Source organism: Somniosus microcephalus, chromosome 24 (genome assembly GCF_052327205.1).
Source record: "Somniosus microcephalus isolate GS21.2 chromosome 24, FLI_Smic_1.0, whole genome shotgun sequence".
Classification (NCBI taxonomy): domain Eukaryota; kingdom Metazoa; phylum Chordata; class Chondrichthyes; order Squaliformes; family Somniosidae; genus Somniosus; species Somniosus microcephalus.
In genome coordinates, this window is record NC_141010.1 from 28,094,528 (window position 1) to 28,238,706 (window position 144,179).

General features: G+C 43.8%; 1 protein-coding gene across 1 annotated transcript; it reads right to left on the minus strand.

Moving 5' to 3' along the window:
* Nucleotides 1-9,386: 9,386 nt before the first annotated feature.
* LOC147101155 (protein HEG-like) lies at nucleotides 9,387-89,213 on the minus strand. The gene is made up of 12 exons (XM_085966370.1): nucleotides 88,901-89,213; nucleotides 44,659-45,492; nucleotides 42,065-42,178; nucleotides 40,196-40,305; nucleotides 38,716-38,774; nucleotides 35,229-35,371; nucleotides 30,163-30,291; nucleotides 28,002-28,044; nucleotides 26,601-26,638; nucleotides 21,600-21,687; nucleotides 19,332-19,509; nucleotides 9,387-10,528 (listed from the first exon to the last, which is right to left on the minus strand). Exons 1-12 carry the CDS (start codon nucleotides 88,971-88,973, stop codon nucleotides 10,406-10,408), a joined length of 1,932 nt encoding a protein of 643 aa, XP_085822496.1. The 5' UTR covers nucleotides 88,974-89,213; the 3' UTR covers nucleotides 9,387-10,405.
* Nucleotides 89,214-144,179: the final 54,966 nt, after the last annotated feature.

The window sequence follows — 144,179 nt, forward strand, 5'->3', positions numbered from 1 at the left end:
AGAGGGAAGCGGGACGCTACTGGAAGCGCCCCGCCTCCCTCTTGGGGCACTGCGAGTGAATATCATGGCGCTACGCGCCGCAGTATTGCAGGCCTTCCTCCCCTTCTTAAAGGGGAGGGGCCTTGTGCAGCGCAACCTGGGGCCCAGCTGGGCCCCCAGGGATCGGGAGTGCAGGCAAAAGAGCCCGGCATCCAAGAGAAGTGCCGGGCTCTTGGAGCGCAGCCGGCACTCTGGGGGGAGGGGGGGGGGGGTGTTTCAGGAGGCCGGGGACGGGAGCGCAGGCAGGTGCTGGCAGGCGGCCAGCAACAAAAATGGCCGCCCCGCATCTCGCCTTTAAATTGCGCCTCCCCGGCCGCAGGTACGCCCCCCGACCCTGTCGGACATGGCATCCGGCGGTAAATCAGGGGGCGCTCCCGAAGATCGTGGGCGGGGCGCTGTGCACACCAATGACGTCATCGCCAGCGGCGCAGCGCGCTACTGGTTAGCGCCACCACTAACCTCCCGCTGAATTTTGTGGGCGGCGTGGGCAGTGCTACACCTGGGCGCTAGTTGATTTGCGCCCTCTTAAGGCGCTAACGGGTGGCGCTACCAACTGAATTTTTTCCCCCCAAGATTGAGATTTTTTAATTCTAAATCTACACAGAATAGACTTGGACCCGATGCAGTTAAAAGAACTGGCCTACAGGGCCACTTAAAAGTAATCAGGCTCACATGGGTTGGCAGTTGTACAAATGTCTTCCATATGTCCACAGTTGATCTCTGTGACATTGCTTCTTGGTTTGTGGTGAGTTGAAGAAAGTAAAGCCCTTTAGGAAAATAACACAAAAGACCTGGTAAATCTGGCAAATGGAGTACCAGATTCTTCCTGAAAAATATGGTTTTCATTTTCACTCATAATAATCTCGTTGTTCATGAATTACTTAGTCGGTTTCACTCGGAGAGACGGGGAATCCTCAACCTAGGATCACATCAACATAAAGTAGATGCAGCCTGATCAGCAGCCAAAACTCATCAAGACAGTGTAACCTTTCGATCCCTTAGGCCTTATGTGTTGAACCAAATTCAGTCATGAATAGATCTTCATATATTATATACAAATTGAGAGATTCCCCTGTAACACGTAGTAAATGAAACGGTGGTATCGCTGCTGTTCAAATCATAGGGTACAATTGCACTTCTGTTCAATCATGTCAGTTGATGTTGGCCAGGAGACTGGTCAGAAAAGAAAAACAAAAGATCTAGTAATTACATTATACAGAATAGCACACTCTGGGGAGCACGCCAAGGCTGTAACACATCTCCAGGCAGAGATGATATATATTGCTTGAGTTTCACTCAAGGCTTGTGACATTCTTGCAACCCATTCGATATGTTACTGCCCTGTAATACCCTTGCAGATGATGCGTTATTCCTTCTATAATAGTTTTAGAGACATTGTTAAAAAGTAAAGTGTAACTGTGACTGAAATTTTGCAGAAGCGGTTTGCTTCTCATTCCAATAATACTGACCACTTTCCGATGCGCATGCATTCATATCAAAGATCAGAATTCAGTACTGAAAGATCTGTGGCATAAATTTGACCGGGAGTTATTTGATACCAGCTCGGGAATGACTGTTGCTCTGATTTTTCTGTGTTTCCTGTGGGAAGGGAGTTTTCAATTTCCCACCAGAATCACCATCTCGACATGTGCGGGGGCTCAGAAACACCTCGCCACTCTCGATAGATTCTCTTTCCATACCCAAGGCTCCAAACCATACCTCCTATATTCAAGTCAAGATCGTTGATATATACCACAAAAAGCAAGGGACCTAGTACTGAGCCCTGCCGAACCCCACTGGAAACAGCCTTCCAGTCACAAAAACACCCATCAATCATTACCCTCTGCTTCCCGTCTCCGAGCCAGTTTTGAATCCAACTTGACACTATGCCCTGGATCCCATGGGCTTTTAACTTCGTGACCAGTCTGCCATGTGGAACTTTATCAAAAGCCTTGCTAAAGTCCATAAACACAACATCAAATCCACTATCCTCATCTACCCTCCTTGTTGCCTCCTCAAAAAATTCAATCAAGTTTGTCAGACACGACCTTCCCTTAACAAATCCGTGCTGACTATCCTTGATTAATCCACGTCTTTCTAAATGAAGATTTATCCTGTCCTTCAGAATTCTTTCCAATAATTTTCCCACCACCGAGGTTAGGCTGACTGGTCTGTAATTACTTGGTCTATCCTTTTCTGCCTTTTTAAACAAGGGTACCACATTAGCAGTCCTCCAGTATCACACCTGAAGCCAGAGAGGATTGAAAAATGATGGTCAGGGCCTCTGCTATTTCCTCTTTTGTTTCACTTAGCCTGGGATACATTTCATCCAGGCCTGGGGATTTATCCACTTTTAAAGCTGCTAAACCTCTTAATACTTCCTCTCTCACTATGGGGTCGATTTTCCTGGAGCCGTCAGGCGGGGTTTCAGGCGTTTGGGGGGGGGGGGGGTGGTGGGTGGGGGCAGGGATCCCGATTTCAGGGGTCCAGACACCATCCCGCCTCCACGCAAGTTTCAGAGGAGGCGGGAACCCGCCCTGCACTGGGACCCGCAGTGGGAAGGGATTAGTGCCAATTAACTGCCTGTTAACAGGCAGTTTTTAGCCTAATCCCTATTTTGAGGGGTGTTGTGTGGGATTCCCGACAGCTCCAAACCACGCCAGGTTAGAGTCGTCGGGCCGTCGGGTTGAAGGACTTGGAGGGGTCGCGATGTCGGTGTTCAGGTGAGTGATGGGTGCATGAGTGCAAAGGTAAGTGTGTTTGGTGGGTCTAAAGAAGTTTAAATTACCTGTACTTACCTTAACAGCCTTTCTTCCTCTAGGTTTCGGGAGTCCATCACTCAGCCGGCACTGAAAGCAAAGCTGCGAGCTGTCAAGTGACAGCCTTCAGCTTTCATTGCCGGCGAGACTTCTAACTGAGTCTGTGTAGAAGGACTCAGGTTATAAGTCAGACTGTCAGTGTTTGACAGCTTCAAACAGCTGTGAAACACCGATATTTCATCTGCCAAGACCTCTAGACAGATGAAATTTCAGTCTGTGACGTCACCTGTTGCCGGGTGGCCCTTAATTGGCCTGCTGAGCGGGCTTAACAAGGTCAATCAAGGGAAAATCACGTGGATTGGCCGAACGTCTATGTAGGCGGGACTAAAACCCGAAAGTTTAGTCCCGCCTCCTTCCCGACAGCTTTATGAAAATCGACCCCTATGTTCCAGTTTGTCAGCCTCCCCAGCTTCCTTCTACACAACTTTCAACTCATCCAGAAGTCCGCTGTCTATATCATATCCCATTATTAAGTATTGCAGACTTATTCATTGATCTTCGAATCATACAGCACAGGAGGCCATTTGGCCCATCATGTCTGTGCTGGCTCTTTGAAAGAGCTATCCAATATCAAGGGCTACGGAACCAAGGCAGGTAGATGGAGTCAAGATACAGATCAGCCCTAATCTAATTGAATGGTGGAACAGGCTCAAGGGCTGAATGGCCTACTCCTGTTCCTATATTCCTACATCAAAAGGTGTTGGACTTGCACGTCCATAAAGCAGTTTGAAATACAGTCTTGCCTTTGAAAAGTCAGGTTACAAGACAGCATTTCAAAAAGGTTTTGCACAAGAGACAGCAAGCCCCACAAGACTTATTAAAACCAGTCGATAACTGCCCGTTGACAAGTGCCCTCTCTATGCCAGAGTCTGTCAGCAGGATCTGGATTAAGCAATTGGCGCGGTGGACACTTGATACAGGACATTGGAGTTGAATATTTAGAACATCAAGGTGGCGGCTATGTCACAAGCTGCCCGGCATAGGTTCTTCCATTATGTTATAGAATCATAGAAATTCACAGCACAGGAGGAGGCCCATTCATCCCATTGTGTCTGTGCCGGCCAAAAAAATTATCTAGCCTAATCCCACTTTCCAGCTCTTGGTCCGTAACCTTGCATGTTACGGCACTTCACGTGCATATCCAAGTAAACACTACCGCACTCCCTCAGTACAGCACTGGAGGCATCCTGCAATGGGGCTTTAACCCATAATCTTCGGACTCGGAGGCAAGAGTGCTATGAACTGAACCAAGCTGACAAAGTTGAAAGTACGTTGTCATATAGCTGAAGAAATAATTCAGGTTTGGGAAACCAACTACTGGAAGTTATTATGCTCATATATTCAGGATGCGATACCCAGTGACTAGGCAAGCATTTGTCATCGACGGTCTGCATGCGAGGTCAGGTTGGTGGGAATGCAGATTTTAAAGGTGAATTGTGCTCATCACCATGTCGCTGATAAAGACCTGAAATCTGCTGTCCAACCAGAGGGTTGAAGCCGCTTTTCTTGATTGTAGAATGATTAACTGGTGTCAATACTCTTTTTGGGGTGGTGGGAGATGGTAGGGAGGGGTGGGGGAAAGAAAGGAATAGGAGAAAGACAAGAGAGACGAAGGTAAATAAGGTCTCTTTGCGTTCCAGATGACAGGCCTGGCAATGGAAGATTGGAAGAGTTAACAGTCCACAGTAAACTCTAACCTGAATGGTGAGCCAGCTAGGTCTGGAGTAATCCTGGTCATTGCTGATGACAACATAACCAACCTGGAGGGGTAGCCCCATCACTGGGCCCTGGGCTTCTTCCCACTCAATTGTAGATAATGATGAAAAACAATACTGGTGCCTTGTGTTGGTATGCTGCATGTTTTCAGCTGATTAAATTCAAGTGGTACCCCAGTGCACAACTGGGGAGCCCCATGGTTGGCCAACTTGCACCCAAGTTCTCTGGACTAAAATGAGGTGTATTCCTAGAAGGAGAGTGCACACACCACATCAGAGATTATTGGTTGGATTTCTCAGTAGCTTGGTTTGGAGACTAGCACGGTGATAGGTCTTCAGAGGTCAGTCATCCAAAAAGTACCTTTCCATAACTAGAACCACTTTGCATTAGGCATTTCTATGTCCAGTTTTTGTGCCTTTAGTGCCAGCAATGAGGAATCAAATAGGCTAAACTTAAAATGTAGATGCAAATAGTTACAGCATCAGCACAGATGTCCAAATCTCTGACAATTACTTTAGAAAAATACAGTAACCACCTCAACTTTGTCAATACATTAACATTTTTTATATAAAGATTGTAAATTGATGTAGTACCACCAGGTCCCTGCTGGTGGCACTGATGAACTGTTAGAAGTCACTTCTCAGTTTCATCTGAAAGCAGCTATTTTTCTCCTTCAGATGTTAAGCCCACTGTGGATTGCACTAGAGGGTACCAAGGAGATTTACAAGGCTGTTGCCAGGACTGGAGAATTTTAGCTATGAGGAAAGATTGGCTAGGCTGGGCTTGTTTTCTTTGGAACAGAGGGGGACTGAAGGGAGATTTAATTGAGGTGTATAAAATTATGAAGGGCCTAGATAGAGTGGATAGGAATGACCTATTTCCCTTGGCAGATAGGTCAATAACCAGGGGGCATAGATTTAAAGTTATTGGTAGGATTAGAAGGGAGCCGAGGAGAAATGTTTTCACCCAGAGGGTCGTGGGGGTCTGGAGCTCATTACCTGAAAGGGTGGTAGAGGCAGAAACCCTCATCACATTTAAAAAGGTACTTGGACATGCACTTGAAGTGCTGTAGCCTACAGGGCTATGGACCAAGAGCCGGCACAAACATGATGGGCCGAATGGCCTCCTTCTGTGCCATAACTCTAGGATTCTATGGATTTCCAGTTTTTCCTGATTGCAGAAAAAAGTGTTCATATACAAGTTATGTTAGAAAGTTCACAAGAAGAATAAAAAACCTTTTAGATTTTGTCCATCTGCTGACCAGTAATTGAATGAATTCACACGAGTGCAAATTACACAGCGAGGGGACCAGTTCTTGCACCGCAGTTAGTTCATGGCATGATAATTACAGCTGGAGAATCAAAGCCCAAGGACTACCGCCCAAAGAGCAGGGTTATATACAAGCACCAAAACAGCAATCGCATTCACTAAACACAATTAGGGAGTTTTCCAAAAATAACAATGTCCTTAAAATACCATTAGAGGTAAACAACCAGCAACTAGGGAGTAGCAAAAAAGTCTCCAGTTATTTAATCATCACAATCTTCTAAATCACTATCTTTTGATGTACTCCATTATAATAAAAAAGATGCAGATTTAGACATTAATCTTGAAGAATCAGATCATTTCTAAATGCACAAACATTGCAGATGGCAAGTTTTGACTCATTTAGCACAAGCACATCGGAGGCGGAATCACTCAACCTTTAGGCTTAGAACTCTCAATATTGAAAGTTACGTACCAGAGACTTGGAATAACGCGAAGTCAGTCAGTCCTTTAGAAGTATTTAACGTCAAGAGCATCTCTAGCAGGAAGCTCAATTGCCATCTAACCTTGCCCTGGCTTTCTAACCAGATAACGGAAGGTCAGTTGTGGGCTGCTGGATAGTTAGGTTGGTGGGTGAGCTCCCACCCGCACCCTAGTAGGATATTCCACTGGCACAGCATTGAAGAGAAAGAAATGAACACGTTCTATTGTAGTCCATAAGTAGCAGGTCCATCACTCAATGATGGCAACATTGTATACGGATACACAATAAAAGCCCATTTTCATTCTCCTTGTTGAAATTATCGAGTCAAAAGCTCCAATGAAGTTGAAAGTAACTTTACAAAATAGAAACTGGAAAGAAATTCTTTATTTCAATTTAAACATTTTTAAATTATACAATAGCAATCAATAGAAAAAACATTCAATATTACAATACCAGTGATTTTAACAAAGTTACTTGAAATTCATGATTTTACTCCTATTTGGCATTAAATTGCTTTACAAGTATCACAAATTACAATGTACAAAAAAGGTACAAGCAAAAAACAGTCAATCAAGATTGAGAATGCAACTTTGGTCATTTTTATTACATGCAAGAGCAGCAAATTAAATCCTTTTGAGCAATGGAAGATTTTTAAGCTCCTGGAAGTACACTTTCCATTATATTTTTGCTGAAACGGAACAGGAAGCAGACACAAATGACATCTGCGAAGCAGGCACAAAGGAAAATGGAAGTGTCTCCTTTAAGTACGTTTTTGGAATTAGTGGAGAAGCTATGCCATCTCTAAAGGGTTCTTGGTTTGAGTTTTGGTTCCATTTTGTGCAGAATTGATCTCCAAATTAGAAACCACATTGCAAAACTAAATCCAATCTCCTATTTACAAAATTCTATGTTAATCACAAGTCAAATAGGTCTCCTCCTTTCCCTTTATACACTTCTCCCCCAAAAAATCTATTCCAAAATAAAATTGTCACTTAACTCAAGTTAGAAGTCTTTCAGCAGGGTGACAAAGGTCAATGTTCTATACAACATTCAGAACTCAGACTATGCACAATAGATTAATCAATATCCACAAAAACCTGTGTTGTGCTTAAATGCACATTTGATGAGCCGATGGTAGCCGGTTTATGACTCATATATTGGTTCTGTCCAATTTCTCCCACTTGTCTCTCTCCCTCAAACAAACACACCCACCCCAGGAGCAGTAAGCTCATATCCTGTTGGCAAACATTGAAAATTAAAAAGTTTTATCTTATTGGCAGAACAACAAGGTGAAGTTGGCAACATAACAGAGAGATGGTAGAGAACCACAAGGAAGAAAAAGACATACTGCTTAACTTCCTCCATGTTGAAGGAAAAGCACAACCATAGTAACACAAAATATACAAACTCACGAGAGATGCAATCTACTTGTATATTGAAAGCTTGAGTCCACATTTAAGCAAATTCGATTAATAGTCATTCTTTGTATTGCAAAAATATATCCTTTGTAAAAGGGGAAAAATAGTCACATCTTTATTTATAGACTGTTCCATTTTGATCTAGAAACAAAAGTTTTTACATGCACAAGCTGTAAATGTTTCCATAAACATGCTTTGAAGTTTAAGCTATACAATTAAATAAGACACTCAAATTGAACATTGTACAGAGAGAATAACCATTTTGAGAAAGGCTCTGAAGAAACTTAGTCTACATCTGTTCAGCAAAAATAGGAGATGCCAGCATTTGGATTTGGAATATAAAGTCCCAAGGACTCCAACATTCGTGTGCATTACTTGTACTCTAATCTTTGGAGCTATTTCCTATATGCTGCAAACTGGAGAGGTTATTGAGCTTCTCTTCATTAATGCTTTTGTCACAACACCTCATACCATTGAACAGTCAAGTGCTACTAGTGCTGGTCATGTTTTAGCTATCCTTTAAGAAAAAGGGAAGAGAAAGAAACAGTGCACAAAACCTGGAATTCCACCAAACAACTATCTAGAGAGATGCCTTCATATTGGTCTTCAGATACCAGCTGCTGTAGCTCAATTCTTGTGCAGCTGGCTGCTATATTAAGCTACATCTACTGATTTAAGGCTGGAAGACCTTTTTTTTATTAAAAAGGTCTGCATGGCTGCAGCCAGTCTCTCTGGGCCAGTAAAGATACCGTCTCCGCAGTAATTGTACACCATGGTATCAGCATCATGCACGTGCATCACTATTCTCGGTCATGAGGTCACATAACCCATGCATGCGCACTGGCCAAAACGTCATGGCCAGTCTGCAAATATTTCCACAGTGCAGCCAGTTTACAGGAACAGCAGCCAGGCATTACAAATGTAAAATAAGGGCGAGCAGCACATTTAGTTTGATTATCTAAGACCCAGAGTGCAATATTAAAGCAGCTCCAGGAATGGCACAAACTAAAATGTTACTGAGAAGAATTAAGGGTTGGCATTTCTTACAACGCAAGAATGTGTTTACATTAAAATTTCAACATGTTAAAATAAACCACCAAACTGTTAACAGAATTTTTTTTTTTTTTTTTTAAATCAAAGCCTATTTTTAATATATTTGCAAAACTTAATACCGACACTTTTTGCAGGCTAAAATTAATTAGGTTGCCTAATGTAGAGTGTCTTCACTGAAGAAAAAAATTAAGAATCTAAAATCAAGAAACTGAGGACTTTAAACAGAGATTGCAGATTCAAACCAAGTCTGTCCACAGCGGTCAAAACACTAAATATACATCTTGGAGCCTAGGTATCTCCCAGAGTATTTACAATGTACATCTACATACTCGATCAGTAAAATGTGCAATTTAAATAAAAATTAAAGTGTCATTTTTTTTGGTGGCAACATGTCCTCTTCAGCTGGCTGGTGATTGGACAGCACTAATATGGGCATGTCACAATAGAGGGTGGACTGTCTCCTTCTGCCATTTTAAGTTGCAAATTGCCATTTCCTATTATTTACTAACCAACCTTTTATCATAAATGCAAAGATTTGCTTCAACTTTTCTCATTGTTTACTTAGCTAGGTTAAAGATATGATTTTTAAAAAATTTTTTTTTTTAAAGTCCCACCACATTGCTTTGCGTATTCCAGCCCATCCAAAGACAGCAGCACAATATAAAAGAGCTGGTGATTGAACATCCATTAAAACACGACAAATGAAAATTACACGCCTACACCATACTAAAGAAGGAACACCTGGTGTGGCTGGTCAAACCGATCACACCACCAGTTTAAATACATTCAAACAAGCGTGAAAATGCTATCATTTTGCTGGCACTACAAGGGATGTTGACATTTTAAGGATAAGTTATTAAATACAACTTAAAATAAATTGCTAATTTAATAATTTCTTTTATTTAAAAAGGAACTCCTGTATGGGATGGTCAGGTGCAGATTCCTGCACCATCAATGGACACCTCCTTTCTACTGCAACTATGTGCAGTATTGTGTTCAACATCGAATGCATTCGTTGCCTGATATAGGAGCAACCTGTGCGTTTGGCATTATTGTTTGGAAATAATGCATTGAATCAGTAGGTTATGACAAAAAAAAAACCACAATTCTAAATGATATTCAACAACCCCAATACAAGATACGCTTCATACCGAACGTAATAAATCCTCCCCCACCCCCTCCCAAACTATCAGTAAAATCCTGTGGCCAATCACAGTTATTCTAAGTCTCTGTGCTCGCCCCTGCTTCATGTGGTTATATTTGGAATAATGATCTGACTGCTTTGTTACGGTGGTGGGAGGTGAGGCAAATAAAATGTCCCAGTAGGCGGACGCTGGAAATCAGAGTATTCCATCTGATATGTTAGTGGCCAGGAGATAAGAATGCCATTCTTGGCTTAGGAGATACTAAACTGAACATTTTGTTTCATAGTTGCCTCACTTATAGAAATATTTTCCAAGAATTTGGTTTAAAAATGTACAAAATTAAAAAAAAATCCCTCCCTCCCTTACGCTTGCTATGCAACGTGCACAGAAGCACAAAGAATGCCAGACGGTTTACAATAGTTCTAGGTGCAACTGCACCACCCTCCAAAATCAATTCTTCGCATTTTACAAGAATTCAGGCTTCTTTTCATCGCTGACATAATACGGGTTCTCTTGACCCTGGCAGAGATAGGTGTAACGGGACTGTTGCTTCCCTTTAAAGGTCTTCAGGTCATCATTCTTCTCTGGCTAGAATAAAAACAAACACACACGATGCTAAGAAAGAACAACATTTTAATTAGGAACGCACTGACAGAGAGAGAGAGATAGATATAGATATATATATCTTTCAAATATATCTCAAAAATGGTTGTGTAGGTAATTATTGATATTTACTTATTTTTTAAAGATACAATCTTCAAAAGGAGCATGTTTTAGGAACATAGGAACAGGAGTAGGTCATTGAGCCCCTCAAGCCTGTTCCACCATTCAATTAGATCATGGCTGATCCGTGTATTAACTCCATTTACCCGCCTTGGTTCCATATCCCTGAATATCTTTGCCTAACAAAAGATCAAATTCAGGTTTAACATTTTCAATTGACCTCGCCTCAACAGCTTTTCGGGGAGTGTTTCAGATTTCCACTACCCTGTGTGAAGTGGTGCTTCTGGACATCACCCCTGAATGGCCGAACTCTAATTTTAAGGTTCTGCCTCTTTGTTCTAGACTCCACCACATGTTTTCTCATTGTGTTGGAGATCTAAATTTCTGGTAAAATAAACTATTTCTACAAATGTTCCAGAATACAGTCTGATGTCATGGGAGCTCCGATTGCCCAAGAAGTCCATCATCTAATCAGATTTTACTGCAGCTTTTGGAGAGTCCTTTAGCCTAAAAAAAAAACATGCGGGTTTGGAGTGAGGGAGTAGTTAAATTGTTAAAGATGGTATTCCCGACCTGATCCCGCCTCCAACCCGCCCACTTCCGGTTTTAATGGAGGTGTGACGGGGGTGGGTGACCAACTCGCTCCCAGGGGGCGGAATGTCAATTTAAATATGATAATGAGGCTGGAAGCCTCTTTTTTAACCTCCATTTTGTTTTTAACTGCTTGTGGACGGTTTCACACAATTCGTGAAACCAGGTAGTTAAAGAAAGATGGGGACTGCTGGATCCAGGAGGTAAGTACCTTTACAACTAGCTCCTGGATCCAGGGACCCTACCTAACCCACCCCCAGCGCTTGGAGATGCCCCCACGAGGCCTCCGATCACATCCCCAGGCCTCACCACCAAACCCCCACCCACCCCATGGATCCTCTGCATGGCCCCAGATAGTCTTCCACCCCTCCCCCCGATCCTCTTTCTCCCCGCCCACCCCTGATCCATTTAACAGCCCAGTCCTCACGCAAACCCTCCCTCCCTCCTCTGTCCAGTCAAAGGCCGACCCGACCTCCCGGGTTTCCCGACCACCTCGGAGCCTCCCTGCCCCCAACCCGCCTTCCTCCACAAAATTCCGGCCACTGTGCTTCAATTTTGTGGAGAAGTTGGCTAGTTACCACAGACAATGAGTGTGCCCCCTAGTGATGGGTGGAGGAACTGCAGTGGTAGAGACCTTGGAGTAGGCTCTGTGCTCACCCCCAAAATAGTGTATGGTAGACCAAGATTATTAATGATTTAGATAATTAATGTACCCTCTTAACCCTTTCTTTCACCCCAAAACAGTCTAGCATACACTATTTTGGGGTGCAAGAGAGGGTTAAGAGGGTACATTAAATTACCTAAATCATGAATAATCTTACTCAAACTAGTATTAAAGTGCAACCAAAAAACAGTTTGTACAGCGTTGAACACAGCTGCTGAGCACAAGCCAGCCACAGGGAGGTCATTCTGGCCATTGAATGCATGAAAGGGAAGCACTGACATCATCTGATGCTGAATAAACACTCATTTCCTCATTATAGAACAATTTCTGACACATGGTACCACATCCTTATGCACAGGTTCATCAAAAAGTGAATGCTTAAAATATTCTGACAGAAACAGTTTCAGGCTGAAGTTAGAATTTTTAAAAAGAATGTTCAACGTTGGCTATGCAAGTCATTACAACCCAAGACTAAGTCATTGTGTGACACAGACATTCCACTGCCGTAACGGACTATATAAATGCAAGTAGATTGTAACCGTAGCTGTGGAAGAGTTAAAGATATTGGCCCAAAATTCAGGTCTCCACGGGTGAGTACGCGCTGGGTACTCACCTGTAGGCCAAATGGAAGTGCCGGTTTTCTGCATGCACTGCACATGCGCAGGAAACCGGCACTTCCGATCCTCTGTGTCCTCAGTGTTTATCCCGTGTGCGCGCTTTGAACTTAGTTTTTTTTTTAAAAACAGGTTTTCACGCGAGGTTAAGCCTGCAGGATTTACACATTTAAAAAGCAGGCGTAAGGCTTGCTTTTTGCAAGGTAAGTGGTCAATTAATTAAAATTAAAACATTTTTTCCACAGGTTTATTATTTTTAAATACTTTAAAGCAAGGTAAGTTTATTTTTTAGCCCTGTTAGAATATGAAATTATTTTTTTCAAAAATTTTAATTGTTTAAAATAGTTATTTAATGTAATTTATAGTTTATTTAAAAAGTGTGATTTAAAAAAAAAAAAAATTATTTGAAGGTTTACTGCTATTTTGGGGCCCGTAGTATTTATAAGTTTTGACAGGTCTTCCTGTCAATCTTATGAATGGGCTTTTCCCTGCTCCGATTGGCTGCCCATGGCTCACGTGATCCCAGGGGACGCATCGAACTAACTACGCCCCTGGGACACGCAAGCACAGCGCGCCGGCAGCTGGGCCAGGCCCCAGAGCGGAATTCCACGGGGCCTTACAGCTCAACTGCCAGCGCCCAAGGTAAGTGCAGGTCGGGGGCTTGCACCCGTGGGAAGCCCCTGACCTGAATTTCTGGGCCATTGGAGCCTTGCAAATAAAAATTCTGACTAAATATATCCAATGAGAAATAAATACTTGAAAATTAAGCAGCAAGCACTGATATGAGAAGAACTGATGGGAGAAATGATTGGTCCCATCATGAAAGTGCTAAAGAAAGAAAAGACACAGCCATTAACCCAAGATGGTCCAGCAGTAATAAAAAGTTAATTCTGTTCCAATTCACCACATTCAGTAACTTCCACCTCTAGTCCCATCCACCTAAGAGAACATTCTCATTGTGTTGAGATTTTTCTGTTCTTAGCTTTTAATCTCCGGATGTCACGCCTTCCCTTTAATTTGAGGTTCACAACAGCAGCACAGGTCAAAACAAGCTTTGATCACTATCTCCCCCTCACCATGAGAGTATCTCACCTGCAGAAAGCCCCTCAACACCGAAATGGCTACATCTGGAACCACGCATGACGAATCGTAGAAATGATTCCAAGTCCTACTACCCTGTGGATCAGTACATTAGGGCACTAATTCTGAGCCTATCCTGATGTACTTAATAACCTTTTACTCCAGAGCTGTACTTTCGGAAGTTCAAAAAGTAATTGAGCAGCAAAAAATCCAGTAAAAGCAGAAAAAATTAAAACTAAATTATCTTTAAAATTCAAAGTCTACGTACTAATATTCCCAAAAAAGGAGGATGGACAGATGCATGGCATAGAAAGAATACTTCCATTTAAAGCATAATAGTGTAGCGGTTCGTGTAGATCACCACTAAATAAGAGAGTTTGACTTCGACGAACTATTACCAAGTTGTTTATTTACAGGAACAGACTAATTACATCAGGTAAGATGGCTGACTGTAGGAGCACCGTGGTTTAGGTCTTATCCCAGCGGGGACTCCACGAGGACTGAGTTCGCAGTCCTGTGGAGAGCGTGATGACGTCATCACGTTGTTTGCGTTTCCCGCGCTTAGGGCATCACGTGATGCGCGTTGTTGCGTCGCAGGCCGTTGAGGCCGAGGTCGCGAGGCCGGGCTGTGCCGGTGCTTGCCGCGGAAGATCGCGTCGCTCCCATCAGCTGGCCGTTGAGGCCGAAGACGCTAGGCCGGGCTGCGCCGGCGGCCGTCCTAGAAGGCCGAGTCGGGCCGGCAGCCGCCGCACGCATGTCATGTCGTACGTGACGTCAGCGCGCTAGGGCGCGTCTTAAAGGGGCAATGGCCCCAACAGGCAAGTTAAAAGGGCAACGGCCCCAAAAGGTAAATTATACATACAGTAAAGGTAAGTTAAAGGGAATTATGTGTCTTTATGTAAGGTACAACTGGTGGTATCGCCACAATAGCTCTATAAAACTAGTCACACTGTTATAGCCCTTTCGTATCTTGCGCGCGCCCGCTAGCTTTCAGCTGGGAGTCTAGACCGTGGTGTTGTAGATCACTAACTGTGGGAGCTACCACAAATATTGCCAACCCAATCCTCAGTCAGCTGGGTAGCAATCAGGAGCCAACATCTTGAATGATAATTTCCCTCCCTAGACATTGGTTAGCTGAAGCCAACAGTAGCATTGCTGTTCCAACTATGATCCGTTAGTATAATATAGACCAGGAATGTATGGGACAGGCTAGATGGACCAGCAGTCTGTTTAATGTTTTCGTATGTTCAAATTGAACTTTGGCCTTTTTCTTAACATGCTAAATGTAGTCTTTTTTTCTAACTTCTAGGGGTTGGAAGAGAGGTGCAAGGCATGTCATTTTAGTGATCTCCAGGAACGTACCTTCAGAAGTTGTGTGGGGCCAGGGAGTAGTGGAAGCAGAGAGATATTTTCAGTCAGATAAGATACCCACTTCAAAATATTATAAACATTAAATACCATTTGCTGATGTGTGTTGTTCAAATTGCAGCTTTGCTGATTGTCGAAATTTATGTTTGATGCTTGCCAAGGATATGGCCATGGACCAAACCAAATGACCTTTCACCTTTTGCAATAGCCATCTTTCAGCCAAAATGGTACCAGCATAAACTACATTCCACAAGACAATTTGAAACATAGAAGATAGGAGCAGGAGTAGGCCATTCGGCCCTTCGAGCCTGCTCCGCCATTCAATGAGATCATGGCTGATCATCCAAATTCAGTACCCGGTCCCTGCCTTCTCCCCATATCCCTTGATCCCTTTAGCCTCAAGAAATATATCCAATTCTTTCTTGAATATATTTAATGAACTGGCCTCCACCACCCTCTGTGGCAGAGAATTCCACAGGTTCACCACTCTCGGTGAAGAAATTCCTCCTCATTTCTGTCCTAAATGGCTTACCCCTTATCCTTAGACTATGACCCCTGGTTCTGGACTCCCCGGCCATCAGAAACATCCTTCCTGCATCTATCTAGTCTGTCCAGGCCTGACAGAATTTTATAGGTTTCGATGAGATCCCCGCTCAATCTTCTAAACTCCAGTGAATATAAGCCCAATCGACACAATCTCTCCTCATACGTCATTCCTGCCATCCCAGGTATCAGCCTGGTGAATCTTCGCTGCACTCCTTCCATGGCAAGAACGTCCTTCCTCAGGTAAGGCGACCAAAACTGCACACAATACTCAAGGTGCGGTCTCACCAAGGCCCTGTACAACTGCAGCAAGACATCCTTGTTCCTGTACTCGAACCCTCTTGCTACAAAGGCCAACATACCATTTGACTTCTTAACCGTCTGCTGCACCTGCATGCTTACCTTCAGCAGCTGGTGCACAATAACACCCAGGTCTCTTTGCACTTCCCCTTCTCCCAATCTATTGCCATCCAAATAATAATCTGCCTTCCTGTTTTTGACACCAAAGTGGATAACCTCACATTTATCCACGTTACATTGCATCTGCCATGCTACTGCCCAATCACCCAACCTGCCCAAATCGTACTGGAGTTTCACGACATCTCCTCACAGCATAAACCGCCCCCCCCCCCCCCCCCCAGCTTTGTGTCATCTGCAAATTTGGAGATATTACATCCAATTCCCTCGTCCAGATCATTAATATATATTGTGAACAGCTGGGGTCCTAGGACCGATCCTTGCGGTACCCCACTAGTCACTGCCTGCCACTCGGAAAATGACCCGTTTATTCCAACTCTTTGCTTTCTGTCCGCCAACCAGTTCTCTATCCAAGTCCATACCTTGCCCCCAATCCCATGTGCCTTAATTTTGCACGCTAATCTCTTATGTGGGACCTTATCGAAAGCCTTCTGAAAGTCCAAATACACCACATCCACTGGTTCTCCTTTATCTATTTTACCAGTTACATCCTCAAAAAATTCCAGTAGATTAGTCAAGCATGATTTACCTTTTGTAAATCCATGTTGACTTTGTCTGATCCCGTCACTGCTTTCCAAGTGCTCTGCTATTACATCTTTTATAATAGACTCTAGCATTTTCACCACTACCGATGTCAGGCTTACCGGTCTATAATTCTCCGCTTTTTCTCTACCACCTTTTTTGAATAGTGGGGTAATATTAGCTACCCTCCAATCCATGGGTACCGTTCCAGATTCTATCGAGTTCTGGAAGATGACCAGCAATGCATCTACTATCTCTAGGGCCACCTCCTTAATTACCCTGGGATGTAGACCATCAGGCCCTGGGGATTTATCAGCCTTCAAGCCCATCAATTTCCCTAACACCATTTCCCTACAAATACTGATTTCTCAGTTCCTCCCTTTCATCAGACCCTATGTTCCCCGGCATCTCTGGGAGGTTATTTGTGTCCTCCTTTGTGAAGACAGAACCAAAGTATGTATTTAGTTGGTCTGCCATTTCCTTGTTTTCCATTATAAATTCCCCTGATTCTGCCTGTAAGGGACCTACGCTTGACTTCACCAATCTTTCTCTCTTCACATATCTATAAAAGCTTTTACAGTCAGTTTTTATGTTCCCTGCTAGCTTTTACCGTCAGTTTTTATGTTCCCTGCAAGCTTACTCTCATATTCTATTTTCCCTTTCTTAATTAATCCCTTTGTCCTCCTTTGTTAACTCCTAAACTGCTCCCAATCCTCAGGATTATTGCTTTTTCTAGCCAATTTATATGTCCTCTCCTTGGATCTTATGCTATCCCTAATTTCCCTTGTTAGCCACGGTTGAGTCACCTTTTTTGTTTTATTTTTATGCCAAACTGGGATGAACAAATTCTGTACTCATCCATTCGGTCTTTGAATGTTTGCCATTGCCTATCCACCGTCAACCCTTTGAGTGCCATTCCCCAATCAATCCTACCCAACTCGCTCCTCAGACCATCATAGTTTCCTTTATTTGAATTGAGGACCCTAGTCTTTGAGTCAACTACTTCATTCTCCATCTTAATGAAGAATTCGATATTATGATCGCTCCGACCCAAGGGGCCTCGTACAAGATTGCTAATTAATCCTCTCTCGTTACATAATACCCAGTCTAAGATGGCCTGATCTCTGGTTGGTTCCTCGACATATTGGTCCAGGAAATCATCCCGTAAACACTCCAGGAATTCCTCCTCCATAGTATTGTTACTAATTTGGTTGGCCCAATCTATATGTAGATTAAAGTCACCCATGATGACTGCTGTGCCCTTATTGCACGCTTCTTTAATTTCCCTTTTAATGCCATCCCCAACCTCCGCCTTACTGTTTGGAGGTCTATATACCACTCCCACTAATGTTTTGTTCCCCTTAGTATTTCTCAATTCTACCCATAGATTCCACATCATCAGAGCCAATATCCTTCATTGCAATTGTATTAATCCCTTCTTTAACCAGTAATGCTACCCCACCTCCCTTTCCTTTTTGCCCATCTTTCCTGAATATCGAATACCCCTGGATGTTGAGTTCCCAGTCTTGGCCATCCTTGAGCCACGTTTCCATAATCCCAACCAAGTCATATTCGTTTACCTCCATTTGCACAGCCAATTCATCCACCTTATTACAAATGCTCCTCGCATTAAGACACAAAGCCTTCAGGCTTGTTTTTTTAACGCTCTTAGACCTATTAGAATTATTATTTACTGTGGCCACGTTTGATTTAAACCGTTGATTTCTCCGACTGCCACTTTTGTTTTTCTCCTTCCTATCTTTTGCTTTTATCCCTGTTTCCCTTTCCTCTGTCTCCCTGCTCAGGTTCCCAACCCCCTGCCATTTTAGTTTAAACCCCCCCGAACAGTGCTAGCAAACCTCCCCGCAAGGATATTTGTCCCGCTCTGGTTCAGGTGCAACCCGTCCGACTTGTACAAGTCCCACCTTCCCCAGAAGCAGGCCCAGTGATCCAGGAAACTAAAGCCCTCCCTCCTGCACCAACTCTTTTAGTTCTTTTAGAAAATGGAACACCCAAGTTCTGGTTATATATGGGATACTAGTTCTACAAGTTTATGAATCAGCTTTGCTCCATCAAAGGGACACAGGTTCAAACTAGTAAAAGGTAAATTTAGGAACGAGATCAGGAAATTCTTCTTAAAAAGTGTGATTTACACACGAATGGACTTCCAGATATAGCGTAGTGGGGACAAAAAGTGTAAAAGCATTTAAGAAGCATTTGGATGCTGCAATAGGGTGGAGGAAACATTAGGATCCTTCAGGATGGATGGACATACATGGGCCAAATGGCCTTTCTTACCTATAATTATCAATGGAACATCAACATTCACATACTGAAATCACTATTCCAGTTCCAAAGTACAAGATATTTTAGAAAAATTGGGCAACAATTTCCTGAGAAATGCAAAATTCAAAAAAGACTATTAACTTGAAAAGTCCAGAGACAGTTTTATTTTTATGCCAGATGAGTGAAGCCGGTTTGGCCAGTGAGCTTCACAAGATTTCTAGCTGAGCCAAGGGAACCAAAGAGTTGTATTCCATTTTGAAGACCATAACTACGGAAGTACGTGTAGTTTTGAGAAGAATTCAGGCAGTCATGAGAGGCACCTTATACACAGGGCATAGGAAGGAGGAAGGAAACACCTAATCTCAAAATCGATTCTCTTCTGGTGGGACCTGGGCTAATTCTAGTGACATGTGTGGAATGCCATTTGGAAAACCAACAAGGATAATAATTGGATAAAATATAATGGCCCAATTAGCATCCATTTTATCATCATCGCCCCCACTTTAGTTTTGAATGCACTCACCGTTCTCCCACCATCCCGATGGATATCAGTTAAACTGCTAGTACTTCCATTCTCCTGCATTTCAAGTTGATTGCCATCCCAGTGCATGGTGGCACGAGGGATCTTCGGCATCTCAGATTTGGGCCACATTACGTAGTCGTGAGAGCCGGACGAGGAGCTGCATTTACCACTTTTGGACCTAGAAATGGAAGTCAATGTTGCTTAGTTGCACCTCCAATCTCAACATTTATTGTACAATATAATTTGTGTAACTCCATAATGTGAATACATTTTACAATTAAACGTGTGCAGATCCCACAGTACTCAAATACTATTTAAAATTCATTAGGACATAGCATCCATCCACTGATGTGAACTGTCTGTGCATTTACACTACAGGAAACTTTCTGGTATCCGGCACAGACGGGACCGAGCTGGTGCCGTACCATCAAAACTGCCGTAGAAACCAGCGCTAATGTTAAAACATACGGAGCTTTTGAGCTCCGTGTGAATCAACAAACCCTGTTGCTTAGCAACAGCTTCAAAACAGTCGGCCGCAGCTTAAAAGCGTCTCTGTAGCTAAGCAACAGCTTCAGCTAGACCTTGCAGAGCCTGACTGGAAAAAAAAAAGCAATGAGAAGTAAAAAAAAAACTTATAGGAAACGGCTCCTGAATTTTGCCGGTAGATAGGGCAGCACGGTGGCATAGTGGTTAGCACTGTTGCCTCACAGCGCCAGGGACCCGGGTTCAAATCCGGTCTCGGGTGACTGTGCAAACTCCACACAGACATTCTCTCCATGTTTGCGTGGGTTTCCTCCGGGTGCTCCGGTTTCCTCCCACAGTCCAAAGATGTGCGGGTTAGGTTGATTGGCCATGATTAAAAAAAAATTGGCCCTTAGTGTTAGGGGGGATTAAATACGTGGGGTTACGGGGATAGGGCTTGGGTGGGATGGCTGTCGGTGTAGGGACTGGGTGCTAGGGTTTGGATGATCAGCCATGATCTCGTTGAATGGCGGAGCAGGCTCGAAGGGCCTACTCCTGCTCCTATCTTCTACGTTTCTATGTTTCTATGGAGCTTTCTGGACAACGAAAGTTTCTTGTATTTCCCCCCCTGCTCCAATATGCTTCGATTCTGCTTGTGCAACATAGACAATATTAATGCCCACACTGTGTTTCTGTTCCTTCACAGCAGAGTTAGCTCATATCAGATTGAACACATCGCTTCAAAATGAGGGAACCCTAAATACTTTGAGCAGCCATTAGCTGGCAAGTTGTTTGTACGGAGGTAGGATTCACCAAAATATTACGCTTGCATTAGTGCAGTGAGGATACCACCAGCATAGCAACACTTAAATCATTTTCTAAAGCCACTTTTCTGTTACTTGATGATAGGTAAAAAGACGAGCACCAACCAGATTCATGTCCTCGCTGCCATGACAATGGTACAGAACACAAAGCATTTTGGCAGGGGGGTGTCAAAAGACATGTAAATTGCTAAACATTCTGAGGGTTAGTACACATACCACACAGTAGGAATTTGACATTGCGCACACTGTGCAACCCAATTTTGTTTCTCGTACATCAGATGAAAATGGACAAATGCAAGTTTTACTTTACTAACCTGGCAGCCAGGGGGAAATAAATTATTGGCCAACAATGCCTGCTTACATTTGCCACCAGCAAGATTATTGCCTCTGAAGGAGCCTTGGAAAGCCACCTGTTGAAGCATGTGACTGCTTCTCCAGTGGTAGTGCCATGGATTCACTTGTATTAAGTCACTTTGGCTAAAGCCGAGGCTGTTGCAAGCAGCAGTACTCGAATATAAAAGCAGGCATTAATGTAGGATACTCATCCCTGTGAGGTACCACTGCACCCTACTGTGGAAGGAGTGCAGGTGCCTGGAGGGCTTTGCAGTACATTGGGTTGAAGTTGGCAGATGAGACAGAGGAGGTTTAACAGTGTTGCTTGTTGTCATTGCGTACTTGATTGTAGTACTGTACATCCCAAGAGTAAAAGAAACTAACTGACGGCTTATTCCTTTTCCTCTAGCAGGGCTGCACTTTAGAATGTAATAGCTAGGCTGAAAAACCACTAAAGCAACAGTAGTGAAACTTGAAAATTTACATCTATTGCCAGGATTCCATGTCAGTAAGCTACCAATTTGGATGACTACTCCATTTTGCTTTTGACTAGTGGAAAACCTTCTTTTCCCCTGAACCCTTTCAAGCAGTTGATTAAGCAGCACTGGGCAGAAATGACCCAATCAGCTTGTGTGAGTCACATCCTTACCGGAGACATATTGCGATTAGGGCCAACAATAGGAGGAGTAGGATACCACCCAGTACACAGGAGATCACCACAACTGCCAGTAAATATGCTGTGAATGGAAAAACAGAAACCACATTAATATTCATTGCAAAGTATTACAGTTGGATATAATGAAAATGGGACATATGCCCATCCATTAGAATACTGAGAATGGTAAGAATCATCGGATTGTATTGGGAATGTGTTAAACATCTAAAAAAAAAGTAAAATTATTCTAAATTCACAGGATAAAAGCGAATTACTACTTCTCTTTGACCTATTTAAATATACAGGATTAGAATTAATTTAAAGATGGCTATTTGTAATGAAGGGTTTGAGTTGAGCTGTTGCTTGCTCCCGCTCATCCCCAATCCTGTTCAGGATCCAACAGAATGCTTCAAGCTCCGATCGCTCAGCCATACCAATATACTGCGATTAACCGACACTAAACATGCTATGTGGGGCAAGTATTTTTCCCATTTTCTCTATCCAAGTCTCCACTTTATCACTACTTTAAAACTGATGGACGGTTTAGACAGTACCCATTCTACCTATACAAAAGCAAAATACTGCGGATGCTGGAAATCTGAAATAAAAACAGAAAATGCTGGAAATACTCAGCAGGTCAGGCAGCATCCATGGCGAGAGAAAGAGAGTTAATGTTTCAGGTCGATGGATCATCGACCTGAAACATTAACTCTGTTTCTCTCTCCACGGATGCTGCCTGACCTGCTGAGTATTTCCAGCATTTTCTGTTTTTAACCCACTATACCTAGTCTACATTAGGAGGTTCATGAGGAAATCGCAGCAAGTCCCAGAAGCAATCTGTATTTGGCGACTTTTCAGCACCCGATTTCTGTCGATAGGGCAGTTGTACTGCAACAATAGCACCAGTTTTCATTTGGGTGGCTGGGAAGGTCCTTCGAAGTTAAGGCAGGGAGTCCCTGGGAGTGCGTCAATATCGGCAGGGGATTCCCCCACACAAGTGTTGAAAAGTAGTGCTCGTGTCAAAACTAGACAATCTATTTCAGATTTTATCTTTTCTCCCTTTCCAATTATCCTACCAAAAATCAAAATCAAATCAAATCAACTTTTGTCATTGTTAGTGCACAAGTGCAGTACAATGAAATGTAGGCTTGCGGCTCCAGGGTGTACATTTAGATTAAGACATTTAAACATTCAACATACATTTGGCTTGTAATACATTAACATAACCATAATAAAGTGCATTGGCAGATGTGCAGGCTTTAGAGTTTATTTGTGGATTTCAGTAGGATGACAGCCCTGGGAAAGAAGCTGTTCCTAAATCTGGTCGTACGGGTGCGAATGCATCTCTAGCATCTCCCAGATGGCAGGAGGGCGAACAGACTGTGGCTGGGGTGGGTAGGGTCTTTGATGATGGACCGTGACCTCCGTAAACAGCGTTTCTGGTATATGTGCTCTATGGTCGGTAGCCGGGTGCCGGTAATGCGTTGGGCAGTTTTGACTACCCGCTGCAGGGCTTTCCGGTCATAGTAGCTACAGCTGCCATACCATACTGTGATACAGTTCGTCAGGATGCTCTCTATTGTGCAGCGGTAAAAGTTAGAGAGGATCAGTGGTGACAGGTTACATCCCTTCAGCCTCCTTAGGAAATATAGGCGCTGCTGGGCCTTCTTCACCAGAGAGGAGGTATTGAGGGACCAGGAGAGGTCCTCCGTGATGTGGACTCCGAGGAACTTAAGTCTCTCAAGTGGTGAAAGAGTCAGGACTGTGGGCTGTCTTTCTTTCCACTACCCCCTTCTCCAGATGTAGCCAATGTTACGCTGTCAGAACAAGTGGTACAGAACTTCAATTTTTAACCGCTTGTTGGCTGTGCATTACAATGAGACGTACTAGTACAGTACAAAAGTTACTCAGCACTATTGGGAATCAGGGGATATGGGGATAGAGCAGGAAAGTGGAGATGAGGTAGATGATCAGCCATGATCTTACTGAATGGCAGAGCAGGCTCAAAGGGCCAAATGGCCAACTCCTGCTCCTATTCCTTATGTTCTTATTATGGATGCAGTAAAAACCCATTTGAATACAAGGCCACCAACATGAATTTCAGACAATTAAACTTTTCTCCAATTCTGAGATTTGAATTCCAATACACATTGGCCGAGATTTTGCGGTAGGAATAACGGTGTGGCTATCAGCGCTCACTGCTATTAAGGAGTAAATCGGACAGCAACTTCTGGCATTAGTACATACGCAGTTAAATGCGGAAATCAGGAAGTTGTTGTCAGAGTTGCCCTGCTCCTCCAGAAGCTTCGCTACACTGGTACCTCGCCGAGAGACTTGGCATACGCACACATGCAACGGCATGAAGTTGCGGTACTTACCCACTAGATACCCTGTAAACATGCCAGAAAAAGTTAGGGCTTGTCCATTCAAGTGTAAGTGAATTTTTAAACGCAAAATAAGTTTTAATTCCTGCCAAACAACCTCTCTGGCACTGAAAATTAACTTTTAGAAGTATGAAGTCTCATTCCTTCAGATTTTAACTATTGGAGATTTTGAAAAATTAATTAATTTTTTTTTTTTTTTTTTAAACTTTTTTGTCTCTCATCTCTCTCTTAATCCACATCTTTCTTTCCCTCTCTATTATTCTTTCTGTACATGATTTTACATAATTCAAACTTACACTTCCGGGTTTTAACTCCACATGTCCCAGTAAGGATTCTTCAATCCGATTGGTGGAGGAGACATGCCTTTACTTGCCCTTTTCACAGGTCCCAGATCCCCTGTAGAGGGCGCTGCACTGTTTCAGCTCACTAATTACCACAAATCGCAGTGTAAAAGCCCACAGAAAGTCTATGGGCAAATGTAAGTGCAATGAACGGCGAGCACTGTTCGTTCACCACTGACCGCAAAGTCCGGCAATTAACATGGTCTCCAAATCTCCTACAGTTTAGAAAAAGATTTGCTACTTGGATTTTTATAACAAAAGGCAGGATCATCAGAAGTTCTATTCTAAACCATGATGCTACTCAAACCACAATAAGCTAAACTCTAATAAGAACATACATTTTCCCCACAAGTCTGATAAGGACTTATCAATAGTCCATGATTGAATGATTCTGCTTTTGTTTTTGCTATGCTAGACTAGTCTCATGGTCAATTTTTCCCTTTATTTGGGGTGTGCGGCCCCTTTAAGGGGCTGCGAGGCCCATTCAAAATGTCATGTGGTTTTTCGCATTGAAAGCCGGCAAGACGACTGCGTGGAGGTTCAGAGAGCTATGTGGCTTAAAAGGAACATTGCTCATGGCTGAAGTAACTACGGGGCTGGCCAACCAGCATTGTAAGATTCCCTGCACTCCCCCTGCCACCGTCTCCCCCGCCCCCCCTTTTTCTCTGTAGTTCCGAAAAGCTGTTTATCTCCAACATCTTCCAGTTCTGATGAAAGTTCATTGACCTGAAACGTTAACTTGGTTTCTCTATCCACAGGTGCTGCCTTACCTATGGAGTGTTTCCAACATTTTCTGTTTTATTTCAGCATGGCACAAGCCATATATAGCATTTGTGTTGCTGGGGTGCAACTCTATGCCTGCCATGGACTTGGTCATGAATCAAGAGATACATCGGGACCCTGGACAACTGGTTTCAGATTCGTCACAATTTACGCTGTTTGGGTTTTGGCTCCCATGTTGGGCAATGGCGTTTGGTGCTTGAATAGTGGACAAGTCTAGATATGACAAAAAACAATGCTGTTGTCCTACTGATTAACAGTGAAAATATATTGGAGGTGTCTAAACTCTCAGATAATCCCCATTAGAAACAGGAGCAGGTCTTCAGAGCACTGCTGTCCTCTGCGTCAAAGAGGAGACGCTGATGCCTCCAACCTCTTGGGTTGTGGAGCAGAAAATGCCACTGGTGGCTGGGGAAAGGAAAAAAGGAATGAAAAATGAAAATGGAACAGAAGGGGAGGGAGGTGGACTCTGGCAAGGATGGGGAGGACAAGGGAATGGGAGAAGGGGAGTGGGAAAATGCTGTCCAGATTTCAGGGAGGCTATTGGCCATGAAGCACATCTGGCATCACATTGGTGGGTTGGGTTTCATGATTTCAGGCATGGTTTGCCTGTGCTGGTTGTGGCTGCAATGAGATTGTCGGTGGGTGTGCCAGATTTAACACTTACAACTGGTTGTCGGTATGCTGTTTTTTGGTGCTCAGTTTGACTGGTTGACCATCTCCCCCTTTATAAAAAGGGGGCATGTACTGGGGAGGGACAGATTGGCGGTTCAAAACAAAACTTCACATCTGGAGCTCAATTTCATCCACAATCCTCTCTACTAGGCAAAGGGCTAAAATCACATAACTTTAGGATTCAAACAGATTTGAGATTTAGCCACATTATCTTCCAGTTGCAATAGAGCACCGGCACATAGAAACAGAAACACAGAAAAAGAGTAGGCCATTCGGCCCTTCGAGCCTGTTCCGCCATTCAATATCATGGCTGATCCTCTATCTCAATACCATATTCCTGCTCTCTCCCCATACCCCTTGATGCCTTTTGCATCTAGAAATCTATCTATCTCCTTCTTAAATATATTCAGTGATTTGGCCTCCACAGCCTTCTGTGGTAGAGAATTCCACAGGTTCACCACCCTTTGAGTGAAGAAATTTCTCATCAGTCCTCACCTGTTAGCTGTACTTAAACAAATAGCCATAGCACTGCTACATGAAACCAGAGAGAGTGATGACTACAGAAACCAGTGTGCGGTCACCACTCCAGTCATGTTTCAGGTAGTTTTTCCATTGAAGGCTAGTCAGATTTTTAGTACAAGTTGGCTATATGTGGCCTGCTCATAGATTGCAAATCTCACTTCATCAGTATGATCTTGGATCATTTTACCAAACAGCCATCTTCAGCCTATCACTTTCATAAATTGTAGAGAGTTTGAGCTCAGTAATTTGTAAATGTGACAGTTTGCAAAGAATACAAAATGACAGGTACTTACATTTATCGCAGTTAAAACCTCCATAACCAAATGGACACCTATAAATAACAAAGGTAAATGTTTCTGCTCTCAAATATATTGCAGACCAAGATTGAAAATCAATCCCACCCCAAAAAACTTGCATTACCAGCTTAAAAGGCTCATGACACCCAAACAAAAAAGACCTTTGGTGTTTGTATTCCAAGTATTTCTACTGGAAAGCCACTAGAAGTTAGGAACTACACTGAATCTCACTTCCTCCTGATCCAATAGTTAGTAACAATTCAGCCTTAAATGTAAAACCACTTAAGGAGTGGGTTTTACATTAGATAGCACATAAAATTCTGGACAAACTATACAAGGGTTCTTAAGCTGCAATGTAAATGTCAGAAATTATTGAAGGCAACGTGTAATGCAATGGATTTGAACTGTGGTCTTCCTAGAATCTAGATTCAATTCCAGTCAAAACTGATGGAATGAAAGTCTCCCACTACGGATTTGTAAAGGCCATCAGAAATGAATAGTATTTGGTAATAAGTCTCCATATTAATCTAACTTCATAGCTGAAGTAGCTACTCATTTGAAAAACATCCAAGGAAGGGGCAGAGTGTAGATTCACAAGCACACTTTCCCACACTTGGGAGTAGGATTTCAGCCAAATTCATCTCTTCAAAAGGATCAAAGTAGACAGCTCTCAGACTTTACCTGTTTAAAAGACACACACCCTTCTGGAACAATGCATGCGATTTCTTTAATTACGGAACCATCAGTCCTTTACTGGAGACTACAGCTTCTTGGTAGTACACGGAAGCAATTTTACACAGCAGGTTCACAGCCAAGAGCTACATGTCCCTCCATTGGCTGCACTCCAAAGCGTAAACAAGTCACGGTGCCAGGAAAGGCAGGATCAAAAAACCTGGGTTCCACCAGTCAGGAAAGATGGTTAGATTTAGTTGTGTGAATGTGGGGACTTGACCCCACGCACTGGCTCTTTGGGTCTCCGCATTAAAAGTAGAGCCCAGTACACATGCGGAGACTGGCTCCTGACTCAACGATGGGAAAGCAGCAAGTGGCACACAGAGGTTGCTTACCAAAACCGATAGAGTTAAAAATGTAATGTAAAAGTGTCGTTATATCACAAATATTTCAAGTCCACAAAACTGCCCAGAATTAGCATCAATTGGATCACCTCATCCTGATGACGGGTGTGGGATCTAAGAGCATCAATGGTGTAGTAGAGGGCTATCGGAGACTGAAGCAAAAGTATTTTCCGGTGCATAATTTTCTTTTTTTTTTTAAATCATGTTATTCATAATGGTAAGTTCTGGAATCAAATGCCAGGTGCAGAACTAATGGGAAATAAAGATGGCAACAGACACAAATAAAAGATTCACTGGAGCATTTTGTAATTAACCAACTTACTTTGCACACGTTCCATTTTCTAGTTTTAATCCACTTGGACAAGCTGTTGTAAAAAGAAAAGTACATAAGTCGGTTGTGTCCCACAAATTTCAACTGGTGCCCTGCTTATACCAGCACAATGGCAGTATTAAGTCCATAAAGTAAACTGTGTGTACTTTTTAAAACCACCATTATAAAAGTATTATCAACAATCCAGAAGGACTGGCTCAAAGGGTACATTCATAGTAATATTGTAGAAAATTAAAGTACACAAAGGAAAATGGCATCCCATCAAAGTAAGACCCAGCAAGCTTACATTTACTGAACATGTGTTCGCTTGGATCACAACTTGGGCGGATTCCCTGCTCCGCATTAGTAAATAAGAGAGATATTACCCCAAAGCAAAACAAACTCTAGGAGACAGAGGCCAGCTGCAGTTGTACCAATGGGGTCCAAGGACTTCTGGAGACCAGGCATACGGTTCGCAGACGTTTGTTTAAAGCATTCAAACCTTTTTATAGTCATGCAGGTTTAAATTGCACCATACTGGCAACCTGGCTGAAACACAAATCACTTTAACCATCTCAAAATTCCACATGGCTGACTACTAATACAGACCCAAATGCGAAGTCGTCAAAAAATTGGGGCTTTTTTTTGTTAGAATGATGCATATTATGGGGTGATATGGTAGAAGTGTTTAAAATTATGAACGGATGAGACAGGGTAGATAGAAGCAGACTGTTTCCAGTAGTTGAAGGGTCTGGAATGAGGCACCGCAGACACTAGATTAAATGCAAGAGAGAGAGAAACAAGCTTCCTTAGAGAAAATTGAAATTGTGGAAATCATTTTCAGGCTTTGTAGTTGCGGCAGAAACAAGTTCAACATTCAAGATTAGATTGGATAAGTGGATGAAGGAAAGGGTTTTTAAAGGGAGATGGAAAAACAGCAGGTAAATGGGATTAGGATTACTGCTGGCGTGGAGGACAAGAGTGGCCATTGGGCCGCACTCCCCATTTCTTTGTTGTAACTTCTATGCATGCGTTTCTAAAAATATTCTGAAGTGAATATTCTAACTATATATACACCTATAGGGGACAGCATGGTGGAGGAGTATGCCGAGTTGAGCACAGATTAGGGGCTGGTTTCAGAATGGCACTGGCAGAAGAAAGTCATCACTGTAGTGCAACATTTACCAACAGATCACCATAGACGTGCATTGCATTATAAAGTGCAGAGCACCACTGATTGGTTTCTACCAACAATTTGCAGGGCTACGGGGAAAAGGGGGAGCGAGACTAGCTGCAGTGCTCTTGGAGAGCCGGCACGGGCTCGACGGGCTGAATGGCCTCCTTCTGTGCTGTAACCATTCTGTGATTCTAACAGATCGTACAGCTGAATGCGTGATCCCACACCATGAAGTTCATGGACAACGACAATCAAATCATTAGCTCACACAAAGCGGAAATGAGAGAATTTTTCCACAGGGACATGGGCGAGTTACTTGGCTTTTCAGCTCTTGGGGGTGGATTTGTTCATTTGGTCTCAACGACTGATGTTTAAAGCCTAAAATGGTTCCTCCCTGCTGGCTGTGAGAATGCGCAGTTTATGATTGCATTTTCACCAGTAACTTGAAAAACAAGCAACATCGCTTCAAACACAGGACAGCGAGTTAGAACAGGAACTCTCACAGTTGTCAGATTTGGGCTCAAAAGTTGACGGACCACATTACGCAAAGTGTTAACAATTACAAAGGAGATTCATTCGTTTATTTTTAGGCGGCACTGTTTGTAATGGCATGGCTTCGCCCATCCCTATCTCTGTAGCCTCCTCCAGCCCGACAACCTTCCGAGATCAGTGCGCTTCCAATTCTGGCTTCTTGCGCATCCCCGATTTGGCGGCCGTGCTTTCAGCTACCTACAGCCCAAGCTCTGGAATTCCCTCCCTAAACCCCTCCACTTCTCTCTTGCTCGCTCCTCCGTTGAGACGTTCCTTAAAACCTACCTGTGACCACGTTTTTGGTCACCTGCCCCATTGTCTCATTTTGTTTGATAAATCGCTGCTGTGAAACACCTTGGGACATTTTACTACTTTAAAAAGGTGCTATTAAATGCAAGCAGTTGTTGTTGGAAGTGTACTTTAAAACACACAAAAAAATAGCTTCATTAGGCAGATGTCACATACCTTTGCAGCTTCGATCAGAAGCAGCAAACTTGTAGTAACCAGGCAGACAGTTGCAGGTAGCAATCCCATTGTTCGCTTTGCATTTAGAAGTGCTGCTATCACAATAGTTTGGAATGCATATGCTTTCACCTTTTTGGAAAGGGGGTGGGGAAATGGAGAAATCAGAAGAAGAAAAAGAAAATCAGTTACAAGGCATTTGCTTCCATTTTGTTTCAGTATTGTTTGGAAATTGGTGGAATTCTGCTTACTCTAGAGTTTCGCCCACTTTATTCCAACTGTTCCCTTGATATTCAGGCAAACCAAAAACCTCACGAGAACATGGCCCTAAACAGCAGAGACACTGGCTCAACACATCCCATTGGAATGCACATGCACACAGAATCACAGAAACCCCACAGTGCAGATAGAGGCCATTTCGGCCCATCGAGCCTGCACCGACACATATCCCACCCGATCCCCGTAACCCCTACACCAACACATATCCCACTCTACCCCCATAACCCCACGTATTTAATCCCCCCTAACACTAAGGGTCAATTTATCATAGCCAATCAACCTAACCCGCACATCTTTGGACTGTGGGAGGAAACCGGAGCACCCGGAGGAAACCCACGCAAACACGGGGAGAATGTGCAAACTCCACACAGACAGTCGCCCGAGGCCGGATTCGAACCCGGGTCCCTGGCGCTGTGAGGCAACAGTGCTAACCACTATGCCACACAATGCTTTTCCAATTTATTTCCAACCCATTAAAATGAGTCAATTGTGGTTAACATATCACCAAAGGCAAAATTCCCCCAATAACTAAATACAGAAATTCATTAAAAAAAGACATTTCCACCTCAAAAGTAGCATAAGGGCTAATCAAACAGCCAACAGGCATTCTTCATATCTTGGCCCGTTCAAAAAAAATTGAAGTGGAAAACATTAGCATGCAAGCTTTACAATTACTTTGGAGCCAATACCACTTCACTGGTTTTGCACAGAGGCCACACTGCAACTTTCAGTAGATATCTTTTGGTTTGGATGACCTATTCAGGAATTACTACATTAGAGCTGAGATCATTCAACGCTGCCCCCACCCACCCCCGAAAAAAAACCAACGGAATACAATACAACAAACAAAATCAAAAACATGTGTTGCAAAAAACAGTTTAGATCCTGGTTTAAGAAAAAACATTTCCATTTCCCCATCATTAAAGTTTTACTTTCTTAAAAGAAATCCTTATACTCTGCTTAAAATGTACCCATTTTCTTTCACAGCTGGCAAAAGAAAGAAAGGCTTACATTTATATAGCGCCTTCACAACCACCGGACATCTCAAAGCGCTTTACAGTCAATGAATTACTTTTGGCATGTAGTCGCTGTTGTAATGTGGGAAACGCAGCAGCCAATTTTGCACACGGCAAGTTCCCACAAACAGCAATGTGATAATGACCAAATAATCTGTTTTTGTGGTGATGATTGAGGGATAAGTATTGGCCAGGACACCGGGGATAACTCCCCTGCTCTTCTTCGAAATAGTGCCATGGGATCTTTTACGTCCACCTGAGAGAGAAGATGGGGCCTCGGTTTAACGTCTCACCCGAAAGACGGCTCCTCCGACAGTGCGGCACTTTTGTGCGCTCAAGTCTCTGGTGTGGGACTTGAGCCCACAACCTTCCAACTCAAGAGGCGAGTGTGCTACCCACTGAGCCACAGCTGACAGTTCATTTCCATTCCATCATCTGATGGAAAAGCTGGCAAAAATTATGGACTACTTCACTCCCTGTCCCATCAATTGTTGAAAATTGCTGCCCATTGCAAGACCTCTGTACCCTGCAGGCCACTAATGGTAAGTGAAGCAACAACACATCATTGAGCAAAGTCTGACCTTCAACGGCTGTGCACAGCAAGTACCTGAGCCTTAAAGTAAAAATTTACTAAAGGGGCTGTGTGGTGTAAATTTAATACATGGCAGTATTCATGGAGTATACTGCAACTTCCACAATCTTTTGAAGACTCCTAGGAAGAATGCATAATTAAATGCTTCTAAATTGTTCTAACCTTATGTAGGTGCAATGAATGACATCTAAATGGCACCAGTGAGGAAATCACCACCAAAATGATGGTTGGGATAGATTTCGGAACTGCAATCAGACACGGTCACCCATGAGAAAATGTAATACTCTCACAATAGTTACAGGAATTCCAGTGCAGGTGGTCTGCTCTCACTCTGTAATTTGACACCTCCAAACAGCAGACTCAGTGCTCTTATCCCTCTCTGCACCTGTGCTTCTGTTGATCTTCGTTTCCAGCACCCTTTGTTTCAGGAGCCTGTTTCTGCGTATCTCAGCCCATTTGTCACTCTCTTTGTCTCACTGCATTGTGCTAAATCAGTTTGTCTTTCAGCCCCCATTGAAAAAAAGTTAATGAATCTCAACACATTCCAAAGCTCTTACTGCAGATTATACTGTCATAGATATTCTAGTTTTTTTTCTTATTTTCTGTGCCTGAAATGTTGACCAGGCAAGTCCAAAATACTCAAAGCAGTGCTGCTTCAATGAAATGGTAAAAACTATGGCTAATAATTCATCCATGGGTTACATTTATCCCACAGGCAAAGTCAGTGTTATCATTTTGCCTGTGGGATAAATGTAATGTAAAGGCCTAGCGGTTAAATAGCACTGGCCAACATGAAAGAACATAAACTGCGGGCACAGTACATTATTGCACCATTCAGATTTTAAACGCACTCTGGTAGTCACTCCCATTCTCCCCCAAATTAAAAACCGTGACCACACATAATCCAAGCCTCTCGGGCCTGTAAATGTTTCACTACGTTAAAGGCGCTATATAAATGCAAGTTGTTGTTGTAAATGGACGTCATAGAAAGTCCGAAATAACAACAGAAAATGCTGGAAAAACTCAGCAGGTCAGGCAACATCCGTGGAGAGAAATTTGAGTTGACGTTTCGGGTTTGACCCTTCTTCAAAACTGGAGAGAAAAGGAACTAGATCGAAGGCAGGGCTGCGATCGGACAAAAGAATAAAAGAACCAAAAGAAGTAAAAGAGATTAGAAGCTAGACGAGATGGTAATAGGCTGGGATTAGGTGTAAAGTGTACTGGCAGGGCAAAAGATATATATTTTTCCACTCCTTTCCTCCCCCCCCCCTTTCCTTTTGTTTCTCTCTCACACCTGGCAGCTATCTTTTGCCCTGCCAGTACACTTTACACCTAATCCCAGCCTATTACCATCTCGTCTAGCTTCTAATCTCTTTTACTTCTTTTGGTTCTTTTATTCTTTTGTCCGATCGCAGCCCTGCCTTCGATCTAGTTCCTTTTCTCTCCAGTTTTGAAGAAGGGTCAAACCCGAAACGTCAACTCAAATTTCTCTCCACGGATGTTGCCTGACCTGCTGAGTTTTTCCAGCATTTTCTGTTGTTATTTCGGATTTCCAACATCTGCAGTATTTTGCTATCGTCATAGAAAGTCTCTTGGTCTGCAGTTCCTAGTTTCCCGCTCAACAAAATTCAAACTTTTCCAAACTAAGGTACAGAGCAAAGAATGAAACAAGTGGCCGACCTCCCTTCTTCCACCCTCCATAAACCTGAGCGCATCCAAAACTCTGCCACCCGTATCGTAACTCACACCAAGTCCCGTTCACCCATCCGTCCCGTGCTCGCTGACCTATGTTGGGCTCTCGTTCCAGCAATGCCTCAATTTTAAAATTCTCATCCTCGTTTTCAAATCCCTCCATGGCCTCGCCCCTCCCGATCTCTGTAACCTCCTCCAGCCCCTCCCGATCTCAGTAACCTCCTCCAGCCCAATGTTATTTTTTGGGTGCACGGCCCATTCAAAATACCATGCACGTGTGTTTCTCCCCCTCGCGCCCCCCCCCCCCCCACCCACCAACTTAAAAGCCAGTGAGCCAGCTGTGCGGGAACTCGGGGAACATTGCCTATAACCCTTAGAGATCGTCGCGCGCCTCCAATTCTGGTCTCTTGCGCATCCCCGATTTCAATTGCTCTACCATTGGCGGCCGCGCTTTCAGCTGCTTAGGTCCCAAGCTCTGGAATTCCCTCCCTAAACCTCTCCAGCTCACTACCTCTCTTTCCTCCTTTAAGACGCTCCTTAAAACCTACCTCTTTGACCAAGCTTTTGGTCACCTGCCCTAATTTCTCCTTATGTGGCTCGGTGTCACATTTTGTTTGGTAACACTCCAGTGAAGCGCCTTGGGACATTTTACTACGGTAAAGACACTATACAAATGCAAGTAGTTGTTGTTGCATTACAAATGCAGTTGGCTTTGTAAATATTCCAAAATGTTTTACTGTCATTTATATTTATTTCCTTCTACTTTGCAGTTCACAAATTAGACACCACAAAACAGCTGCAACAAAGCTGTTCCAGTAACTGATGTCGAAAACTTACAAAAGGGTATGCAGTCCTCAAACTGCGGCAGAACTCATGGACACGGTCAATGAAAAATTGCAGCTTTTTTGTTAAAAAGCTGAAATCAATTTTCCGTGGCAGAATATAAAAAAACAAGAACATTTTACAAGACTTCCAGCTTTTACTTTGTATGCAAGTAACGGCAGGAATGCAATTTAACTCGGGTAATGCGACCAGTTTGAGGCAAAGCAGGCAGCTGCAGCCATTGTCAAGATCAGGAACCATTTTTCCAAACATTATTGAGAAGCATGGCTGACAACTTCAATGGAGTAGTGCAGACATAGCTGATGGCAATGAATATTGCAAAGACAATTTAAAGCCTTGTTGACCAACTGAGGGGAAAGAAAGTGGTGAGAAATTGGAACAGTGGGCACAATCTTTCTTTCCAGCCCTTGGAAAATGTGCATGTGGAGGGGCAGGGGCGGGGAAGAAAGAACAGTCTACTTCCACTTTAGAATACAAAATTGGTTGCCAAAATATGCCCCTAATGCCCATGAGTAGATGCTCTTTGATCATGAAGACAAACCATATAGATCAGCTCTTTCAATTGTCTAGGTAATTTCACAGGTGATGGAATGCATACTGCTGGATTATTAGACTTCAACTCAAGGCACCATAGAACACTCACTTACCACGATAACCGTCCAAATTTGTTACTAGTTTACAGGATACACAATCTTTGATGCCACTTTTGATACTTGCGATGACAGATTCCTCTGTTGCATTAGAAGAAAGTGCAAAAATGTTGTCTATAAAGGCATTAACACTCCCATTTCTGAAAAGAAAGTAAAGCAAATGAGAATAAGTGTAATAGCATACAAAAGGTTCATTTACACAGTCAACTCATTGCTTCTAGCATCTACTGGGCCACAGATTAAGGCTTCAGCTTGCTAATTAAGTCAATTCTGCTTACAACTTCAACCAGAGGTTTTCAAAATTTACAGATCATAATTTCAAGATATTCCCATTGCAAACCCTGTACATACTGCAGCTCGGACAGATGTTAATTTTAATTCAGAATGATACTTACTTGGAGCCCTTCTGGACAACTGTAGATATTCATAATCTGAATGCAAAGGCAAGATTTGATCTGAAGTCACTGCAAGGGTCAGCAAGAGAGAAGCTTGGAAAGCATGCCAGAGGTACAGAAGGGAAGGTGGGAATAACAGAGCCAAGTTTTCCCCCACTTGAATACAACCTTTGGCCCAAGACTTGCATACAACTTTTGTCAAGCCCAAAATTAGGCTTAGGATTTATATCAAGGCAAATTATTTCAATTATTGTGTGACCTAAACATTAAACTGTGTTCTTTGGGTTAGGAGGAAACGAGAAGAAAGACAGCAAGCGAGAGCAATGCGTGCGAGACAGAGTAAACATTTCAATACTCATTCGCTCCCATAATTTTCTAGCACCTGCCCTTTTACTAGTTCTGTGTTTAGATCCAATGGATCTGGGATCAGCAACTTACACTGTACCCAGTTTTCCAGATTGGAAGCAGTCCCTTGGTTGCCAGTTGCAGTAAATATATTTGGAGTTTATTTCCTCCATTTAGAATTTGCTGGCATATCTGACTCCCATCAGTTTGTATTTACATTGCATTACATCTTGGCCTAGAAATTCATTAAGGCGCTGCCAGCTTTGCACCCAGTTAACGCCTAAAGGGTGAGTTTGCGCCAAAAATGAGTTTGCGCAGATATTCAGCGCCGCGGCATTGGCGGCGGTAGCCGTTAGCGCTGCGCCGGCACCGATGACGTCATCGGTGTGCGCAGTGCCCCGGTTCCACCCCGAAACCGCGCCGATCCCCATATTTAGTTGCGGCCGCCTCCTCCGAAGCGGCCGCAAACAGCGACCAGAAAACGGGGCCATCCTGCTGCCTTAGTGGGGCGCTTTAAAGCGGAAGGTGCGGCCGGCCGCTTTTGCGGCGGCAGCCTGCCCGCACCTCCTTCGCCGGCCTCCCCCACCCCCCCCCCCCCCGCGGCATTGCCGGCTGCTTTCCGCGAGCCCGGCACTTCTCCGTGGTGCCGGGCTCATTTGCCGGCACTATCCAGCGGCGATCTCCCCGTTGCAGGCAGCTCCCCCTTAAGAGGAGGAGGCCTGCAGTACCGCAACCTGCCGCTGCGCAGCGCCTGGCGCAGCGGCACCAAGAGCGGTGATATTCAGTGTCAGCGCACCAAGCGGAGACGGGCACACCCTGGTATAGCGCCCGCTTCCGAATTGGGGCGCTAACAATGAATATCTGGCGATCGCTATAGGCTTCCCGCCCAACGCTAACTTTTGGGCGCTAGCCAGCTGGCGGGGCCATAGTGAATTTCTAGGCCCTTGTATTTATTATTAGTTTTCTTCCCTCATCATATTTATTTGCAGGCATTGTCTGTTTTATATTTATGACGATGAAGCCTCTCGGGTCTGTCCCAGCTCTGACACTAATGATTGGAACTTGGGTGAATTCCCGTGCCTTTTGAGGACCAGGCCCCAGCTCCAGACTCGGAGCCAAACTACACTGGCCATATATTCTGGATCTTCTTGCACGAGTGAACACATTCCTGGTTTTGGCCAGTTTTACCTTCATTCTCCCCGAAGCAGCATTGTAAGCCATTAACAATCTCGAAAGTCACTCATTCTGCAGCTCCACATATTTCACTCAACTCCTGAGCCCAGCTCCAAATTTCTTTGCAGGTGACCATTTTGAGGCCACGATGCTTTTGGAGTTGTGGTCCAACTTAGATTTTACTGCCAATCCCACAATATCAAAAAAGGTGAAAAAAAATCCACTGAAAACCAGACTTTGCTGTCCACTTTACATTAAAATTAAAAGGCAACTCAAAACAGGTGGACTATTCAGCTGAAAAAATGGACGGTTGACGGCTCGCCTGTAGCTTAATAGTTCATTCCATCATGTTAGCGTACAAAATTTGAAAAAAGTAGAAAGGAAAGGCACCGTTTTAAAAGCCTGGATTTCTGATCCCTCCTAATGCACAAAGGAACTGGTAGTTTGACATTTTGCACAAATAGTTTTGATTACCACCTGCATATAATGTCAAGAGTAATATTCTTTCATCTACAAAATGAGGTGAGCTGTTTAAACTTCAGTACTCATTGCTGAATTCTCCACAGATTCAACTTAAGCACCTGCAACAAGCTGTGCCCCAAAATGCCACTTGGCAGGCCACAGGCATGATGTAACTGTGTGCATCAGGGTGGAGTCCTTCATGTTGAGAGACAAGATAAACACCCTGCAAACCTATGCAAAATTAGGCACTGACTGAAATAACTGGGTCAAACTCAGTTAATTTGTACGAACATGTCGAACTGTACACAAGTCACACCCAGGCCAACAATATAATTGAAACACTCCTGGACTGTGTACTGCAGCCGAGCACAGACCTCATTCAAATTTATAATTACTTAAAGGCCAATATTTCCCCCAGTTGTTTTAAGGTAGCATGTCCCACTATTGCATTCTAGTCATGTGCGTAGCTTCACAGCATGCAGCCACTCAAAAACAGGACTTCAACCTACTGAACCTGTTCATTGTTGAACAATGTCTTCTCAGTTTTACATTATTAAAACATTGGAGCAGAACCAGTTAAAAGCCACGTTATTTGTAACATTTTGTAGAACCATTTAAGGAAAATAGCTGTTTGCCTTTAAAAAAGGGAACAGATGACAAGAACTTGAAGTGAATAACCTAAACAATGGAAATGAAAGAAGCCATAAACACAGAGGGAACCAGTACTAGTTTGTGCTGTACTACAAACTTCCAAGGCTCTCAATGCCCAGCCTCCACTTTCATGATCAGTAGGCACCGCAGTGTATATAGGGTGGACACTTAGCAACATTTTGATTTAGTTGGGACAGCTCCCTTTGCTTTTGTTGGGACTTTATTTGCTCATGTTGAGCTTCTTTCAGTTTGATTGGACCATACGTTTCTTATATTAATGGTGTCCTAAAAGGGCCACTTGTCGTGCGGCTTCTCGTTTGGCGACCCTGGGGTCACCCAGTCTCACCATTATTGGTCCAACTAAATAGGCCTGCAAGCATTTTCAAGCTGAAGACAGGATTTAGCACATTCAGAGTTACCCAGCATTTTGAAGTTGTAGATTAAAAGTGGATACTTACTCAAGCTTCTGAACAACAGATCTGTAGTAGAAACGGTCGTTTTTGAAAAAACCCTTCACCTAATTACAATAGGGGAGAAAACAAAAAGTTTTAGGAATCACCTCAGCTTCTCCATCTTTAACTGACTGTCTGCAGTAGCATTTTCACACCCAAATAAAATAGTTTTCACAGGTATTTGCTCAAAAGCCAAGCAGCTTTGATGTTACAATGCTGCATATTGTTAAATTTAGTGGCCACGGTGGGGGGTGAAGGCGAGAGAACACATGCACAATTACAGGAGAAACAATCAAGTTATGTATGGTCAGGTAAATAGATCAAAATAAAAATACCTCGGGGGGAAAGCAATTAAATCAAAGTGAAATTGAACACTGTAGGACAGACACCCTACTGCTCAAAGAAAATATCATGGTAATGTACATTTCTCAGCTTTTTGGAAGCAAATTGCAGAAAACAGCACTTTTTTTTTAAAGTGCAGATTCCAGGTGCCAGTTCTCCAATTTCTCTCCCCCCCCCCCATTCAATTCAGTCATGACAACAAAGGTTCCACCACTTTACTATACACTTGCACTATTGGGCAGTAGGTCAATGACAAATCCAGCAGGATGTTCTCTTAATGGAGTTTAACTAGCCTAGGATAGGTTAGCAAGCAGCAGCATTTGAAGACAATGCCAGATGTGATTTACTTGCTTTCACGATTCCCTATCTAGACAGTACTTTTGGGCATGTTTCAGAAATTTTCAAATCAAAACACAATAAGTGAGCTACAAGTAGCCCTACAACTCACGCTGGAGGACAGTGATCAGTCTGAAGAGTTTGGGGTTCTTCCACAACTGTAGAAGATCCTAACTTGACTAAACTTTGAAGTTACTTCTCATGAGGGTAAAACTATCCACAACCAAATTACCAGGGAGCTGTCCATGGACATGAGCCAATTTTAACTGGAATTGCTGTGTGGAGCAGGCAACAGATATATTAACTATGACTAAACTCAGTTGCCAGTGTCCTAACTTGCACCAAGTCCTGGTCACCCATCAACCTTGTGCTCGCTGACCTACATTGGCTCCCGGTTAAGCAACACCTTGATTTCAAATCCCTCCGTGATCTCTAATCTCCTCCAGCCCCACAACCCCCCCCTACGCCCCCGAGATATCTGTGCTCCTCTAATTCTGCCCTATTGAGCATCCCTGATTTATAATTGCTCAACCATTGGTGGCCGTGCCTTCTGTTGCCTAGGCACCAAGCTCTGGAATTCCCTGCCTAAACCTCTCCGCCTCTCCTTTAAGACGCTTCTTAAAACCTCTCTCTTTGACCAAGCTTTTACCTGCCCTAATTTCTCCTTATGTGGCTCGGTGTCAAATCCTATCTTATAATACTCCTGTGACGTGCCTTGGGACGTTTTATAGGGGTTATGTAAATACAAGTTATTGTTGTTGACTATACATGAATAAACCCGAGTTAAGCTTGTTGGATGGTAACTTACCTCTTTCTCAATTTCGTTTGCAGTGTCAAAGAATACCTTTGAGTTTATTTCATCCATGCCATCCATAAAAGTGACATTTGTTAAGTGCAAGACTCCCGGGAAGCTTCTCACTAGAGAGAGAGAGAGAGAGAGAGATGGAAATAATACATTGGCATATTGACCATCTCGCCTGAACAATCAATTCTTACAAGGATTCAATAGAACCAATGAAAACTACAGGCAAACAAATTGCCTTCCTGTCCTCTGATTTGAATCCATGAGGAAAAAGATAGGTTATGGGCTGTGAATTCCTGTTATTGTCATTTTCAGTTTGCCAGCCAAGATAATCCAAAAAAAAAGTCACAAACAGAATAGAGCAGGAAAACGTTCTACAAATAGATACGGAGAGTTAAAAATACATGGTCATTATATGCAACAAAAACTAATTCCGCACAGCCAGTGAAAATGATTGCACAAGGGAAGGACATCTGCTACAGGCCCTCAAAGGAATGGACAAAATGGTAAATTGTGGAAATGCAAGTTTGTTACTGCGAGACAGTGCATTACACAAAACATTTCTATGGTAAAAATGGAAAACCCTAACTAGCACAAGTATTTATTTAATTTTTTTTGAAACTTGCATTTATATCGCACCTTTCATGCGCTCAGGTTATCCCAAATCACTTTACAGCCAATTATTTACTTTTGAAATGAAGGCAAACGCAGCAGTCAATCTATTTTGGGGGTCTTAGTTGAGGGATGAAAGTTGGGCAGCACACCAGCATTTTGCTACTCTTGAAATGAGAACAGGGAGACAGGCCCTATTCAGGTAGGGGTAAAGATCAAATTTGAAAGTAAGTATTGCACTGAAGCGTCACCCTACACAATTATGCACTCAAGTTTGTAGTGGGCTTTGAACGCCCAACTTCTGACTCAAAAAGGCAAGAGTTCTATTACTGAGCCAAATTAATGTTGAAAGTATTAAAAAGGTGACAATTTAATTTCCAGCATTAATTTCAATGCAGTTAAGATTGGAGAAAGACAGCATTTCTCCAAAAGTGGTAAACTTAACACTTCAGTTTGACGAGTGGATAGAAGAAAATATTAAATACACATGAAAGAAAGTGTGTACCAGATTGTGAAGTTTAAAAGTGTATTTGGAAACCCATTTCCCTTCTTTAATCCACTTTCTCTTGGCACTAGTTACTCTTCTCCTGGTCAAAGTTGGTGGGGGGGGGGGGGGGGGGGGGGGGGAAAAGAGATGGAGGGTGGAGGAGGCAAAAGTTTCTCCAGTGTTTCCCCCCCTTTAACCAGTCTGCAATGGTCGAGGAAGGACGGGGACACACGCAAAAATACGAAGTGGCTTGAAGGAGCCACCGTCATATACAGCTCAGTGAAGCACTTTTGCTCTTGCTGGCCTGTATAGAGGACAGTTTGTGGCTTCAATAGGAGGGCATGTGAAATTGTTTCTCAGTTAGCATTGGTGATTCAATATCCACCATAAATTGCAGAATAACTAAGTAGTAGCTGTCCTGCAATATGAAGGGAACATTTGTATTTTTTTTTTTATAAATGCATCCATGATACAAGCAGGACAGCAATGAGCATGGCAGCCAGTTACTGCACAACAACTTGAGAAAGCAGCTCCACAATATAAATGCAACATTACATCTTCTCCCAACAAGGTGAAATCTTAAGCTGTTTTTATATTAGAGTCTTCTGGGTCACCAGCATTAGCGAAACCTGGCAAGTTTCCTTTCGACTGCGAGACCCCAGCGGGTCAGGAGCTGGTGCCACGGACTTGGGTATTAAGCAATATAAAAGGTCGCCTATATGTGCCAAGTGTTTGGTGTATACATCAAAACTGTAGCGTTAAGAATTTGTTTCTACCTGTCACGCAGCTATTTCCTTGGTTATTGAGCCCAGAGGGACATAGACAGGCATACGACAGAAAAAGATTCACACATTTACTGCCTGGAGGACAGATTGCATTTGCACAGTGATCTGGAAGCCAAAATAAAATAGGAATGTCAACATGTATTATTCGCAGAATAAATGTACAAGACAACAAAGTCACAGCTACACGAGGTTTTGAAACTTACTGAACACAAATAATCAAAAGCTTTGGATTAGAAGAAAAATAACAGCTTACAACCTTTTATTACAGGATTGATCAAACGTAATTATAGGGCAGTTCATAATCTTCAGTGGATTTTAACAATGGGACTGAAATTTACCCAAGCCTCGAGCAACCCACTGTCAACTGTAGTTACAGAGCTGATCACAAAATGGAGAACAAGTGCTGCAAGTAATCTTGCTCTCAAGCTTCAGCAATCATTTAAATTGCAGCTGTCATGGTCTCAGAAATTTAAAAAATCTGGACTGTGACCACTGCAAGATGACGGGACAGTCTGACAACCATTACACCAACTCCAGCTCAGGCCCTTCACTGCTGATTATACGAGGAGGAGAATCTGATTCCCATGCAAAATTTTAAACCACTCATTTATCTTCTGTATTCTGAACTGGCTGAAGCCTGAATCAAAAAAGCTTGAACCTACACGAGGCTTTTATCCGGAGACCTGGGCCAACTCTCTGGCCACACACTTATAGGCCTCAAACACATGGCTTTTTTTCATTAGTACTTTGCAAGAAAGATTTTTACCTGGCCAACTACTTAGTGTATAAGCTAGAAAGAACCGTTGAGGAAAATCTACACATACACACAATGCAGGCCATGTAATTAAGTGCATAGGAGAATAACCTGGGAAAGCAGAAGCTTCAAGACCACAAGATAATTAGGTGAAGGCAGCCATTCAGCCCATCTTCATTATTTTTTTTTTCATTCACGGGATGTGGGTGTTGCTGGCAAGGTCAGCATTTATTGCCCTTGAAGGTGGTGGTGAGCCGCCTTCTTGAACCGGTACTCCCACAGTGCTGTTAGGGAGGGAGTTCCAGGTCCCTGACCGAGCAATGAAGAAGAAACTGCAAAATATTTCCAAGTCAGGATGGTGTGTGACTTGGAGGTGGTGGCATTTCCATGCACCTGCTGCCCTTGTCCTTCTAGGTGGTAGAGGTCGCAAGTTTGGGGGGTGCTGTCGAAGAAGCCTTGGCGAGTTGCTGCAGTGCATCTTGTAGATGGTACACACTGCAGCCACAATATGCCGGTGGTGGAAGGAGTGAATGTCTAAGGTGGTGGATGGAGTGCCAATCAAGTGGGCTGCTTTGTCCTGGATGGTGTCAAGCTTCTTCAGGTCAAGTGGAGAGTATTCCATCACACTCCTGATTTGTGCCTTGTATATGGTGGAAAGGCTTTGGGGAGTCAGGATGCAAGTCATTTGCAGCAGAATAACCAGCCTCTGTAACCACAGTATGTGTGTGGCTGGTCCAGTTAAGTTTCTGGTCAATGGTGACCCCCAGGATGTTGGTGAGGGATTCAACAATGGCAATGCCACTGAATGTCAAGGGGAGGTGGTTAGACTTTCTTTTGTTGGAGATGGTCATTGTCTGGTACTTGCATGGTGCACATGTTATCTAGCGAGATCCCAATGCTTCCCCATTGTAGCATTCCAATTGTTTCTTAAATGGTTTCAGGATTTTGCATCCACTATTCTATCCAGCAGTTTATTCCCCATATTGATCATTCTGTATGAAGAATTTAGTTATAGCAGTTCTAATGTACCCAATGGTGAAAGAAACCACCCTGTAGCATAAAATCAAATAGCTTTACTAAACAAGATGGAAAACTGATGTATTCAAATTTGTAAATAAATCAGATGCCTGTTTATACAATAGGAACCATTTCACAACAGTAACTATCACAGGCACTAATGGAAAATTTAAAAAATGCCAGCAAGGCCTCCTTCATTCACATATTGACTTCTGATTTTCTTAATATTCACAGGGCATGGATTACAAGGTAACATTAATTTTTTTTAACTACTTTCCTTCCTTTTCTTTCTCAAAATAAAATATTGTCTGCCATTCACCCCTTCCCATCATACTGGAATACTTGTGACTTTTCTTATTCCAAAAGGCTCTACATTCAGGTTTCAACTGGCACACATGTTGATTGCTCACAACAGTTGTCAGTAAAGTTTTCACTACAACTCAAGATGTTTACTATACACAGTAGAAATTAAGGTCATTATGGCTGACAAGATTCAAGGTCAAGGTATAATAAATGCTTAACTTTGAGAGCACCAACACCTGGCAGGAGGAAGTTAGATCAATAATCAGCTATGGCCATGGAAAAGCTTTAGTCCATCTTACCTATAGTTATTTGGTAGATACTTGGGCCCTCAACACGGCTATTCTTTCCATTCTTACAGAATGGCTACTTGGATCGCACAAATATTGGTAACCCAAATGAAGTGTAGTTAAATACTTACTACAAATTAACGAGCCAACTTTCCAGCAAAATGGAACAAAGCCATTTACGACACTGAGCAAAGTCAACAGAAGCAAAAATGCTTGCACCTTACCTGCAGGCCGTGTTGTTGAGGTCTTTGGACGCTGTGCTGTGGACCAACTAGAATTGGAAACTTCTGTACTCAGAGACATCATCTCAGTTGTACCGTTCGTTGGCATATCAGTCGTTGACATTGTAACAGTCACCGGCGTCGTATTAGTCTTTGGCATCGTATCAGCTGTTGTCATTGTAACATTTACCAGCATTGTAACATTTGTGCTGGCTTCAGTGGTTGCAGATGTGCTGGTTAGTGTAATGATAGGTGTAACCACCGTAGATGTCTCATTTGTGGAAACTGCTGTTGACACAGGAATATTCGTATCTCCACTTGTAGTTGGTATGCTAGTTGATGCATTATTATTAGGTGTGGCAGCGATGGTTGTGTGCTTGAGTGTTAAAGTTTGGGTGACATTAGCTGTAGTACTTGTTGGCATCTCGACTGTGGCTACCATTCGAGTCGTTGGAGCACTTGCTGTTGTATCTGTCTTTTTAACTGGGGAGCTTGTGCTAACAGCGGTTACATTTGAGAGAGAGGTCTGCATTTCAGTTGTGCTCACATTCTGCTCCGTTGAAGAGGGTGCTTCACTGGACATCGAGGTCGGTGGGATGCTTGTTGAAAGGCTTGTATTGGACACCAAATGAGTGGATGACACCGAAGCCCCCTCAGGGCCAGAACTGGACGTTGAGCTAGTGCTTCCATTCGCCAGAATTTGTTTTGAAGTGAATGGTAGTTCAGTTGCCGGAGGTCCCTCTGATGTAGTGGAGCTTGATGATGTCGTGGCAGAGTCAGTCACAGGTGATGTGATTGAAGCAGACGTCACAAGACTCATTTCTGTGGCAAGTGTTCCTTTTGAAAGAAATAGAATTGCTCATATCATTAGCAAATACTTGACAAGTTGAAAGCCATAAAAGCCCTGCTAAAAAGCAGTCATTGCTGAGAAGTACAAGAAAAAGTTTAAGCTTTTGCTCAGTGATTTATATATGTGTTTTAGATTATCGGTGCTATGATTGACTTGTGATGTGGTTGCTACTGTAATAGTTTGAAGTAATTAGTAAGTGCAGTACGGCGCTGGGAATTAAGTGTTAAGTCTGTTTGAAGGCATAGATTTGGTGGCTAGTTTTTGTTAGGAGACACTACCATATTTGACTTTATACAAGTAGAAAATTTAACTTTGATGGAAAAATAGTTAATGAAAACTACAAGACCAGTGTTGCTCACCACAGTCTTGCTACATCCTAAATGTAATATGCAGTTTGCCAACTCCTTTAACACAGAAAATTTACTGATGCAGTTAAGAAAATTACACATCAATACTGAAAGATACAGGCCTCGGATAGATTTGTAATATATGATTATCTATGACCTTACAAAACTTATGTTGGATCTGTAATTCTTGGAGGTAGGTTAGCACTTGTCCATCCATCTCCCACTTCTCAATTACACCTCCAACCACCAGCATCTGAACAAGTTGTCATTTACTGTGGACCAGATCTAAAGTACTTTAAACTTCCCTCTCTTACAGAAACTTCAATCTCAATGGCAAAAACATGTATCCCAAATACCACTGGCTTGATGTTTATTTAATGGTTCAAACAGTATAAAGGTGTTGACAAAAAACAAAATCCTTTTATTTCTGCTGTTTCCCCCCCCCCCCCCCACCACTGCTCATACCTCAGTTATTATTTAAAACTTTTTGCCTGAAGTACTTAGTTGCATAGGACCAAAGTGAAAACTACAAATTTCCATGATGCATCGAGCGAACACTCAATTTGCGGCAGGGGCTTTACCACCCATCTTTCAATGTGTTGGTGCCTCCCAAATTAGAGCCCATCTTTCCCACAACTCTTTGAATCTCTCCAGATTGCCAACCCTGCTTCAGCAGTGAAATGGGCCCTATTCAAAGTCATGAATGACATCCTTTGTGACTGTGACCATGGTGAGCACTCTCTTTGTCCTGCTCTACCTTTTTGCAGCCTTTCAGACAGTTGACTACGCCACCCCCCTCCAATGCTTTGCCTCCATTGTCTAACTCCGTGGGACTGCATTTGTTTGGTTCCAAACTTGCCCATCAAATCATATCGGGGGCATCTCCAGCAATGGCTTCTCTTCCCACCTCTGCACCATTACCCTCAGAATCCCACAAGGATTTATCCTTAACCACCTCCTCCTCTTCCTCCAAAGCAGCCCTTGGTGACATCATCCACAGGCACATTGCTGACACCCAACACTATCTCTCCACCACCTCTATCAACCCCTCCCAATGCCTCAGTGTTATCAGACTGCTCAGCTGATATCCAGTCTCAATGAGCCAGAATTTCTTCCAGTTAGTTAAACATTGGGAAGATTGAAGCCAGTCTTCAGCCTTCTTCACAAACACGGCACCTGTGCCAACAATTCCAGCACCCCCCCCCCCCCACCCACCATCTCGGGTTGATCCGGAGTGCTTGCAGCAAACCTGAGCCGAGTGCCAACCCCGTATCCTCTCCATCTTTTACTACCTGATCATGTGATATAGGTTGTCAGTGGACTCGGGGATCAGGTAACGCAGTTTCATAGGAACAAGCTGAAACAATTCCAATGAGATCTTTACATCTGCAGCACTGAAGACAGGTAAAAAAAATTCCAACTCAAGCCCCAAACAGACGTGTGGAGGAAACCCTCTTGCAGGCATTTCTAGCATTTAAAGACCAATTTGTGCGTTTATCTTGCTGTAGACACTGAACTGAGTGAAGAAAAATGGCAGCTAGGGTGAAGAAATTATTTGAAAGATTTAATTTGTCAAGTTTGCGGGACTTGTTCATTTATGAATGGTAGTTTAGCAAACAATGGAGGGATTGGATCACCTGGTTTTCTGCTGGTTGTACTTACTCCTCTTACTTTGATTTTTTGAGAGAGATGAACCACAACGCTTTTAAAAACTAACTCCGTGTCTGGCTGTGCTTATCTTGTATACTATGGAATTACTGCAGTTCACCATTCAAAACTATCACATTACAACATTCTAATAAAAACTAGTGTGCAAGACACTCAGACAGATACAATGGCAAGGGAGAGAGTTATACATCATTTTCGGAAGTATTAATTTCACAGATCTGTTATGAAAGGATTTGCAAATTTCATGTCTTCCCCCACCCCCGAAGATTGACTTTTGGTTTATTAAAGAAGCCCTGGTTGGACAGAGTTTAAAATCCAGGGCTCAACAAGATGGCTGCGGTCAGCCTCATGGCCAAAGCCTGTATGTTTCAGTTTGGACTGACAGCTTGTATTCTGATGACTGTGAGAAGGAACTTTCCAGAAACTCAAATGCAGACAGACCTTCTGCATTTATGCATGAGAAGCAAACCCAGTAGCATTCGGGCCTCTGATTAAAAATCAAGGTTGTTTGCACAATCAAGAGCAGGCAAGGCCTATTCAAAATGTAGTGGGACAAGTTGAGCTGCATTCAGGCCTTCGTTTAGAAAACATCACTGTTTATAAATGATCAACAGGGCATTCAGTCTGGAATGGTCCCATCACGAAACCAGTTGGACAAAGGGGAACACTGATGAGGTGTTTAAAACCGATTATCGGCCATCCAGGTTGATGGGCCCAGATCAGTACCCTTTGTATGATTTTCAATACGTCCAGATCAGACAAAAGAATGATCTGGTGGGAGATAAGGGCTCGGGAAGGGTATAACTAGTTAGTCTCTCTCTCTCTGGGAAGTAGGATACCCACAGTTACGTTTGAATTACTGGGGTATCTCTGCTTTGGGGCGGTGAAAACCTAAAACAATCGTCAGGCAACAGGGCATGGAGCAGGCGTTTCAACATCCTAGACTGGTGAGCATCAATTTTCTGGCCCATTACAAGACAATCTAGATAGGTGCAAAGGGTGGGAGTTAAGGGGAATTGCTAAAGTGTCATTTTAGTCATTTTTCCCTCGATGTGTCCGTTTCTCCTCCCCCGTTAAGTGTAATTGTGTTGCATCCATAGTGATTTTTCTCTGTATAGTAATTGTTTCTCTATTTTTAATAAACATTGGTTTTCTTTGCACTGAACCACTGGTCTCATTTGTCTATATCGCTACTTGTAAATAAGTCCGGTGGTCAGAACCAAAAAGGGGAAGCGATTCGAACTGCACGGGGCTGGAGCAGCTCAGACACGACTGATTGGCCAGACACAAACCCCAAACCAAAACCCCCTACAGTTACAGGAGCGAGCTTCATGATCAAAGATGAATTGCAAACATTTAAAAATAGCGAGTAGTGTTTACTCTGTCAGCTGTGGCTCAGTGGGTAGCACACTCGCCTGAGTCAGAAGGTTGTGGGTTCAAGTCCCACTCCAGAGACTCGAGCACATAAATCTGTCGGAGGTACCGTCTGCTCTCAGGTAAAAGATCCCATGGCACTATTTAGAAGAGCAGGGGAGATATCCCCGGTGTCCTGGCCAATATTTATCCCTCAACCAACATCACTAAAACAGATCTGGTCATTACCACATTGCTGTTTGTGGGAGCATGCTACCGCGTTTCCCACATTACAACTACACTCCAAGTAAAGTGCTTTGAGACGTCTGGTGGTCGTGAAAGGTGCTATATAAATGCAAGACTTTCTTTCTGAAGAATGAATATTTAAAAAATAGGCAAATAGCCCATCTTACACCGTGAAACCCCACAATACATAATCTCTATACAGAGCAAATATACAGACATAACCCTATTTAGATTTAATTTTTATGCAAGTGCTTAAGTTATGAAAATTCTATGGCTGTTACACTTATACAGACTGCAAATCCAATCTAGAATGCCAGCATTTCCCAAATCGATTGATTGCAGTTTAACTTCTAGTGTTTGGTCCCAAAATCACCATAGTTTCAGGAATGTGTCCTTGCTTCAAGGTCTGTTTAAGTTCTTGGATGTGTATCTGGGTAAACAGTTTGGTCATCGTTTGTAGGTATGGAGATTATCGAATGCCTCCATAAATTCTCTCTTCAGGTGTTTGAACAAAAATCTGATATGACCTGCGACTACAGTGAATTTATTACACACATAATTGAAGAGTTATATATCCAACTCAGTAGACAAAATAAGATTGCAACTCTAAGACAAAGTTAAATCTTTGTAAATAACTTATACATATATTATTTCTCTTTTCCTTCGGTTATTTCAACTTGTCTTCTGAAGATTTGCAAACATCCTTAACATGAGCTTCTCTAACTGCTCAATCCATACATGCTCGATTTTCTCCTTTATGTCCAGAAGAGCGTTGCCAGGACATTCTGGATTTTGAATATCCAATGTCTCAAATTCAAAAAAGGAATGGTCAGACAAATATAAACTGAACCAATCACACAGCATAGTTTAAGCTTGAATTATACTTCTCAAACTTGCAACTGACAAGACTTGCAATATATTGTATTGGATAGGCTTGGGAACAAGATTTCTGGTTTTAGCTGACTTGTTTAAATTCCATAGCAAAATACTGCAGATGCTGGAAATCCGAAATAACAACAGAAAACGCTGGAAAAACTCAGCAGGCCAGGGCAGCATCAGTGGAGCGAGAGAGTTAACGTTTCAGGTTGATGACCTGAAACGTTAACTCTGTTTCGCTCTCCATCGATGCTGCCTGGCCTGCTGAATTTTTCCAGCGTTTTCTGTTGTTTAAATTCCAAATGCATTATGATTGGGCTTAAAGGTACAGCCATCACCATAATGACACTTGACAAAGTGGCAGAATTTCTCACAGTAGTACACATTTTAATTTAAAAACAGGTATTACCAGGGATTAGCTTCCTTGGAATTGCGAGAGAGACTAATGCCATTCATGTTTTTTTTTTTTTTTTTTTTAAGGGGGGTGGGAAGGGGAAAGAGCTTTGGCTGCAATATTACACAGTGATCATGGTCTCATTCACAAGCATAAAGCCTAAATACTAAAACTACCATATTTTATAAAGAAACATGTAGTTACATTTGTTGGAATGGTTTCAACTGATGCTGTACAAACAGGCAGTTTCATACATGCTGAGTAAGTGGAGCTCAGAGCGCCAAACAATGGAAAACAATGGCAATACTTGGTAAACAAAACCATTCCTCTTTCAAAGCAGAGAGGACACTGCTAACAGTTACCATCTTTCCACTTGGGGAGCCCAACACTGCTTCCAGCCAGAACACATACTTTGCTCAACACCTACAAAGAAATTTGCAAATGGTGATAGAAAAGAATGACTTGCATTTATATAGCGCCCATCACGGCCACCGGACGTCTCAAAGCACTTTACAGCCAATGAAGTACTTTTGAAGTGGAGTCACTGTTGTAATGTGGGATACGTGGCAGCCAATTTGTGCACAACAAGGTCCCACAAACAGCAATGCGATAATGACCAGATAATCTGTTTTAGTGATGTTGATTGAGGGAGAAATATTGGCCCAGGACAACTGGGGGATAACTCCCCTGCTCTTCTTCGAAATAGTGGGATCTTTTACGTCTCGTTCCATAGCTCTCAATATCAGAATGGCTAGCAATGAACACTTATAATCAGAAGGAGCAAGATAGGTTGCAAACCCATTTAATTATATGGAGCTGTGTTTAAGGAGGTCATAACGAAGTTAAGACACAGAACATTTTGAATCCAAATTAACAAGTCTCAATCCAAATGAGCAAAACTAGATAAACCGGCACTTCCACCTGAACCGCCCTCCCCCCCCCCCTCCTCCCATTCTACTCTATTCTTTTGGTCTCTCTAATGTTGCATTTTGGAATGCATTCTTACATCATGTACCCACAACATGATGTGCCCACAAACTTTTAAGTGACCAACCACCACCAATTAGGGATGGAAAACACATTAACTTCTTCTCTGGATTTAACTGGAACCCAGATACACAGGGTGAAAGGAATCCATTTTAATGGTTTACAAGTTTTGCCTGAAGATGGTGTTGGAAAATGATTCCGAGAAGTTCCTTTTAATACTACAAAGTAATTGAACTTCCAACTCCTACAGGATGGGCAAGCACTCAGCTGAATAGTTTGTTTATAATCAGTAAGCATTACTTAGCCTCTTAAAGACACGACACTGAACTGCTTTATAAAAATAAAAAATGAGGACTTCAGGTTGTTCTGTGTGATCAAGTCCAGTCATGTGGAATTAGGTGTAGATCAGCCACACAGTAAATGAAACTAGTTTGCCAAATGGCAAAATGCTTTGCAATGCAACTTTCAATTCCCAGCCTTAAAGACCTATCATGCCCTTTTTCTACACCTTATTTTCTCATCTTTCCTTCTTTTTTCTACTCACTTTGGGCAATGCAGTCAACAGTGGTGTTACCCTTCAAGGCAAGGGCATTTACTGTATTCTCTGAAAAATTGAGTGGGTGTGTATTTTTTTTTACATTAAACAGATTAATGGTTTTCTTCGTTTTAACTAACAATTTTCCAAGTTCACTTTCACACAACATGCAGTTCAGCTCAAATCCCCCGCATGAAGCTAATTACAAAAAGGAGACAAGAGGTTTCCCTCCTCTTCCCCCTCAACATAAAAAGGTTATAGGCAGACACTTTTATACTGCCAGCTTCCTCAACTAAGGAATTTCCTACACTACAAAAGTGCACAATTCCCAGCCCTAGCAGCAGCTAATCAGTAAAAGGTTAGGATTTCACCTTTCCAATAGCAAGCATTCCAACTGAGGGAAGAAACATCCAAATTCAGCTACACAAAAAAGTGTTTGACTAACCTTTTTGTTGCGGTGGGGAAGGGCCATTTTGTGATGACATCACACACAAGCACTGTGATGATCCATTTTCATGCGATTTACATCACTTTATTTGGAAAAGGAACAGTTGTCTTAAATTCTTTGAAGATAAATGTCCCTTAAAAGCACAACACGGACAGGCTACGTGTATTGTTTTGGGCAATTAACTTGCATGGGGTCAGAGAAATTAAATTCTCACTCCACAATTAGGATTGCAAGGCGGTTCCATATTCAAGCCTATTAATTTACATAGGATACAAAGCACAGAAACAGGCCATTCGGCCCAACCAGTTCATGCCGGCGTTTATGCTCCACTCGAGCCTTCTCCAGTCTTTCCTCATCTAACTCTATTAGCATAACCCTCTATTCTCTTCTCCCTCATATGCTTGTCTAGCCTCCCCTTAAATGCATCTATACTATTCGCTTCAACCACTCCGTGGTAGTCACTTCCACATTCTCACCACTCTGTGGGTAAAGAAGTTTCTTCTGAATTCCCTATTTGATTTCTTATATTGATGGCCTCTGGTTTTGCTCTTCCCCACAAGTGGAAACACTCACTATCTACCCTATCAAAACCTTACATGATTTTAAAGACCTCCATTAGGTCACCCCTCAGCCTTCTCTTTTCCAAGAGGAAAAAAAGAGACCCAGATTGTTCACCCTTGCATTTCTGGTATCATCCTTGTAAATCTTCTCTGCACTCTCTGCAGTGCCTCTATCCTTTTTATAATATGGTGACCAGTACTCCAAGTGTGGTCTAACCAAGGTTCGATACAAGTTTAGCATAACTACTCTACTTTTCAATTCTATCCCACCAGAAATAAACCCTGGGGCTTGGTTTGCTTTTTTATGGCCTTGTTAACTTTTTCTTTGTTCTAAAACAAGCACAAACCACTGCCTTGTTCATTCAGTGGTGGGCTGCTTGTGTTACTTCCTCATAGTATTAATTGGTCAATAAGACATTCTTCAATCTCTAGCTGTAAATATGGGATTACCTTACAGGAAATAGTTAGGAATGGGATTCTCAAACAAAATGTAGTCTCAAAATATAGGGGGTAGAAATTGTTCCTCGTCACCAATTTGCCACATGGAAAATGGGGGCATAAAGCATCAATTTTAAACGGGCCATGTCCCGCACGCCCACGGATGCCTGAAATAGATCTGACCCCATTTTGGCAGCTGTGCAGTGATCTCTACAGCAAAAAGTGTGCAACTAGACATCAAGCAAAAAGACCCAAATCAGGCCAAGCTGCAATGTTATAGAAAAAAGGAAAGACTTCCATTTATATATAGTAGTGCCTTTCACGCCCTCATGTCTTCCCAAAGCATTAACCAGCAATGAAGTGTAGTCACTTGTAATGCGGATGTCGAAACAATTAATGGTCTAGATACACACACACACGAGGAATAGTTACTTGGAATAAGGTACTGGCGTGTTGGTGCCGACTTTGGAACTGTATCTCAAGTACCTTCAGGAGAGGAGGTAAAATGAATAAAACTAAAAAAAAATCCTGCAGCAGCGGTTGAACTGCGCTGTATTTGTAATATTAGTTTAACACTTACCAAATCACACTTTAGCCCCTACTGAGGGAACTAGTAAATGAAAGGCCATCTTATCCCTTCCTGCTCTGTATGAAACCCAACTGGGTAAGATGAAAGGGTAGTCAGAGAAGTTGTTTTCACTTGGGGGAGGGGCAGAGACCAAAACTAGGGGCCATAAATATAAGACCGACAGTCACTAATAAATCCAATAAGGAATTCAGGAGAAACTTCTTTACTCAGAAAGTGGTTGGAATTTGGAACTTGCTACCACATGGAGCAGTTGAGGCAAATAGCATAGTTGCATTTAAGAAAAAGCTAAACACATGAGGGGAAAAAGGAATAGAAGGTTATCTGGATATGGTTAGATGAATTAGGGTGGGAGGAGGCTCGTGTGGAGCATAAACACCAACATGGACAAGTTGGGCAGAATGGTCTGTTTCTGTGATGTACGTTCTATGTCATTCCATGTTTAAAAAAAAGGTTTTAAAGAGAAACTCAGTTCTACACTTAAAAACTGGTTTAGAAAATCTAGTTTAAAAACAATATGCAATAGCTCCCCATTTTTACTGGTTATATTTACTGTCAGTCAGCAATTGAAAGCTATGTCAAAGTGAACACGTCGAAGAGCTTTGTTTACCAACAGTCAATTATTATTTTCCAGCAAGTGGCAGGTAGGAGTGGGTCAACTTTGACCCTGCCCATTCAGTGTGGTTTTTCTAATGCTGCAAGCCAATGAATCAGCTCGGCGTGTAACTGCGTTCAGCATATGCTCCTTCACGTTGTACAAGCAAAACAGCAAGCAGATTCATGCTCTTAGTTCAGAGCCAATTTCCAGATTCACTGAAAGCACCTCAGCCTTTAGTGCAAACCCAGAACCGAAAGATTAGGGAGTGACAGCAAGATCTGTCAAAGTCCAACACTTTCACTTGAATAACTTTACTAAAAGAATCAGTTTGTTTTGCAAAATAGAACACATCTGGTTTTTTAACCAACACACAAATGGATGGCTTCAAAGAAGTGCTTTAGTACAAATTCCTTGCATTCCCCAATGTCACACCTGCAAGCACCCAGGCTGTTATTTAGGCAATGGAAAATGGTGCAAAGTCAACATCTATTGCTCCCAAATTACCTAGACCCTATGGTAATTCAAGGTATTCGTCCTTATTCAGCTATTTGAAGAATTAAATACAACTGCAGCCAAGCCTGGTCTGGGTTAATTATTTTCTATTAATGTCAAGAATTTCCCAATGATTACTTACGATACTTCCATTATATTACAGGTCATCAGACACAGCACAGGCCTATCTGGTTGCTCAGTCTCAGACAGTGTTGTTCATGGCATTCATGAATCACTTGCCAAATTAGAGATGTTTCAACATACATTAGACCATGGGCACTGTCTGGGGTTGTCCCCTGGAATTCCAGACCTTCTGTATATTAGTGAAACAGAACATAGCTTAAATTAAAAAGGAAACTTGTACCAGAAAATTCCAACGTGCATGTTCATGGTGTAGAAATCCATGGGTGCTGTGCCAGGACAGGAGAGGAGATGCAAAAGCCAAGTACAAAGCATTCATTTGCCTTCCCCTATTTAATAGTTAAAACAGACAAGTCTAGTTCTTTACTTTGTAATGATGATTTCATCAGGAGACATTCCTGAAACAACCCAGTTTGCCCAATGCTGCAATTTGGGACATGAAATTTCAGTACTCTACTTGAAGGACATTTTTACATTCCAAGTCTTTTTTGTACTGGAAATTACAATTATGCCTCCAGCACAAAAGGTCTATATTTAGTATGACATCTTTCCTCCCTGAAGTCAGAGGCGAAGTTAAATTAAATGGGTACAATGATCACAACGTGTGCCTGTAATCAGCCAGAGAACACAACCCAACCTCTCGGAAACATCCAGGGATTATCCAACATTCCTGAAATATTTCACAGCTGGTATCCTGCAGCATACCAGCCGGATTACTTCAGCCACCTCCCCCTCCAAAGCGGAGAACATTTCCTGATACCAGGAGCTTTCCTTGCTCCTTTTCTAGCCTTTGTTAGCTCAATGACAGACACCAGAGCCCTGCATTGCAGCAAGACCGAACTATTTCACAACTAGCATAGTACGCAAGATAATAGCACCGCCAGCAAGTCCTCAATTGTGTGGCTGCCATTTCCCTGGCTTAAGTGCTCAATGTAACTGACCCACATGCCACTTCAGCATCTACAAAATCCACCAGAACACCATTTTAAACACTGATCAGCTCAAACCCAGGTCTCTCCATTCATACTGGTCAAGTGGCCACATGCGATGAAGTGGGACACTCCTGTTCTGTTGTGTGTTAGCACAAACAATAGCTGTGATCTGGAGTGCTACACCAGGGCATTTCCCTATTCGACAGACGCTTGGGTAGCTGAAATGGTCTTGATTTATCCAAGCAAGATTCAAGCGTGGTTACCCTTTATAACTTCAAATCAATACCATTCACCAGGAGTCTGGGATTTTAAAACTGCCAAGCTTTGCACTTTGAAAAAGGAATCAAAGCATTACATCAGCCACTGAAACTCCAACTTCAGTTTTGTTCCGCTGTTGTTCAATTGCCCTGTTGAGACTGGACATCAGATGGGTCAGCTTGTTGAGTCCACATAGCTTTGCAGGAGGGGACCATTGCAGATACAGATGACGTGCCTCAATATTGACATGCCTCAATAACTTCAAGACTCGAAGTTAGCAGAATAAAACAAAGGCTTTTATTAGCAAAGAAAAGATGCCGGTGGCTGCACCTAGCGTGCTGCTGTTCTACTGCAGGACAAGCCTGGACTTGTCTTAAGTAGGGCCAGGTATGGGCGGAGCCGACACAAAGGGGGCGGTGCCCTATACACAATACAAGGTACAAACACCGGAGCAGGCAATACAATATATACAGTTAACTACAGAGTCTGATGAATGACATATTTCACCACATTCACCCCTTCTACAGATTTAGTCTGTCCGGGGGTGTGATAGTCCTCTGTGACCGACGTAACGGTTGCGGTGCCCCGGGTGGTCTCCTGGGTCTCTGCCGGGGGCGCCACCGGGGTTGTTGACGGAGTAGGTGGTGGGGGAGTAGGTGGTGGGTGTACTGTTGGCTGGTGTTCTTCCGGGGGTGATGAAAAATTAGTGGGTGGATAATAGTTGTGGTTGTTGTTGTAGTCGTTGTCGCTGTTGTTACCGGCTGGGGCGAGATCTTTTATGGACACAATGTCCTCCCGTCAGTCGGCGTGTCGGACATACGCATATTGTGGGTTGGCGTGGAGCAGGTGCACTGGCTCCACGAGGGGGTCCGTCTTGTGGCCCCTCACATGCTTCCGCAGAAGTACCGGACCTGGGGTGGAGAACCATGACTGTATGGATACGCCCGAGGTGGATTTCCGGGGGAACACAAACATTAGCTCATGAGGCGTGGCATTAGTGGCGGTACACAATAGTGACCGTATTGAGTGGAGCACATCTGGGAGGACTTCCTGCCAGCGGGAGATAGGGAGGCCCTTGGTCCTTAGAGTTAGGGTGACTGCCCTCCATACTGTCCCGTTCTCTCGCTCCACCTGACCGTTACCCCGGGGGTTGTAGCTGGTGGTACGGCTCGTGGCAATCCCCTTGGACAGCATGTACTGGCGTAGCTCTTCACTCATGAAGGCCTCCCCCCTATCCGTGTGGATATAGCTTGGCATACCGAACAGGCAGTTGAGGCATTTAATGACCGTGGCGCTGGTCATGTCTGGGCAGGGGAAGGCGAATGGGAAACGGGAGTATTCGCCCACAATGTTCAGGAAGTAAACATTGCAGTCGACGGACGGGAGGGGGCCCTTGAAATCTAAGCTAAGCCGCTCAAAGGGCCGTGTAGCTTTGATTAGGTGGGCTCTATCAGGGCGGTAGAACCGAGGCTTGCACTCAGCGCAGGTGCGGCAGTTCCTGGTCAGAGACCGAACTTCCTCAATCGAGTAGGGGAAGTTGCGGGACTTTATGAAGTGGAACAGCCGCGTGACCCCTGGGTGGCAGAGGTCGTTGTGGAGGGTCTGTAGCCGATCCCCGGTGGCGTTGGCACACATCCCTCGTGAGAGGGCGTCGGGGGATTCGTTAAGGGCCCCCGGCCGGTATATGATGTCGTACTCGAAGGTGGAGAGCTCGATCCGCCACCTAAGAATCTTATCATTTTTAATCTTCCCCCTCTGTTTATTATTGAACATAAACGCTACCGACCGCTGGTCGGTAAGTAGGGTGAAGCGTTTGCCGGCTAGGTAGTGCCGCCAGTGGCGCACTGCCTCCACAATGGCTTGGGCCTCCTTTTCCACGGAGGAGTGTCTGATCTCAGGCCCCTGGAGGGTCCTCGAGAAGAAAGCTACGGGCCGCCCTGCCTGGTTGAGGGTGGCCGCCAAGGCAAAGTCAGACGCATCACTTTCCACTTGAAAGGGAGTGTTCTCGTCCACTGCCTGTAGCGTGGCCTGCTCAATATCCTGCTTAATGCTTTTGAAGGCAGCGTGGGCCTCAGCAGAGAGCGGGAAAAAGGATGCTTTCAAGAGGGGACGGGCTTTATCGGAGTAGTTAGGGACCCATTGGGCATAATACGAGAATAACCCCAGGCACCTTTTCAGGGCTTTGGGAGTGTTGGGCAGGGGCAGCTCCCGTAGGGGGCGCAATCGGTCGGGGTCTGGTCCGATTTCCCCATTCTCCACCACGCTGCCTAGTATGCAAAGGCGCGTGGTGTTGAAAACGCACTTGTCCTCGTTGTAGGTGAGGTTGAGTTTGTGTGGTTTTCAGAAACCTCGCGAGGTTTGAGTCGTGGTCCTGTTGGTTGTGACCGCAGATGGTGACGTTGTCGGAGGTAGGGGAAGGTTGCCTGCAAGTGGTGGTCATCGACCATGCGGTCCATCTCCCTCTGAAAGACCGAGACCCCATTCGTCACCCCAAAGGGGACTCTGAGGAACTGGTAGAGGCGTCCGTTTGCCTCGAAGGCGGTGTACGGGCGGTCCTCTGGTCTGATAGGGAGCTGGTGGTACGCTGACTTGAGGTCGATGGTGGCAAACACCCGGTATTGGGCGATTTGGTTCACCATCTCGGATATGCGGGGTAGCGGGTGGGACAAGATGGTGGGCCACACGAGGCCGGGTAAGATGGCGTCCACGCTGTCTGCTCGCGAGATGGCGGACCCCACGAGGTCGGACAAGATGGCGTCCAAGATGGCCGCTCCCACGGCGCGCACGCGGCGGTGGCGGTTTTGCCTGCGGGGTTCCCTCTGCACACCTTCCCAAAGTGGCCCTTCTTACCGCACTTAAAGCAGGTGGTGCCTTTCGCCGGGCACAGGTTCCTGGTGTGCTTCGGCTGCCCGCAGAAGTAGCATTTGGGGCCCCGATGCGTCGCGGCGGTCGTAGGGCTTCTGGGGGGATAGCAGGGCCCCGACTGTGTTGGGCTACCGGGCGGGGAAACAGAGGCGGCGTGGGCCGCGCGGCCTGCCGGGTAGGAGTCAGAGTTCTTCTGAGCCACATCCAACGATCGCGCTGTGTCCACAGCCTGTGTCAGATCTAGGCCCGTTTTCTCTAGCAGTCTCTGCCGGATATAATTAGAGCTAAGGCCTGCGATAAAGGCATCCCGAATCAGCTCGTCTGTGTATACCGTGGCTTTCACGTCTTTGCACTTGCAGTCTTTGCCAAGCACTTTTAGGGTGACTAGAAAGTCCTCTAGCGACTCTCCGGGTCGCTGTGTGCAGGTAGCAAGCAGGTGCCTGGCGTACACTTCGTTGGTAGGCCGCTGATGGTGGGCCTTTAGGATGTTGCAGGCATCCAGGTAGCTGGCGGCGTCTTGTATGAGTGGAAAAACCCAGTGGCTTACCCGATTCTGTAGGATCCCGAGTTTCACGTCTCCGGTGGCTTTAGAGGCTGTGACGGCTTCGGAGTTGGCCATAAAGAATTCCAAGCACTAGAACCAGTGTCCAAACCGTGCCGATGCATCCGAAGCATGCGGGTCCAAGTCCAAGCGTTCCGGTTTCAAAAGTTGATCCATCGTTAAAAGTTTGCTAATAAAATTGACATGCCTCAATAACTTCAAGACTCGAAGTTAGCAGAATAAAACAAAGGCTTTTATTAGCAAAGAAAAGATGCCGGTGGCTGCACCTAGCGTGCTGCTGTTCTACTGCAGGACAAGCCTGGACTTGTCTTAAGTAGGGCCAAGTATGGGCGGAGCTGACACAAAGGGGGCGGTGCCCTATACACAATACAAGGTACAAACACCGGAGCAGGCAATACAATATATACAGTTAACTACAGAGTCTGATGAATGACATATTTCATCACAACAGACTCCAAACTGCAACTGCTCAAAGTGGAAGGAGTGAGCAACTGTCGAATGACAAGATCTTGGATATCTTTCTACAACAAGTATTTATATAGCACTGTTAATATAGTAAAACGTCCCAAGTCGCTGCACAGGAGTATTTTAAGACAAAAAATGACACTGATCCACATAAGGATAATTAGGGCAGGTGACCAAAAGCTTGGTCAAAGAGGAAGGCTTTAAGGAGCGTCTTAAAAGGAGGAAAGAGAGGTAGCGAGGCGGAGAGGTTTAGGCAGGGAATTCCAGAGCTTAGGACCTAGGCAACAGAAGGCACGGCCACCAATGGTTGAGCGATTATAAATCAGGGATGCTCAAGAGGGCAGAATTATGGGAACGCAGATATCTCGGGAGGGTTGGGGAAGGGAAGATTGTGGGGCAGAAGGAGACTACAGAGATAGGAAGTAACCGAAATCTAAAATCGAAGTAACAGGAAAAAATTACAGCAAAAACATTGTGCTGAAGAAATTCTTAATGCCTGTAGATAAATGCACTGCATGGCGAGGTACTGCGCAACATGGACCAGGAAGGTACCTGGCTCACTGGACTGTGCCGGTAGAGACCACTTTGGCCATAGCCACTTGTGTGAAGTGCCAGAGGGCAGCTGCTGCCTCCAGGACCACGTGCCACCCTGGGTCACCACCTTCAGAAAAAGGTGGTAGAAATAAAAATATAAAGCACACATGGGTGATGGTCTATTAACAAAATAAAATGACACCAATTGAAGCAAATTTGTAAATGTGATTAGTAACTGGAAAATATAAAAAACAAAACACCCACTTTATGGCACAGATTGTTTTATGAAATGTAACTCAGTAGGACTAGGACACCAAGCCATAATGTCATTAAACAACTTTCCATAGTGACAGAACCAATGTTCCAGATCATCCTGGAAATTGTATTGCTTGATTACAACAATTGAAAGTTAAATATAGGCATGCTGGCGTGCATGGAAACTGTTGATATTTCAAAGGCAATTACACAGAAAGGAGTTGAAATAACCAACGGGGTCAGTTAGGTTGTGTTGGGAGTGGGGTGTGTGGGTGTACAAGTGGTTTTGTACACTACAGTATCGCTTGAGCTGGATAGGCACAAACTCTTCCTGCAAAAATGACGTCCCATTCATGTTCAATTGCAGTGGGATGAGATAGCAACAATGGAGATCGTGGTACAGAATCGTTAAAGTAAAACCATGTGATAAAGAAATAAAGACTACAGAATCTACTGACTTACAAACATCAGACTTTGAGTTAACATGGTAACCCTTCACTAGGGGTGATTAAACAGCTTTCAGATTTGGATTTTGAAGCAGCCTACTCTTTGCAGAAACTCAACATAGCAGTTGTAAAAAAAGTGAATCTGTTTAGACTTCCGCACGCACAGAGTTTGAAAAGAATTGCCAGTAGCCTGAGAAGCTATTAGAATGGACATATTTATCCAGCTGGATTGAAATACCCAAGCACTGCATATTAGCAGAAACGTGCCACTGTTATTGTGTCCAACTTTGTGGAACATGAAAGCACACAGGGTACTGCAGCTATCTTGAGCGGACACAAGGTTTTCAGTGACTGAACCATTTTAACAAACTAGAACTATTACAGCACGTAACAGTTCACGATGATTAGAGATTATGTCAGTAACACGGATTCAAAGCATTTCTAATTATATTGCCCCCTCACTTGATGCTTCATGTTCTTGCCTGTAACAGTTACTGAAATGATGTCAGCTGCAACAGCAAGAATGCAAAAGCAGTGCAAAAAGGTGAAAATAAAATGAATGGGTTGCAGAAACCTGCATTTTTGACCAGCTGCATCAAACTGATGACTTTCTTTGAAGATTCTGTCCCTGTGGCGTTATCAGCAGTATACCGGGAATGTAAGCAGGACGTGAAAAGAAATCTTTTAAGACGTTCCACCAAAGCAGCAGCATCCCTCTCACCCATTTATGAATCCTTATAGACCACAGTTCAGGATGCTGCACTGAAAGAGAGGAAGAACTTTATATGGGGATTTTCACAACCTCCGGATGTACAAAAGCACTTTACAGCCAATGAAGTGTTTTTCAAGTGTAGTCACTGTTGTAATGTAGGAAACACAACAGCCAATCAGCGCACAGCAAGGTCCCACAAACAGCAATGTGGTAATGACCAGATAATCTATTTTAATAATGTTGGTGGAGGGATAAATATTGGCCAGGACACCAGGGAGAACTCCCCTGCTCTTCTTCAAATAGTGCCATAGGATCTTCTACACCCACCGGAGGGCAACAGGGCCTCGGGTTAATGTCTCATCCGAAAGACGGCACCTCCAACAGTGAAGCACTACCTCAGTACTGCACTGGAGTATCAGCCTAGATTATGTACTCAAGTGTCTGGGGCAGGACCTAAACCCACAAACTTCTGAAGCCAAGGTGAGAGTGCTACCACTGAGCCAAGGTAAGACTGACACTTATAACTACTATAAAACTGCAGACCTTCAAAACTGGGGCGGTGTCTGGAGAGCACATTTTCAGCTGCGTTACACAAGAGTGAAATACCAGTGATGGTAATGGTGGTTACAAATTTGAGGTGATGAATTATTATACAAGTGTAGTGACACTACATTAAAATGTATTTGGGCAAGTGCAAGTTCTTTTGCAATACCAATACATTAAACAAGGCTGGTGACAACACTGGCTAGTTATTGAAATTACGTCACTCCTTCAGGTGAGGACACGCAAGTGACGCAGAAGTAGTTTCTGTGGTTTACCATGAACAGAGAATGCTCAGACACAAGTTATTTGCCCGTCACATGAAGAAAGAATGCTTCACCTTTGGTGCAAGGTCCCACTTTGTGTTGAAGCAATTACTGGAAAGTGTGCTAGTCACCAGGCAACATAGCAATGGTTGTGGTGTGGCGAAATCCACAGCCTATTTTATCCTCTTTGCAGGCAATCCACAGCAGTAAGGACCAGGGGTTCAGGGGAAAGGAGGTCGAGAAAGAACAAAAATATAACCCAACACACATCCTTCATTTCCATTAACAAAATCAGCAGAGGACAACTTCTCCCAATAAAACAGACAAATCTTTGCCCATCACACCAAAAATAAAGTATAGGTAAAATACTGACTATAGATTGGAGTCAGCAAGATAAAACCTATTACCTTGAACATGACATACTGCAGACACAGACCGGAGCCGGCCGAGGATGTCACTGTCGGGCGGGCCCGCGGGGTTCGGCCACTGCTCTCACGCGGTGGACTCTCTGGGCCGGGCGGCGCTGCAGCGGTGAGGATGGAGCGGAGCCAGTGGACATGGAGCGGGCCCGCCGGGAGCACCAGCTCTATGTCGGGGTGCTGCACCACAAGCTGGGGTTACAGGTGCTGGAGCTGCCGGCTGACGACAGCCTCCCGGACTGCGTCTTCACCGAGGACATGGCGGTGGTTTGTGGCGACACGGCTCTGCTGACCCGGTCCGGGGCGCCCAGCCGGCGCAGAGGTGGAAGCTACGAAGAAAGTTCTGGAAGACCTTAATTTTAATGTCGTGGAAATGACAGATGAGACAGCAACTCTCGATGGCGGTGATATCCTGTTCACAGTTGCTATTGTGATGGAGGCCACGACGACCCGCTGTAGCATGGCGGCCGGCAACTCCTCGGCGGGAGGCTCAGAGGTCGAACCAGTAGGAGGGGAGGCAGACAGTGGACCGAGGGTGGGAAAAGCAGGCCCTGGAAGGTCAGACACCGCGGGAGGCTCGGAGGTCAGACTGGGTGGAAGGAAAGCCAGGGAGAAGCAGGCCCCGGGACGTCGGTACCACGGTGGCTGAAGATTGTTGGGCAGGAGTGCGGGAAAGGCGGAGCGAGGCGAGAGCGGACCCTGTTGTGATGGCGCCGATGAAGATGGCTGCCGTCCTTGCGGGCTCCATGCGTACCAGGCAGCTAAGTGTCCTTTGCTGCTTGGTGCGCTCGGCTCGTTAAGAAAAAAGCATTTCACTGACTGGATTTCACTTGTTGTATTTGGTTATGTGACAAATAAAATTGAAATTATGCCCTTCAGCCATCAGAATTCTAAATCTCAGATCACTTTAAAAATTCACACCATACATGTGCACAAATTCCTTTCCACATTACAAGCTGTGTTCCCTGGATCCAGTTTCTAAACTGAACTATTCTTTCACTCGACTTGCCGAGTCACTACAAACATTTCTGTTTCCAAGGTAACCTGTATACACAAATCTACTACACTACTTTATATTGAGAATTTTTGACGCCATTCTTTCTTCCCACTGGTAGAGTAAATCACCTACCCATTGTTAAAAACCTGGGTGCCTGCCAAAAAACATTTGTGAGCAGGTGGCAAAACCCAGGACTTCATTCTCCCTTGTACATATCCTATTACAATGCATGTATTTTAAACTATATACATTGGTTCCACTACTGTGCAGGCGAGGCCAAGTTTTATGTGGCCGTGATTTTGGTGGTCATGGCTGTAATGAATTTGCCCACTGGATTCATGATGTGCCCAACCAGACTGCTGTAATTGTTTAAGCCAAGACTCTGCCATTTTAATGGAGAGTTATCATTTAAAAAGCACCAAACCTCAAAGATCTTAGGATTTTGTTCATCCCGGACTATCACAAGTATACGTTTACTCCAACGTTGGAAACTTACTGGATTAGTCAAGCTTACTGGGTCTTCCTGCGGCTGCCAGTCTAGTTGGCCTCAGTAAATGTGCTGTTCTGATGGAAGTGCGATAGGTATTCATGATGGCACAGTGCAGCTCTCAGCCATTTTTGGGTATCACAATCTCATTTCTTGACGCATGGCGCCACTACTTCACATGCGCACACCAACCAAAAAGGTCATGGGTCATTCTGCAGGTGCTTTGCAGCCACAGAAATCAGCTGCACAAGTGGGAGATAAAAGCGGTAGAATGGTGCACTTAAGTCACTCTCCTGCGATCCGGGCAACAGCACAAGAGCAATTTTAGTCACTACACGGCCCTAATAAAATTAATATGGCCAATTATATTTAATTAAATGGATGCTTTCTATAGAAAGTTTGAGAGGTAACTTTAAGCTCAAGGCGAGGGATGTTTGAAACGAGCAATTTCTATTTTTGGCATTCAGCCAGCATCAAGTGCTTCCAACTTGTGTTACTCAGCTCTACAGCAGTGAAACTTCCACCCCTCAGAAGTGCTACTGCCACCATCAAGGCAAATGCACTTTGGAACAAGTCCAATCTCACTTCAAATGAGACAGCTTCTTATAATTGTAGACCCAGTTTGAATTGGGGTTGCAGAGATCATCACGTGACATCCAGTCACTGAGATACACTCGAGATGTTCAAGTGATTTTGTAACTTGTTTATAGTAGCAAACAACAGAAAACATGATTCGCCTCAATTTGCTTCAATAAACATCAGGGAAAGCAAATTTGGGAAAAAAAAAAAAAAAAAGTTGATGACCTAACCAGTACAAACTAAGTGTACCAAATAATAATCCACTGCCAGCTCTATACTGCAATTAGTGTTTTTTTTCCCCAAATTCAATTTAAAAAAGATTGTGCATGACCAGACATGTAGTAGGCGAGAGCATTTTTGTTACAGATTAGGGTCATCTTTAAATGACCAGAAGGTGCTTTCTATAATGTGGTAGCTCCACTGAACCACAGTGCTTCGATACTGCTCAGTTGGCAACACTTCTGAAGAGAAGTCCCCAGCCATTCCCTTTTGTTCCAAAGCAGCCCAGGTTATGAACTTTAAAACCATCAACCCTGACCCGAGCGACCCTCTTCTAAAGGGCCTTAATGGCTGCATCCGCTTCCCTATCTATAGTTCATTCTAGGGGTTTCGAAGTACCATTTTGAGACTCAAATCATTGACTAGAAATATGGGCAACTGTAGTCTTTTAAAAATGGCATCCAGAATTCCAACTGATTTGCCAATGTGTAATAGTAATAATTTGGGTCAGTTGTCATTGTGGTTCACCACTTTGTCTCATTTCCTGGATAATAAGGTAGTCTGTTTTCCTTCCACATCCTATCCATGCACAGTGCAAGCAACATTGATCCAAGTGCAGCTCTTTGACCTTTGAATATGGTGGTAATGTAATGGTCTAACTGGGTGGCTACACCAATTACATGCACTGTACTCAGAGTGGGAATGGGAAACATCATTTTCTGTAGAAGCAGCATTTTCAGGAAAGCAGAATTGGCGCTCGGTGGAGTGCGGAATCAACAGCTTACAAGCATCATTCGAGTGAGATTAGAGGGCTGATTTTAATGGGGTGGAAATCGGCAGGCAGGGGGCCAAGGCAGGCGGCAAACCTTCCGGACCTCCCTTGCGAAGCTCGAGGAATTTTAACTCCTAAATCACCACAGGCCTCCCCAGCAGTCCCTTGCCCGAACCTGGTGGGAAGTGGCAGCTGGCTGGTAGGCGGTAGCAGGAGTTTTGCGGGGGGGGGGGGGGGGGGGGGCGCGCGCGACAGGAGATCGCCACTGGAACTTGAAGATACGGTATGGCTGGAGGAGGGTTGGGGAGGGCCTCGTGGTCTTCTGGTCCTAGCTCCACTTGCTGTCAGGTTGGCCTGGCAGGAAACCACAATGACTTCCCCACGCAGCTGTCCAATTAAACTGGCAAAATCGGCAATGCTCCCTCCAAGCTGCGCATGTACACGTCCCACAGTAATCTGCAAGGGACCACGCAGGACGCTCACAAGCTTTTCCATGTGAAATACTGCAAGTGTGCAGAAATTTAAAGGGACGGTGTGTTATTATGTTCATAAATAGATGTTTTCATTATGAACAGCTAGCTTGAGCTAGTCATTTATTCAGCCATGTGGACTAGTGTACAGGCATCCATCTTGACTACTGCCTTGTGGGTAGCACACTACTAAACATACAGCTCCACCTAGTGTACCATTCTAGAATGACGTTACTGATCATTACATCCCCCCTTCTTTAGAGGTTAAACAAAATCAATATCAATCAATCAGAACGACAAACATCTTCACAACAGTCACATTTTCAAAGCTTTTCATTCTTTTATTATAGTTTTCTTTGTACTCAAAGATTAAGTCTATCAGGTTTTTTTACTTCACGTGTGGATCTTCCCAGCACAGGTAAGTCTGATGTGTTTTCATGAGAGCCTGTATGTGTGTTTGTTAGATTGTTCTGGTGGCGAGTGACCAGATTCAGTTGCGGCATTGTCATCGATTTGCTCTTGGATAGTTTCTTGTGTTTTCAGGAGGGAACGGCGGTTCCTCCCGAGAATCTGTCCTTCCTCCGTTCTAACAGTGTATGACCTTGGTCCTACTTCCTCAAGAACTGTAGCTTTCCTGTTCCATGCATCTGGATCCTCAATCCTGACATCATCATCCCTTGTCAATGGTTTCAGAGTTTTGGATGACTTGTCATAGTGATTTCTGTTTCAGCTTTAACAGTTGAAGTCTCTGTCTCAGTTCCTTACTCTGCTTTTCTTTTGCACAGCAGGGTAGCGTGGTGCGCAACTTGCGACCCATTAGGAGTTCAGCAGGTGAAGAACCAGAGTCTAAAGGGGAGGCTCGGTAGCTCAGCAGGGCGAGGTAAGGATCAGACTTGCTTTCTGTCGCTTTCTTCAGTAGCTGCTTGAGAACTTGAACACCTTTCTCTGCCTTACCATTTCACTGAGCATACAAAAGGACTGGATGTGATGTGTTGAAAGTCAATGTGCTGCAAACTGTTGCCACTCCTTACAGTTGAAGCACGGACCAGTCGCCAACGGCAATCCTGGGAATTCCATGTCTGGCAAAGATGGATTTAACATGCATTATGACACTGCTTGCTGATGTGCTTGAGAGCAGCGCCATCTCAGGATAGTTAGAATAGTAGTCAATCACTATTAGATAGTCTTTACCATTCAAATGAGAGGTCCATACCAACCTTTTGCCATGGTGCTGTTGGTAAGTCAGCTACTATCATTTGTTCCTTTGCTTGTTTGTTTTGGTGTTTCTGACATGTCTCACATTTGCCTATCATGTTCTCAATGTCCTTATTTATGCCAGGCCAATAAACAGTGTCTCTTGCTCTCCTTTTGCATTTTTCAATTCCGAGGTGTCCCTCATGAATCCTTTTGAGCATGTCTTGACGTAGAGCCTGTGAAATGACTATTCTGTTCTGTTTTAGTAATAGTCCACTTGCGACACTTAACTCTGACCTGATGTGATAGTACTTTGGACAGGAACCTTTTGGCCAACCATGATGAATGTTCTCTATTACTGTTTGTAACACTATCTTCTGCTATTTGCTTTGATTTTGTGTCTGACACGGGCAGTGCAGTGACCATACTCACATGAACATCCACGTCTTCCTCAGTAGAGGTCACATGACTCATTGTGGGTGCTCGGGATAGTGCATCTGCTAACACTGGGTTTGCCTGGTGTGTAGATCAGTTCAAAGTCATATCTTTGCAGCTTCATCATGAGTCGTTGAATCCTTGGAGACATCTCATTCAAGTTTTTTTTTTTTTATGATGGCAACCAGTGGGCAGTGGTCTGTCTCAACTGTGAAGGTGGGAAGTCCATATATGTAGCCATGGAACTTTTCTAGTCCAACTACCAAGCCTAGACATTCCTTTTCAATCTGGGCATATTGACACTCAGTCATAGACCTGGAGGCATAGGCAACAGGCTTCCAATCTTCACCCTCTGCCTAGGCCATCTTTTGATGCATCCGTTGACCACTTTGATTCTCTCTGTTGGGTCAAAGAAGGTGAGTACAGGTGTGGTTGTCAGCACTGTTTTGAGGTTTATCCACTCTTGTTCATGTCTTTCTGTCCATGCGAACTCATTTGTTTTATGTAGCAGGTCTCGCAGACAGGCTGTCTTGGCTGACAAGTTAGAAATGAACTTTCCAATGAAGTTTATCATCCCCATGATGCGTAGCACTCCTTTTTTGTCAGTGGGTCGGGGCATGTTGAATATGGCGTTTGCTTTTTCCATATCTGGCTCTATTCCTTTACCAGCTAGATTATCTCCTAGGAAAGTGACTTTCTGGACGCCAAACTGACACTTGGCTTTGTTGAGCTTCAGTCCATTCCGGCGTATGCTCTGTAGCACTTTAGTCAGTCTCTCATTGTGTTCTTTCAGTGTGGAGCCCCAGATGATGATGTCATCAACATAGGCCCAAACTCCTTCCAGACCTTCAATATGTGTTCCATCGCTCTATGAAAGATTTCAGATGCAGATATTATCCCGAAAGGCATTCTGAGGAAACAATACCTGCCAAATGGTGTGTTGAAGGTACAGTATTTGGTGCTCTCTTCATCCAGTTTTAGTTGCCAAAATCCTCGAGGCATCGAGCTTTGTGAAGTATCTGGCACCTGACATTTCACTGGTGATTTCTTCTTGCTTGGGAATCTGGTAGTGTTCACGTTTCATGTTTGCATTTAAGTCCTTTGGATCCATGCATATTCTTAGATCATTGTTCTTTTTCTTTACACATACCATGGAGTTAACCCAGTCTGTTGGCTCTTCGACTTTCCTGATGACTCCTAGTGTGGTCATTCTGTCCAGTTCTTTCTTGAGCCGGTCACGCAGGGGTGCTGGAACTCTCCATGGAGCATGTACCACTGGCTGAGCATCCTCCTTTAGTTGGATCTTGCAAGTGAATGGTAGAACTCCAAATCCTTTGAACACATCCTGGAAATTACTCACTACAGAATCCACCGAGTGATCTGGTCTGCTTATGGCACAGTTTATACGGTAGACTCTCTTGAACAGTTCTAAGTCCTCACAAGCTTTGTCACCTAGTAGTGAATCAAGTCCTTCAGCCACAACAGAAAACATGAGATGATGCACTGTCTTTGACTGTCACTTTAAGTGTGCATACACCTAAGCTATCTATTTTCTGTCCATTATAGTTCTTCAGTAGTACTGACTTTTTCTGTATTTTGGGCTTTTCTTTCATATTTTTAATGTCACTCATACTGATTAAGTTTGCTTTTGCCCCAGTGTCTAGTTTCAATGTAACTAATGCTCCATTTACCTGCAGTGGCATCATCCATTTGTCCTCTTTAACTGCATTAACTTCATGTTCAGCATTGTCCATTCCTGAGGGCTGCACATTTTCTGTATCCTTTGATATTGTCACATGACATCATTCCTACAAAAAATGTCTCACTTAAATCAGTGTCCTCAATCATTGACTTGTTGCCCTTTCTTTGTTTTTACTTTTGAAAAGCATTGTTTGGCAAAGTGATTCTTTCCATTACATTTTGTGCACATTTTCCCAAACACTGGGCATTGTCTTGACTGGTGCTGGTAACCACAGCGTTTACAATTAAAAATGCCATCCTCCGATTGCTTTGCATTTCTGTTCTGCCCACGTTTCTTCCCCTTGTAGGACACAGCACCGACAGCAGCACTATCACTTACTACGCATTATTATTAATTTCACAAAGTCTTTGCGTGCTGTTGAGCTAGCTCACTGGCATGGCATATTTTCACAGCTTTCTCCAATGTTAGTTCGGTTTCTCTCAACAAACGTTCCCTGACCTTTTTATCATGAATACCAAACACAATCTGGTCACGAATCATGGATGATTTCAGTTCAGAGAAATTACATGTCTGTGCTTTCAGTTTCAGATCGGTCACAAAGCTGTCAAAAGTCTCATTTTGCTGCTGTGTCCGTGAACGGAACACGTACCTCTCATAGGTCTCGTTCTTTTTGGGAGAACAATGTGTATCAAACTTCTTTAGCACATCATCCATTTTTTCCTCTGTCCTACTCTTGATCAAATACAAACGTTTTAAATACCTCTATCGCCTGCGGGCCTGCAACCATGAGCAGTAACACTATTTTCCTTGCGTCTGGCTTCGTACCGAACCCGATGGCAGCAATATAGAGTTCGAATTGTTGTTTGAAAGTCCGCCAATCGCAGTCGACATTCCCCGTGAGTTTCAAACCCTCCGGTGGCTTCAAATTCTCCATGTCACGTTTCACAATATTCAGCAGATATTACCAATCCTGGTACCATGTTATATGTTCATAATGAAAACATCTATTTATGAACAGCTAGCTTGAGCTAGTCATTTATTCAGCCATGTGGACTAGTGTACAGGCATCCATCTTGACTACTGCCTTGTGGGTAGCCCACTACTAAACATACAGCTCCACCTAGTGTACCATTCTAGAATGACATGTTACTGATCATTACACCGCGCATCACAACAGGCCGTACACAACAAAGACAATTTAGAGAGAACATTGGCAATCGGGCCCCGATGAAGTCATCGGAGCCCATTCAACATTTTTAAAGGACCCCACTGGCTTCAGACGAGCGTCCCTCTTACCTGCTCAGAGCAGCAGATTAACAACAGAACCTGCGGAAAAATAGTGAGATCAGTGCGGGTTAAGCCCCATGAGCTGTTTCAACTGCCTGTCTGGTTTCTGTTGGGCGGGCAGGGTAGAAATCAGCCCTCATGACATGAAATGTGGGACTTCCTTTACTGACAAGCAGGAAGTAGCAGGTGGCAATGTTAAAGAAACAAACACGGTAGTGAGACGCCTTTGTGACTTTACTATGGATCAAGGTCAATGTGATTTTAGCTTCAACCAGTATGACTTTGTTGCTGATAAAGAATTGTGGGGCTTGAGGCTTATTAATCCAAAGACTGAAACTGAAGATGTCAAGTGCTGTTTAATTAGATTCATTTTGGGAGTGAAATGAAACTTCGGATAGAATTTTTGATTTTAATACCCCTTCTCCAAAGTATGAACTGCCAACCTCCTGTTCCAGTATGAATTATAATTGGCTCATCGTTAGAATAGAGGCGAGGGAGGAAGATAAATGGAGGGAGCATTTTAGTTGTTGATATGGAGTTCATTTCCCTTCTTGTAGGTGTCAACTGTGGGTCAGTAGGTAGCACTCTAGCCTTGGAGTCAGAAGGTTGTGGGTACAAACCCCACTCCAGAGACTTGAGCACAAAACTCTAGGCTGACACTCGTGTGGTACTAACGGAGTGCTGCACTGTCGGAGGTGCCGTATTTCAGATGAGACGTTAAACAGTCTGCTCTCTCAGGTGGATGTAAAAGATCCCATGGCATTATTTCGAAGAAGAGCAGGAGTTCTCTCCCTGGTGTCCTGGCCAATATTGATTCCTCAATCAACATTACTAAAACAGATTATCGGCTCATTATCACATTGCTGTTTGTGGGCGGTTCCTGTGTGCAAATTGGCTGCTGCGTTTCCTACATTACAATAGTAAAAAAAAAAGTACTTCATTTACTAAAAAGCATTTTGGGACATCCTGAGGTTGTGAAAGGTGCGATATAAATGCAATTCTCTCTTTTTTTTCCTCCTTTACAGAGTCTGAGACACACAAGCATTTAAAAAATGTTGATGAACTGGCTATTGTGTGTCAGCTCACAGAAAATAAATGACCAGATCTCTGTAGAGCTTTTGGCATTGCTCTACCAGAACTTGAGCTGCAATATGAGCCATATGCAATTTTCTTTTTCCAACTCAAGCTTTGAAAGGCTAGTCATCCCAGCTTTGAACCCTCAAGGCTCACTCATTTATATTGGGCCAGCCATGATGGGAAGTGTAGAATAAAAACGGTAGCAAAGTTTGAAAATAAAGTTGTAATGTGTAGAAAACATCTGTAGAAGCAAGTTAATGTCATTTTCACCAGCCTTCAAGCAGCTAATAGTAATAACAGTCTTCAGATCAATTAAGTTGAAAGCATTTTTGTAGCAGATTAGATTCCAGTAATATTTAGGAGCATAGGAACAGGAGGAGGCCATCCAGCCCCTCGGACCCGTTCCACCAATGAGATCATGGCTGATCTGCGACCTAACTCCATATATCCACCTTTGCCCCATATCCCTTAGTACCTCTGGTTAACAAAAAGCTATCGATCTCCGATTTAAAATTAACAATTTGCGGAAGAGAGTTCCAAACTTCTACCACCCTGTGTGTGTAGAAGAGTTTCCTAATTTCATTCCTGAAAGGTCTGGCTCTCATTTTTAGATTTTGTCCCCTAGTCCTAGAATCTCCAAACCAGCAGAAATAGTTTCTCTCTATCTACCCTATCTGTTCACCTTAATATTGTGTAAACTTCGATCAGAGCACCCCTTAACCTTCTAAATTCTAAGGAATACAATCCTACCTATGTTTATTCTCAAGTTAAATATTACTGCACTGACTCAATCAGGATAATAATGTACTTCCATTAGTCACCTTCCGCTTTAGGGCTGAAGAACCCCATGACACAGACAACTGTCGATGCCCATTTTTTTTGCACTTACAAGTACAGTGCAGAAAAACCATTAATCCTGATTACACACCCATGAAAATTTGTGCCTGTTGAGGTTTCAGCTCCGCTGACTAACATGAAGTTTAGGACCAGAGAAATGTTCCATTCTCCCTTCCAAATTTTCTTCTCATTTTTCCTCAATGTTCCCCTTTACTGGCACCTTCAGCCTTCTGATTGCTCATCAAGTGGCCGTTCATTACAAGGGAGCTGACACAACAAACGTTAGCAGGTTATTCGACCAGAGACACTGCAGCCCAGCTTTAGCCTGTCCTCACTCAACGCCTGGCCAAAGTAATGCTGTAGATTGAATTTAGGACCTTCATGATCCATATGGCTCAGCATTACATCAAAACAGTACACTTAAACATTGAGCCATGGTGAATGGGGGTGGGGAAAGAAAAGCGAGCTGAGAGAGTTTTTATGGAAGTGAACCAAGCAGCTGTTTCCCACAGAAAGTGAACCACAGGGATCGAAATTCTACCCGGTGTGGGCCCAGCATATAGCAATGTAAACACGCATCTCTGCCAAGTACTGTTTATGTAAATAGATAAAAGTTAATAGCTCAAATTGGTTATGTACCAAGGTCACCGCCCAAATGGGAAGCCACAGAGGAAAGATAAAGAACAGATACTGAGTTCCATATTCAACGAACTTAAAAAGGTTGAGATTTTTACACTAACTGAATTCCAGAGATGGTACCTCCTTTAACTCCAACTTCAGGCACCTTTGGAGTTTCAAATATAGTATTTGCACAGTTACCTCATTATTCTAGATAGCAAATGTATAGTACAAGCCTACATGGGGTCAAATAAATATTAATGACTGAACTGTACAATAATGATTACTTTTCATTTTCACACTGGGTAAATTGCCATCTTTACTATACGCTTCTTTTGACTTGGCCTTGGAAATGAGACATTCTATATTATTCCAACACAGAACGAACGAACTTGCTTTTATATAGCATTTCACGACTTGTTGTCCCAAAGCACTTAACAGCCAATTAGATACTTTTGAAGTATAGTCACTGTTGTAATGAAGGGAAACACGGCAGCCAATTTACATACAGCAACGACCCACAAACATCAATGAGATAATGACCATATAATCTGGGTTTTTTTAAATATATAAAAGTAGTGTTGGTTGAGGGATAAATGTTGGCCAGGACACTGGGGAGCACGCCCCTACTCGTCTTCAAATAGTGCCATGGGACCTGACAGGGCAGAAGGGGCTTCCAGCACATGGAACAGAAGAAAAATTGGACAGTGGCCTTAAAACGGAAGGTACTCGATGAATAAGTATTGATCGTATTACATCAACTATTTATGTGCCACTTCAAAAAAAAAAAAAAAAAACTAATTTCTTCAGAATAGTACAACAGTGAATGGGCAGGCATACACACATGGTCAACTATTGATCCATTAAGTACCTTGCTTCACTTGGGGCCAAAGCAACATCTATGATTATACACACATCTTCTCAGTCAGAATTACTACTGGATCTCACACCAATTCACAAAATAAAACCTTAATTTTGTTTGATAATCGCTCCCGTGAAGCGCTTTGGGACGTTTTCCTACGTTAAAGGCCCTATACAAATGCAAGTTGTTGTTAATTGATTTTCAAAGAGAATTTTTTTTTTTTTTTTTTTTTAAAAAGGCATCAGCAGAATCTTTATGGACATTTTTCCATGAGCATACCAAACTTTTACACAACTGTGGCAGCATTTGCTATGCTAATACCAGTGATCTGTATGAAATATTGCACATTTAAGTTTGTTACTCAATTTTAATGATGTTTCTCCATATAATTTTGAATCATTCTGTGTAGACTCTATGCACCACAAATTTTTAAAAAAAAAAGAGTCCTAGTAACACATCAAAAAAGGATATGAAATCCCTACTGATGGTTTGAAATATTTATATGGGTCGTGAGCTCGGACACAAAATGCAACAATCCAAATAGTTGTGTTCAAGATTAGGAATGATAAAAAAAAGTGTCAAAATCACCAGCCATATTTTATTTTTAAATTAAAAAGGATTTGCAAAAAAAATGTAAGCTATTACCTTTTCTCACAGCAGGGCTATTTCAGTACTTTTGAAAACTTGTTATTCTTCAAAGCTTAAATTAGTTCCAAGGGGAAAAAAGGGAGTTTCAAAACCAATGTTCTGATGAACACAACAATGCCAATTAAACTCTGGGGAAAAAAAATAATGCAGCATAATAGTAGATTCACATCCTTAAGATATTCAAAAGCACTTCACAGCCAATGGATTAGTTTTTGAAGTGTGGTCACGTTGATGAACAGGGCAGCCAAATTGTGTACAGCAAAGTCCAACAAACAGGAATGACATAAATGACCAGTTAACCGGTTTTGGCAATGTTAGTTGAGGGATAAATGTCAGCCAGGGCAATGGGGAGAATTCACCTGGTACGATAGCAAAATACTGCGGATGCTGGAAATCCGAAACAACAGAAAATGCTGGGAAAAACTCAGCAGGCCAGGCCATGGAGAGAGAAACAGTTAACGTTTCAGGTCGAAACCCTTCTTCAGAATGGAGAAAAAAAGCAGGAAATGAAACAGATTAAAAGGCCAGTTTGGGGGCTGGGAAATGGGGGAGGGGATGAAAGAACAAAAAAGGGAAGGTCTGAGAGGTGAAGAGACATTAAGAGATATTCAAGACGAGATGGTAATAGGACAGGTAAAGAGACAAAAGATGGCTCTAGATGAAGTGTGTGTTCCTCAAATAGTGCCATAGGACCTTCTATGTCCATCTGAACAGGCAAATCAGGCCTCAGTTTAACACCCATTCCATATGGCAGTACCTCTGATAATGCAGCACTGAGTACTGTACTGAAATGTCAATTTAAATTATGTGCTAAGTCCTGCAGTGGAGCTTGAACTCATGATCTTCTGACTCAGGAGAGAAAGTGCACCCACTGAGCCAAGCTGGCACTGAAAAGTTACTATGCTATTCTAATCTGTCAAAAACAGCAGGCTTGGAACCAATTTATCCCTAGGCATTACGTCTACAATTGACGAGCAGTAGTGAAAAGATGAACTAGTCCTATTAGGTTTGTTTTTCAGAAATTGCCATGACATGTGGGACAGTGGAAGCAAAGCTGGAGATTTTGGGAGTGTAGTGGTAAGCATAATTAAACCAGCAGAAACAGAAAAATCATTGAACACAGATATGGCTGAACTGTGGCTGGTTTCTATCACAAAATGAAGTACAACTTAAAGTTTTCAAAAGGGAAAGTGAAAAAATATTGGCCCAAAGTTAATGCAAGGCTCAAAAGGTGGGGCAGTTTGCATTTATGAATAATTTCTATTAGTTACTATTCGCAAGGCCAATTGTACTCTTGCATTAAGTGGTTACAGTGATGATATCTTTACCCTAATACTACAGACACTACATAGGGTGTAAAATTGACTTCAGCTTGAAGTAGGAACATAGGAACAGGAGACGACCATTTATCCCCTTGAGCCTGTTCTGCCATTCAATGAGATCATGGTTGATCTGTGACCCAACTCCACATAACCACCATTGCCCCATATCCCTTAATACCTTTGGTTAACAATCCATCAATTTCAGACTTAAAATTAACAATTGACCTTGCACCAACTGCCATTTGCAGAAGAGGGGTCCAAACTTCTAGCACTCTTTGCGTGTAGAAGTGTTTCCTAACTTCACTCCTGAAAGGTCTGGCTCTAATTTTTAGGCTATGTCCCCTAGTTCTAGACTCCCCAACCAGCAGAAATAGTTTCTCTCGACTTACCCCGTCAGTTCCCCTTAATATCTTGAAAACTTCAATCAAATCACCCCTTAACCTTCTAAATTCCAAGGGATACAACCCTGGTTTGTGTAATCTCGCCTTGTAATTTAACCCTTGGGAGTCCAGGTATCATTTTGGTAAATCTATGTTGCACTCCCTCAAAGGCTAATATATTCTTCCTAAGGTGTGGTGCCCAGAACTGAACACAGTACTCCAGGTATGGTCGAACTAGAGCTTTGTACAGCTGTAGCATAAAGACAGACAGACACCAAAAGAACAAATCTTATGAATGCATGCTACCAGTGTGGAGCCTCAAATCAGTAAATGGTAGGCAGAGCGCGCTTGCTCTCCTAATGTCCACAGCTGATAAGCAAGGCTGCATTATAATTGAACGGGTGAAGTCCATCACCCCTGTACTTGCTGACCAACATTGGCTCCCAGTTAAGCAACGCCTCAATTTTAAAATTCTCATCCTTGTTTTCAAATCCTTCCATGTTCTCACCCCTTCCCTATCTCTGTAATCTCCTCCAGCCCCACAACCCTCCAAGATATCGCCCCACCATTGGTGGCCTTGCCTTCAACTGCCAAGGCCCTAAGCTCTCGAGTTCCCTCCCTAAACCTCTCTTTCCTCCTTTAAGACGCTCCTTAAAACCTACCTCTGATCAAGCTTCCGGTCACCTGCCCTAATGTGGCTCGGTATCAAAGTTTGCTTTATAACGCTGTGAAGCGCCTTGGGACACTTCAAAGGCACTATATAAATGCAAGTTGTTGTTGTTGCACACATTTGTTAAATCAGCTTTCAAAAGGTAACTTAGTTGGGGACTTTCGTGACTAACATTAACTTGAAAAGACAAAGACAATTCAAGCCGCAATCAGAACACATTTAGTGAGATTCCCATTTTTTTTTCTTAAAAAACAGAAGTTGTTGTAGGAACTGGCCAATAATGTAACCTGTAAAAACAGAAGCGATTTTTGTATTCATTTAACATCTCAATAATTCTTCTCAAAATGCACTAAATCAGATTAATGGAAATTCAAGGCTGCAGGTTCCTACTTTTTAACTTCCTCAGTTGCCAATTCAAAATACCTTGTTTAAATAAACCAGCAGAAATATGACCATACTTCATACTACAAACAATGCCATCGTAAAGTTTGTTACTGCCCAAGGCATTTTTTCCCCCCCAGTTTTCCTCCCATCCCCTTATGAATGCATTGACTCTTGGGGTCAGTTCGCCCAACAACCTTACCCGAATGGCTATTCTTCACGCGAGCATGGACGTCGAGGGTTAGCTAGCTATTCCGCTATAAAAGGGGTGATTAATACACACACGCACTTTCCAGAAGGGTTTCCTTGGACAACAATTAGAGTGGAACCCTGGCTGACTTTGCTGCCTGCCTCCTCAGCCTAGGAGTACCGACTGAGGCCAACTGCAATAACCAACACTTGCTTTGGTTAACAGCAAATAACAATTAGAGAAACCTGAAGTTTTCTGACCTGTATGGTTTAGCACTATGCAGTGTATTTACTCTCGGCTAAGATTGCGTCCAAGGTTTTGTCTTTGTCGACTGCATAGATGCATACCATGAAGCTCCGGGGGGTGGGGGCACATATCAAGTTTAGATACATCTTCCTATTAATTCGCATGCATCTCAACTAATACTAACAAACCTAGGAAAATTAGACATTAGTGTGCTGTACAACTACTGGGCAAAAAACCTCTGTAGCCTGAATATTGTTTCCCTCTCCTCCCCTGCGGATAATTACCAATTGTTGCATAACAACATTCGCCTCAGGGCTTGAGTTGACATATGCACTGCACTGATTCCAACACTAAACTTTGTTTTGACCAAAAGCAGATCTGCCAATCTAGTCACCATATATCTATATACACACACCACACACAAACAAAAAATCTCTCCTCAGGTCTTCAACAGCTCAGCGACTTTATCCAGGGGGTCGCTGAGCCACACAGATTTAGAAAGTCCCAGGCTCAATTGCCAGTTTGTGCCGAGTTAGCTGCTCGCGGTAGTTTAGCGGTCCAGTTGCTGAAACTGACCTCATCTCCTCGCGACCTGCTTTTCTGCTGGTTGTCAGTGGGGTGTTCCACGAGAGGTTCTCAAAGAGTAGTGCCAACCCCAATGAAGCAACAGCATCTAGAACAGCCCTTTCCAAACCTCCACACCCATAAAATTCAAGTTGCAAGTATGAAATATAAACTATAAACGCAAAGGTTGTTGGCTTGAATTCTCGTGGCCAGAGGCGGGACAATCCTGCTTTATGCCATCACCTCAAACTTAATTAATTCTTCCCCATTACAAGTTGGCTCTTAAAAGAGCCACTACAGGAAACTCTCTTTTATCCGGGACTGACGTGGTGCCGGTTCATCAAAAATTCCGGATAACCGAAAGCTATAGTAAAAGATACGGAGAGCTGAGAGCTCCGTATAAAGCAACAAACCCTGTTGCTTAGCAACAGGTGCAGAACAATGGCCACAAGTTCCAAGCGTCTCTGTAGCTTAGCAACAGCTGCAGCCACACCCTTGCACAGCAACAGATCGAGGAAGGCAAGTACAATATGAAGTAAAACTTACCTGAACCTACTCCTGAATTTTGCCGGTTAACCGAGATTTCCAGTTATTTAGGTGCCGGTAAATCAAGAGTTTCCTGTATTAGGAAAAATGTTCAAATGATAATCCACATTTACCACCCTCATCCCCCATGACCCAGTGCATAAACGCTACCTAGTGATGCACAAAGTCACATGGATTTTTTTTGGTGGGGGGGGGGGGGTGCAGGAATGTCCATGTTTAATCGCTGGGCTTTACAGTGTTGGCAGCTCTCAGCCGAGACTTACATATGAACACCCATCTGACAGCACCAGATGCCCATATCCCGGCACATCCAGGAGAAAAGGGGAGAAGATAGATTAGACATTCATGTACTGCACAACTACTAGACAAAGAATCTCTGTACCCTGAATATTGTTTCCCTCTCCGTGCCTACAGGCACACAACACCTTTTGTTCTTCAAATGTTCCTCAATCTCTTGGCCTGCTTGCAAAACTTCCCAGCCTGGCAACACCTAAAGTTATTTTAAAATTACAACATATTTACACTATAGGATGTGCAAGTGCAACTAAACAATGATTCAATGTAAAGCACAATGACAGTCTGTTCCAACTTTAGGTGAGTCAAAAGGTGTGTTTCGGAAAGGGAAGGGGAAAAAAATAAACAAGATTATAAAAAAAGAGATCAGATCAGAAAAAAATGCATTTGTGCTTTTTAATTTGACATTTGCTAAAATTATTTTCTGGGGAATATTGATTCTCTTCTCTTCACCAACACCTCCCCACTGCTCTAGTTTACCAACTCTTTGTAATCTGTAAAGCTTCAGAAATTTCAAGGAAAAATAAGACTTGTTTCTCTAAAGAAAGACCAGGGAACTATAGGGGGATGGGGCAGTTACACAAATACCAAATCAAATTCTATCACGTTCACAGTTGAAAGTGTACTTTATATCCTTTTCTTCTCAGGCAGTCCCTCGGAACAGAGTATTACTTTATATCCATAATAATGTTCTAAAATGCACAGCAGGTCTGCAGGATTCCGCCACATCCAAAATGTTAATGGAGTGTGAACTGACCGTTCTCTCAGATGCTAACCCACCTGCACATTTCCAGCATTTTCTATTTTTATTTCAGATCTATAGCATTGCCTTTTCTTTTGATCTCTACTTTTTGTCCATATTATATACATGTGGAAAAAAAGAGAAACTTAATGTTACTAACAGCCTTGTTTCCTGTAAAGTTCAAAGGCCATCAATAGACTGTATTCATGCATCCCAGATTAAGCATGTGATAAGGATCCCGACATTGTGACAGATTGTTTCCCTTTACTCAAAATAAAGTTACTTTCTGAATCTGCAGTTACCATTTCTAGTGTGACCTTGGTAATTTCACACAATGCTAGGAAACTATTCGACAGAAGCTAACTGAGCCACCTAAATGAGGGTAACACCAATTTGATGACGGTTAAGATCGCCAACCAAGACATTCAAATTATGATCATTATGAACAGTGGCTCAGTTGGTAGCACACTCGCCCGCGTCAGAAGGTTGTGGGTTCAAGTCCCACTCCAGGGACTTGTGCACATAAAGCTGGGCTGACACCCCAGTGGCGTGCTGTGCTGTCAGAGGTGCCGTCTTTCGAATGAGACATAAAACCAAGGCCCCGTCTGCGCTCTCAGGTGGATGCAAAAGATCCCATGGCACTATTTCGAAGAGGAGTAGGGGAGTTATCCTGGCCCATATTTCTCCCTCAATCAAAAAAACAGATTACAGTATCTGGTCATTTTCACATTGCTGTTTGTGGGAGCTTGCTGTGTGTTGCATTTCCTAAATTACAACAGTGACTCCACTTCAAAACTACTTAATTGACTGTAAAGCGCTTTGAGACGTCTGGTGGCCATGAAAGGCACTATATAAATGCAAGTATTTCTTTCATTCACTTGTCTGTGTTACCTCTCCTTGCTGCCCTATTGTAAAAGTCACTGCTGATGCTTGCACAGTTGCCAATTATAGACTGCTCTTGTGCCTTTAGCAAAAAGCTGGTACCTGCAGCTCACATTCAGTGAGTGTTCTTTCGCAACCAGGAGCACAGGCAGGTATTAAATTGAGTGTTGCGATCATTAAGTCTTTCACACAGGTAGGTTTTAAAGGCACCCCATTAAAGAGAACCCCCCCAGGCCTCAAATAGTGCATTCCTTCAATAGCTCAAATTCACTTGTCCAGTAAAAACAAAAGTAGACAATTAAGAGTGGCCACAGAGCATGTTTGAAGAATGATATGGATTATAACACCAGTTAGTGACTGAAATCACATGGAAGGCTCAGCAACTTAATCCAAGTTAGTAGCTGAGCCACAAATGAGAAAAGCCCTAGGTTGCATTCCCAGTCTGTGCTGAATTTGCTGATCTCAGTTAAAGGGGAGATCTTTATCTATAATCTCTTCTCATGTACATTCTAGCCAGCCGCAGCAAGCGGAGAGATTTAACACAACCACATAACCTGCTAACCAAGCATTAAGTGGAAAACTTTCATACTGAAACTTGCCTTTCCTGTTTGGATTACAACAACAAAATCATTTAAAAAATAAAATCAGTGCTGGAAACTTGTAAATCAATTGTTGCATAAACAACATTCACATCAGGGCTTGAATTGATACATGCACCACATTGATTCCAACACAAGTCTGAATACACAGCACTATAGTTTGTTTTCATCGAAACCAGTTCTGCCAATCTCATCACCTTTCTCTGCAGATTTAAAAAAATCAAACATCTCAGGGCTCCACCAACAGCTCAGCAACCTTATCCAGGGAGTCGCTAAACCACACAGATTAGGAACATCCCAGGCTCAATCGCCAGTTTGTGCCGAGTTAGCTGCTCTCAGTCACTAAACCTGACCTCATCTCCCCACGACCTGCTTTTCTGCTGGTTGTCAGTGGGATGTTCACAAGGGATTCCCGAAGAGTAGGTCTCGCACAGCAAGTGGTCACCCCAATGCAAGTCTGCCACATTCAAAAATGCCATCGTCCAGGAAACCCCAGTTTAAAAAGACACTGGCTTTAGCAAATCTGGCAAATTTACATTTGCATGAGGTCCACACTTTGCAAACTGGTGGCAAATCAGCTCACTGATATGGAAGCAGCTTCTATTAGGGAAATTGGCCATCATTCCCATTCCTGATCATTATCCAATGACCACAGCTATGTCAAATGTGGGTGAGGATAGGATTAGGCACGTCTCTGATCCACCATTCTAATCTGATAGCTGGCTAACATTCAACTTCAAAGCTTACACATTGATTATGTACTATTTCCCAAGATGACCTTGAGGAGAGAAGGGGGAAAGGGAGAAAAATGGCCAAGGGCAGTTTCATTTGATCTAACCACACCAATTGGAAAGTGAGCAGAGGGATGTAATTGGCATTCAGCATTTAAGCGTGGGAAGACTCGGTAAAATGTCCTGGTTAATCCTGGTGAGCTGTGGCAACAAACGTATCTACACATGGGGTTGGCATGATGGCACAGCTCCTACAACTGGTCCAGTAACTCAACTTTGGGCACTGTAGCATAGTGGTTATGTTACTGGACTAGTAATGCAGATGCCTGGTCTAATAATCCAGAAAATTTTAGTTGAAATCCCAGTTTGAGAATTTGAATTCAGCTTTTTAAAAATCTGGAAATATAAAGTTGGCATCAGTAAAAATAACCATGAAACTGTCAGATTGCTGTAAAAATTGGTTGTCTTTAGGGAAGAAAGCCCCTCATCCATACCCGGTCTGGCCTATGTGTGACTCCAGTCCCACACGAATGTGGTTGACTCTTAATTGCCCTCCAAAGTGGCCTAGTAAGCCACTCAGTTGTATCAAACTGCTACAAAGAAGCCACATGGACTGCACCTCTCTTTCAAGAAGGCAGCCCATCACCACCTTCTCAAGGCAACTAGGGATGGGCAATAAATGCCAGCCACACCCACATCCCAAGAATGTGTTTTTTTTTTTAAAAAAAAAGAATAAAGCTGCATTATGCAGGGGCAAAAACAGGACACCTGCCAGCCAAGCATTGTGGATTCCACAAGTAGTCCACCGAAGCAAAGAAAAATATGTTAAAAATACAGCAAGTGCATTCAGATGCACATTCACATCTGTAGTTTGTAAGGAAGGGGACAGCAGTGGGAAGAGTACAGTGTAGAATTTACTCGCGTCTGAGTCAGAAGGTTTTGGGTTCAATCTCACTCGAGATTTGAGTACAAAATCTAGACCGACACTTCAGTGCAGTACTGAGTGAATACTGCACTGCCTGAGGTGTCAGATGAGAGGTTAAACCGAGACCCTGTCTGCCCTCAGGATGATGTAAAAGATCCCACGGCACTATTTCAAAGAAGAGCAGGAGGATTTCTCCCAGGTGCCCTGGCCTATATTTATCCCTCATCCAACATCACTAAAAAAAACCTGTTCATTTTCACATTACTGTTTGTGGGACCTTGCTGTGCGCAAACTGACTACCATGTTTTCCTACATTACAACAGTGACTACACTTCAATAAGTACTTTGTTGGCTGTAAAGCACTTTGGGGTGTCCCAAGGTCATGAAAAGCACTGTATAAAATTAAGCATTTCTTTTTCTTTGTCAGATTTTGCAAGACCTGTTATTGGGTTATACTATAAAAGGTACACCAGTCCAAACTCAGCTCGAATCCGACCTTCATACACAACCGAGCAGAAGTTACTGAGTGTAAACACACAAACAAGAAGGGCACTAGGAGTAACTCATTCAATTGCATCATTAAGTCTTGAAGGTGAGCCTAAGAGCTTAATTACGCTCAGCACAGAATTAGTACGGTTCTTAAACATGCATTCGGGAACTAACATTACCTCCCGGAGGAGATAGCTACGCTATGTACAATCGCTCCCAGCAAGTTCCTAACCTGTCAGTTAGTTGCTCCCAGCTGAGGTGCCCTGCAACCAAACCTTCTGTCAACAGTTTCTGAACTGATCTTTTATGGGATCTATATTTACACGGAGCTTTCTTTCCCGGAACAAACTGCTCAGTCTTTCAAATGTTATAAACCCAAGACTAACAGAAATTTATGTGGATTTAAAAGCCCTCTTATGAAGGCCTTTAACTGCCATTACATCAGCAAGTATATGATCCTGTGTCGAGCAGAGCTTGCCCTCATTCTAACACTCTGCCCCATCAGGTGCCCAAAGTAATCATAACCTCCAATATAATCAAAAAATGCACGCACTCAAAACCACTCATTACCACCACACTCCCTTCAAATTCAAGCTAATCATTTCAGAATTGGGAAAGTGCCAATATTCTTGGCAGGGTGGAGGGGTGAGGGTGAAAGTAAATGGAAAGAGTGGAAGTGGGTAGGCAGGGACAGAATTTAGAGTTGAGGCAGGTGAGCAGCCAGAGTCCGTGATCCCTGCAGCATCCGCTTCCCCCTCAGTGCAACTTTCTGAATGCAATATTTGGTGTGCTGCTGCTGGTTTGCAATCTCTCAAAATCAGCAGGAGCCTTCGTACAGGAGGTTCCGTCTATTTCAAACTCCCTCGATTTATAGAGTTTACCGTTCAAATATCCTGAAGCAAAGAATCTGAACTAAATATTTTCTAAAGTAGCAGCTGATCATTAAAGTATTTACAATGGACGGACCTCAGCAGTCGCTTTGATTTCTGAGAGGTTTAAAAAAATAATTACCTGGAAGGAGTTACAGTTGGCAGTATGGAGTTTGACTTTGTGTAAATGCATCACTTGGCTGCTCTCCTAGGCTTTAAACATTAAAACCTAAACTGTGAGGTATTCAAGCAAAGAGAATAACGGTTTTGACGGGGAAACCACTAGCCATGGTCTACCTCCCCTCATTGGCATGAATGAGCTACAGAAGTTAGCTCTGGTGGTCAGTTGTTTGAATTGTGCCATTTGGAATTCCAAATTAAACTGTATCTATATGAAGCTTTCCATTTAAACTCCCCTTCAACAGATGGAAGGAATTGCATCCCACATAACTACTAGATTCAGATCAAAGGTAGAAAAAGTGTAACATTTTGCAGAACATTCGGGATGGGCAAATAATGCTGGCCTTGCCAGCAATGCCCACATCCCGTGAATAAATATTTTTTTTTAGCAAGTTCTATACTAATATAGTACCACTGTTTAAAATAGAATTAAAATTAATCCTTCCCATCTTGTCAAGGCATAGCATGAACCTTGACATACCAAGGAAGAGAACTGATAAACAATACATGATTAATGAACCCAATTGCCATGGGTTATAAACACAAGTAAAAAGTTACCAATTAGTTACACGAGTCCATTATTTATGTTTAGGCTACATAGATGCTTTGGAGGTATTGTCTTATTCAGACACTAAGGTCAGTTTGTTGACAGTTGTTGGGTGCATTTAAACTTGAGCATCACGAGTGTTGCAATGTAAATCCAGAATCAGGACTCGACCCAACCAGACTCTGGAAAGAAGTGGTGCAAGATTCCCCCACCCATTCTGGAAGAGGTATGTAACTCCAGTGTAGTGTCAAACTAGGTTTAAAGAAATGCACAGGGAGTCCCTTGCATAACTTTCAATAAGAAATAAAAATGCATGCACTCTCTTAACCGGAGTACTCCAGGTTTAAGATGATCATAATTCACAATTAGAAAAATTTTAATATTTTTATTTGAACTTTTGCACCTCACTCAAGTGACCATTCTTCACGTGTGAGCGCGTAGCGTGAGTGTGTCGGCAGCTTATCAGATACCGCTCTCACCGGACAGGCACATTTCCCAGTAGGATTCATTTAATAGCAATTAGCAGCAGCCTGATCAGATTTCACCCTTCTCCTTCCTCCTGCACTCAACCCAGAGATTCAGAGACCAGTTGTACTGATCCAAGGCTGCCCTGGCCAAGATCAGCTAACAAGAGTGGGAATTATAACTGGACAACAGTCTGTATAGCCGTGCTCTTTACCAGTCAGTCAGTGGGGGTTTAAGTCAAAGATCTTTAAACAATTTTGGGGGGGGGGGGGGGGGGGGGTAAGAAAGAGAAAAACAGTGCAAAGATTCAAAACACAACCCTAGAATATTATCCTGCTTCTCATTATTGTTTATGAAATTATTGAATCAATTCACTTGGGGTAACTGAGCAAGTAAATTACCCCAAATAAAAACTAGATACCCAATTCATCACCTCACGTCAACCCACTACAAACTTTGTTCTCTCCCCGCCCCCAAACTGGCCTTTTAATGTTTCATTTCCTGTGCTTTTTCCAGTCTTGACAAAGGGTTTCGACCTGAAACGTTGACTTTATTTTCTCTCCACAGATGTTGCCTGGCCTGCTGAGTTTTTCCAGAATTTTCTGTTGTTATTTTGGATTTCGAGCATCTGCAGTATTTTGCTATCCCACTACAAACCCTCTTGACTAATTGCCGCAAACAACCTCTGTGCCAGCAAACAACTCGAGTACCAGCTAACATTATCAGCTTGCTTCATGCAACAGTGGAATGCAGACAGAGGCCAACACATGTAGGGCAGTATCTCAGAGCAGGTAAGTGCCCATTCCTCTATGGCCAATTAACTTCCCATATAATTAAAGTCTAGCTTTCAATGACTAGTTTTAGAAATATAAAAGCTTTTCAACTTTAAAACTAAAACTATAAAACTTCTACAGAATGTACTCCTTCTACAATGCACGAGAACTGTCCAATTGTTCTGATTCAGTCAGAAAGTGAGTCAAATGCAAGTCAGCTGTAGCATTCCTACATTATGTTGCATTTTAGATAAATCATGATGTACTCCTTGTACCCTGGGTAACCAACCAGTACCAGCGTCATCCAACAGTGAAACGCAGCAGGATTGCACTGCAGGGCACTCCTCCCATTGATAAATATTTAAAAAGGGAGAAGAAAATTGGGATCAAGTTTAAAACAGCCCACACATGTAGAAATCGGGGGGGGGTGGTGGGTGGCGTTTCAGAAACCTACATGTAGGAGTGAAGCAAGCTTGCAGTACTGTGCCTCAAGATGGCAAGTCCAATGCTTGCATCAGATCAATTATAGGAACACATGGGTTGGACATGTACCACGCTGACAGCTACATCAACTCAAGAAAAGGCACTTATGCTCCTGAAATTGAACTTAATTATTTCCTTTGCAAAATAAGTTGGTATTAGCAAAACACTTCAAGTAGACAGACTTCCTCAGCTCCTGAACTATAGATTGGTACTAAGCCAACAGTGACAACTGCTGGGAACAGCTTGTTAGCATTTAACAGTTCAAGTTTTTTTTTAAAAAAACACAATACCCATTTGATTTAGTAGACCCGCGGCAAGGGTCCTGAAAGGGGGAAAAGTGTCACGGCACTTTAAACATGCAACAGTGCCCACTTTACACAGACCCCTGATCAACAAACCAGTTTATTGACAAAACAGATTGAAACATCAAGGGCAGTTTGAGTCACAGCCTGATTGCTAATGAACTGATAATTAATCGGGTTAATACAGGAAATCGAACCGGAGCCTGGCTCCACCTTGGCAACCAGAAAAAAAGACAGTGAAAGTCGAAGCCGGTGATTTATTAGGCGTCACTCCCACTTCATTGTAATAATGAACGGGGAAAAAAATGCGCAATGTTGCTGAGACAGTAACAAAAAGAGACAGAACAAAACTGCTGGGCAAACAGAATTGGCAGGGAATTAAACATGTCAGAACTGGAGTTTGGAGAAAGAGGAGGAGGACACATCATTGCAGTGCCCTCGGTTATTTGAGTCACTCCACAGTTGCTATGCGAACCGCAGTGAATCACTGTAAGAAGATTAGTGAAACTTTACGCCTGACGGATTCTGGTTTCAAAAACCAGGTCTCTCGGAAAAGAAAATATATATCTACACATACATACATCTACATACATAAACTTTCATCCAAATAAAGTTTGTTCCAACTCTTTCCTTTTCTGCAAAGCTTCCCCTCACCCCTCCTCCGAATAAACCCCAAGCTGGAGGTATGGCACATTTGACATGACCTACCCTCGGTCGGAGCTGCAATGTAGCAGATAAGAAAAAGGCAGCAGCTCGATGTGACGCCGCTCATCATCGCCATCCTCGTTTCGAGCTTCTGGCTATAATTCAGATTTGGGGAAGGGGTGTTAAAAATATATATATATATATAAAATAATCAATGCAGCGGGCTCCGTAACCAGCCGCCGCTGTTGCTGTTTTCTTTTGTTGCCCTTGACTGAGATCCGGATGAAGCTGAAGGGGCCGCGCTGGGCCTGAGCGAGCCGCTCTCACTGTGCACAGGTATGGAACAAACTCGGGCTCTCGTCACTTTCAACAGATGTAGCGGTTTCAGCGCATCAGACTCCACCCTCCCGCCGGCCTTAAAGGCGTACCGTCTATAAATGCCGCTGCTCCTTGCGGGTACATTACACGTCTCAATAGAATATACGACACAGTAGACAGTCAGCATTTTGTTGTTGTTGTGTGTTTCTACATTTTTGCTGTGCAATATCAATCCTTTGGTCAGTCGGCATTCCCCTGCCTTATTTGCAAACTTCGCTCCACAGTATCTTCCTAAAAAAGGAGGAAGACATTGCAGCCAGCAACTCATACGTGTGTGTACACATACATAGAATCACTACCTGGAATATATCAGAAATTATAAAACCATCGGCAAAACACAGCAATAATTCAGTTCAGGATTTACAACATTGCAAACCATTAACTAATGATGCCATGGGAATCTCTCGATTAAATTGCTGCCTTTACTGCCATCATATTATTCAACGTGTCGATTTTATATTTGTATAAAGCCATATTATATCAAATAATAATCTCCAGCTGTTTATACTGCACTGAGAATTTAGTTGATGTTGTACAAAGCATCTAAATTTCAGCAATAGATTTAATTTGTATTTGACAAGGCTGGATTGGGTTCTACAGGAAGCCTCAGCACTCCCAGACCTGGGGGGTGGGCGACAGATTCCCGCTCACTGATCACTATCCAGTGACAAAGAAAGACTTTCGTGATCTCAGGATGTCCCAAAGTGCTTTACAGCCAATGAAGTACTTTTTGATGTGCAGTCACTGTTGTAATATAGGAAATGCAGAAGCCAATTTACGCACAGCAAGCTCCCACAAACAGCAATGTGATGATCAGATAATCTGTTGGTTGAGGGATAAATATTGGCCAGGACACCGGGGACAATTCCCCTGCTCTTCTTCGAATAGTGTCATGGGATCTTTTATGATCACCTGAGAGAGCAGAGTGGGCCTCGGTTTAACGTCTCGTCTGAAAGACAGCACCTCCGACAGTGCAGCACTCCCTCAGTACTGCACTGAAGTGTCAGTCTAGATTTTTTGCTCATGTCTCTGGAGTGGGACTTGAACCCACAACCTTCTGACTCAAAGGCAAGAGTGCTACTGAGCCACAGATGACACTGGATGAGGGAATGGCTGAGCTCATCTGTGATGTCCCCATTGTAAAATAACCTGTTAATAGTCACTGACTGACTCATACATAAGAACATATGAAATAGGAGCAGGAATAGGCCACTTGGCCCCTCGAGCCTGCTCCGCCATTCAAGCAGATCATGGCTGATCTTGGGCTCAAAGCCACTTCCCTCCCGCTCCCCATAACCCTTCACTCCCTTATCTTGCAAAAATGTGTCTATCTCCACCTTAAATGTACTTAATGACCCAGCCTCCACGGCTCTCTGGGGCAGAGAATTCCACAGATTTATGACCCTCTGAGAGAAGAAATTCCTCCTCATCTCAGTTCTAAAAGGGCGACCCTTTATTCTGAAACTGTGACCCCGCGTTCTAGATTTCCCCACCAGGGGAAACACCCTCTCTGCATCTACCTTGTCGAGCCCCCTCAGTATCTTATATGTTTCAATAAGACCACCTCTCATTCTTCTAAATTCCAGTGAGTATAGGCCCAGCCTGCTCAACCTTTCCTCATAAGTCAACCCCGTCATCTCTGGAATGAACCTAGTGAATCGTCTCTGAACTGCCTCCAATTCAAGTATATCCTTCCTTAAATAAGGAGACCAAAACTGTATGCAGTACTCAAGGTGTGGTCTCACCAATACCCTGTACAGTTGTAGCAGGACTTCCCTACTTTTATACTCCAACCCCTTGAAATAAAGGCCAGCATTCCATTTGCCTTTTTGATTACTTGCTGTACCTGCATGCTAACTTTTTGTGCTTCATGCACAAGGACCCCCAGGTCCCTCTGAACTGTAGCATTTTGTAATCTCTCTCCATTTAAATAATAATTTGCTTTTTTATTTTTCCTGCCAAAGTGTATAACCTCGCACTTTCCCACATTATACTCCATCTGCCAAATGTTTGCCCACTCACATAGCCTGTCTATATCCCTTTGCAGGTTCTTTGAGTCCTCTGCACAACTTGCTTTCCCCACCCATCTTTGTATCATCCACAAACTTGGCTACATTACACTCGGTCCCTTCATCCAAGTCATTATTGTAGATTGTAAATAGTTGCGGCCCCAGCACTGATCCCTGTGGCACCCCACTAGTTACTGTTTACCAACCGGAAAATGACCCATTTATCCCGACTCTCTGCTTTCTGTTAGTTAGCCAATTCTCTATCCATGATAATATATTACCCCCAATTCTGTGAGCTCTTATCTTATGCAGTAACCTTTTATGTGGCACCTTATCGAATGCCTTCTGGAAATCTAAATACACCACATCCACTGGCTCACCTTTGTCCACCATGCTTGTTACCTCCTCAAAGAACTCCAGCAAGTTTGTTAAACATGATTTCCCTTTCATAAAACCATGCTGACTCTGCTTGACTGCATTATGATTTTCCAAATGCCCTGCTACTGCTTCCTTAATGAAGGACTCCAGCATTTTCCCAACAACAGATGTTAGGCTAACTAGTCTATAGTTTCCTGCTTTCTGTCTCCCTCCTTTCTTAAATAGAGGTGTTACATTTGTGGTTTTCCAATCCGCTGGGACCTCTCTCGAGTCCAGGGAATTTTGGTATATTGCAACCAATGCATCCACTATCTCTGCAGCCACTTCTTTTAAGACCCTGGGATGCAGGCCATCTGGTCCAGGGGACTTGTCATCTTTTAGTCCCATTATTTTACCAAGTACTATTTCCTTAGTGATTGTGATTGTCTTTAGTTCCCCCCTCCCTGTGGCCCCTTGATTATCCATTATTGGGATGTTGTTAGTGTCTTCTACCGTGAAGACAGATACAAAATATTTGTTCAGAGTCTCTGCCATTTCCCCGTTCCCCATTATTAATTCCCCAGTCTCAGCCTCTAAGGGAGCAACATTTACCTTAGCAACCCTCTTCCTTTTTATAAACCTGTAGAAGCTCTTACTGTTTTAATGTTTCTTGCCAGTTTACTCTCATAATTCATCTTCTCTCTCTTTGTTATTTTTTAGTCATCCTTTGCTGGTTTTTAAAAGTTTCCCAATCCTCTGGTCTCCCACCAATCTTGGCAACATTATATACCTTAGTTTTCAATTTGATACCATCCTTTACTTCCTTAGTTAGTCACGGATGATGCTCCCTTCTCGTAAAATCTTTCTTTCTCACTGGAATATATTGGAATATACATGAAGGATGATCACTCGGTTGAGGTGCTAGAGGACTACTGACACCCATGGAACCATATCACAGCATGAGCCAGCTTCTTCAGGACAGACGGGAGAATCTGGGGGGAAATATGTCTTTGGTACCCACTTAAATTGGTTTACAATTGGTCTATGGTGAAATAGTGTCTGAAGTAACTCTACACACTATATAGAATATTAATTTTCTAATTACAAGACAAAGAAAGTCTTTGGAATCCCCTGAATTTCTATGAAGGGCCTTATAATCTATGGAATAATTATTCTAGTGTGAAGCTAATGATATCTGGACTACTAATGATCCTCGATGCTGCACCTGAATCGGTCAAGGCTATTTACAGTGATGCTATACTGAATCGTTCTGATTTCCCTGTTATTCAAGGAGTTTTATGATAGGTAGAATTAATAAAGTTACACAGCAAATTAATAACTCACAGGATCAGTCTCCTTTGTATAGGCCATTTTCTCTTTGCTATGAGCCTAAGCACATTTAACAACAAGAGCCACAAGTTTGTATGCTATCCATCGTCGAGTCTTAGCCTATCAATATCTGTAATCTGTCACTCATGATTACTTAATATTTTCCTTAAAAAATGCATTGAAGTTTTAATAGGGCCACAATATTTTTAATGAGTATGTCATACTTGTCAAAACAACGTATGTCTCCAAGTAAAACCCTTGGTTTCTGTCTGCTGAGTCCATTGCAACCTTGGTCTAACAGCACCAAGCTGTAAATGCTCCATTTTCCTGAACAGAGTGTTATGACTTGTGTCCTGAGAGGGTGCGTGTGAGAGTGAGTGTGAGAATGACAGAGTAAAGTCTCCGGGCTTGAATTTCCAAGCCCCGTGGAGGCGGGTTTAGAGACGGGAGTGGGGGGAAAATTGCAGAATCGGGGGGCACAAACCCTTCCTGCCTCCAACCCGCCTCCATGCCAGTTTCCCAGGAGGCGGGTACCCGACCTGTGCTGGGAGCCACCTCCCCGAGGCGGGAAGGGGATTAGTGCCAATTAACTGCCTGTTAACAGGTAGTTAACAGGCAGTTTTTGGCCTAATCCCTATTTTTAGCCCTGAAGTGTGGGCTGCCCGACGGCTCCAAACCTCGCCAAGTTAGCAAGATGGACCGTCGGGCTGAAGGGCCTGGAGGGCTCGAGATGTCCAGTGTTCAGGTGAGTGATGGGTGCATGAGTGCAGCGGTAAGTGTGTTTGGTGTGTGTAAAGTGTTTAAATAAGTTTTACTTACCTTTACTTACTAATGCAGGCTTCCTTCCTTCAGGTCTCGGGAGTGCCTCATCTCACCGGCACAGAAAGCAGAATGGCCGCAAGCTGTCAAAAATTGCAGCCTTCTGCTTTCTGTTCTGGAGAGATTGCTAACTGAGTCTGTGGAGAAGGACTCAAGTTAGAAGTCAGATTGTCAGTGTTTGACAGCTTCACAGAGCTGTGAAATGCTGATATTTCATCTGTCAAAAGCTCTTGACAGATGAAATGTCAATCCCTGACATCACCTGTAACCGGGTGTCCCTTAATTGGCCTGCTGAGCCCGCTGGGTGGGCTCAACAAGGTCAATCAAGGAAAAATCGTGTGGGTTGGTCACAAATCGATGAAGGCGGGACTACAACCCAAAAAGCGGGAGTCCCGCCTCCATCACGTCCCCATTGACAAAACCCAGCCCTCCGTGTCTCTCAATCACCCAGGATGCACAAACGTCTGAAAAATCAAGTTACTGCTGATCTTGATGCCTATTGTTTCTGTGTGTTAAACTGGATTGGCAGGTCAGCAGAACACACTGGGAACTACCTGGGGGATTTGTGAGGAGTTGGGACCTAGCATAGATATAAGGGTTCACCTCAAACAACCTATCTTGTAAAATATTAGGAAACAGTAGTGAGCAACATTTTGGGAATAACGGTGGAGAGAGCCTATGCATATCAGTGGGATTAAACCTACGGGTCACTGTTGCTCTTTCATTCAAGTTGTAGGCAAAATGTTAGCAGAACAATAGCTCACTTTGTCAATTGGTTTCATCGCTAATGACGGAGGATCTCCTGCCAATTCATCTTGTGGGCAGAGGTCTACAATGATTCTGGTGAGGAATTGGAGAGGTTTCTTCCACGTGAACTGGACCTGGAACAAAAAACATGTATTGAACTGGGGAAAAAATGATTTATTAACGGGAACATGTAAAACAAACAAAATAGATATTTCAAGAGAATAAAATTAAAATGGTGTCAATCCTTTATGAATAAATGTAATGGACTGGCAGCTGCACCACATGAGGGCTCGTTTTAACTTTGGGCGATAGTGTAAAATGGGTGATATGGAATTGGCTGCCCATTATGCGCCACTTCTGATTTTCTCTTCCACTGACGTGAATGAAAAGGAAAATTGGGTGGGCTGTGTAATGGGCGGCAAATTCAATATTGCCAATTTTACACTAATCACCCAAAGTTAAAGTTACCTCCACGGCAATGGTCCCTCTAAGCTGCGCGTACTCCACCACACAAAACCATGCAGGAAATTCTGCCTTTAGCGTGGGGAGGTTCAACGTATTGAGGTCCTGGCTCCGTTTGCGGCCTTTACAGCGGACTCCGACTGAACTTCCTGCAGGAGTGTGCTGGAACCGCAAAGGATTTACGGAGCCCTTCTTTCTAAAGGTTACAGTCTCTCAGTGAATTTCTGGGGTGCTGCAGCTTTAGCGGTTGTGTGTTCTCATTTGAGTGGAACTGATGCTGGATGAAGATCAGGATAAGCTGCAGTATTGCCACCTAGACTTGGCGCAGGCTGTACAAATTCCTGCCCACAAGCTGTGCCCTGCAGTAAAAGACATCTCTAAAGTCTGGAGCACAGGAGCTTTATTTCATTATTACCTTTAGTTTCCAGCCAGTAAAATGACAGGAAGAAGCGAGTGACACTAACAGGGTTTCACTCCACCATGATGTCGCTTTCCTCAGGGAAAACTTCACGATGAACCATTATGTAAGGAAATCGCGGGGAAATGAGTTAGTCACTCTATCCAGGGGTTGCCATACAGCTTGTTAGAGGTTCTGGTTATACTGGTCATTTCGAGAGAGAACTATGAGCTCATGTTCTAAATAATGGTGTAAGATTATATTACTAGGAAATTTTGTTTAAAAACTTATAATAGAGCTATACACATTTTTTAATGACCTCATGTAGATTTGAAGTGCTTATTTTCCCAAATGCGGGTACTTTAAACATGCTTTGTTTGTTATTTTACCAGATTTCTCCCTTTCTCTCCTGATGTGTTGACTCTTGCTGAGATAGGGTTCCATGGGGCTAATTTTAAATGTTGGCAATAGTGTTAAATGGGCGATATTAGATCATCTTCCTGTTAGATATCTCGCCCAATTTTCCTTGCCATTGACTTCAATAGAGAGGAAAATTGGGCGAGGAGTTAAACGATACAATATCGCCCATTTTACACTATCGCCAAAAGTTTAAATGAGGCCCCCCCCCTCAGTGCTAGCCGTCACCTGGTACCTTGTTTAAGTAGCTATACTTCACCTATAAATCAAAGTACTAAGTGTTGACAGGTCATTCAATGGTGGAGGCCATCACAGCATTACCAGCCCATCTTGTTCTCACCTGATGTCCACACGCACAGAGTTTACTGAGCAGTGATTAAGAGTGAAAACTAACTGATTTTTTCCCTTCCTGTGGAGGTAGAACTCCAACAAATCCTGGACTATAGTCTCAAACTAAGTTTTCCAACTTAATAAAAAGTTACGCATTTCACAACAACTTAGAGCCAAAGAATTTACAACAGAGAAGAAGGTCCATCGTTTTTGTGCTATAACAGGATTTCTAAGTTTATTTGCAAAGCTGGACAATCAACTTCAACAGCTGTACTCAAGTAAAGTTTCACATTTAAGCTAATGTCAAACTTTGAATTTTACATCAATAAGACGGCATGTCAACACCTGCTGTTTATAAGCCCCACTCCATTGTAGTGTAGTGGTACAAAATGAATTGTGTGTAAATATCTCAAGCATCAAATAATTTGAGGGTTATTTCATTTTTCCAGATCAAAAATACATTGATTTTGCAAGCTTTCCAGGTAAACTCTAAGGACTGGATTTTGCCAGGCCCGAGGAGGCGGGAATGGAGGCGTGTGGGGTGTTAAAATTGCAAAAAGTGGCAGGCGGGCCCGGGCGGGCCCGACCCCGCCTCCATCCCGCCTCCAAGAAATTTTCCCATATGCGTGGTTTCTGATCCCATCTCTGTCCCGCCTCCAAGAGGCGGGATAGGCCCTTAAGGCCCTTAACAACCACTAAATTACCTCTATAATCCCATTTTGAAAGGCCTTTCCGATTTTAACACGTTTCCCACGTGATTCACGTCTCCTCTGAAACACGACAGTGAAATCTGGCGAGAGCACAATTGGATTGCTGACTATCAGCTGCAGCTCCACCATTAAATAGGAGATTTGATCAGTCATCATTTGCAGGTGGCAGGACTTTGTTGTCTCAGGTCTGGGGGAACTTTTAGCAGGCATAACCATAGCTGTGGAAGTTTGGAGCCTGACACCCATCTCCAGTGTGACCTCCTGGGAAACCCCTCTCGCCACCTTGACTGAGCGCTTCCTCAACTGAGGCATCTACCAGAAGCATGGGAACCATTTATTTCCTTTCCTCCTAGACATAAGACGAGGATGAAGACCAGCTGCGGCAGCAGCAGAACCATGAACAACAGCAGCACCAACAGCAGCGGCAACAACAGGAGCGCCAAGCTGCTGCTCACCCACCTGAAGCTGCAAGGCCAGAAGGCGCCAGCCCATGGAAGCCCTTCGGCGCAGGAGATACCCCCCAAACAGGGTCTACAGACAGAGGATCAGCTACCTCAACATGAGTGAGCAGTAGTGCCAAAGGCGGCTCCGACTTTCGCGAGAGGTAGTGGGTGACATCTGCGCAATGGTGCAGCAAGACCTGGAGCCCAGAGGAGCAGGTGGACACCCCTTACCAGTGGCCATCAAAGTCACCACTGCACTCAACCTTTTTGCTTCAGGCTCATTCCAGGGATCAGCAGCAGACATCAGCGGCATCTCCCAGGTGGCTGCACACACTTGCATCACGCAGGTAACCGATGCCCTCTTTGCCATCGCGCACAATCACATCCATTTCTCCAAGGATCAAGCAAGTGTCACGGCGCGTGCGGTTGGATTAGCTAATCTGGCAGGCTTTCCAAGGGTGCAGGGTGTCGTTGACTGCACACATGTGGCCCTTAAGGCACCCCATCGTAATCCAGGTATTTTTGTCAACCGCAAGGGCTTCCACTCCCTCAACATGCAGCTGGTGTGTGACCACAAGAAGGAAATTTTGCATGTTTGTGCCAAGTACCCTGGCAGTTGCCATGACTCCTTCATACAGCGCCAATCTAGCGTGCCTCTGCTCTTCAGTCTGCCAGACCAACTTAACGGATGGCTACTTGGAGACAAGGGCTATCCCCTGAAGACGTGGCTAATGATGCCATTGAGGAGCCCATCCAATGAAGCTAAGGAGAACTACAACTACAGCCACATTTCCACCAGATCCATAATCGAGCAAACCATCGGCATGCTGAAGATGCGCTTCAGATGCCTGGATAGATCAGGCGGAGCCCTGCAGTACTCAGCAGCCAGGGTCTCCAGAATCATCGTGGTTTGCTGTGCACTTCACAACATGGCACAGCGTCGTGGCTTGCAGATTTCTGAGGACCAAGTGGCTCCTTGCATATCCTCCTCAGATGAGGAGGAGGAGGAGAGCGAAAACGAACATCTTGCAGAGGCCCATCAACCAGCGGCAGCAGTACGCAAGAACATTGCTGCCCGGGATGCAAGGAATGCACTCATCTTGGCCAGATTTGCTTAGCCTAGCCAATCAAGCACTTTTGCCTCGCAGCTTCTTACCAGAGCATCGACAATGGCCAAGAACCAGAGGATTCCTAGCACTCTGACCACCATACTGACATTTGCAAGTAATCCGAAGCCCTCAATGTGGAAGTCCCATTTGCAAAATGACACACGCCACAACTGCAACAGTTGCCATCAGAATTTTTTTTTACAATAACCAACTGATGGCATTTTAAAAATAAACACATTTCACCCAAGTGACTACCCTTGTGATTATTTGTGCAGTATCTTTCTCTTACGCGTGCTCCTACGTGGTGCTTCCCCTGTGGCTTCAGCAGATGTGGAGGCCCCTTGCTCACTTTCTTGCTGCTCCTGTCTCGATACCTTTGGCGGGCATCCTCTGGGGTTGCGAACCTGTGAGGGCTCGGCAACAGTCTGCTGCTCCTGCGGCTGTGCAGGGGTTGAGACGCCGATCTCAGTTGGGTGAGGACTCTGGTGGGGCTCTGACCTAGGGCTCCGCAGTGGCATGGTCATGTGAGTGCTTGGAGAGGAGCCCCCACTTCCTTGTTGTCTGCCACCAACATCCCTCTCATGGGTCAGGTCCACCTCAGCGCTTGCAAGTGGCTTGAGAGCACCTTGCTGCACATCAGGGGGGCCATGGGGACCCCTATCTGCACTGGCAATCCTACTCAGAAGGACTTCTATGAAGGTCTGGTTTCTCTGTTCAATAGCTGACCATCGCTCCTCCAGAGATGTCAGTCTATTCTGAACACTCACCATGTTTTCTGCACTCTGGCGACTTAGCTCCTCCATGGCCGTAGCCATCCTCTCGTCTACTGTAGCCATCCTTTCCACGGAGGTTGCCATCCTTTCCGTGGTGCTGCGTTCATGCGCCAATGACTCCACAAAGGCTCTGCTCATGTTTGCGATGGACTCCTCCATTCGCTCCACACTCGCAGCGACCCTGGAGACAAAACCTGCCAGAGACTCCTGCACCTGTTCCTGGAGTTCCAGCACCGCTGTTCTTCTGGATGGACCCAGAGGCAGAGGGTCGACATGCAGCTGAGCGGAGCTGGCAGAGTCCTGCACCCTCCGACTAAGACTCTCCACTGCTGTCCCTGTCTCCACAATCTGCTGATGCTCACTTGTGAGCTGTGATACACCAGGTGACAACACTACTCTATCTCGCGATGGTCCCACCGAGGTGTGGGTGTCTGCGCTGGTGCTGGGTTGGCTGAATTCTGCTGACGCTGCACCCTCAGAAGTTGCAGCTTCCTCTGAGGAGTCTGGAGACTCAGGCTGTTCCTCCTGGATAGTGGGGACGGGTGCTTGCGATGGTCCTGTGGGGGAGTAAAGGAAAGAGTCAAAGATGTGAGGCCAAGGTTACATGCACATTGCATATTGCAGATGATCATAAGTCCATCTGTTAGAGCTTCAGAATCATTATCAGCAACTCATGCAATGTCAATGACAGAGATGAAAAACTACTCTGTCACCAGCTTGGTGTGATGCACCCGTCTGTCCGTCCCCCACTTGCGCATCGTCCTCCACTCCCACGATCTCCAGGACCGCCTCCTCCCAAGGGGTGAGGTGGGCTACTGAGGGTGGCCCTCCTCCTGTCCTCGCTCTTTCTCGCTTTTTGTGAGCTCACTTTTCCTGCAATGAGGGAGACAAGTGGAGTTTGAGTGAGAATGAAGGAGTGAGTGTAGAGAATCCATAGCATAGATGCTTAGAAGGAGACAAAGATGGAGTGAGTTGGCAAGACCAAGGGCCCTCCCTGTGTTTTATAAGTTATTTTCATAGCATCACAGTTATAGGGAGTGTGAGGGCTGCATAGTCGAATAGTTAGGTGAATGTGACCATAGAGAGAGAGGGAATGGGTAAGGGTGCAGGGATGTCAGTGTTAAGTGGGATGTGGAGGAAGAGGTTGCTAAAGCTGAGTGCTGGTGAGGAGAGGCAATGGGGATCAGATTGAGGGTGATGGCAAAGTCATACTCACTTTTCCCGTGCGCAGAAGGTCATGAAACTGTACTGAATCCAGGTTCTGCGGATGAGGGACAATGAGTTCACCTCCTGGGCCAGCTGGACCCACACAGCCTTCGTCTGCTGGGGAGGTTTCTTCCTCCCTGAAGAAGGGTAGAGCACCTCCTTACTAGCTCTTGCTCCCTCCACCAAAGCTTGCAGGGCGACATCATCAAATCTGGGAGCAGATTTAGGTCTCCCGCTGCTCATTCTGCCTCCAGGTTCCTCTCACTGCAAAGGCCAAAAGGTTGGCAGTCTGCAGAAGAAGCAAGGCTTGTTGCAGACCTTAAATGCAGCAGCAACGATGACGTCATCGGAGGCGAGTTTCAGACTGAAAAAATGAATTGGGCCATGGATTCCCACACGCTGGAACTCAATTGCCCAATTATGTGAAAATCACATCAATCTCCCACATCGATTTGGAATCGGGTGGATAACATGAAAAGCGGATGACACGACCCCAGCCCGCCCCATGACAAAGTCCAGCCCTAAGGCTGTGATTACCTTCACCATGTTTTATTGATAGAAAATATAAACACTTACTGTCAGCAGTGCCATAGAAGATCCACTTACAAAACACAATGTCCTCCAACTTTGCAAAAACAATGCCACAGGATACAAGCTAGTAATATTAAAACTTTACGAATGTGCATACTTTGGGGGCAATTTTGCCAGCCCTGGTGAGGCGGGTATGGAGGCGGGACTGCCAGGAAACTGGCAGAATCTGGGAGCGGGTACCCATACCGCCCCCAACCTGCCTCCATGCCATCTTGCCAGGAGGCGGGTAGCCGACCTGCGCTGAGTCCCGTCTGCTCGAGGCGGGAAGGGGATTAGTGCCAATTAACTGTTAACAGGCAGTTTTTTGGCTAATCCCTATTTTGAGCCCTAAAGTGTGGGCTTCCCGACAGCTCCGAACCACGCCAAGTTAGCGAGGCGAGCCGTGGGTCTGCGGGGGTCGGAAGGGCCAAAAAGTCCGGTGTGCAGGTGAGTGATGAGTATAAGTGTGGAGAGGTAAGTGTGTGAGGTGAGTGTAAAGTGTTTTAATAAGATTACTTACCTTTGCTTCTTCCTCCAGGCTTCATCCTTTAGGCTGCGGAGTTGCCTCATCTCACCGGCAGGGATGACAGAATGGCTGCTGCATTCTCCGATGCAACAGCCATCTGAGTTCTGCTCAGGAAAGCTTCACAGAGCTGTCAAACGATAACAATTCATCTGTCAAAAAATCTTGACAGATGAAACGTCATACTCTGACATTCTCTGTCACCGGCTTTCCCTTAATTGGGCTGCTAAGCCCGCTGGGCCAGCTTAACAAGGTCAATCAAGGGAAGATAGCGTGGGTTGGCCGGACGTCGATGGAGGCGGGACTAAAACCCGACAAGCAGCAGTCCTGCCTCCATCACGTCCCCATTGGCAAAATCACCCCCATTGTGTCTGCCAGGCTTCCATGTTACTCTTTAGGTGGAACCACCTGGTAAATACAAATTTCTGTGTCACACTTAACAAATTTATTCCTCCTCAATTTAAGTTTCCTATACCTGATTGGTTGACATTTTTAATTTAATTAAATATGAATAAATAAATAAATATATGGAAGCTCAACTAGCTCAGAACAATTGTAAAACAATGTCCATTTTACCTCCTTAGCCTGCCAACTATCCACATATAACTAAGGAATTAGCAAAAACATATTTTAACTTACCCATAAAATTGCCGGACTCCTGTTGGAAATGTGTCTATTAACGTTTAACTGCTGAGGCCTAACTTTTTTCTGGGGACTAGGGCTTGAGTTTATTGCCCACCCCGAACTGCCTTGTAGTGTCCCTAGCCTGTCATGTTCCAGGCCTCTTGACCTGTTGCATTGGACCCTGATGCTTTCTTTGCCCATTAGGTCCATCCCAGTGTTGTGACCCTGTACCCCCTACAACATTTTCCCAGCCCATTAGCCTGTTGTCAGCTTAAATCTGTGTTTCTTTGCTAAGTGTGCTCATGTCATATTTGCTGACTACATACAGCAGGCTGTTGAAACATACGGTTCCCTGAACCTTGGCAAGTTGACTCTTAAAGCCCAGGCAACTCAGTGCTGTTTCCACTTTTTTCTTATTCGCTGGTTTATCCTGGTTGTATTTTGTGCTCTTGGAGGTTTAGAAAGGGATCTTCTTAGCATAGTTACCTCTTTAGTGGATAAATCCTAAATCGGAATATCAAGAGCACTTGGTATCATGTGTGTGGTCCCCATGGGTTCATGTTATGCACCTAAGCAGTTTACAAAGAAAAAGAGCTTGACAAACCAGGTATGCAGTGTAAATGCATTTGGTGCTGAAAACTGGCTTCAAGCTGGGAATGGACCCTGAAAGGGAGATGGAAGGGGTGGGGGAGGAGGAGGAGGGCAGCAATATGCATGGAATGGAATGGATTGGGATCTGCCTTCTCCCACTACTGCCATATACCAGGATTGCCCCCCTCCATGCTGCCAGACCCTGCCACTTCTAAAGCTCCTAGACCCTGGCACTTACCCTCTCCAGTGCTGCCAGATCCCAGGTCCTTCACCATTGCTTTCAGATCACCCACCTTGCAGTATCGCCACACCCAGAACCCTCTATCCCCAGTGAGGAAGAACTCGGCACCTCTTCCCAATGCTGCCCTCTCCACTTGTGCCATATCCAGTAATCACCCAGTGAACCTAATCCCACTTTCTATCCCAGCGCAACCAACCCCTAGCCCCCCTCCCCTCCTCCTTCACAATACTCCCATAATTTAGAACCCTAGAGACACTGTATTCTGGATTTTCTCAGGAAGTGTTTGAGCTCTCTAACAAAAGCTTTGGTGCACAGGTAATTCCATTATGACAACAGCATACTGAGTTTTAAAAGACTTTATCACTGCCCTATTTATTGTTACTTCTCCGTTTATTTCAAGAGGAAACCTTCATTTCAAAATGGCCCTTAAATTTTGAACTGCCTCGTTCTGAAAAGCACAACGCTGGTTTCAATTCTAAATCCATTGACAAACAGCACAGTCGATTCAAAAACAATGAGTGGAATTTTCCTCTCGCACATTACAATGAGAGGCACATTTCACCACAGGTTTGCAATGCTACATATTTACTTGTACTCTAGAATATAAATTATGATGACAAAAGCATTTACTTTCGTGACACCTGTAATGTATGTACCTTTAAGGGGAGAACTACTTTTTACAGCTCCTGTATACTGTAGTACCGGCAGTGACCACACCTGTATATAAACCCTGAGTAGGGATCTGTACAATTAGTTTTAGAGTAACCCTCATCCAGTAAACACCTGTTGATTGTTCCCTGCAGTCTCTTGTCTAATTATTGAAGGACACACAACATCAAGATACACGGATCTAACATTGGCGACGAGAAGATTCAAACCTACCTGCAACTCTGCATCACCTCCCAGGGATTCGCTCCTGGAGATCAGTGAAAGAAGAAGGCCGAGTCCAGAAGCACGGGCGTCGACCATCCAGCGGAGACTTGAGCATCGCAGGGGAGGCTGTTGAGAGCTGGGCTTGGTTCTCCAGTCACGGTGGTCCAGCGAAACGGGCTGGCAACAGGTACGGTGCAGACCCTTCCCGGACAGCGGTGGCTTGAGCCGACCGACGGCACAGAAAAAGGCCGAGCAGCGTCGACGGGAGAAGAGAGAGGGTAGAGCGCACAGGGCGCAGCCGGTGTTCAGGACCGAGCGGCGTCAACGAGAGAGAGCAGAGCGCAGCTGGTGTTCAAGGGCCGAGCAGCGTCAACGAGAGAGAGAGGCGCGCAGGAAAACACGCAGAGCGCAGCCGGTGTTCAAGGGCCGAGCAGCGTCAGCGGGGAAGAAAGGAAAGCGCGGGAGACGCCATTGTGAGCCGCAGCGGAGAAGAAGGGAGAGCGCGGGAGACGCCATTTTGAGCCACAGCGGAGAAGAAGGGAGAGCGCGGGAGACGCCATTTTGAGCCAGTCTAACCACACCCAGGGATGCCGAAGAGTGGCAGTGCCACAGCGTTCGACAATGAAGTTGAAGATTGGACGACATATGTTGAACGCATAGAAGTGTACTGCAAGGCGAATGAAGTGCCAGATGACAGGAAAGTGCTGGTATTGTTGAATTCAATGGGTGCAAAAATGTATGGCTTACTGCGAAACCTAGTAACCCCAGAGAAGCCAGTGGAAAAGGATTTTGAAAACATAGTGTCAATCCTACAGGACCACTTAAACCCCACACCGCTGCTGATAGCAGAAAGATTTAAGTTTCACAAAAGGAACCAGCATAAAGATGAAAGTAATGCTGAGTATTTAACGGAACTGCGCAAGCTATCGAAACACTGCCAGTTTGGAACGGGACTAGCAGATACTTTAAGGGACAAGTTTGTGTGTGGGCTTCAAAGTGAAGGAACCCAGAAACGGCTTCTATCAGAAAAGGATCTTATGCTGGACAAGGTTTTCAGCATGGCAGTATCACATGAAGCAGCAGCACGGGGCACGGCAGAGATACAACGGAGACCGCAAGAATATGCCACAAATGAAATGTCATACGGAACAGTGAAGTGCTATCGCTGCGGCAGAACAACACACGACCATAAGGATTGCTGGTTCAAGGACCAAGTGTGCAGACAGTGTGGAAAAGTAGGACACATAGCAAGAGTCTGCAGGGCGGAAAAGAAAACCAGCAGCAAGAAATCTCCACAGGAGAAGTACAAGAAGGTACATAAGGTGACGGAGAGTAGTTCAGACGAACAGAAAAGTGATACAGACTCCGGAAGCAAGGAGCTGGGTTGTCTGAAACTACATAATGTGATCAAAACGGAGGATCACCAAACTATCTGGGTCACGCTCAAGATAGCCGGAGTCCAAGTGAAAATGGAATTGGACACAGGATCAGCCCTAACAGTCATAAACCAAAGGGACTACAAGCGGCTATTCTCACATATACCCTTGAGAGATACAGAGATCGTCTTGAAGACGTACACGGGGCAAAAAGTCTACCCCAAAGGAAAAATAAGGGTGAACATTATATATAACAGCAAGGAAACACCAAAAATGGACCTATATGTATTGCCAGAGGGAGGACCACCACTACTAGGATGTGAATGGATCCGGAAGATACAGCTAGATTGGCATTCCAAAGAAACACTGACTGTAGATGCCAAAAAGGATGACGACTTCACACCTGGACGACTGTCAAAAATGCTAACTGACGCACAAGAAGTGTTCCAGGAGGGACTCGGAACACTAAAAGGCATAACGGCAATGATCAAAATAGAGGAAAATGCAAGCCCAAAGTTTTTTAAGGCCAGACCGGTGCCTTATGCGATCCGCCCAGCCGTCGAAGCAGAGCTGGAAGGTTTGGAACGTTCAGGAGTGCTGTCCAAAGTGGACTGGAGTGAATGGGCTACACCCATCGTTCCTGTAATGAAGAGGTCGTTGAGTAATATGCCTGGGGAACCAAAGAAGGTTCGCATCTGTGGGGACTTTAAGGTGACAGTGAACCCAGTCCTTCACACGGTACAATATCCGCGGATTGAAGATATTTTCGCCTCGCTATCTGGAGGGAAACGCTTCACTAAGATTGATCTGGCCCAGGCGTACCTGCAAATGGAGGTAGAAGAAGCTTCGAAACAGTACCTCATGATCAACACTCATAAAGGTCTCTACCAATACAACCGGCTGGTGTTCGGGGTAGCATCAGCTCCGGCTATTTGGCAAAGGGCAATGGATCTGTTGATTCCGATTCTTTTGCCCTCAATCTGGTTCAGTACAAACACTGAGTCGAATACCGGTTGGTTGCGTTCAACAGTTTTATTTCGTCATCCCGGGAGACTTACTCTGATACAGCACAGTCCTGACTCCAGTAGAGTCCGACAGGTTCCACCAGAGCAAGTAAGTTCTCATACCGTGTGCTACATTATTATACTTGCATTTGAGAAGACATTAACACATCGTACAGTCTGCACCAATCCCGAGCTGGGCACGTATACATTTAATTTGATTTCCTGGCCTGGCAGTTTGAAATAAAGAAGTCACATTTTACTGAGTGGTTTACAGTTAAGTAAGTATCCTGGTAATGGTTTCATGATCACTTAATCATTATGGTAATGCGTTTGCAATCACCTAATGTTTGTACAGTTTCTGCTATTGTTCCTATCAGCAAGGTGTGACATCATGGGTGCCAGCCTCGTTAACAAAAGATCAGGTATCATGGTTAGCCCTCTTTACTTTTCTGCTGTTTTTACAGTTTCTGGTTTCTGTTTCTTGAAATGATATTCTCAACGTGATCAATTCTTATACAATATACAAGTGACTCAGCGATGTCGACATTTCACCACCATTTTATGCTGACAGGATCCTCCATTTTAGATTGACAGGGTCCTTGGCCATGCGAAGCGAGTTGGTACCATATTTTGCATTCTATATCCTCATTCCCCCCTTTTATCATTCTATGATAACCAATCAAGATACTCAGTGATTCTGAGTTTTATCATACTGGTCCATCTCTACTTTATTGAGTCTATTATACTCCTCCTCCATTAATTCTTTCTCAACTTGCTCCTTTTCTTTCTAGACCCTAAGCATCTCGGTGGATCCCTTTCCTGCAACCATGGTTCTTTAACTAATGCCTCTCTGTAACATCCTCCATTATACATCATCCATGATTCTTTTCCTTTTTCTGGGTTGGTCCTACAAGTACATTTTTGGTGCCAACATGGCAAACCCCATCTGTTTCTATTGTCCAAATGTACTTCCCGATGTTCCTGTTTTAATAGTCCATTACAGAAGTCCCATTTAGTCACGTTCCAGGATCCGAAAGCTTTAAGATTCTTGTCTTTGCACTGGAGAATATCTCTTCGGCACAGATGGACTGTTTTTCCAGGTGTGATTTTCTTACATTTCTTCAGTCGATTGAACGCCCCGCCCGCGAGCAGGATAACGCTCAGAAGCAGTAATAAAGTCCTCATCTTGATTCTTGGTGATCAATCAATGCTACTTATTAACTATTAATCTGGAAAACAAAGTGCTTACACAAGATCAAAAGTTAAAAACTTAAACTAAAATTTTAAAAATTAAAAATTAAAATCGTATAATAAGTATAATAAAAGTATGATTTCAGCAGGCCAGAACAATCCAAACACAACACCAGACCTCGTAAAAACTGCAGTCACCTCTATCAAGGCCGAGCACGAGTTCTGTAGTCTCCTATCAATGGCTGATCAATCAAAATAAAATTAATGATTGTTCGTAAAATCTACTATATACTGTACTGATTTACTGATTATCTCCCCCCCTTTTGATTGGTTTCTCCAATCAATTTACAGTGGTGGGAATGCACCCATGCGCTTCTTCCCTCGACCTTAGCTGCAGTCGGGGTTGTTAGTAAGACCTGATAGGGACCGTCCCACCTGGGATCCAGACTTTAACGAGTCCAGTTCTTAACCATCACATACGAACCTGGTTCAATTTTTAGAGAACCAGATGAGTCAGGAAGTTCACCATATGCAGCACAGACCTGTGAATGCAGCCCGCGCAAAACCTTAGTAAGAGCCAAGACATAGGTCGTCATTTCTTCAGTCATATGGTGAAAATGCACCGTTGTAGGAGCATTTTGGTTCCAGGGAGTCTTGAGTGGTCTACCATAGATAATCTCAGCAGGTGTAAGTTGTGCTTTACCCGCTGGTGTGGTGCGGATCTGAAAGAGAGCCACAGGAAACAATTTCAACCAAGTGGAGCCGGTTTCGGCTACCAGTTTAGCAAGTTTGTTCTTCAGAGTCTGATTGGTTCTTTCGACAAGTCCTGCAGCCTGTGGTTGATAAGCACAATGCAATTGCTGATGAATGTTCAACTGGGTACAAAGTTCCTTGTTCACTTGGGCAGTGAAGTGAGGACCGTTGTCAGAACTTAACCGAGTTGGAATACCATACCGAGGTATGATCTCTCTCAGCAATACCTTAACAACAGTAGAGGCTTTATTGTCTATGATTGGATATGCCTCGATCCATTTACTAAATACATCTACAATGACAAGTACATATTTGTAACACTGACATCTTTCCAACTCAATGTAGTCCATTTGCAGGGTCTCAAAGGGACCCTCAGGTAAAGGGGTTTTTCCCCATTCGCAAGGCACTCCCTTTCCAGGGTTGTGTTGTTGACAAATCAGGCATCGATCGCTAATGTTCTGTGCTATTGCTTGAAGCCTTGGATGCCACCAAGTACTTAGAAGCAAATCACCCACTGCCCTGGCACCACAATGAGTTGCAAAGTGTACACATTCAATAACCCATAAAGCTAGCTCATCAGACATGCAAGTCTGTTCCGCGGGAGTAGTCCAGAGTTTTGATAAAGGGTTATATACACATCCCAATTCTCTCCACAAATGCTTATCACTATCAGGAGCGTCCTCCTGCAACTTAATCACCTCTTGGATGGTTGGCATTAGTTTTTCCGAGGGAGACTGATTCTTTTTGGAATTTTTAGTCTGCCTCATCATTCGGGGCACAATCATTTGGTGACTCCTAGAAGCATTTTTGGCCGCCTGATCAGCGCGGCCATTTCCTATATCTACCGGGTTTTGGCCAGTGGTATGGGCAGAGCATTTGATCACAGCTATCTGTTTGGGGAGTAAAAGGGCTTGCAAGAGGTCTGAAACTAACTGACGGTGTGAGATCGGACTGCCCGAAGAGGTTAGAAATCCTCTATTTTTCCACAATTGTCCAAAGTCGTGAACTACTCCAAAGGCATATCTAGAGTCTGTATATACATTAATTCGTAATCCTTCTCCCAAAATACAAGCTCGTATGAGTGCAAACAGTTCGGCTTGCTGGGCAGAAAAAGGGGATTCAAAGGCTACGGATTCTAAGGTGACACCTTCCTGATTCACAATTGCATAACCAGAAATTCGTTTTCCCTTCTCATCAATTGAAGAACTGCCATCTGTATACATAGTAATACCGGGATTCGTAATAGGAGTGTCAGACAAATCAGGTCGGACTGAGGTATCATCCTTAATGAGGTGTAAGCAATCATGGCTTGGTTCATCACTCTCGGAGGGCGGATTTGCAAGGAAACTGGCAGGGTTGATAGTGCTACAGTGTTTAAATGTAAGCCTAGGATTGTTCAGTAAGTATATTTCATACTTATTTTGCCTGGCGGTAGTCAGGTGTTGGGTCTGCAATTGCCCCAATAACGCAGTGACTGAGTGAGAGCTATACACAGTAATGTCCTGCTGAAGTGTCATGTTAGCAGCTGACTGTAGACTGTTGTAGATGGCTGTAAGGATCTGGGTGCAATAGGGATGTCCTAGAGCTACCGGATCCATTTTTGATGAATAATAAGCTACCGGTCGATGCTTATCTCCATGCTTCTGGGTCAAGACTGCTGTTGCGCAATCGTTCATTACTGTGCAGTATAACTGAAATGGCCTATCATACAGGGGTCGTCCCAGGGCTGGTGCTTGGACCAGATCCTGTTTTAATTCCTCAAATGCCTGCTGTGCCTCTAGTTCCAGCTCAAACTCTCCCTCTTTAGCCGTGTAGGGAGTCAGATGTTTGGTTAATACTGCAATATTAGGTATCCACTGTCGACAATAATTAACCATTCCCAGCCACTGCCTGACTTGTTTGGCCGTTTTAGGGGCTGGCGTCTCGCATATTGGCTGTATTCGGCTAGTTTCCAAACTGCGGTTTTCTGCTGATAATATAACTCCAAGAAATTTAACTGTCGTCTGAGCCACTAGTACTTTAGCTGGAGATACCACATATCCTAAGTCTGATAGATAGTTCAACAACTGAATAGTATCCTCTCTGTTACTTAGCTCATCAGGGCTAGCAATGAGAAGGTCATCCACATACTGGATCAAACTGGAACCATGATTTAAGGTCAGTGTCTGCAATTGCTGTTGAAGGCACCGCGAAAACAGGGTAGGTGAATTCACAAAGCCCTGGGGTAATCGAGTCCACGTATACTGCTGACCGTTGTACGTGAAGGCAAAAAGGTATTGGCTAGTAGCGGCCAATGGCAGGGAGAAAAAGGCGTGCTGGAGATCGACTACCGCAAAAACTTTAGCATCAGCAGGTATCGAGGCCAAGATGTGTGCTGGATTAGGTACCAGTGCATGAAGTGGCTAAACAATTGCATTTATTGTTCGTAAATCCTGCACTAGGCGATACTGGTCAGGCTTACCAGGCTTCGGAACAGCCAGGATGGGTGTATTACAACTGGATTGGCAAGTTACCAAAATTCCCTGCTCCAACAATCCCTTAATGAGTCTGTCTATACTCGGAAGAGCTTGGTGTTTCAAAGGGTATTGTCGTACCGTTGGCAAGGTCACATTTTCCTTCACTGGGATCTCAATGGGTTTTATGCCGGTTAGACCTACATGCGTTGGGTCTTCGGCCCATACCTGGGGATTCACATACTCCAGTATGTCTTTCCCTACATGACAGTGCACCACTGTCAGGCTAGGCTCAGGGTTTTGGTAAAATTGGACCATCAGACCTCCGGGTAACTGTTGCGGCTGGTGGCATTCAGGGTTTGCCTGATCGATCGCTCATTTTACCATGGGCCCCAAATCTTTGGCGTGGAAAGGCTGGTTAACTTCCCGCGTGATATGAGGGGCCACTGTCGAAGGCTGCTTACACAAGTGTAAGGGAACCTGCACAAACTCTGCTTTTCCCTCAGGTCCTTCATCTTTCTTTGGCTTAGTATCTAGGACATTAGATATATTGATAGGTTTTTGGAGTGTAGCATTGAGTGCTGCAAGCATGTGTCGCTCCCTATCAGCTGTGAGGGCGTGGGCGGTCTCTAAAGCGGCATGATTGGGGTGAGTCAGGTGTTCCAAAAATCTATTGTGTTCGGAAGGAGTTAAAACTTGTTGAATCAAAGCCCATAGATCTCGGGAGTCTGCGTTGTACACCTGTATCGTGGTTCGAAGAGAGTCCACAAACCGAGCGGGCGCCTTTTTCCTGTCTGGCATACCGGTTAGGATAGCCATTATCTCATTAGGTTTCCAAGGGAAAAATACATCTATGGTGGGGTTGGCTGCGGCAGCCGCTGCATTCAGGTTTGGCATTGTTCTTACCAGCAGATTTCTGGGCGTTCGTTTTGGTTTAGTAAGGCTAACTTCGGGTTCTGGGTCGGAACTGTTTAAGGGTGAAAGGTTGTCTTCAGAATCAGTAACGTCACTACATGAGTCAGTGTCATCTGCTTTTACTGGTTTATGTTGTACTAATTGTCTGGGTCTACGTTTCTTCTTCTTCTGCCAATTCGGACTAGGGATATTCCCCGGTTTCACGTCTTTCTTGGGATTTGTTGGATCTTTCGATCGGGTTCGACAAGCAACAGGGTTTACATAAACATCAGAAGTCGGCGTGATTGGGGAGTGACTTGGGACAGTAAGGGAGGGTGTCGGTGGACTGGTAACGGACGTAATAGGGATCAAGCCAGTCGGATTTGCAAGAGGTTGGTTGGGATAAATGTTATATTGGGGTGGCTGAGGAGGTGGCGCGGTAGGAGTTCTAATTGTCCAATTGTTTAAATCCTCATCTTCTCCGTCTCCCTCGGTCAACGCAAGGCCAACCATTGAACTACGCAGTTCATTTTTATCTTTTTTATCTGGCGCCATTTCAGATTTTGACCTTTTCTCATGAGCACATTCTCTCTTGAGTACTTCAACGGGTTTAGGATTCCCTCCTTCGGTTAACTTTATTCCTAACTTAACAGCATTCTCTTGCCAGCTGGCTAATAGGGAACTGTCTTTAATTTCTTGGCAGTACTGTCGCCAGAGTCCCATTAGTTTTTTAGTCTTACTTCCCATGTTCTTTTTCCAAATCATTTCTTGAGCTTGTTTAACCATTTCTAAACTTTTGGGACCCCCTAGAGGCCATTGTTCACTGCCTAACTTTTTATTTAAACCCCCTGAGGGTTGTCTCAATTGTTGGGCTTTGTCCGGGTATTTGTCACATAATGTTTGTAGGGCACTGCCCTCGTCACTCGTTGTGCCTAGGTAATTACCCATGGTTCTCTTACACTAAGGGTTCCTTTTCAGGATTCGAGTTACGTTTTACACGTATCTCATATATTTCACGGATACCGGCACACAAAACTAAACACCACAATACAATAAGTACAATACTTAGACCAAACAAAAACACAGTGAGTCGTCTATATTCATCAAATAGTAATTTTAGCCTCTGTCACCGCCTGGTACAGGTATTCTTAACCTAATTATTCTACTTAAATTTAGCCTCTGTCACCGCCTGGTACAGGTATTCTTAGCCTCTGTCACCACCTGGTACAGGTATTCTTAGCCTAATTATTCTACTTATACGACCCTTATCTTGCACTCCCCGAGTACAAGTTGCTATAGCTCTAGAGTCCCCGACTCTCTCTTTTTACTTTCTTTCAAGTATTCTTTTCCTTTTCTCTCTTTGAATCTAAAGTCACTACTTATCTATTTTTTTAGTCCAATCGGAGCCTGAGCAGACCAAGTGATATTCGAGGTCGACACGTTACCCGACTTGGATGCTTATTTCCTAAGTTTACACAGTATTCGCCAGATTGACCCAGATCTCGTCGGGACACCACACAAGAATTAGCGAGTGGCAAAACTTTTATCGGACTTACGGATCAGAGGAAAACCGAGGTGGTAAATTTAAACATACTCACTCCGGGGGCCCATTTCCTCCTCTCACGTCCAAAACTAGTTCGGCTCTTAGCTTCGCGAATTCTCGGTGATCGTCCGTTGAGATCCCACTTCTGACACCAAATGTTGATTCCGATTCTTTTGCCCTCAATCTGGTTCAGTACAAACACTGAGTCGAATACCGGTTGGTTGCGTTCAACAGTTTTATTTCGTCATCCCGGGAGACTTACTCTGATACAGCACAGTCCTGACTCCAGTAGAGTCCGACAGGTTCCACCAGAGCAAGTAAGTTCTCATACCGTGTGCTACATTATTATACTTGCATTTGAGAAGACATTAACACATCGTACAGTCTGCACCAATCCCGAGCTGGGCACGTATACATTTAATTTGATTTCCTGGCCTGGCAGTTTGAAATAAAGAAGTCACATTTTACTGAGTGGTTTACAGTTAAGTAAATATCCTGGTAATGGTTTCATGATCACCTAATCATTATGGTAATGCGTTTGCAATCACCTAATGTTTGTACAGTTTCTGCTATTGTTCCTATCAGCAAGGTGTGACATCATGGGTGCCAGCCTCGTTAACAAAAGATCAGGTATCATGGTTAGCCCTCTTTACTTTTCTGCTGTTTTTACAGTTTCTGGTTTCTGTTTCTTGAAATGATATTCTCAACGTGATCAATTCTTATACAATATACAAGTGATTCAGCGATGTCGACATTTCACCACCATTTTATGCTGACAGGATCCTCCATTTTAGATTGACAGGGTCCTTGGCCATGCGAAGCGAGTTGGTACCATATTTTGCATTCTATATCCTCAGATCAAGTCCTGCAAGGGATTCCAGGGACCCAGTGTTATTTGGACGACATCCTGGTCACGGGCGAAAATGACAGTGATCACCTCGCCAACCTGGAGCAGGTGCTCACTAGATTGAAGGAATATGGGCTCCGAGCTAATCGCCACAAATGCGAGTTTTTCCAGAAGCAGATCTCGTATTGTGGCCACGTTATTGATAAAGAGGGGTTACATAAGTCCCCTGAAAAGATTGAGGCAGTAGTCAAGGCTCCAGCACCGGAAAATGTGTCACAACTGAGGTCGTTCCTCGGGCTGGTGAACTACTACCATAAGTTCTTGCCGAATTTGTCTACCGTACTACACCCACTGAACACCCTACTGCAAACGGGGGTACCATGGAAGTGGAATGACGAATGTAAACGAGCTTTCCAGAAGCGCAAAGAATTGATCACATCAAAAGAGGTGTTGGCTCATTTCAACCCAGCACTACCAATTCGGTTGGCGTGTGATGCATCACCCTATGGCATTGGAGCGGTGCTGTCGCACAAATTCTCGGACGGCTCAGAGAGGCCAATAGCCTTTGCGTCACGATCACTAGCCTCAGCCGAGCGTAACTATGCCCAGATTGACAGGGAGGCCCTCAGCCTAGTGTGGGGAGTGAAAAAGTTCAATCACTATCTGCACAGGCAGAAGTTCACCTTGCTGACTGACCACCAACCACTTGTCTCCATCTTTAATCCAAAGAAGGGCATTCCGGTGATGACTGCGCAACGGCTACAAAGATGGTCCCTTTTTCTAGGGGCGAACCAATATGAAATCGAGTATAAAGGCACGAAACAGCATGGAAACGCTGATGGGCTATCACGCCTGCCACTGCCTACTGCGGAGGAAGCACCAGCAGTGGACCCTGTCGAAATATTTCATTCGACCATAATTGAACGCTTGCCAGTAACTAACGCGGATATAGAGAAGGTGACCTGAAATGACCCGACACTGTCTCGGGTATATGACTTGACGGTGAAGGGATGGCCAACACATGGCGACTCACTGTTGCCAGCATTCTCATCCAGAAGAGAACAGCTGTCAGTATGCCAGGGGACCTTGATGTGTGGATCCCGAGTGGTAATTCCACCCAAGTTAAGGGAGAGAGTGCTCAATGAACTTCACGAAGGCCATCTTGGGGGGGTGAAAATGAAAAACCTTGCTAGGGCTTATGTGTGGTGGCCGGGGATCGATCAGCAAATCGAGGACCTGAGAAAGAGCTGCTCAGGATGCCAGAAGGTCCAAAATGCACCACCACATGCCCCTCTACACCCATGGGAGTGGCCCTCATCTCCATGGCAACGGGTGCATATTGATTTTGCTGGTCCATTCATGGACTCAATGTTTTTAATAGCCATGGATGCGCACTCGAAATGGCCTGAGGTGATCAAAATGTCCTCCACCACCACGGAGAAAACTATTGCAGTCCTACGGACCATATTTGCCAGGAACGGCTTGCCAGAGCAGATTTGCTCTGATAACGGACCACAGTTTGTGTCCGAGGAGTTTCGAAGATTTATGAAAAGGAATGGGATAAAGCATTACACATCCGCCCCGTATCATCCAGCCACAAATCGATTGGCTGAGAGGTTCGTACAAACCTTTAAAAAAGCAGTAAGGGCCATGTGCGATGATGACATTCCACTGCAGCATAAGGTGGACAATTTCCTGTTAGCCTACAGAAATGCAACACATGCAGTCACCAACCAGACCCCGGCCATGATGTTCTTTAACCGAAGGTTGAGATCTCGTATGGATTTGCTCAGACCAAATGTACGAAGAGATGTTGAGAATAAGCAATTCCAGCACATCAATGAGAAGCCGACAAGGAGCTTCAATGTAGGGCAACCAGTCTTGGCCCGCGACTACCGAACAGAGAAATGGCAACCAGGAATGATATGCACACGGCCGGGGCCACTAATGTACACAGTGGATGTTGGGGAGAACATTGTGAGACGCCATGTTGACCAGATCCTAGAGTCACAGGAACGAGTCAACCCCATGTCTCGCCCATACGTACCTGGTGATGAACCCGACATACAGGTAGCATCTACCCCAGAAACAGTAGCATCGGAAGCTGATGAACCAACTGACGACAGGGGGCCAGAATCGCCTCCGCACCAAGAGCAAGACACTCAGGAAAGGCGCTATCCAGAAAGGATCAGGAAGCCTCCCCAAAGACTGAATTTATAAACAGACTATTTTCAGTTAATGTTGCATGTTAAAAGTGTTAATTGTAATTAGTTTGATATTTAATTGTTAACTGAATGTTATGGTACTGTTAATCTAAAAGGGGAGGAATTGTAATGTATGTACCTTTAAGGGTTGAACTACTTTTTACAGCTCCTGTATACTGTAGTACCGGCAGTGACCACACCTGTATATAAACCCTGAGTAGGGATCTGTACAATTAGTTTTAGAGTAACCCTCATCCAGTAAACACCTGTTGATTGTTCCCTGCAGTCTCTTGTCTAATTATTGAAGGACACACAACATCAAGATATACGGATCTAACAACACCAGTTCGGTGAGAAGTCAATTCAGCCTTGACTGGGTGGCACAATGAGTTCAAACAAAGTGTTTTACATCTCTAAAACTGGAGGTTGAATCCACTCCAGACAGATGCAATAAAAATCTTCCAGGGCAGAGTTTGCTGGATCTGCTCCCAGACACAGTGGGTGTAGCAAATATCGGTGGGTTGGAGCGCATGCATAATCTAAATGGAAGGAAAATCAGGCGGGTTCCTTTATGTGCACATGCTCCGAAACACTTACTTTTCCGATATTTGCGGTGCCCAGGCGATCCAGTGCACCTGGGTACAGACCCAGGAGAATCTCCCCTTGTCTTTTAAAATGATACCTGTAAGAGTCCCATGTGAATGGTTTTGTGCAGTCTCTGGTGGGTTTAAGTGTAAATCGTAAAACTGCCCACAGTTTGGCAAAAAAAAGGACAGTAGGATGATTGGTGCAGGAAACGGAAAAAGAAAAACCCCACTCGTGTACATGGGACTGCTCCCAGATTGGACACATTGTTTGGACAGTGCAGAGGAAGCTAATGTTTGCATAGCTTCATTTGTAACAACTGGTAAAATGGTATCTGTGTAATCTTCTTCGGATGGCAATAGTGCCCCTGTAAGATAATAGTTTCCATATTCAAGTTGGAGTATTATATACATTGGTTTATTACCAATTAATAGTAAGGCTTGTTGCCATGGAGGTGGAAGTCCTAACAGATGTTTCTGACAGGAATATAATGATATCATAAAAGCCCTGTCTTAGAATTTGTTATTAAGTAAGAATTGCAAGCAAGTAATAAAATGGGGAAAATATGACTTTACTGTTCCTGAGCCCGTTGATTCTCTGGGAAATGAAATGCTCCTTCTTTATATGTTCACTGTCAAACAATTCATGGAGGTGTCTCCAGGTGGAAATGCAATTGCTACAAACAGTCTCAGTTGCAGGTTGTATAAATTAATTCTTTCATGCCTTGTGACACAGTGATGTCATTGTAGCCCAGGAAAAATGTGGTTCAGAAGGCAGCAGAGAAGTGGCCTCTTGCTTGGCAGTGCAAATCTACCTGGCTGAAAGGGTCAGTGAGCAGGCCCGTTGTCATGGCTACAAGTAGCATTTCCTGATGACTGCTACAAAGTGTGAGAGCTGCTGTGTCCAATTCTCCTCGGTCTGGTAGTTTGTGAGCACTCTTAAATTTATAATGTGGCTGCTAAACTGTTACAGTATAACCTGCTTACTATTGTTCTGTTTTATGTAGTAATTAGTTTATAATACAGTCTCCATTACCCAATAATTGTGCTTTTCAGCTCAAAGTAATTCCTTTACACCCTCTAGTACATGACATGGGAGTAATGTTGTACAATCATGACAATGGTATCACACTAGGATCTTGCAGGTCTTAGTCAATATGATTTCAGGTCTGTTTTCAATCAAATGTTCTTGATTTTTCTTTAACCCAAAATGTTCCTTTCCGTTTTCTCCCTTCTGAAGACAGTGAATTGCACTGAGGTATAGTTCCGTGTGTATGGAATTTGGTTTGAATAAAGTTGAAGAGAAACTATGTCTTTCTCTGATCCCGGTCTTTATTCCTGTCCAGGTTCTGTTTTGGCTGCATGTTTCAACTTGATCCTCTGCATCTCAACCAAGTTCACCATTCTGTCCAGGTCTCTGCTCCCTCTGTTGGACGCGTATGTAATTGCACAATATAGACTTCAAGGCAGCTCCAGTGGCCCCCAGTATCACCCCACAACTGACATTCTTTATGTATGAGCCTGGATGATGGGCGTCAGCGAGCTATTGGATCACATGGTGCATTGTAACTGAATCCAATCCTGCCCCCATCAACATGATGATCAGGAGCTGGATTCCCAGCTAATTTTACCCACCCAAAGCCAGTTTGAGTGCTCCATTGCTACCCCTTCATTATACAAACTAAATTGAGCACAGACCAAGTATCAAACCTTGTACTTTCCTGGTTTGTATGGGTTAGTATCATCTTGTAGCATATATTTATCTATTAAACCAATAATAGGAGCCTCCTGCACACTTCTACATATTACGAACTATTACATGGCAAAATGAAATCCACTTTTTTTGGTAGCAACACAGTCACATTCTCAAATTGTACTGTTGTGAATTTCACAGGTGGTGAGTTAATAACCCAGAATTTTCTGGAGTGGGGCATCTCGCGGTGTGCACCATTAGTTAGACTTTTTCCCTCACCCTTCCGCTCAAAACATTTTTGTGCTGCAAATAGCTGAAAGTGCAAGGCCAACGGGGCATCTAGGACCTTGGTGAACGATGGGACCAACAGCCTATCTCCTTGACCCATAAGAATTAAGGATTGAGAAAGAAACAGAGGAATGATGGAGAAGCAAATATGGTGAATTAGAGTCAAATTAGGTACAGATAGAGAAATAAAGAGAGGGAAAGAAAGATTGGATTAAGAGAAAGAAAAGAGACAGAAAGGAAAAGTAAGAAAAACATTACATTTTAATTTAAAAAATCTCCAAGAACAATTGACTTCTTGTAGGACTGATACTCCACTGTTTCACCGGATCCCTGTCTGTGCTAGAGGTTGAGTGGCATTGCATGAACATAACTCTCATCATTAAAAGGGTCCTTCCGCTGTTAAGTTCCAGCCCTAACTTTTTGCAGGGAGTTTAATTGGTAATTGATGCGCAAATGCAGCAATTTCTCAAAACTCACGGGGAGGTTGAAGGCGCACTGCCATTTTCGCGAGGCTAACAGGAGAGCGGCACAAATCATCCAGCAACTTGTGGCAGTTCGCAACTCACGTGGTATCACTTCCTCGCCACAAATTGCTGGGTTATTTATCCATTAATAATGGCGTGCACATTAAACTCGCCTTTAATATTAGGCCAGATTTTGCTGCCAAAGTAAGGGAGTCATTCTTTGAGTGCACACTATCACCAAAAGACTTCAGTTTTCTGATATGTTGACTCGGGTGAGGTTCCCGGCCTCTACTGTGTAATTGGAAAATTACCCCAATCTGCTCAACCCTTGCTACAAATCATGCCCTCTTGTTAGTCTCTCCTACCTCTTGTTGTTTTGCAACAAGCCCAAGGTCCTCTCAGATCTAACAAACTTGACTGTACCCCATCAGCTATGATATAATCTACTTGTAAATGTCATTCATTTGGGTAACTTACTGGGAATTGCAACACTTACATTGTGGCCTAGGTTGACATTAGCTCACTATAGTTAATTATACTCACTTCCAAAGATAATTCACTAAACTGCTAATAATTAACTGAACTACTAATCATGGAATGTTTATGGTATTGCTCTAGGGAGGGAGCAGAGTTACTAACCTCACAAGTTATTTGGCTCGTTTTGTCCAGGTTTAGTTTTGAAGATTTATAGTTCATAAAAATTAAATAAAAATATGCATCTCCCAATCTATATCTGAATGGGCTCTTGTCAAATCAACAAAACAGTTTTACGTTCTGCCTGTAATAGCATGGAAGTAGGTTGTTTAGCTAGGCTGGTAGCACAGAATTATTTTACATAAATATAAAATTGATAAGTCTGAAGCAAGGGTTAAGATTAGGATTTTTTTTAATGCTGTGTTAACTAATAACTTTAAGAGAGAGCTGGATGAATATTTGGTTTGGAATGAGATTGTAGAGGGTAAGAATGGTTGGTTAGAAAGTAACAAAAGGGCACAAATTCAAGATAACCATGAAAAGAATGAAAGGAGAGGTTAAAAAATCTTTACACAGAGAGTGGTTAGAATGTGGAATTCTCTGCCATAAACTGTTGTTGAAGTAGAGCCCATAAATTATTTTAAAAAGGAAATATAAATAGTTTCTTGAAAAATAGGAATATTAAACGGTACGAGAAGCAAGCTGGATTTGCATTTATAAAGCACCTTTCATGACCTCAGGATGGCCCAAAGCACTTTACAGCCAATTAAGTCCTTTTGAAGTATAGTCATAGAAACATAGAAACATAGAAGATAGGAGCAGGAGTAGGCCATTTGGCCCCTCGAGCCTGCTCCGCCATTCAATGAGATCATGGCTGATCATCCAAAATCAGTACCCGGTCCCTGCTTTCTCCCCATATCCCTTGATCCCTTTAGCCTTAAGAAATATATCCAACTCCTTCTTGAATATATTTAATGAATTGGCCTCAACTGCCTTCTGTGGTAGAGAATTCCACAGGTTCACCACTCTCTGGGTGAAGAAATTCCTCCTCATCTCTGTCCTAAATGGCTTACCCCTTATCCTTAGACTGTGACCCCTGGTTCTGGACTCCCGACCATCGGGAACATCCTTCCAGCATCCAGTCTGTCCAGTCCTGTCAGAATTCTATAAGTTTCAACGAGATCCCCTCTCATTCCTCCGAACTCCAGCGAGTACAAGCCCAATCGACCCAATCTCTCCTCATACGTCATTCCTGCCATCCCGGGTATCAGCCTGGTGAATCTTCGCTGAACTCCTTCCATGGCAAGAACATCCTAAAAGATTCCTTTTAAAAGTCACTGTTGTAATGTAGGAAACACTGTCACCAATTTGCACACAGCAAGCTCCCACAAACAGCAAGTGACAATAATCTTTTTTTTTAGTGACCTGGGTTGAAGGATAAATAATGGCCAGGACACCAGGCAGAACTCCCCTGCTCTTCTTCAAAATAGTGCCATGGGAACTATTACGTCCACCTGAGGGAGCAGACAAGGCCTCGGTTTAACGTCTCATCCGAAAGACGGCACCTCCGACAGTGCGGCACTCCCTCAGCACTGCACTGGAGTGTCAGCCTAGATTTTTGTGCTCAAGCCTCTGGAATGGGACTTGACCCCACGACCTTCTGACACAGAGGCGAGGGTGCTACCAACTGAGCCACGATGACACTAAAGTGGGTCGTGAGTTTCAGTAAATTAGGTAATGTCACTTAATTTTTTTAATGTATTTTTAAAAAAAGTTTGAATTACTTTTTTTAAAACTATGTAGTGAAAACAGTTGACTCTTACAAAATGATCTCACGTCAGCATACCAGGCCTTGGGCATGAAACAACAGTGTTACTCAGCATCTCCAAAACCGAGTTATTTTCTTTTTTAGACTGCATTTTCAAGAGTTTACACGCAGGTACATATTTCCTGGAGCCATTGTGCACTTTGATTGCCTGGTACTTACTCTTGGTATGGCCTTGCATATGTTGAGAGCATTTATTAAGGGTCAAAGAAAGGATTATGATTAGATTTGATTTTGTTTCCACTTATTTATTTAAACTCAGTGTTGGCATTTTCTGGTGGCAGTAATGACATATGGTCATGTGATAGGATTTGTATGTTCTGATTTGGTAATAATGAACCTGTGGAGCTGGTGCCAAGATCTGAAGAATCTCTTCATTGCATTTAATTTCAAACATTTGAAGAGAATACAACTGCGTAATTCTGAACAAACACAAACTCATAGGCCGGAACTTCCTGTACCTGGGCGGGTCGGGTGCAGGCAGTTGCTGTGGCCGGTCACGACCCCGTTCTTCATTTTATCCCACTCCTGAAATCGACTTTCCCTTAATGGCGCCTGTCATGAATCTTATCATGACTCATGAAGTAACACTGGGCGGCCAGCTGGTGGCGCCGTCCAAGGAGTATAAATACTCGGGCGTGGGCCCAGCTTGCTCAGGATGTTTCTGTAGCCAGGAACTAGTGATGTAACTAGAATCTCATGGTTGTGAAACAGTTGATTAAAGCCTTGTTTTATACTCAAACCAAGTGCTCAGTAGTCTTTTGACATCAGCGCCTATTAAGGCTGCCCTGCGCATTACTCGGCCCTATTAAATGGTGCGGGTCTTATGACGTCAGCGATTATGCGTTTTCAGCCAGGATATTTAAAGGAGCCACGGCCACATTGCATTTGAAGGTTCATCTAGGAGTTTGCAGACACTGCACTGGACCATTCGAGTGTTGGAAAGAGTGGCAAACATGACTGCACAGAGGCAGAGGGCTGCACCCAGGATCTCAGATGACTCCATATGCTTGTGGAGGGAGTGAGAGCTCGCAGGGAGGTCCTCTTCCCTTCCGATGGGCACAAGAGACCTCCTCGGCAGACCAAAGGAGCCTGGCTCGAGATAGCAGAGGAGGTGAACAGCAGGGATGTGGTCAGGAGGACCTGGGTGCAGTGCCGGAAACGCTTCAATGATCTCATTAGATCAAGAAAGGTGAGTACAAAGCCACACTCAACTTCATCCTGCTGTGCCTCTCATCACATCCCCATCACTCTGCCTTCCCAAAACTACTCCTGCACATCCTTACACCAACATACCTTGCACGTCTACCCGTCCCTCTCTCTCGATCTACATTATCACATCCCCATCTGACTAGCCACCCATCACACTCACCCTCATCCTAATGCGATCATACCAACTAACAACACACAAGGAGGCCATTTGGGATTGGCACCCCACTCCCTCATAGTCACCCTTTAAAGATTTTACCCATCCATTCCTTACACTCATTCCATCGCTCTCACTCAACCTTCTCTTCTTTCCCTCCTTGCAGGAGAAGAAAGCCCACAATAAGAGGGAGAGGGAGAGAAACGGAGGTGGCCCTCCATCATTGGCCACTTTAACAGCAGCAGAAGAGGTCGCCCTGGAAGTATCAGGAGTCGCAGAGCAGCTGGAGATGGAAGATGAAGAGAGGTGGACATCTCAGCAACTTGGTGACAGAATTACATCTCATACAGCTAAATGGCATACAGCAGTCACTCATATGGGGACTGATGTCAGCAGCCAGTGAATGTTCATAATGTGCATAATGATATCTGTACCCATTCTTGATATGACATATCTAACTCATCTCTTTACCCTCCCACAGATCCATCAAGAGCCCCCCTCCACTGTCCAGGAGGAAGAGGAAGATGACTCCTCAGAGGAGCCTCCAGCCTCTGAGGGTGCACCGTCACCAGACATAAGCGCACCCAGCACCAGCGCAGATATACACACCTCGGTGGGTGCCATGCAAGATAGAGTAGTGATGTCACCTGGTGTCTCACAAGTGAGCAAGAGCAGACGATGGAGACAGGGACAGCAGTGGAGACTCCTCGCCGGAGGGTGCAGGACACTCCCAGCTCCGCTCAGCTGCATGCAGACACTGAGCCTTGGGGGCCATCCAGAAAGAGGACGATCCTGGAGGTGCAGGAAGAAGTGCAGGAGGCTTTGACAGGTTTTGCGACCGCGATGTCTGCAAATGTGCAGGGAATGGAGGAGTCCATCTCCAACATGAGTACCACCATGTTGCAGGCGATGGCGACTGTAGGCTTTTCCGTGGATAGGATGGCCACCTGCATGGAGCAGCTAATGAGCCAGTCACAGGAGCACATGGTCTCTGTGGAGAATAGATGGCTATCAATGGAGGATAGATGGCATACGCTCATAGAGCTCCTGTCCAGAGACACAGGAGGAGCAGACTTTGGTGGGGCCATCACAGGCTCCAAAACCCAGAGGACGTCTGCCAAAAGTGTCTATGCTGTCACAGCAGGGAAGTGAGCAGTCTGCCTCTACCTCTGCTGAAGCCACTGGGGTAGCACCTCATAGAAGCACGCGTAAGAGAAAGATGGAACAGAAGTAGATGCACAAGGGTAGCCACTTGGGTGTTTTAATAAATGTTTGTGTAAAGTTTCTGTTACTGTGATGTCACAGATAAAAATATTTCTTTTCACCACTTTCCAGACAAATTTGTGTGCAACTTTGGAAGTGGCTCAGTGAGTTGGAGTGAATGGTGAGATATAACGTTACCTCCAGCAATGGTGGTCAGTGTGAAGGAATGGCTTGGTCATTGTAGGGATGCTTTATGATGGGCATCGGTGACATGTGTGATGCATCTGTGGGTGGCCGACTACGAGATGCTGCAAATGTCTGCTGCAGATCCCCGGAAGGAGCCAGAGGCAAAGAAGTTGAGGGCGCTGGTGACTTTGACAGCCACTGGTAAGACGTGTCCACCCGGTCCTCTGGGCTGCAGGTCTTATTCCAGCAATCTGCAAATGTCTGCAACAAGCTGGCGCAACATCCTAAGCCTCCTTTGGCACTGCTGCTCCGTCATGTTGAGGAAGCTCATCCTCTGCCTGTATACCCTGTGTTGGGGGTATCGCCTCCGGCACGGTGCAGCCCTGTGCTGATGCCCTCGGTCCTGTGCAGCATCAGGTGGTTGAGGAGAAGGTTGGTGGTGTTGTTGTTGGTGCTGCTGGTGTGCCTGGTGCTGCTGATGTTGGGGCTCATCATGGTCTGATTCTGAGGATCAAGGTGAGACAGTATAAACGGCACCCATGCTGATGGAATAGATGGCAGGTCAAGTAGAGATTAGAGAAGCAATCTGTCAATGGTGTGATAGGTTCTACCAATGAGGTGACTGGATCCCGACTTTGCTGAAAAGTGTTGCAACCTCTAAAAAGCTAAATTTGTGCTGACAATGAACTCAGCAAAAGCATCTGCCTTAGGAAAGTGACCAGGCATCAGGTGGGAGTTTTTATTGTACTTTTCATGCTGTGCACTAATGAGCTGGATCAAGGGCCACTCAACTTCCGCCCCAGGTTTACAGACATGGTTCCCGAGCTGCGTCATTCCCGTGGTCGTCCAGGGAAATTTGAAAGGTAAGGTTAAAAAGAGTTTTAAGGGTCTGACAAGTACCTAATAATCATTTAAATGATCTCGGCCACCTAGGTCACTGCCACACTGGCAAACGTGCCTGAGGGAAAGGCGCGTGGGGGCGGGATGACGGTGGGCTCTCGACCCGCTCCAAGGTTTTTCAAATTTCCCTTCCGACCCTCCCCTAATCACGCCTGCACGGATGCCAGACAATTCCGGCCATAGTTGGGAATGAAACTAGTCCACCAATGTTTTTTCATTTGTAATCTTATGAGTTAAATTTTTTTTTAAACTGCTCTGACATGAAAGAAAGAGAGAGAGAGAAAGAAAGCACTTTCATATAGCACCTTTCATGTCCTCTGGATGTCTCAAGGTGCTTTACAACCAATGAAGTACTTTATAAATGTAGTTACTGTTGCAATCTGGACAAAGTAATGGAACAGTTTTAAGAAGCAGAACTACTTACAGTCAAAGGCTTCTTCAAGTATTTCCAAACTAGACATGGCTTGTCCATGATTAGTGTAGCCAGAACACGAGACATGGATACCCTTCAAATAATCTGTCAGGATGTGTTCGCAAGAAAGGCCTCAAATATTTACTGCTATTTTTTCAGAATGCTTTTTGGCCTCCATGCAATAAAAGAATGAAACCTTGGCTTTGTTATTTCTCTTCAGTGACAATAGGAAATCTCAAGACTAGGGAATACACAGGGCATCAATAGGTTTGTGAGGGAAGGCTATATCTGATTTATCCAGGAGAAAATTATAAATAATTTTTACAGTTCTTCTCAAACTGGCTGCTCATGGAGGACACCTATTCCCACACATTCCAGGATTTTTTATCAGAATTAATAATTTCTGGCAACATTGCTTGAGTAACATCCAGAAATAAATAAGCATTTTTTAAACTCCACACATGTCAAGTGACATATACATGCAACTAAACCTGTCTTAAGACAGTAGGAGATTGCTGCTCACAGTCATGAAGCAGGCGAAGCGTTATAGAGTGACCAAAATGCACGACCAAAATATATTTCTTAGTATGCATATTCTAAACACAACAAATTAAAACCACTTAAGAAGCAGTCAAAAAGGCTGACTTATCTTTGATGAATGAGGCATATTCTTCATCTTGGAACAAGCCTTGTGCGGCTGTCCTCTAGTCAGGCCTTAGAATTGGTTTGCAACCTTCATAAAAATGCAGACAGAGCGATTAAAGGGTTGTTTAAAGGAACTATTAAGGCTCCTTAATATATCTGATTTGGACAGTCTCAGTGTGGATCGTGATGAACAATTCTCCTCACCACAAAATTGCCCTTGAATTCACTTCAATTAATACTCATTCTGCAATCTCACCCAGAGGCCACAATGATGGACAATGCTGGAAATTAAAAGGTCACATTTGTGCAGTTGGAGGTTGAGGTTGAAATCCACTGGTAGGAAAATGTAAAGGCTCCTGTATTTTGCTGGTGCTATACTTCACCGGAGAGTACCTGATGTTCTATTTCCTGGCATGTAATCCATTATCCTGAAGATCACAAAAAGGTCATTCTTTTCTCAAGCCATCAACTCTGGTGTTGTGAATTCCATCCCTATCAGACCATGACAGTTTAAATGTTTTGCATTCAGCAAATAAAATCTATTTAAAGAAATTCCCTTTAAGGTCACTTATCTGTATATAGGTAACATTGGAAACAATGGGAATTTTGTTTGATTTTGTGGGGTCTTGTTGTGCGTACGTTGGCTGTTGTGTTTCGCTACATTACAATAATGACTACTCTTCATTGGCTCATTGGCTGTGAAGTGTTTTTGAATATCCCGAGGTCATGAAAGGCACTATATAAATGCAAGTTCTTTCTTTCCTTACTTTTGGACAGGCCAAGTTGGAAACAATCCTGCAATTTGTGGCGATTCACAATTCATGGGGTATCTCTTGCACGCCACAAGTTGCTGGACGATTTACACGTTATTTAGGCAGCAACATTTGGGCCATTCACCTTTCAAGGCTTTAGCAAGCACAAAATTGACTTTTTGTTTTACGAACATTTCACTAAATATTTCTTAACCATATTTGGAGAGGTATGATACCTAGAACAATGCTAAACAGTTCTATTCTGTTAGCATTGTGTTTTTATTTTACTCGTCGTGACTATTTATTACACACAGCATATTTTTCATTAAACTTAGTAAACAACAGAAATTATAAATAAAAACAGAAAATGCTGGAAATACTCAGCCAGTCAGGCAGCATCTGTGGAGAGAGAAACAGAGTTAACGTTTCAGGTCGATGACCTTTTGTCAGAACGGGTCTGACGAAGGGTCATCGACCTGAAACGTTAACTCTGTTTCTCTCTCCACAGATGCTGCCTGGCCAGCTGAGTATTTCCAGCATTTTCTGTTTTTATTTCAGATTTCCAGCATCCACAGTATTTTGCTTTTGTATTAGCAGAAATTATAGCCCTCTTTATAATTTGTCCTAATATTTTCACTGGGATCTTAATGATTCTGATTGTTCTCTAGCTTTATTTAATCATTTTGAGTGCTGAATGTCCTTTGCTGCTTTCATAATATGTGCACTCTTTCTATCGCGTCATGTTATTTAACCTCAGGGGCCGAATGCCTCCACCTAAGTGTACCAAGGCCCTGGAATGTCTATCTCATTGTATCAAGGGTCAGCTTTGTGCATTGAAGGGCTAGAATATTTGTTTATTTTGGTGAACAAAAAGACCCATATTCCCTGCCCTGAAGTACTGAGGGGCAGAAATATCTCCAATCATGGTATCAAGATGATATCTCAAGGATATCTCAGTTTCCCTGTAAACAGCTGCTGAAATGTCACTGCCTTTTGTAATGTATATACCTTTAAGGGGGGAACTATCTTTTACAGCTCATGTATACTGCAGGACCGGCAGTGACCACACCTGTATATAGCACTGAGTAGTAATCTGTACAGATCAGTTCCCGTGTGAGCCACGTTGAGTAAACACCTGTTGTACCGTTCTCCTGCAGTCTGTGTCTTATTATACACGGACACAACATTGGTGACAAGGCAAGTTCGAACCTACCTGCAACTCTGCATCACCTCCCGGGGATTCGTTCCTGGAGATCAGTGGATTGGAGGTCAAGGCCAGAGACTCGGGCGTCGACCACGGGCAACCGCCCAGTCATCCAGCAGAGACTCGAGAATTGCGGGGGAGGCTGTCGAGAGCCAGGCTTGGCTTTCCAGTCGAGGTGGTCCAGCGAAACGGGCTGGCAACAGGTAGTGCGCAGACCCTTCCCGGACAGTGGCAGGCTAGAGCCCGACCGAGCAGCACAGCAAAGGGCCGAGCAGCGTCGATGTGGGAGAGAGAGAGAGGGCAGAGCGCACAGGGCGCAGCCGGTGTTCAGGGGCTGAGCAACGTCGAAGAGAGAGAGAGAGAGACGTGCAGAAACCCGCGAGGCACCGCCATTGCCACGAGGACCGCCAAGAGCGGCGTTGGCAGCAGCGCAGGAGAAGTGCACGAAACCTACAGGGCACCGCCATTGCCACGAGAACTGCCGGGAGCAGCGTTGGCAGCAGCGGGGGAGGAAGGAAAGCGCGGGAGACACCATTTTAAGCCATTGGGAGACGCCATTTTAAACCACACCCAAAATGCCGAAGAGTGGCAGTATCACCGCATTTGACAATGAAGTCGAAGATTGGACTACATATGTCGAACGAATAGAGGTATACTGCAAGGCAAATGAGGTGTCAGATGACAAGAAAGCGTCGGTATTGTTAAATTTAATGGGTGCAAAGACGTATGGTTTATTACGAAATCTAGTAACCCCAACGAAGCCAATGGAAAAGAGTTTTGAAGACATAGTAACGATACTACAGGAACATTTAAACCCCACACCGCTGCTGATAGCAGAAAGATTCAAGTTTCACAAACGGAACCAGCATAAGGATGAAAGCAATGCTGATTATTTAACAGAATTGCACAAACTATTGAAACGCTGCCAGTTTGGAGCGGGACTGGCAGATACCTTAAGGGACAAGTTTGTGTGTGGGCTTCAAAGTGAAGGAACCCAGAAACGGCTTTTATCTGAAAAGGACCTTACGCTGGAAAAGGCTTTCAGCATTGCGGTATCATATGAAGCAGCAGCACGGGGCGCTGCAGAGATACAACAGAGACCGCAAGAATATGGCACAAACGAAATGTCATATGGAACAGAGAAGTGCTATCGCTGCGGCAGAACAACACACGACCAGAATGATTGCTGGTTCAAAGACAAAGTGTGCAGACAGTGTGGAAAAGTAGGACACATATCACGAGTCTGCAGGTCGGGAAAGAAAACCAGCAATAAGAAACCTACCAAAGAAAAGTACAAGAAGGTAAACAAGATGACGGAGAATAGTTCAGACGAACAAAAGAGTGATAACGACTCCGAAAGCAGGGAACTGAGTTGTCTGAAACTACATAATGTGGTCACAATGGAGGATCACCGAATCATTTGGGTCACTCTCAAGATAGCAGGAGTCCAGGTAAAGATGGAATTGGACATAGGATCAGCCCTAACAGTCATAAACCGACGGGACTACGAGTGGCTATTCTCACACATACCCTTGAGAGACACAAAAATTATTTTGAAGACGTACACGGGGCAAAAAGTCTACCCCAAAGGAAAAATAAGGGTGACCGTTATATATAATGGTAAGGAAACACCAAAACTAGACCTGTATGTATTACAAGATGGAGGACCACCATTACTGGGACGTGAATGGATCCGGAAAATACAACTGGATTGGCATTCCATACAGGCACTGACTGTGGCTGACAAAAAGGATGATGACGTCACACCTGGGCGACTGTCAAAGATCCTAACTGACGCGAAAGAAGTGTTCCAGCAAGGACTCGGAACACTAAAAGGCATGACAGCGATGATTCAAATTGAAGAAAATGCAAGCCCAAAATTTTTGTTGTTTGGACGACATCCTGGTCACGGGCGAAAATGACAGTGATCACCTTGCCAACCTGGAGCAGGTGCTCACTAGATTGCAGGAATATGGGCTCCGAGCTAACCGCCCCAAATGCGAGTTTTTTAGAAAACAGATCTCGTATTGTGGCCACGTTATCGATAAAGAGGGGTTACATAAGTCCCCAGAGAAGATTGAGGCAGTAGTCAAGGCTCCAGCACCGGAAAATGTGTCACAACTGAGGTCGTTCCTCGGGCTGGTAAACTACTACTATAAGTTCTTGCCAAATTTGTCTACAATACTACACCCACTGAACACCCTACTGCAAACTGGGGTGCCATGGAAGTGGAGTGACGAATGTAGACGAGCTTTCCAGAAGAGCAAAACACTAATCACATCGAAAGAGGTATTGGCCCATTACAACCCAGCATTACCAATTTGGTTGGCATGTGATGCGTCACCCTACGGCATTGGAGCGGTGCTGTCGCACAAATTCTCGGACGGCTCAGAGAGGCCAATAGCCTTTGCGTCACGATCACTAACCTCAGCCGAGCGTAACTACGTCCAGATTGACAGGGAGGCCCTCAGCCTAGTGTGGGGAGTGAAAAAGTTCAATTACTATCTGCACGGGCAGAAATTCACCTTGCTGACTGATCACCAGCCTCTTGTCTCCATTTTTAATCCGAAGAAGGGCGTTCCGGTGATGACTGCGCAACGACTACAAAGATGGTCACTTTTTCTAGGGGCGCACCACTATGAGATTGCATATAAGGGCACGAAACAGCATGGAAATGCTGATGGGCTACCACGCCTGCCACTGCAGTGGATCCTGTCGAAATATTCCATTCGACTATAGTTGAATACCTACCGGTAACTAACGCTTGTATCGAAAAGGAAACCCGAAATGACCCGACACTGTCTCGGGTCTATGATTTGACGGTTAAGGGATGGCCAGCACATGGCGACTCACTGTTGCCAGCATTCTCGACAAGGAGAGAACAGCTGTCAGTGTGCCGGGGGACCTTGATGTGTGGATCCCGAGTGGTAATTCCACCCAAGTTAAGGGATAGAGTGCTCAATGAGCTTTATGAGGGTCATCTGGGAGGGGTAAAAATGAAAAGCCCAGGGCTTATGTGTGGTGGCCGGGAATCGATAAACAAATCAAGGACCTGACCAAGAGTTGCTCAGGATGCCAGAAAGTCCAAAATGCACCACCACAGGCCCCTCTACACCCATGGGAGTGGCCCTCATCTCCATGGCAATGGGTGCATATTGATTTTGCTGGTCCATTCATGGACTCAATGTTTTTAATAGCCGTGGATGCGCACTCGAAATGGCCTGAGGTCATCAAAATGTCCTCCACCACCACGGAGAAAACTATTGCAGTCCTACGGACCATTTTTGCCAGGAATGGCTTGCCAGAACAGATTTGCTCCGACAACGGACCACAGTTTGTGTCCGAAGAGTTCCGGAGGTTCTTGAAAAAGAATGGGGTAAGGCATTACACATCCGCCCCGTATCATCCAGCCACAAATGGATTGGCTGAGAGGTTCGTACAAACCTTTAAGAAGGCAATAAAGGCGATGTACAATGACAACATTCCGCTGCAGCACAAGGTGGACAATTTCCTGTTCGCCTACCGGAATGCGACACATGCAGTCACCAACCAGGCCCCAGCCATGATGTTCTTCAACCGAAGGTTAAGATCTCGCCTGGATTTGCTCAGACCAAACGTACGAAGAGATGTTGAGAGTAAGCAATTCCAGCACATCCATGAGAAGCCAACAAGGAGCTTCAATGTAGGGCAACCAGTCTTGGCCCGCGATTACCGAACAGAAAAATGGCAGCCAGGAGCGATATGCACACGGCAGGGCCCACTAATGTACACAGTGGACGTTGGGGAGAGCATCGTGAGATGCTATGCTGGCCAGATCCTAGAGTCACAGGAACAAGTCAACCCCATGCCTCGCCCATACGTACCTGGTGATGAACCCGATGTACAGGTAGCATCTACCCCAGAAACAGTAGCATCGGAAGCTGATGAACCAACCGACGACAGGGGGCCAGAATCGCCTCCGCACCAAGAGCAAGACACTCGGGAAAGGCGCTATCCAGAAAGGATCAGGAAGCCTCCCCAAAGACTGAATATATAAATAGACTATTTTCAGCTAATGTTGCATGTTAAAAGTGTTAATTGTAATTAGTTTGATATTTAATTGTTAAATGAGTGTTATGGTACTGTTAATCTAAAAGGGGAGGAATTGTAATGTATATACCTTTAAGGGGGGAACTATCTTTTACAGCTCATGTATACTGCAGTACCGGCAGTGACCACACCTGTATATAGCACTGAGTAGTAATCTGTACAGATCAGTTCCCGTGTGAGCCACGTTGAGTAAACACCTGTTGTACCGTTCTCCTGCAGTCTGTGTCTTATTATACACGGACACAACACCTTTGACCTCCTGGGGTCAAATACATGATATTCAAACTCACGTATGTCATTCAAAAGTAATTTCTCAACTTCGGATGGGCTGTCTGATGTTGGCGCCTCTGTTGAATAGTGGAGAAAGGAATCTGATATGACAAGTTAGATCATCATACAATAACACAGCTAACAGTAATTCCCAGGCTAATGCATTTTAGCATCAACTTGAGAAGAATACTGTACTGTACCATTTCCAATTCTCACACCAGCCAGCCTATTCATTGCTTTCTTTCCTCGTTTCTCTCCACTCTATCTGCCCATCTCTTGCTAACTCCCTTTGCCTGCTTTATGCACACATTCCCCACGGTCAGTCATTTTCTAGGTGAACAGATACTTAGGGCTATGGGCTACTAAGGAGCTTTTCATGTTGTCGAGAAACTTTATTCCCCCTCCCATTTTTTTCTTTTAACATCTCTTGTGAAAGAAGTTGATTCAAACAGGGATACATTTCTATGGTTACCGACCACCAATGTTCCCTTTAAGCTGCATGGCTGTGCGGCTCTCTGGACCTCCCGTGCAGCTGGCTCGCTGGCTTTTCAATGAGAAAACCTGCATATGCGCAGTATTTTGAATGGGCCGTGCAAAAACCCTTCACAATTTTAAAAACCTCAATTAAATCTCCTTTGTTCCAGTGGAAATAGTTTCAAGTCTCTCCTCATAACTACAGTTTCCCTTCCCTGGCATCATCCTGGTGAATCTATGCTGTCCTCTCTCGATGGCTTTAATGCACTTTCTTTAATGGGGCACACAAAACTCTAACTGTGGCCCAAATGATGTTTAATACAAATTTATCATTACTTCTTTACTCTTCTATTTTGCGCCTCTATTTATAAAATCCAAAATGCTGTTGATCTTTTTTATAATTTTATCTACCTACACTTGCGCATCAGGGAATTATTTATTTGCAACCCCAGGATTATTCACATCCTTTAGTGTCTTTCCATTGAGGATATACTCCCATTTCTTGTTTTACCCCCCAGAAATGTATAACCTCACATTTATCCACATTAAATTGGATCTGCTGCCTCTCTACCCATTCTACTAACCTCTCTATGTCTTCCTGAAGTCTTTTGCATTCTTCCTCGCTCTTTGCCAACACCTCTACTTTTATGTCCCCAGCAAAATTTCAACACTGTGCTCCCTATGCCCAAATCTAAATCATCTACGTATACTATGAACAGAAGCGGCTCCAGCATGACGTCTAGGTTACACCATTTCCAATTCTTCTCCAATCCAAGAAACACCAATTTTACCTTGCTCTTTGCTTTTTATTTGTCAACCAACTTTCCATCAATGCTACATTTTCTTTTCATATGCCTGAATTTTTCTAACATGCCTCTTGTGAGGCAGTTTTTGAACATCTTCTGAAAATCCATATACGCTACATCTATTTCATTCCCTTTATCTATTCAATTGGTTACCTCTTGAAAGAACTCTTATCAAATTTGTAAAACAAGACTTGCCTTTAACAAATCCATGCTGGCTAATCTCAATTACCTCATGCTTTTCTAAATGCTCACTAATTTTTTCCTCGGTTTATGGAATCTAAGAGAGTTTGCCCACAACTGACGTCAGATTATCTGCTCTGTAGTTACTCACTTTATCCTTCTCTTCCTACTTGGGCAAAGCTCTTACATTGGCTACTCGCCAATCGAACAGCGCAACTTGCAGGTTTGAAAGATTAAAAAATTGCCGATTGAAAAATTATGGCCAGAGCCTCTGCTAACTCCCCTCAGCCTGGAGAAAAAACCATCAGGGCCTGGTGACATATACAACCGGAGTTCTGCTTATTTTTTCAGAACAAAGCCGTGGAGGCTGGGTCATTAAATACATTTAAGGTGGAGATAGACAGATTTTTGCAAGATAAGGGAGTGAAAGGTTATGGGGAGCGGGCAGGGAAGTGGCTTTGAGCCCAAGATCAGCCATGATCTTGTTGAATGGTGGAGCAGGCTCGAGGGGCCAAGTGGCCTATTCCTGCTCCTATCCCTTATGTTCTTATGTTACTAGCCTCCTGCAGTACACCTACATTCTCACTTCCACCATTATTTGCAAAAAGCAATGCAAAATATTTATTTAATATTGTCATCCTCCACAATTAAACACTCTCCTTCATCCCTGAGTAGTCCTACCCACTATTTAATTAATCTTTTAATTAAATAGTGGGTAGGACTACTTACTCTTTTTACTCTACACTAATTACTTTTTTTTACGTTTTTTCAAATTCCCTTTTAGCCCCTCTAATCTCCTTTTTCACCTCCCCACTATACTTGCTATGTCATGATTATATTTAGTAGTATGCCTTGGTTTTAAATTTCAGTTTCGTTTTATTCCCTCTGTTTATCGGTGGAACTCTATTCTCTTGCCTTATAGGAACATATTTATTTTGTACTCTATCCATCTCATATTTGAAGATTTTCCACTACTAATCCATTGACTGGTTTGTTTAACTTTTCTGCCCAGTTAATGTGGACAGATTCCTATTCGTGTCAGTGAATTAAAAAAAAAAATTCCAGCACCCTTACCTTTTACTCTTCATTATCCTTTTTTATTCCGACATTGAACCTAATCTTTTTTTGTTGGCACTGGGATGGTCAGGACATCTCCATGCTTATAGTTTGAATATTGCCACAGAATCGTTTACATCCACTTGAACAGGCAGACAAGGCCTTGGTTTATCATATCATATGACAAAGGAACATTCCCTCAGTACTGCGCTGGAGTATTAGCCTGCTTTATGTGCTCGAATCCTGAAGAGGGGAGGGGGGAGTTTCGATTTACAACTTTCTGACTCAGAAGCAAGAGAGTGTTACCACTTAACCAAACTCAAAAATTCTGAAAATGAATAGATCTGCCAACAGAAAATGCCTTTTCGTGTCTGCGTGATGTTTACAAATCACAGAAGTTGGTTGACAATCTAATCAGATTTTGTTTGCAGTTTTGTTTTTTTCGCTTCGCAATAAAACAGATGTCAGAAATTCCCAGCACTAATCGTTATAGTTAGATTTCTCGGCAAATGTTAACGGAGCTGTGACATTCAGCCACAAAGCTAGGCAACGCAAGGCCAACTACGTGTAAAATGACAATGGTTAATAATTTAACTGAATTGAGAACTAGTCAGCCAGAAAATGGACATTAAATAGCTCCAGTGAGAGATCGGTAAAGAAGCAAGAATGTAAAGTGGCTAGGGGACAGGGGGTAAAATTAATTTGGGAAAATGTTTTTAATTTCCTGCTTTTTTTTCTCAGTCCTGACGAAGAGTCTTCGACCTGAAACGTTGACTCTTTCTCTCTCCACGGATGTTGCCGGGCCTGCTGAGTTTTTCCAGCGTTTTCTGTTGTTATTTCTGATTTCCACCATCCATAGTATTTTGCTATTGTAAAATTAATTTTACTGCTTTTGCAAAAGTTTAGTTAAAGATGGTAAGTCAATTGGTGTTAGTTTAATCGGACCATCAGAGAAATTTTGGAATGAACAGAAGGTAACAAAACTTTATTACCGTATGTTGGAAGGCCAAGTCTCTTAGTCTTATTGTTTCCATGTTTCTTGCAGCTTGGCCTAGTGCATTAACATTAAGCAGGTCCAGATTCAGTTCTTAAGCCACTTCATGTTACACCCATAAAACACAATTCAAATTTCATTAACACCAAGAAGCTGTTTTCATTTCCAGGCTTGGCTCATACACTAAAGCATGAATTTATTTTATGTGCTCATTCGTTTTATGAAGTGTTTCTAACTTGTAAATCTACAGTGGTTTCCCACAGAAAATTTCTCAATTCATAACTGCGCTCTACATTCCACTTTGTAACCCGTACAATAGCCACCTGCAGCCAGCACCACAGTTATCAGTACAGTATGTGCCAATTAATGGGCACCCTGCTGATGAGGACAGGTGTTTAAGTGGGAACATTACTCAGGCACCAATTCATTTCCTAGATACTCAAGTGGAAAAAAACGTGCAGATTGAATGTTACCACTTGTCAGGCACATTTCTAAACCAGCACTGCAACAGATCCTTTGCAGTGTTCTCATCTCTGTGACGATTGCCATTTTGCACTGGGTTCCCAGTTGGAAGTTGGGTAATAGATGCAAGTCAGGAATTGCCTAGATCCCCATAGCCATCGGATTTCCATCCCGAGGGAATTATGCAAATGAGATTATTAGAGAAAATAGACAAGATTACATAAGTTCTCAAGGGAATTTGTCCAGCCATTTTGTTGTACTTTCTTTCGTTTGAAGACTCGGGTGGCGGGGACTATGGGGCGAGAGAGAAGAAACTATGAAAGAATGGAAAGAAGGGGGAGTGAAAGAAGCATAGAAAAGAAAGAAATAAAAATTGAAAAAAGAACAAGAGAAACAGCATTAAGAAAGAAAAAGCAAGAAGAAAACTAAGTCAGAAGAGAAAAACAGCAGAAAGGAGACTGAGGCAAAAAGCACCACGCGAGTGCACAGTAAGTTCTAAATTATTCCATAAAATCAAGTACATACGTGAGTGACAAACTACAAAGAAAGGCTTAAAGTCAGTTTTATTGTTCCAGTATTTTATCTTGGAAAAACAGAACAAGATGCAGGAAGAGTAGAGGGAAAGGGTGTGATGAACAGGAAAGGTCCCCTCACGGTATGGGAGGGTGGGCTTTACTGCAATCGCAGATGCAAATGCAGAGGTCAGACTCCTTCATGCTGCCTGTAGGCCTTAAACAGATTCCTATCAGAAGCTGTGATATTTGTGCATATTAAGAGGTGCATTTTAAAGACCTTTTAAAATTGGACTTTTTATAAAGTAATTTCCTGTCTTGGTTCCCCCCTCCACCCAATCAGAAAAGGTCAGTACCACCGAGGCTTCTGCATCCAGCTACAAGGAAAGAAAAAAAAAGGACTTGCCTCTGTATAGCATGTTACAACTGCAGGATGTTCCAAGTGCTTCACAGCCAAAGAAGTACTGTAGTTTTGAATTGTAGTCACTATTGTAACGTAGGGAAACACAGCAGCCAATTTAGGCACAATAAGCTCCCACAAACTACAATGAGATAAATAACCAGCAAAACTGCAAGGAGAGGTACAAAGGACAGCGCTGTATGACTCATCTGCCCCCAGTGGGGAAGCTCCTTGTATCTATTCAGTCTTCCCCGATAGTTGGCTGGAATCAGGACCTGACTATGTGGACAGTAATAGTGGAGAACCACTGAGTCACCCAGAAACTTTACATTTTTTTCTAGCTATTTAAACTATTTGATAGATAAATACAAGACAATAATTCTACCCTTGTACAGACTAGACATAAATGTCAGTGACATTATTTAGAATATTAAAGTACAGTATAAACTATGCAATAATATTAATTTTCATAATATGACTCGACTGGGAACAGAGGGCCCTAGATATAAATGATATCATTAACTCATCCCTCTGAGGTGGTTAAAATGAGAACCATATCTTGGGATGGAAAGGGTGAGCAGGAAACCATAGAAACCGGGCACAGTGCTTGCTGCCTAGTCACAAGTACCTAGTGGCAAAAGTCGGAATTTGGTACAGCCTCTTACATTGTTTGGCCTCTGCCTGTTATTATCTGTTTTCTTTAAATGCAAGTCGTCTCTCAAGCACCATGACTTTGCAAAATATAGAATCATAAAATAGTACAGCACAGAAAGTGGCCTTTCGGCCCATCGAGTCTGCGCCGGCTCTTTCGAAGAGCAATCCAGGTAGTTCCACTCCCCCGCTCTTTCCCCATATCCCTTTTCTCCTTCAAGTATTTAAAATATTATATATATGTAAATAAATGAAGTAAAAAAAAATACTTCAGGAGGGACAAGTGAAAATTGAAAACAACTAATTACATTGCAGTCGGTACACAGACACTATACACATGGCTGTTTACATACTTAAGTGTACGTCTATAAAAGTAATATGGTTCCAGTTTTATTCTTAAATGTATTGCATTCATGCTTACTAAGTTCTGATGTAATGTTATTGATTTGCTAAATAAATACCATAAAATGGAAAAAACAAGTTAACATTTGCTTAAGAAATAGAAGTGGTATGTCATCTCACTGAAGTTCCACCAATGTAACTCGAGTGGGTGGTGGAGGCGGGGAGGAAATGGGAGATTGGGTGGGGACTTATTCTACCATCTCTTCAGGTGGATTTCCCACTGAAGTGACATCAGTAGTCCAATATATCCACCTAAATATGGATGGGTGTAGTGTAACGATGTATAAATACGGAAATACATCACATACACGAATGGGTACAGTAATGTAGTGGTTATGTTACTGGACTAGTAATCCAAAGGCCTGGACCAACAATCCAGAGAACATGCCTATGATTTTCCCTACCTTGGTGGGTCCAAGGTGGGAGACGTTGGTGGCGGGTCCCGGCCCCGCTGCTGGCTCCATCCCAGCCTCCAAAATGACTTTCCGCTAATTGGGCATTTCCCAACCAATTGAAAGAAGCGGGTCTGGTGACATCATTTGATGACACACCATCAGCCGGTTTCCTTAAAGGGACCATGCGCAAATTGATTTTGACAGTTGTGCTGTCAGTGTTCTACAGCATTGAGGTGCTGCAAACACTGACGAGCACTGCACAAAGGTGCACAGCTGCACGCAGGTTCTCCCATGACTCCCTCCATATGCTTATGGAGGGAGTCACAGCATGCAGGGAGGTTCTCTTTCCTTCCCATGGGCGGAAGACACCTCCCCAGGAGACCAATGCAGCCTGGTTGCACATTGCACAGGAGGACACAAGCAGGGATGTCATCAGGAGGACCAGGCTGCAGTGGTGCAAACCTTTCAATGATCTCAGTAATCAAGAAACATTACTGCAAAGCCACACTCAACCTCATCCTGCTGTGCCACTCAACACATCCCCATCAATCTGCCTTCCCTACCCTACTCCTGCACATTCTTACTCACACCAACTTACCTTGCACCTCCACCCATCCCTCTCTCTCTATCTACATTATCACTTACCCATCTCACTCGCCACCCCTCACACTCACCCTCATCCTAGTCCAATAATAACAACTAACAACACACAAAGATAGGTACTTGTGTGTTTTATCCAATGTTCATGTGAAGTTTCTGTTAATGTGCTGTCAAACATTGAAATCTTTATTTTCAATACTTTGCTTTCTTGGACAGATTTGTGTGCACCTTTGGAAGTGGCTTAGTGAGTTGCATTGAATGGTGAGGCATAACGGTACCCCCCACAATGCTGATGAGTATGAAAGGAATGGCTTGGGCATTGTAGGGATGGTGTTGGTGTGGGGTGGTGCCAAGCTGGTGCATCACGTCACAGCCAGGGTGTACAGTATCAAGTGAAGTAAATGTGGCCATGGGGAGGCCATCCCTGGCATCCTGTCCAGCAATGTGGTCGGGTGCTGATGCCCTCTGTCCTGTGCAGCATCAGGTAATTGCGAAGAAGGTTTGTATGGTTGTTGGTGATGCTGGTGTGCCTGGTGATACTGGTGTTGGGGCTGATTGTGGTCAGATGCTGAGGACCAAGGTGAGAGAGTATAAAGTGCACCCATGCTGATGGAATAGATGGCAGGTGAAGTAGAGATGACAGAAGCGATCTGTCAATGGTGGGAGAAGTAATGATGTCAGACTGCTTGGAGACTTGTGTAAAGACTTGCAGCATCCTGAATCTGTAGTGGAAATGCAGTTTAGAGATGCTAGTGCTTAAGGGAAGATATCTGAATCAGCTGGCAGCTTTGACTTGACATTTGAAGCTGTCAACTATTCAGCTGATTCAATGGCCACTGACCTCCCACCTCAGCTTCACTGACGAGGTCTAGGCAGAGCAGGAAGCCCGTGGGAGACCTGTGAACGTTAAAAATTTGGGGGGGAAAAAGCATTGTTAAGTGGCTGTAAACAAGCCACTAATTATTTGAATTGAGTCCCCCGCTGCTGCCTATTGGGTCTGCTCAGTGCTGGCAAACTCAACATCAGGAAATTGGTGGGCGCGTATTGACAGCGGGTTCCCGACCCGCTGTCAATCATCTTAAATTTCACAGCTGACCCGCCACCAATTGGGTCCGCTGAGCGCCAGCAAAATCGCAGACCATGAGTTCAAATCCCACCATGGCAGTTTGAGAATTTGATTTCAGTTAAAAACAAAAAGTGGGAAATAAAAAGCTGCATCAGTAAAACAAAAATGGTGATCATAAAGTTATCGGATAAAAACCCAATTGGTTCTGTAGTGTCCTTCCATGGATTGATAATTGGTTAACAGACAGAAAACAAAGAGTAGGGATAAACGGGTCTTTTTCAGGATGGCAGGCTGTGACTAGTGGGTACCGCAAGGATCAGTGCTTGGGCCCCAGCTATTCACAATCTATATCAATGATTTGGATGAGGGGACTAAATGTAACATTTCCAAATTTGCTGATGACACAAAGCTAGGTGGCAGTGTCAGTTGCGAAGAGGATATGAAGAGGCTTCAAGGGGATCTCGACAGGCTCAGTGAGTGGGCGAGAACATGGCAGATGGATTATAATGTGGATAAATGTGAAGTTATCCACATTGGTAGAAAAAACAGAAAGGCAGAGTATTTCCTAAATGGTGAAAGGTTGGGGAATGCAGATGCTCAAAGGGACCTGGGTGTCCTTGTACATGAGTCACTGAAAGTGAATGTGCAGGTGCAGCAAGCCATTAGGAAGGCAAATGGTATGTTGGCCTTCATTACAAGCGGATTTGAGTACAGGAGTAAAGAAATCTTACTCCAATTATATAGGGCCTTGGTGATACCACACCTGGAGTACTGTGTACAATTTTGGTCTCCTTACCTAAGGAAGGATATACTTGCCATAGAGGGAGTGCAACGAAGGTTCACGAGATTGATTCCTGGGATGGTGGGACTGTCGTATGAGAAGAAATTGAGTAAACTAGGCCTGTATTCTCTTGAATTCAGAAGAATGAGAGGGGATCTCATTGAAGCATACAAAATTATTACAGGGCTTGATAGGATGGATGCTGGGAGAATGTTTCCCTTGGCTGGGGTGTCAAAACCAGGGGCCACAGCCTCAAGATAAAGGGTAGGCCATTCAGGACTGAGATGAGAAGAAATTTCTTCACACAGAGGGTGGTGAATCTTTGGAATTCTCTACCCCAGAGGGCTGTGGAGGCTCAGTCATTGGGTATATTCAAAAAAGAAGTTAATAGATTTCTGACTAGTGAGGGTATCAAGGGATATGGCGATAGGGCCGGTGAATGGAGTTGAGGCAGAAGATCAGCCATGATCTCATTGAATGGCGGAGCAGGCTCGAAGGGCCGAATGGCCTACTCCTGCTCCTATTTCTTATGTTCTTATGTTCTTCAGGGAACAGAACTCTCCACCCTTACCCAGTCTGGCCCATACCATATTGCTTGACTCTTAACTTCTCTCTGAAGTGACCTAACAAACCACTCAGTTGTACCCTTATATCACTCGCAGCTCGCAATGTACTAATTGTAGTCTCTGTATTACTAACAGCTCCCATTGCACACATTGCGGTCTCTCAACAACTTGCATTTATATAGCGCCTTTACCATAGTAAAACGTCCCAAAGCGCTTATTACTAAGCTCTTTTTGCACACATTGCTCCATTAGTAGAATGGAGTTCACAAGAAGTCCCGAACAACAACCTTGTGAAAGACCCGTCGCGGAAAATCCCTTGCTTCAATCTTCCATGAAGCCTATGGGCAACCCTAAACTGTGTCCGCACAAACCATGGCAGATGCGGATACTTGATGCACAAAGTGTGAGACTGTGGTCACCCAGAACAGACCATGGAACATAGAATGGCTCAATGCCCCATTCACAAATATGAAGGAGGCATCACAGCAATACAAAGATAGGTGGGAAAGCAAATTGTGTGGAGGATGCAAAGAATCTCCAAAGGGTTATAGATAGGCTAATTGAGTGGGCAACAATCTGGCAGATCTAATATAATGTGGGAAAATGCAAGGTTATCCACTTTGGTAGGAAAAATAAAAAAGCAAATTATTATTTAAATGGGGTGGGATTACAAAATGCTGAGGTACAGAGGGATCTGGGGTCCTTGTGCATAAATCACAAAAAGCTAGCATGCAGGTACAGCAATTAATTAGGAAGGCAAATGGAATGTTGGCCTTTATTGCAAAGGGAAGGGAGCATAAAAGCAGGGAAGTCCTGTTACAACTGTACAGGGCATTGGTGAAACCACACCTGGAGTACTGCGTACAGTTTTGGTCTCCTTATTTAAGGAAGGATATACTTGCATTGGAGGCAGTTCAGAGAAGGTTCACGAGGTTGATTCCGGAGATGAAGGGGTTGTCTTATGAAGAAAGGTTGCGCAGGTTGGGCCTATACAGATTGGAGTTTAGAAGAATGAGAGGGGATCTTATTGAAACATATAAGGTTCTGAAGGGGCTCGACAGAGTAGATGCAGAGAGGATGTTTCCCCTCGTGGGGGAATCTAGAACTAGGGCGCATAATTTCAAAATAAGGGGGCACCCATTTAAATTGGAAATGAGGAGAAATTTCTTCTCCCAGAGGGTCGTGAATCTTTGGAATTCTCTTCTCCAGAGAGCTGTGGAGGCTGGGTCATTGAATATATTTAAGGTGGAGATAGATTTTTGAAAGGTAAGGGAGTCCAGGGTTATGGGGAGCGGGCAGGGAAGTAGAGTTGAGGCCAAGATCAGATCAGCCATAATCTTATTGAATGGCGGAGCAGGCCCAAGGGGCCGAATGACCGACTCCTGCTCCTGCATCTTATGTTCTTATGTAATACACTCCACTACTCCTGATGCAATTTCCTGGCTTAAACACCTTAAATGTAAAATTATAGCTGTACATCTACATCAGCCATATAAAGTATTATTAATGAAATAAAGGGCAAAGGCCCATATTGTTAATGGCTTATCCTGCTTGTTGTGGGACATTAGTAAACATCAGTACTGTGTAATTTAGTACATAAGTTCCAATAATGTTCAGAAGGATCGCTATTACTGAAGAAGCCATAGATAATATGCATTGTATTGAATGTTATATAGTGGAGACTCATGTCTACATGTTGAGCAACAAGTAGAATGACCCTTTGCAATAAGAGTTGAGTTTATCAGGTTTTTAATAAAGAGATTATGTATGGTGAAAATTACTGATGAGGTATTGTGACCTCCTGTTGATGCCATGCCACAGATTCATTCCTAAGGAGATCAGTGGGTCCAGCTAACATCCTTTTATCCCCTAATGAAAGTGTGACAGTAGAGCTGGGCTTGCTTGCGTTCCTGCACACATTGCTGCTCTGGATTAGCATTTGTTCTTCTAATACTGTTTATTTAATGGGAGTGATCAGATGAAAGGGAACATTTTGGCTGCCAACGTGATTACATTGTGTTTGAATTCAAAGGAGATTATGCGATAATATTTTATGAATTGTATGTCAGAAATGAACAAGATATTTAAATAGCACGTTGAATTCGCACACCGTGCACCAGACCCGAGCCCGCCAACCTCCTACTGGTTTGATGGTTTCTTCACCGAGGGCATTCCTATGTTTCCTGGATATGGCACTTTTGATGTATTGGTCACGTTGGTATAGTACCAGCTTTATTTGTGTGTAATGTGAGAGGTATGGCTGGTTATACTGACCACTCATTGACTTATAGCGGGAGGGGTAATCACAGAGACTTCGGGATACTGAAGTGCGATTGACTAGACTCTTGTACCAACAAAACATATTTATCTCCTTGAAAACAGCAGATGCAACAGGATAGCCAACTATGTTCAGTCAGAGGAAAACTGAGTGGCATTACAGAAGTCTACCTTTTTTTTAATGGCTGTTGT

What these genes read in the sequence shown, in the direction of transcription:
- LOC147101155 (XM_085966370.1), bottom strand. Translation starts at nt 88,973, where the DNA reads ATGGCGATGATGAGCGGCGTCACATCGAGCTGCTGCCTTTTTCTTATC. An exon ending in CTCAACAACACGGCCTGCAG is followed by an intron (nt 42,179 to 44,658) that starts GTAAGGTGCAAG and finishes TTTGGCTTCCAG; the next exon opens with ATCACTGTGCAAATGCAATC. An exon ending in CTAATCGCAATATGTCTCCG is followed by an intron (nt 19,510 to 21,599) that starts GTAAGGATGTGA and finishes TTCCATTTCTAG; the next exon opens with GTCCAAAAGTGGTAAATGCA.